The sequence below is a fragment of the Elgaria multicarinata genome, chromosome 7, assembly GCF_023053635.1.
Source record: "Elgaria multicarinata webbii isolate HBS135686 ecotype San Diego chromosome 7, rElgMul1.1.pri, whole genome shotgun sequence".
In the NCBI taxonomy this organism is placed as follows: domain Eukaryota; kingdom Metazoa; phylum Chordata; class Lepidosauria; order Squamata; family Anguidae; genus Elgaria; species Elgaria multicarinata.
In genome coordinates, this window is record NC_086177.1 from 108911280 (window position 1) to 109055458 (window position 144179).

General features: G+C 44.4%; 1 protein-coding gene across 1 annotated transcript; it reads right to left on the reverse strand.

Moving 5' to 3' along the window:
• Positions 1-1823: 1823 nt before the first annotated feature.
• SLC45A4 (solute carrier family 45 member 4) lies at positions 1824-115363 on the reverse strand. Its single transcript, XM_063131184.1, has 9 exons — positions 115311-115363; positions 71376-71505; positions 61160-61815; positions 26248-26436; positions 20691-20870; positions 17080-18155; positions 13011-13110; positions 11097-11308; positions 1824-8916 (listed from the first exon to the last, which is right to left on the reverse strand). The coding sequence occupies exons 3-9, from the start codon at positions 61398-61400 to the stop codon at positions 8554-8556; spliced, it is 2361 nt and encodes a 786-aa protein (XP_062987254.1). The 5' UTR covers positions 61401-61815; positions 71376-71505; positions 115311-115363; the 3' UTR covers positions 1824-8553.
• Between the last annotated feature and the right edge of the window lie 28816 nt (positions 115364-144179).

Here is a 144179-nt window from a genome sequence, read left to right on the forward strand (position 1 = left end):
ATTCATGGCCCTATTAGCTGTTCTGTACTGCACAGACGAATCTATCCAGATGTCAAAGGGGGTTTGAAATGAGTTGACCCCCTTCGCTGTTGTTGCTTTAGGTGCCCTAATTTCGAAAGCGTGTGGGTGCAGGGAGTGGGGTGGGGGGTGGGCTAGGCAGCCATGGGGCTTGGAAAGGACTAGAATTTTGAATTCGCCAAAGAGCAACTTCTGATAAACCGGATCAACCCACTCTGATTTGGGGTTCCTCACTGTTTTGATATGAACAAAAAGTGTTGTAAGCAGACTTATTTATTTATTTATTTATTTATTTAGAATATTTATATACCGCTCCCCATTGAAAAATTCCGGAACAGTGTACAAGGTAAAATGAAAATAAAAACAGAATAAAACAGTTAAAACAAAATTTTAAAGAAGCAAAAACAGAAATCCAAGGCTGCATGTTAAAGAAAGGCTTCTTGGAATAAAGATGTTTTCAGGAGGCACCGAAAGGAGTACAAGGTTGGAGCCTGCCTGACCTCCATAGAGAGGGAATTCCACAGGAGGGGCGCCACCATGCTGAAGGCTCTTCCCCTGGTGGACTCCAATCAGAGGATGGATCTATGTGGAACCACCAGGAGCAGGCCCTCGGATGACCTCAGGTTGGTAAGGGAGAAGGTGCTCTCTCAGGACTTTGAAATAATTCGATTGAAAGGTGGGGTATACAATCTTTAAAATAAATATACTTTATTGGCTGTACATGCCAGGGGCTTGCTGGTGAACAAAGTATCCTTTTTTCATGGTTCTGATGTAACATCTGGAGACCACCTTTGTCCATTGTCTCCCTCCCACTCCTCTTCCACTTCACGACTGTCGGGCTGTCAAATGGTAGGTGAAGACAGTGATTGGGTTTGGATGATCGCAGCAAAGAAAGCATGGCTATTCCCCCGCCTCTGCAAGTGTGACCGCCCTTTGTTTTCTCTACCATGCTGCAGCGCAGGTTGGTGTCTCGGACCCAGGGCACAGTGCGGCAGCAGGGATGTGTGTTGTACCCACCATACAACGTCCAGTGGAGGTTGTTGGGTGGGTACAACGCCCCCTGCACACCAGGTTCAGACGACACGCCAACCCACGCTATTGCGTGTGGCATGATGCAAATGACGGTCATGGGCACAAATGTCTCTACCCACGCAGTAAATTGATTACTGCCGTCTCAGGTAAGTCAATTTTGTATTCCACATGAGACCTAGGGATGAGAGGGGTTACTTGATATAAGGCTGGGAAGATGGTAAGAAACAAGGGCAGATAGACACTGGTGAGGGATTGCCAATTGGGAGTCATAGAATCATAGAATAGTAGAGTTGGGTCATTGGTTCCATTGTTGTACTGCTCTAACAGTCAGGAAGTTTTTCCTGATGTCCAGCCGGAATCTGGCTTCCTGTAACTTGAGCCCGTTATTCTGTGTCCTGCACTCTGGGAGGATCGAGAAGAGATCCTGGCCCTCCTCTGTGTGACAACCTTTTAAGTATTTGAAGAGTGCTATCATGTCTCCCCTCAATCTTCTCCTCTCCAGGCTAAACATGCCCAGTTCTTTCAGTCTCTCTTCATAGGGCTTTGTTTCCAGACCGCTGATCATCGTGGTTGCCCTCCTCTGAACACGCTCCAGCTTGCCTGCGTCCTTCTTGAATTGTGGAGCCCAGAATGCAGCCGGTATTGGGCTAGATGGACCAGTCCACTGACACTATATAACACTTTTATATGTACTACCAAATTATGATTATCCCATGGAAGAGCAGAGTGACTTCTTTCCCATTCCCACAAACACAAAAGCCCAATTCACTGGCTCGAATTGAAATGTTTATTAAGATTGAACTGTAGAACAATGGATCGAACACATGTAAATGTGAAATAGTGGTTTTTGTTTTTTTAACTCTACATTCAGCCATTTCTATCCATAAATGGAAACAAAATTATACAAACAGACCAAAAGTGCAGAACAGTTAAACTGTTTCTCATGCAACAAGTCTTTACCATAACAACCAGAAAAGAAAGCTCTGTGTTGAAATCAAATCCCAGAACGTTATGCCATCTAATCCACACAGACACATTCATCTGTCACATTTCTATTTTGTTATCCCTTTTTCCTCATTAAACTTGAAACATTATGTGTTTAACACACGCTTATAAACATTGCTAAACTCAGCAAGAGCTAGTATAGTGCCCCAACTTAATAAGTTGATAAAAAAGAAGTTGTCTTATGGCCAGTTCACAACGGAACTAAATATATATATTTACTTATATTTTTCATTATGAGATGCCTATATGCAGCTTTTCAGTAGGTGAGGCATTTTTTTTTTAATATTCAGTTGGCCATTTGGCTACCAAGAAGGTTTCAGGTCCATCTTGCAATAGAAATTACACAATAACAAAACACTTAATTTGGATCAGGCTAATAGAATCATATTCCCCAGTAGAATATTGTGCATGTAATGAATTGCAAACCATATTTCAAGGTTAACTCTAACTCAAGCCTAGAGAGGCCTAAGTCTTTTCAGTGTGGTTTCCTATTTTCTGAAAAAGCAAGACATCTTGAAATCATCTTTACGTTTGATCAATACAATGAGTTCTTTCCTATCTTGAAGAATCAAGGAATTTACACTGGGAACCTGACGTATTTTTCTGGGAACTTTATTACCTGGGCATTCATAGTCCATTTACTGAAAGCTACCCAGAAAATGTGTAGTCCCCTATTATGCCCTTGTGTAGATCAGAAATTGACACATTGGGCAAGTAAGAGACCTGTTGGGTAACATTTTGAAGCCTTAGGAAAATTTGTAGAATAATTCGAAAATTACATCAGCGCTGCCAGTACAGACCTTGAGAGATTTCTTGTATCTGTAATGAGATGTTTAGAAGGAATTCTAGCAGCATGAGCTTGTTTCCTAACTGTCCACAGTGAGAAGAGAAGCCACTCCAGGCAGAAGACTCCCTTTGGGCAACTCTTAAAGGTACTGGAACCCTCTTGGGCTGTGTCCACATGTGGACTTGCACATGTGTCTTACTCCTGCAACGTGATCAAGGCAAGCCCATGAACCATAAACTGTGCAGAAATCCAGTTACTGTTCACAGCCTGTACACAGAGCATCTTGCACAGGTGGGACAAATTTGCACGGCAGAGTTTTGCGCTTTATTGCAGACCGAGGTATTTATTCCCATGACTGTAAAAAGGAAGTTTGGGGCACGTTGTTCAGCGTCAAAATTGGGGGTGAGTTCCTGCTCGTAAGACTCATCTGACTCTTGTACCAGAAGGAAACCATTACCTATCTGAATTAAATTGCCTGGTGGGAGTTATGCAAGTAGAATTCCCTTACAAGACGCTGAGACCCTCCCTCAAAGAAAGAGTGGTATAGCCAGTGTTTTAACAGAGGGTGCATCTGCAATAAAACTTTTACTTTGTGTGCAACATGGAAACAGAACTCTAGGTAGATCACCTTTTTTTGTATTTGCAAATGACTTTTCTTCTTCTTCAATGCAGTCTTTAAAATCCTGTAGCTTAGCATTTTCTTGCAGAAATCACTGCTTTAGGACTGTACTTGAAAGCCTAAGAATCTACAGTCAGGAGAAGATTAAAAAAAATTGCTATCCTTCCCACCCCCCTCCCTTTTCACAACACAGTCATTGTTTTCCAATTCTGTGCAACATTTGGTGTCCGTTACATTTATTTGGCCTATTAACAGAAAACAAAGAGAGCTGCAAATGAATAAAAAAACCAAATAACCTTTTCCACAAAAGACACTTCAGGTACTTAAGTTGCTACATGTGCTTGGCAGGGGAGTCATGCGGGATTTTGGGTTGTGTACGAAGCAACAAATGGATCTAAGTCATAGCTGATTTGCAACTTGTTAGCAGGTGGTGGACAGCTGTAGTGAAAATTGTGTTGCAATGTATAGGGGACAAGAACAGCCATAGGAAGGGGGTTTGGGCCAAAGCCGTTTCTTTTTAGGTAAAGAAAAAGCTTTCAGTGACTGAATGGCAAAAAGGTATATCCAGGTGGTGCCAAACAGCCGGGTATGCTTCCAAACGGAGCTGTAAATACGAAACACTCGGCTTTCAGCGATCACAAAGTGCTTCACAGTGGAGGGCCTGGTTTGCCTCCTGACAAAAGAAATTAAGATGTACTGTGGCATAACAACTTCACCTTCTCCCTCCATGTCATGAAAGAGGGCTTTAAACAGGCATTATAAACCTTCTTTCAAAAAACATGGAACTGGGCTCTAACGGCTCTAACCTGCTACAAAGATCTTTTATGATTCTGTGCAGCTAAAATCAGATGAGGAATCTGTCACTCAGGGTACAGTTCAGTTCTGTATTGTGAACCTGATGCTGCAATTTTGCCACAGTCCTATCAAATAGCAAAATTAACTCAAAACTAGAGGGAAGGGATTGATGGCTGGCATGGCCACCATCCTAGCCATAGCCCAGTCTCCTTAAAATGTAGCACAAGGACCATCCGCTAGACGTATCTCCGTAGGAGCCAACAAAGAGAACAGAGAAAAAGGCAGCACTTCCCAGCACAGGGAGTCCTCCGTTGAGGCTGCCTCCTTTGCACATCTTTTCTTTATATTTCCCAATTTCAAGGAATGGGCTAAATTAAAAAGCACTGGATAGGACAAATTCCAATCTAAATATGGGTTGTTTGCTACAGCCTCAATAGCCTTTTTCTCCTAAGGCTGAGGGAGGATTAAGTTTCTACGTGCCTCGGTTGGTAACCCTGAAACAAGTCTGGATGACAGAACAGATAGGCAGAAGATTATAAAGAGTATTTGGGTAAAAGTCCCCATGTGCAAATAAGAAGCCATTTCTTTAAAAAGAAAAGATTATTGCTTTTCTCTCTCTCCAAAGTCATCCTAAATTAACAATCTTGTCTAAGTCCGGTTGGATGTCGTCACTGGAATTCTATTTCTATAACTTCTAAAAAAAGGTTACATTCAGCCCTCTCAAATCCTATAAAATTCAAGAGATGTTGCCTTAACAATCAGGTAGCTGATGCCAGTGACAGAAGAACTCCAGGGTGAAATGTGGTTGAATTCTGAAGATGAAGATGGTACGTATCAAAACCAAAGAGAACATCCCTTCATTTAAAGGGTAAGAGGCAAGCTAAATAAACGAAGTCCATGTGTATAGCCAACGAAAGCCATTTACCCACCGCAACTTCCCTTAAGGAATCCTGAAAAAGGGACGGCTGCCCGGATGTTGGGAATTCTGTTGGAGATCTAAAGCCCAATACAGAACTACAGTTCCAGGTCCCTTTGATAGGAAGCCAAGCTACTTGGGAGTCTGAGCTGCAAATATACCTGTCAATCGGCAGTGTACTGGCAATGGCATGCCTAATCTTCTTCCCCCTAATCTTCTGCCTAACCAAAGTTAAGACATTTTCGAACTATGCTTGTTCAGTTCAGTACAGCTCAGCTTGAACGTGGGCATCAGAAGATATCAAATGGGACGGACATAAACCTCATGTTGGTTTTTTACCAACGTGGGATAAAGTCACTTGTAGACTTGCACAAAGCAAAGTGTACACAGCTCTCAGGTAGAAATGAGACTTGACCTTCCAAAGCATAGGAGGGTCTATGCTTAAGCCGAGATGATGACATTACTAAGGACCAGTTAGGCCAAGCTTATGACAAGTCATTTGTGTGTCTCTCCAGACACCAGTTTGGCTTCAGACTTATTCAGTGACTTGAAAATCTAACTCAAGAAGCAGTTATCTCTTTGGTCTGGTGTTCTTTTAACAAGAGTTGCAGAAAGATCAGACAGCAACCAAAAACATGGCACATTTCTTCCAGTGGGATGTTTAGAATTCATTCAGGATCTGGCATTCCGGCTTCTGACAGAACCAACAGTGAAATTAAAATGGCGGTCGAGCGATTGCGGAACTAGTCAGGAAGCATAAGGTGATGGGACCTAAGAAGAGACCAGGAACTTCTGGCTTTCATTTACCCTTAGAAGCATGTAAGATTCAAGTCCTCTGAAGACAACACATGTTTGGAAAAAACAGAATCAACATTTGCCCTCCTAACCCTGAACAGTTTTGGCAGAGGTTCACTAAACCAGCTGAAAAACAGCCTTCAAGGAAGAGAAAAGTCAAGGCAGAAATACCTGCAATTAAAATTGCATCAAAGGTAGAGTCAATTGAAGGGGTGACTAGTTTAAAAACACCCCCCCCCCTTTACAATGTAAGACAGGGTCAACCAAGAAGCAGTGACTTCCTATTTTTAAAAGCCACCAAGTGCTGCTTGGTGGAATCCTTTCAGAAAAAGGTAAACTTTTAGGATTCAAATAGTTATTTTCAAATAGTATGTTGCTGAACAAGTTTTCAAAATAAAAGCCACTTCCATGGTGAAGCAAAGGCTGCCTTGTGGTGAGGTGCGGCGAACACCATAAATCGTCATGAGGATGAAAACACTCTTAGCTAAAGGCTCCTGCAAGATTTATTTCATTTCTTGGATTACTTCAGTAGTATTATGCTGTCCTCTGAAAACAAGTTTCAAACGAAATGCTCCAAATAACAATCTTTTGAGGAAAACCGAAAGTAAAGCGGAGTATTTCTTCGGACATTTAAAAAATCGCTTTGTGAAGCCCCGTATAAAATGTGGTGAGAAAAGCACAGGGAAGGACCAAACAGATGCTGCTGAACACTCTAAAGATGCAGCAAGACGATTATCGCTTTAGCTATGTAAGACATACATTTTCTTTTTTAAATACATTGACAATTCAAGTAATTTATTAAAAACTGTTTTTATTATGAAATATATATTTATATATATATATATATAGAGAGAGAGAGAGAGATTGATTTGCTTTTGAATTACTATATTTGCAGCATGGCTCAACGCATGCATTTTAAAGTACTGCATTTTAAATAGGTAAGTTTGAGGCAGCGGAAATATCACGACAGCAGCTTGGACTGCCGCCCTCAGCCTCAGAAGTAGCTGCAGCCTCTTCGACTTGCGTTCTCTGCAGGTGTAAAGGGAACGTTCAAGGGCACTCCCTCTTCCTTCAGATGAGAGGAACTCTCTAAACTGCCTCTTCCCAATGGGATCCTCTAAGGGATTGTTAATTCCCAGCATTGACTTGGTGTGGTGTAGAGTCTGACCTACTAATGATGTGGCCTGTGCTGAAAAAGACAAACGGTTGTCTCCTTTGTGTGTGTGTTACCGCTATTGTCCTGAAACCAGTACTCCGTCTAAGTGGGGAAGGTGGGAGATCAGGGGAAGGAGTTGGGGTTGAAAGGAATGGAGGGTTCCAGCAATACAATTCCTGGACCATGGAAAAATTAACAGCATTTTTTAAACGTTGGATTCTTTTAAGGCCCAAAGCTGTTCCAAGATACATTTTTTTAAACACAAACAAACACGTAGCCGCACACGCACACACTCCTGGCTGCAATATCAGAGGTAGGCCTTTGGTTTTTGCCCGCCGTAGCGAGACTACCTTTTAAAAACTCAGCTATCGCCGTTTCCAGCCCAGAAGTTCCGAAAAAGTGCAATCGACAACCCCTTCTAAACAAGGGAACCCTCACGAACCCATTTGAAGAAACCGACAAAGCCGTTTCATCGTCACAAAGGAGATCATTGGCTTTCAAATGCCACTATAACAAAACAAAACAAGAAAAAATATTCAAATTTGACCAGCTCCCTGGCAAAAATGGTCACAGCGTATTTCACTGCCGTCTGAAGCCCTGCTGAAAGTCCTCCTTCTCAACTGCCCAAACCAGCTCAATAGCAAACAGATCCCGCTCCAGGAACTGTGGCAAACAACAGCCATCGGAGACAAATGTTTTTAACAGCTTGAATTAGAAAAATTAATTGACAGCAGTTCTTGCAGGAGCTGCTGCAATATGTTCAAAATAAGTCTGGTACAAAATAGCAATTGCCCCCCGAATAATGAAATCCAGACTAAGGTTCAAAAGCGGAGGGGGGACGACGACACAAAGAACTGAAGCTGTCAGACTCATGTCGCATTGATTCTAAAATACACAACTTGATCAATGCAACTGGTTCTCCTATTAAAGTTGCAAGGTCCAAACGGATCAGACCCAAACAAAAGGAAAACAGGAGCCTCTACGCAAAAGCTGCAGCCAGAATTGCTTTTGCAGAATTGCAGTCTAAAAAAAAATTAAAAATGCAAAAAATTAATGGTCCAAATGGATAATTTGAGAATTTTGAAAATATGCCATGCCGTCTTAAACCGTCCCCTCCCCACCCTGCCGTTTTCCTGCCCACTGATAAAAGTCATCTGGGAAACCCAAGTGCATTTTTCTTCATTAAAAATACTTCTAAGTAAGAAGATTTTTCTGGATTGTAAAGAAAGCAATCAGCATCAAAGCTACCTATTCAAGGCTATCCTAGCACTATGCAATTTCATCTACATTTTGCATGAAAAGAACTATTTAATCCATTGCCTCGAGTCAAACAGCAAGGATGTCTTTTGAAAGTTCAGATTTTGCTCTTAACAATGTCCCGATTCATGCACCTGAATTGCTTGGAATGTGTGTGAATGATGGCGATTCATTCAAACGATTGATTCGCTTTCTACTTCGGATGCGGCAGCTTCCTTTCGACCCAGCTTTATCACGGTTGGCTTCTCCTCTTTCACGCCGTTGCTTTCCGTCGGTTTGGGAGGGGCGAGCCCTTTCTGTTCCTCCTTTGCGCTCTCGCCAACTTCAGGGTAAATCACCAAGGAGGTGGCCGTCAGGAAGCCCAGGAAAGAGCCCACGGAAGCGACCATCGGGATGACCCGGACTGTGCCCACAACATCCACCACTCCTCCGAGCGCGGAGGCCACCAGGATTTGGGAGATGTAGACCTGGCAGGACAAAATGGCGCAGTCTATGCCAAACCCTCGCTTTGAGTTTCCGGGGCTGTGGTGGATATACTGAAAGAAGGAAAAAACAACAAAACCACACAAAATAGGTTGAAGTATGGTCCATGAAGTCGCGAAGAGTCGGAAGCGACTGAACGAATAGACAACAACAATGTCTCAAATTACAACACTTGGGCCATTGGGGGGGGGGGGCGTTTGGCCCATCACCCTGGGGATGGTAGTAGTTGGAAACTGACAACACTAAAATGCTGCAGCACGGCCTGTACCTAGCGAGAACAGGACAGGATATGAGAAAAGTATGACGGGAGAGACTTTGGTTGAACGTAAGAAAAATATTTGTTCTTGTGGTCTTTAATGCATCAGCCCCCACACTGACGCTAAATAAAAATAGCCACTACAGTGCAGCTTCAGTAACGCACATGGGGAGGGGGAGGCACAGCTCAGTGGTGGCGCATGTGTTTTGCATGCCAAAGGATCTAGCTTCAGTCATCATAAACTCAGACAGCAGGCCTGGGAGGGCCATTGCCAGTAGTCTGACTAGTCCGCACTGGGCTAGATGGTCAGAGCAGCTTTATGGGGGCTGTATATTGCAGAGATGTCTAGGGAATCCTTCCCAAGAAGGACCTCTCTCTGGATGCTCAGGGGGAAGGTATAAGCTCTTCTGCTGCCCAGTAGCGCAGGACATTGGCTTTACAGTTCGGAGCAGCTTACTTCAACCTGGTGCCCTCCAGATGTTTTGGACCAAGTCCCATCAGCCCCAACCAGCATGGCCAATACTCAGGAATGCCAGGAGTTGTAGTCTAAAACATCTGGAGAGCACCAGGTCAGGGAAGGCTACACTAGAGAGCCCTTTTAACTGTCTGCTTCCAAGGACCCTTGCTAATGGTGCAGACCGCGATGTGTGCACCAGCTTTATGCTGGGGCTAGAAAGAAAGAAACGCTCATGATTTGTACCCACGTCATTTCCCTTGTTTGTGCACGTCCTCCAAACCAAGAAAAGAAGCATGACATGCCTCAAAGGAACATGCCACGTATGAGGATGGGGCAGACCATAGCTCAAGGATGGAGCACATGCCTGGCAGGCAGAAAGGTCCCGCGTTCAATCCCCAGCACTTGCAATTCAAAGTGGGGCTGTCCTCCGCTTCGCATCGGAGCATAGAAGCGATAGCGAGGTGGCCTGATTCGCCTCCAACAAAGGCAGAGATGAAGCGGGTTGGGGGGGGGGCTGCGGATCGAGGCAAAGAGGATCGAGACCAAGTGGATCCTTCGCTCAAAAAAAAAGGTAAGTGGGGGCTTACCTGGTGATACCGCCGGTTTTTTGTGAACCGCCCAGAGAGCATTTTGTGAACCGCCCAGAGAGCTTCGGCTATTGGGCGGTATAAAAATGTAATAAATAAATAAATAAATAAATAAATAGATACCGCAGTCCGTGCGGTGACGGCGGCAGAGCCAGGTAAGGGGGCAGAGGGAGGGGGGCTTACCTGCCTCTGTCGCAGTCTGGCGTTGGCTTCACCTGAGGCTCAAACCGGAAGACCAGGCTGCAAGCGCGGCCTGCCCTTCTGCTTTGAGCTTCGGCCTCAGGTGAAGCCGCCGGCGGAACGCAACCGATACAGGTAAGGGGGGAGGAGGAAGGGGGCCTTACCTGGCACCGGCGCCGCCACCGCAGTCCATGCAGCCCTGGCAGCAGAGCCAGGTAAGGGGACAGGGTCTTAACTGAGTCCGTCGTGTTCTGGCAGTGGCTTCACCTGAGGCTGAGGCTCAAACCGGAAGACCAGGCCGCAACCGCGGCCTGGTCTTCTGGTTTGAGTCCTCGGGCTCAGTTGAAGCAGCCGCCGGATTGTGATGGACGCAGGTAAGGAGGGCCTCACCTGGCGCCGCCGCCGCTGTGGAGCTCCGATTCAGAGCTGGAGCTTTGCAGAGGAGCGGAGCGGGCCGTAGGTGGATCGACGCGGGGCGGAGCGGGCCCGATCCAGAATTTGCGGATCAGATAGGGGTGCGTGTGTCCGTGCACAGCCCTAATTCAGAGGCTCTCGCGTAGCAGGGCTGGGGGAGACCCGAGAGAGCCAAAGACCCGAGAGAGCCGCTGCCAGATGGAAGAGGCGGTTGTGGGCGAGAAGGACCAATGGACGGACTCAGAATGTGCAGGTCCAGATGTTCGGACAGCTCTTGTCCAACTCAATATCCTTCAGCACAACAGGGGGGAAATGCGCACCAGGTGAACTGCTGCATACCTCCTTGATGTCGTGGTATTGCCCCAGAAGTGCGTAGGGACAGTAGGAGATACTCATGGAGACGATTCCCATTGTGCTGATCATGATCATGGCCACGTACACGTTGGGAAACATGGCCATCACTGCGGTGCCAATGGAGAATCCCAGCGTGCCCAGGATGTAGATCACTCTTATGCTAAGGTCGTAGTTGTCCAAGTATTTCTGTAGCAAGGCTGCAAAAGGGTTAAACAAAGATTGCAATTCATGAGAACGAGCCCGATGCCCGTAGCCCCTTGGGCTCCTTCCCTGAGCAGGTGGGGCCACCTGTAGGCTTACTGACCCTTCCTCAACTGGTCTTTAAGCCTTTCCCTTCCCTCTCCATTGCCCCCATCTGCTCCATTTCTGGCCGCCCTGTTTCCGCACAAGACCGTGGACGCATGTGCAAATGGGCAGTCTACGTGGCAGCCAAATCCAAATTGAGAGAAGCGGTGGCAGCTAGTAGGGGCACAGGGAAGGGGACGTTCTGTCCTGCGGGAAGGGCTGCGCGGCTCCCTGGTGGAGCAACTCCTTTGCCTGAAGGGAGGTCCCAGGTTCAATCTCCAATATTTGGAGAGTGAACCTGGGACCACCCCTGTCTGAAACCCTGGAGAGGTGCTACCAGCCAGTGCAGACACTATTATGGGCTAGATGGGCCAATGATCTGACTCGGTAGAAGGCAGCTTCCGAAGTTAATTAATAGGTTTTTGTTCTGCGATTGTATTTCATTGTGCACGTACTTTCTAAAGTGCAAGCAGTCCACCCGAGTTAACTAGGCTCTCATAACCACAAATGTTTTTACGGCACGTCTTCATGGATGAAGACAGAACTCACCTAAATTTCACACTGGCCATGGGGATGCGCGTGACTGTGGTGAAGTTCTCATTCCTGCCCATATTATCTAGCGGAACTCACCACATCAACGGTGCATCTATGCCAATGGCATTTTTGTTCGTAACAGGGAGATGGGGTTGGACTCAATGGCCTTATAGGCCCCCTTCCAACTCTACTATTCTATGATTCCATCATGGACCCAGTTCCTGTGGTAGGGTCTACGAGATTCCTCCCCCAACCTGGTGCCTTTCAGATGCCTTGGACTGCAAACCCCATCATTCCCAGCCACTGAATGATGGGAGTTGTAGTCCAACACATCTAGAGGGTGCCAGGTTTGTGGCGGCTGTATTAGATGATGTACAGATGATGTACAGATGATTAGATGATGGTGAGGGGAGGAATTCACTACAGGGTTGCTGAACCCCCGGGGCAAATAGGATCTAGAAGAGCTTTATGTTCAGAGGCGGAGCTTTTAAAATACCTTGGCGGCTATTGACCACCCAAGTTTTAATATCCTTTTCCTACCAGCATACAACTGGCTCATGAAGTCTTGATCTCTCCCTTTAAAACATAAAGCTTTTCTTTTGCTAACCTCCGGTTGACTGACATACAGTCCTCCTCAAACTCCCCGAGCTGGTTTGCACGATAACCGCAGCCCACGTTGGCTTATTTAAGCTTATTTAAGCCAGGGTGGGTTGCAGTGCATGCTGGCGCCACTTCGGAATATTCAGCCACAGCTTGTCACGTCATCCGAATTAAGCAAGGGTGCGTTGTTGGGTTCAGCGAGAGTGGGTTGTGGGCGTGGTTGGAAAACTACCCAGAACTCAACCTCTGTTTTAGGGTTGTGAGTAGTTGCTTAACCACGCCAACAACCCATCCTCACCGGTTTTGGACTACGCGGTAAGCTGCACCTGCAGCTTGAATACTCAAAATGGCTGCCCAGCCACGTTGCCCTTCTAAATAAGCCACGGTGGGCTGCTTGATCATGTGAACCAGCCTGTCTCAGGCCTTGCCTTAGCACTCTGTGGGACGCGGTTTTTCAACGGTTGGCCCAGAACCTCTTACCTGAACACACAGCAGCAGTAGCAGCATAGATAACCAGTCCCCAGCAGCCCATCTGAACACCTGCATTGTAGGCCTGCAATTCGGTAGAATTAGAAGGAGCCTGCAGGAAAACAATGAAGATTTATTCAAGGGCCACATTCACTGCAGCAGCCTTGCAAACAAGCCCACAGAATTTATTGTTCATTCCACCAGCTTGCTGGGCCAGGTGTACCTACGTTCTCCTTTTATTTATTTATCTAGATTATTTTTTAACCTGCTTTAAAAAGAAACGTTCTCAAAACAGCGTACTTAAAAAGGAACATAAAGACGAAAATAAATCAGCTACAACACGATACAGTTTTAGGCTACAAATAAGAAAGAACCAAACTTTCACAACACTTTCCTGCCTGGATGCCAAGAGGTGACTTTCCACACATCGTAGGAAACCAGGCAAGGGACTATTAAAATAAGTTTGAACTCAATAACTATTCTGGCAATTTTCTTTTCAGCAATGCTATTTAGGCTGGTTTAATTTGCAAGGGATGCTAAATATGAGTTGAGAAGAGAGCTGGACAACCATCTGTCAGGGATGCTTTAGGGTGGATTCCTGCATTGAGCAGGGGGTTGGACTAGATGGCCTTGTAGGCCCCTTCCAACTCTACTATTCTATGATACCTCAGAATAAATAGGATTGCTTGTACAAGTTTGCTTGAATGAATGCATTTCTATTGGGCTTTAGTGAATAACTTTACAGATTGGCTTATTACTCAAGGACCTGTTAATCTCATTGAGGCGAACTTCATTCCCCCTGAGCAACCAGGATGATCAGGGGTCTGGAAACAAAGCCCTATGAAGAGAGACTGAAAGAATTGGGCACGTTTAGCCTGGAGAAGAGAAGATTGAGGGGAGACATGATAGCACTCTTCAAATACTTAAAAGGTTGTCACACAGAGGAGGGCCAGGATCTCTTCTCGATCCTCCCAGAGTGCAGGACACGGAATAACGGGCTCAAGTTGCAGGAAGCCAGATTCCAGCTGGACATCAGGAAAAACTTCCTGACTGTTAGAGCAGTACGACAACGGAATCAGTTACCTAGGGAGGTTGTGGGCTCTCCCACACTAGAGGCCTTCAAGAGGCAGCTGGACAACCCTCTGTCAGGGATGCTTTAGGGTGGATTCCTGCATTGAGCAGGGGGTTGGACTCGATGGCCTTGTAGGCCCCTTCCAGCTCTGCTATTCTATGACTCTATGAATTTCTCTTTCAAAAAATCTGTCTTGACCACAAGGACATAAAAAGCAAACTCAACTAGACGCTTGGCAGATGGGATGTTAACTTGGAAAGGTCTACCAGATGACTTGAGGGAGACATTTGAACACTTGTAGGTAACCGAAAAGAATTCACAGAACGGCAGGCACCAGATCAGCCCCCAAACCCCATACGGGCTGTTGAATGAAAAGCAGATTGTGCCTGCAGAGCAAATAGTTAACAGGACCCAGGCCAAACGCTCCAGCAGATCAGCAACATTTCTCCCTTTCATATCAGCAGCCAATCTGACCTGATACATTTGGAGTCTTCACTGATCTCAAATACGGCATTCTAATCTTACGGGCCTTAATTGGGAAGGACCATAGCCCAGTGGCAGAGCCCCTGCTGGGCATGCAGAAGGTCCCAGGTTTGATCCCAGGTATCTCCAGGTAGGACTGGAAAACACTCCTGCCTGAAACCCTGGAGAGGCATTGCTGCCAGTCAGTGTCGACAATACTGGCCTAGATGGGCCAATGGTCATGAGGATGCAAGTTCGACCCTGTGTATCATGTATCACAGAGGAATAGGGCTACCCGTATCAGGCCCAATACACTGGAGACAGAGTTGGGAAGCATCTGTGCAGCCCACACCTCATCCCAGGCTGTGTCGCTGACTATAGCTCCAACTTCTGTGTTAGGCCACTCTGACCATGTTGCTCCACTTCTGAAATCTCTTCATTGGCTTCCTATTCACCTCAGAATCCAATATAAACTTCTCCTGTTGACCTACAAAGCTTTTCACAGCCTAGCTCCTTCCTATCTTTCCTCTCTCATCTCTCACTATTGCCCCGCTCGTGCTCTTTGCTCCTCTGATGCCATGTTTCTCGCCTGCCCAAGGGTCTCTACTTCCCTTGCCCGGCTTCATCCATTTTCTTCCGCTGCCCCTTACGCCTGGAACGCTCTTCCAGAACATTGGCGAACTACAAGTTCAATCGCAGTTTTTAAAGCTCAGCTAAAAACTTTTCTTTTTTCTAAAGCTTTTAAAACATGATTTTGATCTGACTTTTACACTGTTAGTTTTACTCTCCCCTGTGCCTGTTTGGTGCATTCTCTTCCCCTTCTTATTGTTTTATTATGATGCTATTAGAATGTAAGCTTATGCGGCAGGGTTTTGCTATTTTATTGTTTTACTCTGTACAGCACCATGTACACTGATGGTGCTATATAAATAATAATAATAATAATAATAATAATAATAATAATAATAATAATAATAATAGGTTCCAGGAACCTCATTAAGAGGTAGTAGCTTTTCTCCAATGTCCTTCAAAACATCTAAACAGGGGGATTAACACTGTTAATACTGTCCCCTTTAAAGTTAGCTGTGCTTGTGGCAGGAGCATCAGCCTGCCGTTTCGAGCGACATGCTCACATGCTCACGGAAGCAAACGTACTTTGCCCTTTGACGCGGCAGGCTGGTGGATCTGCTCCAAGGCAAATCACTTCAATCTGGCCCCCATCTCGGGCCTCAGCATGCTTCTCTGCTGCTCTTTGCCTCCGTGTGCCCAAACACATGAAGTGCGATGCAGAAAACAAGGGGGCACAGATCGAAGTGAAACCCAAGAGATGCTTCAGGTCAGCCACCCCGACTTCCATCCCTGTTCTATTTGGTCCCTGTGGCTGGATTTTTAAGCCACTGGCGACACATGCATATACATGAAGCCGCTGGGGGAGGTTATCCGGAGATGTGGACTGAGGTGTCATCGATATGCGGATGATACCCAGCTCTACCTTTCCTTTTCATCAAACCCAGGTGAGGCAGTGGCTGTTCTGAACCAGTGCCTGGGCACGGTAATGGACTGGATTAGGGCTAACAAACTGAGACTCAATCCAGACAAGACGGAGGTACTGTTAGCGGGTGGTTCATCTGTCCGACGAAGTGATGTTTGTCCTGTCCTGGACAGGGTTGCACTCTCCCTAGAGGATTGGGTCCGTAGTTTGGGGGTGCCCTTGGATCCAGAACTGTCACTTGAGGCAGAGGTGAACTCAGTGGCAAAGAGCACCTTTTATCAGCTTAGGTTAATATACCAACTACGCCCTTATCTGGACAGAGATAGCCTAGCTACAGTTCTCCATGCTCTGATAACCTCTCGTTTGGATTACTGCAATGCGTTATACATGGGGCTGCCTTTGAAAATGGTCCGGAAGCTTCAGCTGGTACAAAACAGGGCAGCCCGTTTACTAACAGGGACTGGCTGGCGAGATCACATTACGCCAGTCCTTTTACAACTTCATTGGCTGCCAGTCCAGGTCCGGGTCCGATTCAAAGTGCTGGTATTGACATTTAAAGCCCTAAACGGTTTGGGGTCAGGTTATTTGAAGGAACGCCTCCTCCCGTATGTACCTGCCCGGACCTTAAGATCACCTACAGGGGCCCTTCTCTGTGAGCCCCTGCCGAAGGAAGTGAGGCAGGTGGCTACTAGGAGGAGGGCCTTCTCTGCTGTGGCACCCCGGTTGTGGAATGAGCTCCCCAGAGAGGCCCGCCTGGCGCCTACACTGTACTCTTTTCGTCGCCAGTTGAAGACCTTTTCATTCTCTCAGTATTTTAACACTTAATTTTAACTTAAATGTAAATTTTACAGTTCTCTTGTATCAATTTTGCTGCGTGGTTTTATCCTGGTGGTGCTTTTTATACTGTGTTTTGTATTTGTGTTTTTAAGCTGTTGGTTGTTTTATCATGGTTTTAATTTTTGTGAACCGCCCAGAGAGCTTCGGCTACTGTGGGCGGTATAAAAATGTAATAAAATAAATAAATAAATAAATAAATAAATATGCATTGCATTTACCTTGGGGTCGCCATGGAAGATGACCTGCCCCATGAAGTCGGTATAGAAAACAGCTTCAGCGATGATGGAAAACCAGGTTAAGAGGTGGCAGACGCAAAGCCGTAGCAGTTCCTTGGGCATCTTGAGCATGGACAGCCAGAGGAGTCTGACCGTGGTTTCCGTTTCCCCTTCCTCGCTCTCCGTATCGCCGCTGGAGTTGGTCGTGCCGCTCTGGTTCCTGTGCCGATACCTCTGCCGTTGCCTCTTCTGCATGTCGTAGATATCGTTCATGCTCCGGGAGGACTTAATCAACACAATGGCATTGGCCCGCCGGAAGCGGTAGCGGTGGGAGCCGATCTTGCCGTAGTAGGAGAACGTGTACGAGGGCTGCCGGTAGAACATGTGCCTTCGCCTGCGCATGGAGTTCGACGTGCTCGACTGCTTCATGCCAATCCTAGCGTGTCCGTTCAGGAGATCTTTTGGTAGGGAGCCATTGCTGTTCGGGACTTTGGCTTCGTTCAAGTGATTATCAAGTAACATCTCCTCCTCTTTCTCGTTTTCCCTGAGGAAAGCAGACAGGCGGTTGAATTTGGACTTCATGAGTTCCTGGCTGGTGCTGTGAGGGGTGTTTGGGTAAGAAGAGTCCTGGAAAATGGAAGGCTCAATGTCATGGAGGAATAGCAGCTCGGATTCCATTTCTAGGGTGGCGTCAGGCATGTGCAGGACAGAATCGCTCTTGCTCCGCACAATGTCCACCTCGAGGAAGTCCATGTTGAGGTCTTGCTCGGACTGGACCTCGTCTGGGAACATGGAGTTGCCGTAAGGCTCTTCCTCGCTGATGACGTTCAGCCGATTCAGGGGTGGCAGGCTGCCGCTCAGCTTGACGCTCGACATGGTGTCCGCTTCGTCATCGATCCTGTCCTGCTGAGGGTTGTACTGCTCTTCTTCGATGCTGCAAAGGTGGAGGACCACAGAGACGGAGAAGATAATGGCAGCAAAGAAGAAGAGCACTTGCTCTTGGGATTGGAAGAGTTTCCCTAAGAAAGTCTGCATCCAGTCCAGGCCCCCCAACATGTAGCCGATGGCTCCTCCAAGACCTAAGGAAGAGAAGGACAACGTTATGAGGCTCCTACTTTGTGACAAGTTAAGGGGATGAGGCAGAACTCCTAAGTGGCAGCAACACAAAATAATGGGGGAACTATGGGATGAACATATGGAAACTTCTCCTTTTTACACCAAAGCATCTTCACGTCTCCTAGTTCTCAGGTCTGCAGAGCAAAACAGCACAACCAGAGCTGAGTGTACATGGCCAAATATCCCATTGTATCCGCTGTCTTTTTTGTGCTGCCACAGAATCACCTCATGCCCAGCCCTGGCTGTAGCTAACCAAGCTTAGAAGTGCAAATACTTCACAGAATCATAGAATCATAGAATAGCAGAGTTGGAAGGGGCCTACAAGGCCATCGAGTCCAACCCCGAGTCCAACTTCATTATGTTTTGAGTTCTGCCATTTCTCCAAAGAGCTCAAAGCAGCATACATGGGTCTCTCCGCCTCCCCTCCCCTTTTATCGTGCCTGAGGCTGAGAGACAACGGCTGGCGCAAGGTCACACGGTGATCTGCGTGCTGAGTGGGATTTGCGTCTGGCTCCCTGTCCTAGTCTCACACCCTAACCCAGCCTTCCTCAAGTTGGTGCCCTCTAGATGTGACAGACTGCAACTCCCAAAACATCTGGAGGGCACCAGGTTGGCACAGGCTGCCATCACTAGTACCAGCCCCTCCGCTTTGCCAGGAAAAATTGCTTTGAATAGATTCCACAGAAGAATCCTTAAATCCCACCCCTCCAATTGCCTGCATACTTGGCCAACGTCCATGGCCACCTTCCCCAGCCTGGTGCCCTCCAGATTCTTAAGACTACAACTCCCAGCATTCATGACCATTGGCCATGCTGATTGGGGCTGATGGGTATAAAGTCCAAAACTTTTGGAGAGGGAACAGGTTGTGGGGGAGACAGTCCTCTAAAGAGTCACATTGGCCTTCCAGGCTGAGAAATATTCAGGCAAATTCTCTCCTGGGCTGCACCTGAGTAGTCCTATGAACCGCTGGTCAAAGCCAGTTGCTCATATTCTAAGAGGCTGGGCTTGGGGACGTGATAAGTCTCCAGCTTGGCCACTTCTTGCCTCGTTTCCAAGAATTCCATCTCCTTTATCCAGCGAACAGTGCTGGAGCAGTTACCCACACCAAACCTGCACACAAATCCAGTTACCCAAGCCACCAGAAGTTCCAACATTTTAATATTGCAGCTTTGAAAGCATCTTATCAAGCAGAGAAGTGTTGCTTTTCTTTTCTTTTTTTTAACCTACAGTTGTTGTTGTTTTTAACCTTCAACACCCAACAGAGATGGGTGGAGAAAACACCCACTGGCTCATTTCATTCCAAGCCATGGTATTATTATTATTATTATTATTATTATTATTATTATTATTCCAGAACATTTGAGAACTACAAGTTCAATCACAGCTTTTAAAGCTCAGCTAAAAACTTTTCTTTTTCCTAAAGCTTTTAAAACTTGATTTTGTTCTGACTTTTATACTGTTAGTTTTACTCTACCTTGTGCCTGTTTGGTGCATTCTCTTCCCCTCCTTATTGTTTTATTATGATTTTATTAGAATGTAAGCCTATGCGGCAGGGTCTTGCTATTTTATTGTTTTACTCTGTACAGCACCATGTACATTGATGGCGCTATATAAATAAATAAATAATAATAATAATAATAATAATAATAATAATAATAATAATATATTTATTTGTAACCTGCCTTTTGCCCAATGCTGGGCCTCAAGGCGGCCTTACAAAGTTTAAAACATACATTGGAGGAAAAACCCACCCATAAACGTTTAAAATACACAACAAAATTAAAAGACATTAACATAGATGGAGGGTCAGATTATTCTCCAAAGGCCTGGTGGAACAAAAACGTTTTAGCCTGCTTCCGAAAGCCCATCAAGGAGGGAGCCAGCCTAGCTTTCCCGGGAAGAGAGTTCCAGAGAACTGGAGCAGCCACCGAGAAGGCCCTCTCCCATGTTCCCACCAAGCGCACCTGTGAGGATGGTGGGACTGAAAGAAGGGCTTCTCCAGAAGATCTCAAAGCACGGGCAGGCTCATAAGGGAGAATACGGTCTTGGTTTTAGGCGATCTATGATTGAAAACTCAAATCACAGTTTGAGCATCCAACTGAACAGTCAAGCCATTTAGAGCGTCTTTCTTTTTCTTATCTGCTCAGCACGTCAGTCTTCAGGTGCAGCGGCCTCCGGAGGGCCCAGCAACAGCTATAACTATAGTGCGTCAATTCAGAAGTCCTGCTAAGCCACGGTTTGCAAAGTCACTTGAAACCAGACTTTCCAATTTTGGTGTGCTGGCTAATCCAAAACCGTGTCATGTCCAACGGCAGTTAAGCTTCCTGAACCACGGTTTGGTGTGATCTCAATTGAGCTACTTGATGAGGCAGAATACAATAAAAGCTTTAAACTTTGGAGAGATGTGGGAGTACTGTCTGGAACCTAGGTGGGTTAAGTTGACGGCTAAACGGAAACAAAGCGGGTTAAAGAAAAAGGGAATCAAGGGGACGGCATACCAGCTGAGAAGGCATGGATGTTGAGCGCCATGTCCTGCTCTTCGCTGTCCACCACGTCCAGCAAATAGGCTCGGATTGGCCCCTCCGTTGCATCAGCGCAGAAATCCAAGACCACCACTCCCAGCACTGTGAGAACGATGCCAATTGGCTGCTTGTCTGGGACATCTCCAATGGCTAGACCTGGCAGAGAAGGAGGGGAACCAAACAGAAAGTGAGTTGTGTGGGGTTTTTTTCCTTGTAAAGGATTGATCCAAGAACAACATAATACTGCCAGAGATGTTGGTTATTAAGTGCCCTTTGTGCCTTGCAGAGAATCAGTTAAGACTCCTTTGGTCTTCCTTTTTCAGACATGCTGAAAAAAGAGAGGTTACAAAGGTCAGTCAAGGTAAGGTGGAGTTCGAAAAGGATTACACAACCTGTGAAGACACCCATTTGAAAAAACAAACAGAAAAGGAAGGAGGAAGTATGGAAATCTGTGTGACTGCAGTCATACCGTGGAGCCGAACGTGTTCTCAAAAGCAGGTTCTGGGAGCTGCTACAGAGCATTTTAGGGGCCTTTTAAAGGAGTAGTCCTTGCTGGCAGGAAAATCCCCACCTTCGATTAAAGCATTCATTGTTTAATCACCCCAGAGATCAAAAGCTTGCAGGCTTATTATATTCACTGTGTACAAAATTATGCATGGCGTGGAGCGTATGGACAGGGTGACATTGTTCTACCTCTCCCATAATACTAGAACCCAATGGGGTTCACCCCATGAAGCTGATGGGTGGGAGGTTCATGGCAGATAAAAGGAAGGACTTCTTCATGCAGCAAAGAGTTAAATCATGGAATTCGCTAACGCAAGATGTGGTGAGGGCCACTAATTTGAATGGCTTTAAAAGAGTTTTGGATAAATTCCTTGAGAAGGCCATCAATGGCTACTAGTCCTGCTGCCTATGTGTTATCTCCAGTATTAGAGGCATGCTGGGGAACATGGATGGGAGGGTGCTGTTGCACCATGTCCTGCTTGTGGTTCCCTGGGCGACAGTTGGTTGGCCGCTGTGTGAACAGAGTGCTGGACTAGGAACCTCTCGTGCAAGCACTGAGTAATGACTCAGTGCTTGCACGAGAGGTTCCTTTCCTTCCTTCCTTGGTCCGATCCAACATCAGGGCTCTTCTTATGTTCTTATGGGGTGGAGCTTCAACAGGGGATGGATGGTAATTTGGTGGCTTTGCACACAGGTGACCCCAGGTTGAGTGCCTGACAGGTACAGCTGGGGAAAACTCCTGCCTGAAACCTGGGAGAACCAAGCACTGTGACTTGGTACAAGGCAACTTCATATCTTTGGTGACATCTTTGGTGCTTCAAGAGCTCCATTGGCTACCGGTGGCTGCTAGGGTGCGCTACAAGGTCTTGTTGAGCATGTATAAAGCCCTGCATTGCTTGGGTCCTGGATACCTGAGCACTCGCCTTTCTCCTGTGTCTCACCATTGGCAGACTCGCTCTCAGGAGCAGGGCGCCCTGATGGTCCCCCGCTACAAATTGGAATGTGCCAGGGCCAGGGCTGTTTCAGTGGATGGCCCCCAGTTATGGAACAATGTGCCCCTGGAGATTCGACAGGCTCCCACTTTTAATTGCTTCAAATGCCTTTGCAAGGCGTTTTTATTTTCACAAGACTCTGGGGAGGGGTTGATTTAAATTGGGGTTGAGGGCTTTTAATGGTTTGAGGGTGAGGGTTTTAATGGAATTGTTGTAATGTGGGTTGAGGGTTTTAATGGAATTGTTTTATGTGTTATTGTAAAGCGCCTCGATGCCAGAAATGGCGAGGCGGCGCTATAAAAATGCTTTAAATAAATAAATAAATAAATAAAATACTCAACATGTACCCCTGTAACATGTTCCAGGCACAAATTACAAAATTAAAAATGCTCCCTCCACAGTAGCATAATGGCACAGAAGGGGTGCAGATGTTCTTTCTCCAAATGACATGCTGCTACGGAACTAGACTCAGGCTGAATTCCCAAAGATGGTAAATTCCCAGCTAAAGCAATTTCCCGCCAACGTTGACAGGGATAAGAAAAAAATCTATTCTTCCCCATTTAGCTATTTGATAAACAATATTTAGATCATGTTCTGATCTTTCTCTCCCCCCCTCCCGCAATGCACGCTCTAAGAACTGAAGAAGAAAAAGCAAAAAGGTCTCTCCTGCCCCCCCCCCTTTCAAATAATGCTGGAAACAGGATGTGTTTGCCAGATATGCATTAAAGGGAAATCAGAGCACAACAGGAAACATTTCCCTGTGAACAGGTTCCTACAGTTTTCCCATGCCAAGAGCCGTCTGCATTTATTTCAGCTCCTGCTGATATTATGCTGGCAACAATTATATTAATAGGAAGGTGTGTTTGGAAATGCAGCCCACCAGAGTGGCGATAAACATGGCAGTCGCTTTGAATGGGAGAGAAACAAAGGCTGGAGCAGAGCTTGGGATGTTGGCAGTTTCAGGGCTCCCTTATTGCAGGAAGGTGTGTGTGTGTGTGTGTGTGTGTGTGTGTCATTTATATTGCTGTGGCTAAAATGCTAGTGTGGAGATCCAGGTTTGATCTCCCACTCAGCCATGGCATTCATAAGGTGGCTTTAGGCTAGTTCATTGGCTGAATGTTCCAGAACATTTGAGATTTACAAGTTCAATCGCAGCTTTTAAAGCTCAGCTAAAAACTTTTCTCTTTCCTAAAGCTTTTACAACTTGATGTTGTTTGGACTTTATACTGTTAGTTTTACCCTATCCTGTGCCTGTTTACCCTACCCTGTGCCTGTTTGCATTCTCTTCCCCTCCTTATTGTTTTACCATGATTTAATTAGAATGTAAGCCTAAGCGGCAGGGTCTTGCTATTTACCTTGCTATTTACTGTTTTACTGTTTTACTCTGTACAGCACCATGTACATTGATGGTGCTATATAAATAATAATAATAATAATAATAATAATAATAATAATAACAACAACAACAACAACAATAACATTCCTCACCCAACAAATAATGGTTTGTTTTAATGGCTGCCAATTAGTTTCCGGGCAAAGTACAAAGTGTTGGTCATTACCTTTAAAGCCCTAAATGGTTTGGGTCCAGGTTACCTGCGGGACCGCCTTCTCCCATATAATCCGCCCCGCACACTCTGGTCCTCTGGGGTGAACTTATTTCAGTCAGCTAAAACTAGGCTGACATCAGTTTCCCAGAGGACCTTTTCTTCTGTCGCCCCCAGATTGTGGAATGGCCTGCCGGAGGAGATTCGTAAAATTAACTCTCTGTGTGATTTTAAGGCAGCTTTAACGACTAGCCTTTTCCGGCAGGCCTACCCAGATCAATGTAAAATCAATAATTTTTAAGATGTATTGATTCCTGTGCTAACGTTGTTCCCTGCCTCGATCCAAAGAGAGATGGGTAATAAATAAATAAAATTATTATTATTATTATTATTATTATTATTATTATTATTATTATCATCATCATCAAGTGGCAAGCTGCTCAGTCTCCCCTCACCCTCTTGTGTGTCTGCCCAGCTGCAGAGAAGACTTCCTGGTTTGATAAACAAACCACAGTTTCCCTGTGACATCCAAAGTGGGAAACTGTGGTTTAAGTAGCTAAAATTGTTCTTAATAGTGCATTTCAAGCTGTCAATTTAATATTGTTGTATGTAAACCACTTAGCGATGTCATTACATGAAGTGATACTTAAGTATTAGTAAGAAAGGAAGACAAGAAATGCCCTCTATGCAAATTATGATTTGATCCTACTCATAGGGAAATGGTGCCTTAACAAACCGAGATGTCTCCCTGTTGCCAGGTGTAGGAGAAGAAGGGGGGGGACTCCCTAAACCTGCCACTCATTCCCAGGAAGGTTACCCCACTAATGTCTAATGGAGCTCAGAGAAATTGTGAAGGTGAAATAAGCTAAGAGTCGTCAGTACTTTAGCAATACAAATGTATGAATGTCATCTGCTGCATCAGTCCGTTCGGTCTGAAATCTTTTTCCAGGTATTCTAGTAAGTGTGCATGCCCAATTCGCAAAATTCAGCTCCTTCTAAATGGAAGGCCACTTTCCCATTTAGGTGTGGATAGTCACATATACGTCACGAACAGCATTACAAATCCCATGCTGGGAATCCCATGCAGTACAATTTTCATTTGCATAGAAAAGATGCATTTACAGCAATCGTCTAAGAACAGTTATAACTGTTCCGAATCCCATTTTTATACACATTAAAAACGGGGACGTGGCTCTCAAGAACACTCTCAGCTTGAGAACTCTTTCGGGGAAAACTCTTAATGCTCATTCAACATGGGGCTCGCTCCTGAAGGGTAGGATTCTGGATAGGTTTTCCTATAAGCGGTTTGCCTGCATTTGAACAGCCAAGAGAAGCAGGGAGGGAGAAGAGAGGCCTAAAAAACATTTCCATGAAGAATAGGAATGTTGGCTTCTAACAAAATACATATGTATTAGATTTTCAGGATTCTGCAACTTTTTGAACTTGTATTGGAAAATAAGTAGGACACCCTAGATCTCAATGCTGCCAAATACTTGAGAAATGTTACAGGGCAGCTGAGTTCTTAAGGCCTCTGCATGACACACGTCATGCAGAGGCAAACCCAGGTTAGCCACTATGCTTTCTCACAACTGGGAGCAACAATTGTGGCTACCTAATGGAAGAACCTGTATGGTGCACACATTTGTAAAACATGTCTGTGACATTACAAAGTTATGTTATTATCCTATAAAGCCCTAAACAACTTAGGACCAAGATACCTAGCAGACCGCCTTCCCTTATATGCACCCAGTCGACATCTACAATTGTCAGAGGAGGTCCTGCTGGCCATTCCGAAATGAACGGAATGTCACCATGAAGAACCTTGGTGGCGGGGCCTTCTCTGTAGCAGCCTCCACCCCCCGGGAAAACCCTCCCTCGTGCGGTTCAGGAGGCGGAAAATGTAACGTCCTTTAAACACCTCCTGAAAACATACCTTCTCACACAGGATTCCCTGGACTGTAACTTTACCTGGTTTCATATTGTATTCTTAAACTTTTAACCCTTTAAATTTATTGGATACTTATTGTATTTTATGGTTTTAATTGTGCACTGCCCAGAGATCCTCGGCTAATAAAAGTAAGTAAGTAAGTAAGTAAATAAATAAATAAGTGTGCTGGGCAACAATTCCATAATTCCAATAATTCCTAGGTGTACTCCTTAAAAAGCGTATGTTGTGAATTGGCCCTAAGTTGTCAGATTCTCGTCCCAAACAGCTCCCTAACCTGAAAAATGGCCTTTCTGGGGTAGTGAAGCCTCACCCTTATCTCATATCAAGGCTAACATCCTCAACACACCAAATAAATCATGAAAGACAATTAAAGCCTGCAAATCAAACAACTTTGTTTTCCACGGCTTATTCCAATCCCAAAATGCATGTAGTTGAAAGAATTCCAGGTTCTCCCCTCCCTCCTGCTTAGTGTGTGATTCTATGCTGCTTATTTGAGCAGAGAACAGGCAGTACAGGGACCCAAGAATCCCCCGGCATTTATTTACCTATAATGGAACCGTTTAAGAAAAGGGCAACTCCAAAAAGGACACCGATGCAGAGGGCAAGAATAAAAGGCCGGCGTCGGCCCCAGCTAAGAGTACAGCGGTCACTGGCTGAACCTATTAAAGGAGTGAAGATCAGGCCCAGGATCGGACTAAGGAACCAAGTGAGGCTGTAGTACTGTTCAGGAAGACCTAAAAGAGAGGTAATAAAAGAGGGTTAGATTTTGGAACATGAACAACTTCAACCTAATACGAAGGGCACAATCCTATGCATGTTTAGGCAGGAGAAAAATTCCTACAACTCGCAGCATTTCCCAGCCAGCTAAGGGAATGCTGAGAGTTGTAGGACTTTTCTCTGTCTAAACGTGCATAGGATTGTGCCCTAAACTTCTAATACTAATTGATAAAGTTGCTGTAAAATTAGGAAGACTATTAGCATGCAGTAATTCTATTCCCCAGAAACACACTGGCCTGGTTCAGATGCGACAGGAAACCATGGTTTCCTACTACGTGAATGAGCCTGAACAGGTCTTGAACTCTCTCTCTCTCTCTCTCCTCTCCTTTTGCATCCATAAGGAGGCCATCAAAAGCATCTGCTTCCACGTTTAAAGAAGCCACAGTTTCCCATTCAACCTGAACTGTGGTTTGTTTAAAATCTAGTTATCAAACAAACCAGGATTGGAAACCACTGTTTGTTCCAGGATAGTTTTCCCTAGCTAAGGCACGCCACTTGGAAACAGGAGTGCAAACTTACATCACAGACTAAATGAAAGGCATGATAGAGGTGTACAAAACTATCCATGGTATGGAGAATGTGGAAAGGGAGATATTTTTCTCCCTCTCTCAAAACGCTAGAATCCAGTGAGGTCATCCCATGAAGCTGGTTGGTGGGAGATTCAGGACAAATCTTCACTACGCACATAGTTAAATTATGGAACTCACTACTACTAGATGTAGTGATGGCCACCAATTTGGATGGCTTTAAAAGGGGGTTGGATAAATTTCTGGAGGCGAAGGCTATCAACGGCTACTAGCCCTGATGGTTGTGTGCTATCTCCAGTATTCGAGACAATAAGCCTGTGTGCACCAGTTGCTGGGGAACATGGGTGGGAGGGTGCTGTTGCACCATGTCCTGCTTGTTCATCCCTGGCCGATGGCTGGTTGGCCCCTGTGTGAACAGAGTGCTGGACTAGGTGGACCCTTGGTCTGATCCAGCCTCAGGACACTTCTTATGTTCTTATGAAATGAGCACTGCAGCATATGAATAACTAAAAATGAATGGAGCAAACACAGTTAGGAGTGGGGAATATTTGGGGCTGGGGAAGGATTTAACCTTCTGAGAGATCAGGCGTTCTAAGACGTTAATAGCATCCTGCTGCTACAAGCATACAAGTATAAATCCCACCACGGCAGAGTTCATCCAGTTCTGGTAAGCCTTCTTCTCAAAGGGGTGCAGCCCCTGGTTGTATTCACAAGAGATCTGATCCTATGGAAGGACACAATGGCCATGTGTTGAAAGGCTTGGAAGCAAACCTTTTGAAACAAGGCTAGGAGAAATGGCAGTGCACCTCTTACTGCTGTTACCAGGGGTTGTTCATCATGGCCTTGCTCCCGAGGAATCACGTTCCTCCACTGAGCCCTGCTTGGCACAGCCTGAGGAATGAAAAGGGTTCAAAGCTGTGATGAGGAAGGCACAGCCGCCGAGCCCTTGAGCAGGGGAACATTTGGCAGATGCTACCTATGTGTGCTTTGAAACAGCTCTGTCATGACAGCAATTTGCTATTTCCCCAAACGCAAAGAGGATGTCAAACGAAGGGAAAGCAGGCTGTGAGGGCAATCTGGGCCAATTTCAATTTAAGGCACAGACTGAAATTGGGCTGGGGGGTGGGGGCGGACACGCACGCACCAGAGGGGAGGAAAAACAAGGTTGCAGAAGCCCAATGGATACGTCTAACAGCTTAATCAGAGCATGGTAACTGGGCAGCATTATGTCAGCAGTGAGCCTCAGGGGTGGATCCATAGAGGTCTGGGTGGATCTGAGCAAGGTCTTTTTAAATACTTTTCAGAACTACCGGTTGAGGTTTCAGTTGTCCAGAGTTCCGTTTCTGGAGATGTTGGAACAGCTAAACCTCCCCCACCCACCCCATCTCCCTCTTCAGGCATGTAAAACTATATTCCTGAGAAAACGTAGGACTTCAAAGGCCCGGGAGAAGTAAGGGTTTATTTTAGCAGTTTATATTCTCAAATGTGTGCTTCACTTCTTCTAAACTGCTTGTCTAAGCCATATTTTTTATGAATGGTTTTCTTGTTTAAGTATTGTTCTGGCTGAGCGGACATTCCTACGTCAGGCAGATTGGTTGTTAACGCCCCAGAGGGTGCTTCCTTACTAGGAACGAGCCTTTGGGCAATTTCTCTGGATACTTGAATGGAAAGGCCATCAGAATTTTAGGGAAGACGCCTCCACCTGCATGTGTGCGAGCGAGAAGGTGTGTGTGTTTTGAGAGAGCAACAGAAGCAGAGAAAAATCTGAAACCACCTGGTGGGTTGCAGGGCCTCTCCCTGGGGCCCGGATGGTGGGGTGCTTGCTACCTGGTTTGGCTTATATATTCCAAGTAACGTCAAGCTCACAAAATGACATAAGCCTCCAGGGTTCTTTCTTCACTAAAGAAAACGAGACCCAAGTACTAGCGACGCCTCAACTATATGGATGTTATCAAAGCCTGAACCTTCATAGGTTAAGTGCAATTAATAAAACCAATAAATAGGTATTTGTATGGTGGCTTTACGATTTTGCTGGTTGTGGAATATCACCTTTCCTCTTTTTAATCCCTGGGAGAAAATATTCAAGGGGACAAAGGTAGTACTGGCTATTGAGAGCTCCGGCTATTGGGCAGTATAGAAATGTAATAAATAAATAAATAAATACCGTATTTCTTCGATTGTAAGGCGCACACTAATTTCAGTACCACCAACAGAAAAAACAACCCTAAGACACACCCGCGATTCTAAGACGCACTCCATTTTTAGAGGTGTTTATATGGGGGAAAAAGTGCATCTCAGAAACGAAGAAATAGGGTATTAAATAGATATTTAGTGAGTGTAATGCTAACTTGTAGCCTGTAGATGGTGCTAGTGGCAGAATAACTGCTATAGAATATGCTTTTTATAAAGATTGCCCTTTCTAAGGCAACAATACTTAATTTACCACTTCAACTAATCACCTGAAAGGTCCCAATTAGCAATCAGGCAACCACGGACAATCTTTAAAATCTTATGGAGGTAAAAACATCCACTTTCCAAAGATATAAGTGTCCAGATTATGACTAGGATTTGACCTTGCAGCCATGATCAACAAGAAGCATTTCAGGTTTTCTATTGTGCATTTGACATCGAGTTTAAGCAGCAGTTCAGAGAGGACTGAAGTGTTGGTAGTTAAAGCACAGACAAATCTTAATCCTCCTCCAGACTCACGGCATGAGATAATTAGCCGGACTTTCCAAAACCTTCCGTAGCATTTGTGTAGATGTTTATAGATAGGACTCTGTACACTTAAGGACACCCTCAAAGCAATCTAACCGCGTGCACAGAATGGGACATAAAAACGTGAATGTATTTACTGGGGGCAACTTGCCCATTCCAGAACTGTCTGGAATTTGGGTAACGAATTAGCATCCCAAGGGAAACATGGAAAGGCACAAGGGCCTGTTAGGTGGACTCAGGATGTTATGATGAGACCCACACAGCAGGTGTGGGGCAGACAGAGGCCGCGGGGATCACTTTCGTTTATTTCCCTGGCCCTAGAAGCCAGCCCTCCCTGCACCAGCTTCTGAGATATCCTGAGTCTTTGTTCACGTACTCCCAAGTGCCTTCCTGAGGACTAGACACATATTTTAAAAAGTGATCACTGGCATTTTAACGTCAATTTCTATCATTTGACAGGATAAAGGAAGTGTGGAAGGGCTGCACAAATTTGTTTGTATTTGTATATCACCTTTCCACCAAATAACGCTCAAGGCAGCATTGCTACACGACAAAGCACGATCGTGTGAATTCTGAGGAAGAAAATCTCACCCTTAATTTTAATTTACATTTGCAACCTCAGAGGGCAGAAAGGCAAAAAGGGGCAACTCTTTTCAGGGTAAATTTCATGGTAATGTTATCGACAGCCAGTTGGGCAGTTCAGCTACTGGAAAACCCTGGCTTCAAACGAACCTGTTGACTTCCACCTTTCTAAATTGGTACAGACTGTTTCATAAGCAAGAGAGGGGGAAAATCCACTAGTATGCAAAGGTAAGCATTTTTGAGGGTGGACGTTCCCTGTGTGTTGTATAAACTAGTTAACAGCATCCGCCCATATAGATAACCCAACCCATTACTTGCTTTAACTTCCTTCTATTCAGCTCACTCCAGAAATCCTTATGGTTGGCTGGGATTGTGCTATACAGCATGGGATTTGGCTACAAATGCGTGAACTGTGAATACTGTTGGTATCTTAAGTTTCTAGACGTCATGAAGGAAAAATGCTTGCATGTGTGAGGGCATGTTAACTAACAGTTCTGAAAAAGCAGAGAGTCTGATCTGTGGTCTTTGGGATGCATATGAGAGAGATGGAACTTCTACAGTTTGCAACATCCCTGTCCTTTCCTGTCACAAGACCAGCTAAATGAATCTAGCTTGGGGAGTGGGCCATAGGGTGACCAACTGTCAGGATTTCCCCGGATTTCCCCTGGTTTTTATTCTATCCTGGATGTCCGGGGGGGTGGGGGTTCTGTAATTTTCTATAATGTCCTGGAATGACACACTTTCCCCTTTAAGACCACCATTAGTGTGGCAGTGATGAACTTTCTGGAGGCCCATATTGGAGCAGAAATGACACACTTTCCCCTCCTTCTCTCCAATCGGGGCCCTGATTGGAGTGGAGGAGGGGAAACCATGCTTTCTTGGGCTTCTGAAAAGCATTTCATTCACAACCGCCATGCTAATGGCAACTGCCAATAGCATGGCAGGAAGAATGACATGCTTTTTGGAGGCCCTGGAAAGAGTTGTTACCCCCCCCCACCCCACACACTGGGTGTCCTCTTTTTTGGTTTCCCAAATATGATCACCCTAGGGGGGGACCACTTTTATGAACTATAGGGCACAAATTGCCAAGTCTAAATCAGAGAATGGACTGCACCAAAGAGAAGAAAAGCACATCAAGTTCTTCTTGAAAAGGTGCGCCCCACTCCTCCCAGTACACCTGCAGGTGAGTATGGTGGTGCAACATGCAATGGAATTGCCCTTTGGCCTCAGTCAAGGAACAGCGAGAAAAGTTTTAGGAGCTAAGGATTGCTAAAATGCTGCTTATCTGAGACATTATCGCCTCATCTGATGTGGAACAAAACATCAGCAGGGTTTTCAATCCAGGTAGAGCAGAATGAAGGAGAGCTCTGTCTCTGCATTCCAAGCTACATGTCGGAGAACCGGACTTTATACACCAGTCGCTTGTAGAACAGCCTCTTAATCTGATCTGAGCTGACCAAGCACAAAATTAAAACCCACTCAAAATGTCCTTTCAGCTGTCGATACGAATATACGCACTTCTCTGGAGACTGGGAACTCCGCTATTTGAAGTATTATAAGCCATGTAAGAGCAGAGAATGCCGTGTTTTTCTAGCAGGAAACCCTGCATTCTATTATCGTAATAATTTAAAATGGGGGCAAGAACTTATTTTTGGCTGCCATGTCTCATGAGAGCTTTAAACTTACGTTATGATTTCTGGCAGGGGTGAAGGACCTCAGGTTCGGGGTCCCAAAATAGCTTTCCAGAGGTGCCCAGAATGTGCCCTTTCCCAACTACTGATTGTTGGGGGTTTTTCTCAGTTTTTCTTCCATTTGGAAAGGTTGAAATGCCTCTCCTAAGGTTTACTTATGGACGGTGAGAGCTTGAAGTTAAAATAGGCTGGTATTGGGGGGGGGTTTGTTGGCCTGCCCCCTTTGCCTTCAGCCATGCCCATCACTGGAATTCTGCCCCCCCCCCCAAAAAAAAACTTCTCTGAAATGAAATCTGGCTCTTGGGCTGCAATAGGGCCCGAAACACTGATTTAAGGGGTTCCACGTGGATATTTATAATATGTTTTCTGAGGATTTGTTGTGCAACCCGCAGGATCTTGTGAAGCCCAAACGTTTACCCCTCACGCTCTCAATCTCAAAGGAAATTAGCAAGTGATGATCAAAATACTCAAAGGGGTGGTGGTGGGGGAAGGGCTCCTCCTCTTCCTCCCTGCTCAAAATATTATTGTGCTGCACACTGCATTTGGCCCAATCTCAATATCTGACCAATCTTCCCTATTTGGGGAGTGGTGAGAAGGACCCTCTGCTCATATAGCCAAGGAAAATGGGGGATCATCAGGATTTGTGTGCAAAGTTCCACACAAATCTAAATTGCATGGATTGTCTCTGGGGCAGGCCTGGAAGGGAACTGGATAGTTCCACCTTTGGGCAACAAGTTCATATTCATGGCCTAGATGACCGTTTGTCCTTTCCTCCTTTGATCTACAAAGCAGTCAGAGGTTCTGAGACACCAAGTAATTTTTGATAACTTCCTCTGCCCTTGATTTAATTTGTTTATTTTTACTCAGGGGCGGGGGATCTTTTTTGGCCTCTAGCATGACTCTCCAGATACACACACACACATATCTCCCCAGGCCCACTCATGCAGTCAAACACACAACATACACGATACACAGCAAAAACAAACACTTTTTAAAAGTCAGCAGTGCTAGTGATTCTTCAAGGCTGGGGTGTCACAGTGTAGGTTCCCCAACCCTGTTTTTATTTATTTATTTATTTATTTAGAGTATTTCTATCCCGCACCTCAGCCAAAAGGCTCTCGGAGCGGCTTACAATGTATCAATAAAGAAGACAGTCCCTACCCTCAGGCTTACATTCTAAAAAAGACATGACACACAAGGAAAAGTGGATGGGGAGGGAAGAGGGAGAAAATAAAAAGAAATTAAGGAGACTGTTTAGGCTGGTGGGAAGGCCCTGCTCCGTCCTCTCATCTCCCAATGGAGGGGCAAACCAACAGCTCCTTCTTCTTCCCCACAAGGTGAAGATGTTAGTTCTGTGGGAGGGGGTGTGTGTCCAACTGAAGCAGGCTCTGATGGTCTGTTTTAACTAACTAATCATCTGAGGATGAGCGCTGGCAAAAAAAGAAAAGAAAAAAAGAGCAGGGCCTTCTCTAAGGTGGCACCCTCCTTGAGAATGCTGTCCCTCGTGAGGCTCATACAGTAGTATGGCTGTAAAGCAGAAGTGTTTGCCCCCATATTTGTTATGTACATATTTGTTATGAACTAATAACTCATTATCCTTATGGAGCCAAATGGCACCACCTATGCACAAGAGGGAGACAGCCAGTGCGGTGTAGTGGCTAAAGTGTCAGACTGGGAGTCGGGAGATCCGGGTTCTAGCCCCACCTCAGTCATGGAAACCCACTGGGTGACTTTGGGCCAGTCACAAACTCTCAGCCCAACCCACCTCACAGGGTGGTTGTTGTGAGGATAAAAATGGAGAGGAGGAAGATTATGTATGTTGCCTTGAGTTCCTTGGAGGAAGACAGACGGGATATAAATGCAAATATATATAAAAATAAAAAAATATTAGCAGGCTGGGGTGGGGTTATCCGAAGTAGAGAAAAACTTTAGGAGAAAATTCTTAAATGGGATGTGGGGAGACATCAAACAGCCCAATGAGGACAGTTAATGCTCACCAGACACAAAACTGTTGCGGGATGGAGAATCTGGAAGGGTGAGTGAAAAAGAGCCACTGGAAGCCTGAAGAGGGGTAATTCTACACCGCAAGTGAGGCAGGTGGATGGTTTTAATTTTTGTGAACCGCCCAGAGAGCTCCAGCTATTGGGCAGTATAGAAATGTAATAAATAAATAAATAAATAAATAAACATTTTATTGCACCGCCTGCAACAACCTAAATACCCAAAGAACTGCATCCTAGAAACTCTCTCATTTGCCGTTCGGAAAACCCAGAGCAGGACAATTTGTTGGTGCTCGATTTCATGAACCAGGGCTTGTTCCTGCTACCCTGGCCCCCGCCTCTTCCTTTCTGTTGACTTCTTGAGTGGGGGGGGGGGAGAAGAGAAATGGAACACCTCCCATTGGAAGTTATTTTGGAAGTGCTGGAAAACAATCTGGGAAAACAGGTCACCCCAAAGCACCCTTGATAAGCGAAGCTGATTGTAATTTTTTTTTTAACCTGCTTTTGCACAAAGCTTTGACGTCCCACACAAATCAATAGAAAACAATTTCGTTTGTTTGCAGCAATCGCTCCTGCTGAGACTCGGACGAAAGGGCATTTCCCAGCAAGCTACAAACAAACAGGACATGGGCCTACAGTAAATAAGTTTTGTTTGTTCTCTGCCCCCCCCCAGACAAAAAAAAAGGGGGGGAAGCTCACACCAACGACTTGCCAACAATAGTGGGACCCAAGGAGCTTGCAGTTCACAGGAAATTGTTAGCACGAGTCTTCCTAAGAAGCGAGGTCATGTGGTCCAAGGGGGAACTTGCTTATCACAAGGCACATTCAATATTCATTTTCTGATAAGCTCCGTAAGGACAGGGAACAGAAGAAAAGCCCGGTCCATTCTGACAACAGTCTTGCATGGAAACGAGATCACAGACTTTTAAGACTGGAGTTTTCAGGTTCCTGCCAAAAGAGAACTCTTTCCCCTGTCTATGGAGGGGTGGGGGTGGGGATCCCACCTCTCCCTTGGGTCAGGAGCGGCATTTGGGGTGTGGCATTTGCTAAGTCTGCTACAAGAAAGAGGTGAGGCGATGGCGACGATAATGATGATAGGGGAAGATGAGCCAAAAGTCTCAAGGAGGGCTCAGGTTTCATCTGGGCACTGGTACACCAAGCCTATTCTAGCAACTGAGATAAGAAATTAAAGTAGTGCCATGAAAAACCCATTCTTCAACTGGACAGCTTCTTGCTCTTAAAAGAAACTGCCAAAAAAACTAATGGGATGGGAAAAGGCATCAACCTTCTTCAGGAGGCAATAAAGGCTCGGGGCAGAAGATGTTATGACAAACACAGAGCTACTGTCAAAAACTGTATCTTTGGGTCAAGATCAGCCCCTCTGCAACATTTAGTAGAATTTACCCAGTGTATTAGGATCAGGCCTGGTACTTCCCTATTGCCATCTGCATATGATGCCATGTGCTTCCTCACCTGATCCTCTCTAGACACACAGGGAATTATATTATTTGTTATGGAGGGGTGGGAAGGAGCTTGACACACTGACACAGGATTCCCATTTTCAATAGCAGCCCCGTGTTTATTATAACTCCATGTTGAGAGACCAATACGCAAAACACTGGGAATTAAAAGCTAAAAGCTACCTTACAACGACCAATAGAAAGAACTCATAAAAACATATACCACTTCTTTCCCATTCCTGAGTTTCAGATTTGCTGACATTTCCAATCAGGGAGGTCTAGGCAGGAGAACCTAAGAAGAGCCCGGCTGGATCAGACTTAGTCCATCAGCACGACAATATCCTTTTTACGATGGGGTGACCGGAGTTGTACATTGTATTCCAAGTGTAGCTCGACCACAGATGATCCCTAATGGTCCCCAACATGGAATTCGCCCTTTTCACAGTTGCCACACTCATCCTTCACCTTGCCCCTCCCTCCTCTGCCAGTCTGGCTCTCCTCTGTAGCTCATTTGCAGGTAATAATACTTCGTATTCATGTAGCATTATAGCATGTTTAAAGTTGCCACCTTCAGCAAGTGCAATGGGTGGTGACTGTAGACAGGACCTTTTCAGTGGTGGCACCTGGATTTGGAATGTTCTCACTGGGGATGTTTAGGTAGCACTGACCTTGTGCTCATTCCAGCGCCTGGCAAAAATGGTGTTATTTTTCTGGGCTTTTAATGGAGAGATTTATTTGTAATCTTTCTAGTACTCCTGTTTTTAGCTGCTGTTTTACTATTGGTGTAATTTTAATTGAATTTTGGTATTAATAACTGTACTTTTAAAATCTGCTTTGTAAGCTTCAACAGCATCTCTTAATTAATTACGTGTGAAATGGCCCACAGTTTTGAAATAGAGAAAGCCGACAGGAGCAGTTCTGTTACCCTGGAAAGGATCTGCTTACACACAGACAGGCTTTGTCAAGTTTCAAGATTTTGGGTCTTTTAGTCCTCAACTCTCCCTGCTTCAATACCTGGGTGGGGGCAATGTGTGACCCTCCAGATGCTGTTGGATTGCAACTTCCATATTCAGCAGGATGATGGAGAGTCATACAATGACATCAGGAGGTTTACACTTTGCCCAACCCTGCTCTATATGAACTTCTAGAAGGAAAACAAAACTCTACAGGTGCAGGACTCGCAGGATGCTTGCGCGTGTCTGTGTGGGGGATGAAAGGTGATTTTGTTCCAAATTCACAGAGATATCAATCAGAGGAAAGAATCTACTTATCTTTGACTGCACCCTTTTTGTGGAAAGCAAGGAGCATTGGCACGGGAGAGTTTCACTTGCAGAGCTTAATTGCAGAATTTGCTCAGGGTGTATTCTTTTATATCTAGCAGGTGACCTTGCAACAGACCCACACCCTGTGACCATCCAGCTGAGTTACTACCGCTCCAAACAGGCTTACCAGTGGAAATTGCCATTGCTGCTTGCTTGGAATACGGGGGCAGGTTTGCTAGGTGATGCAAATAAAAGTGGTGGAATAATGCGACTTTGGTCTTACAGGCTTTGATTTTTGATGGGTGGAGAAGTAGCTAAAGTAGTGATAAGGGACAAATTCTTAAATGATTTTATGACCAATACCCTCGTGCCCTCCAAATGTGGTACATACAACTCCCAGCAACACCCAGTCCTGGGGCAAAATACAACTCCCCACCCCCCAGGACCCCCCTAGTTTGTCAAAGATACTCCTAGCGCATTGCTATGGTCTCACTCTAATTCAGTTAAGGGACTCTTAGGGAGAATCAGTTGAGTGTTTGGTGTACTTCAGCACGCTGAAGAATGCTTCATATTATCCCAAGGATGTTTAAGGGACATGACTTTGCAGTATATTCCGAAGTCGCATTTATAAGCAGAATATACATCTCTGATTTCTCATAAATCGTTTTATGACATTGAAAATCTGTAAGCAACGAGATCTTTATTTATTATTGCATTTGTATCCCACCTTTTTTCTTCCAAGGAACCCAAGGCGGCGTACACAATCCTCCTCCTCTCCATTTTATCCTCACAACAACAACATCCCTGTGAGATAGGTTGGGCTGAGAGTCTGTGACTGGCCCAAAGTCACCCAGTGGGTTTCCATGGCTGAGTGGGGACTAGAACCCGGATCTCCTGACTCCCAGTCCAACACTTTAGCCACTACACCACACTGGCTCTGATAAGTAAAGGTGAAAGAAGATATTTATTTGTGCAAAAGGAGCTCCACGATGTTTGGGAAAAGATCCCCAGGGTGAGTTGTAGCAACCAGTGCTTTTAAAAATGGGAAATACTTCTGAGGAACATGAAGAGGGCCTGGCTGGTGGTTGCTATTCCTCAGGGAAGTTCATTTGGATGGAGCTGTGGCAGAAGAGCAGAGCAAGTGTGAAACGTCTCCCTGTCAAGCTCCAATCTGTCTGGAACCAACACCCAGACACATTGGCGTCAATGAATTGCAATTTTGGTGATGGTGGAATGGCTGAAGTGGGGCTGTCAATCCTGAAGCCTTACTATCTGGTGAGTAATTTAGGTAGTTGAGCAGTAGGATCTTTGCCTTTGATCACAGCAAATGCTTCTGTCATTACTGACGGAATAACAACAACAATAATACGGCAACAGAAAAAAAGTTACAATTATTCCGTTAGCCACATCAGTCATTGGCATCACATCAGTGTTGTTGTTGTTTTACAAAAAACCTTCAGAAACTGGGCCTACCAAAATACATCTACACCAACATCCAGAAAGCAGTGTTACTTAAAACATGTTCAATAGTTAGGGAATTTGTGAATCAGTAAAAGATAGCATGACTTGGCAAAGCTCGTCATGTTCATCTAGAAAAAACAATCGAGAAAAGAAAGAGGGCAGTGAAAAGGGATCAATATGCAAGTGGTAGAGAATTAAGAGTCCTTCCTTCCTGCTATCAATTATCTCATCTGCTTGTTCTTCACTCACTACTTCAAATTTCCCCTCTTACTCCATTCTCCATCATTCTCCCTTGCAATGTTTGGCCAAAACTGAACTATTCTTATACACCTATAATTTTATACTCTTATACTACTGTATTAATTTAAAGAAGTACCATGCTTTACTGGTTGGTTGTGGCCCAAAACCCATCGGTGAAGGATGTGTATAGCTATAACACACACACACACACACACACACAGAGGCAGCTGCTGAGGCAGTAATTATCATGAAACCTTGACAAGCATACTGGACAAGTGTGGAAATGTAGTAAAAGGTGACAGATTTGGCAGCCTAAGAATGCCAGTTCTTCTTTTAAAAAGAAAGTACCTAGGCCACATGGCTGTAAAAATAAATGTATGCATGTATGATTGTTTGAGAAGACATGGGCAACAAAGCAGTGAAAGCTTAGAAGGAAAATGAGCAGGAGACTTCAGTGTGCCTCATTCACGGGGTTAGCAGAAGCACAATGACACACAACTGGATAGAATGGAGAGGAGGAGGATTACCTTGGGTTCCTTGGAGGAAAAAAGGCAGGATATAAATGCAAAAATTAAAAATTAAAAAAGGGAGCTAAACAAGTATCAGGAAGCTTAAGGTCCAGCCATGGAGGCCTCTTCATTTTCCTTGTGATTTTAGCAGTAGTGGGAGAATGAGCCAAGAACTCATGTGTTTGGGGCACACCTGGACAGACATAAGAAGATATACAGGCCTAGGCAAGGCACAGTAAGTTCTTCACTCCTGCCTTTCACATGCTCCAGGGTTGATAAAAAAAATCAATGATTTTTTAAATAAAAAATTGATTTCTAACAAAAATTAAATCAATTTTTTAATCTGAATTAGATTTTGAAATTTTCTTAAAACAATGAGTAAAAAAGGAGCCTAGCTCAAAGATATAATCATGAATACTAAGTATACAGCTTCTAATTATGTTTTACGAATATGATAAAGACAGGCTGCTTGCCTGTAACTGGAGTACTTCTTCGTGGTCATCGTTGCGTTCACACAGAGGTGCAGAGCCCATGGTGTGATGCACAGATGACCACGAAGAAGAACAGCAGTTTATGGAGATGGGAAATCATCTGATTATTCTGCACTGCAGGTGGTGTACAGAAGTGGATGTGCTCTGTCAATGAACAGAGAATTTGGGGAGATGGAGTAGATCTGAACGAGGAGGAGGAATCTGGATATAAATGCAAGGGTTACCAAGAGTGAACAGAACACAGTCATGCAGTCCTGACGCCTGAGGAAACTTCTGATGCATGTATCCTCCACTGTAGAACAGAAATACCTAGGATGGCAGCAGAGACCCCATTTGGGAACATTTTGTTTCTGTACCTGCTGTAGTTGAAATTGGCTAAATCTTTTTTTTTTAAAAAGAACTTTTATATTGATCTAAAAACTAGTCAACTATTCAAAGAGCCATGTGCATGTTCTGTTAATGTTCTTTGATGTAGAAGAAAACTAACCAGAACAATAAACAATCTTACTAGTACTGAAAACAATTCAGATTAAGTGTTTGTGTTAAGGTTATATTAGACAATATTTTACTTCTACTGAAAGACGATTGAATAGAATATTCCTCAGTAGTAATTTTAACTGTGATTTAAATCATTAAAATTCAGTCTTTGAGAGAAATGATTTAAATCAAATCAATCCTGATATACTCACTGAACCAGAAGCAAAACCAGCCCAAGCTGGTCATACTTGGGCTGCATTGTATTAACGTATCATTGCAATTAAAGAGATGTATGTGATTGTGTGTGCAGAGAGAGAGAGAGAGAATATGGGTTGTAGCTAACGTTAACCCTAGTTACTGGCTTCAGACAACACAATAACCAATGATGGTTCAAATAGTCAACGGTTGGTTATTTAATCCACCATGCATTATTGTGTTGTGTAGAGGGCGTTTTTTAACCAACGGTTGGTTATTTGGCTGAAATAACCAACACAAATAACCAATGCTGTGCAGAGTCGGCTATTTGAACCACCACTGGTTATCGTGTACCATTGGTTATTTCCACAGCCACCACTGGTTATTCGTCAGCCACAGGGTCGCAAGGCAAGAGCGGTCAAAGCGGTAGCTGCCACTCTAGTCTAGCTGGCAGGATAGATTTTCGGCAGCAATGGTTGACAGGATACTAGTGGGAGGACTGAGGTGGGAGAAAGGGCGGGGGATGAGTGAGTCAACTCAGGGTGGACTAATGGTCAACTCAACCCTGATCCTAATCCACATCATGGTTGATTATTACCATGTTGTGTGGGGAGCAACCCAGATAAACAACTGTGGAGTTGATTATTACTCCACCATTGACTATTATGTTGTCTGAACCCAGCCTTAGAGTGGATCTATTGAAATGAATGAGACTCAAGTTAGACTAAGATTGGATTCAACCCTTAATGCCCCATCATGTAAATGAGTTCAGGAAAGGAGGGAGTTCACAGAGGGCAGCTGCTCTGTTTCTGTTTCCCTAGGTGTGGTTTGAGAAAGATCCTTGTCTATTCTCAGAGTCAGGATTAGTGGCCCAATCCACAAATCCTTAACATACAGGAACATGATTGTGCAAAAGGATCTCTGCATGTTCACCTGTGTGGAAAGAGACAGTGGGCACTGAACTAGTGAGTGGGGAGATAAGCACGGAAGTACTTACGTTGTCTACCAACCCTCCCCAAGGATCTAGTACTCCCCATACTATGTTGTAAAAGGATGATAGACAGGTAATTGCTGGGCTCAAGGCATGAAGAGCCTGGCGAGGGAAGACAATGGCAGCCCCACAGTACATGCAGTGCAAACTATGGCACAACTACCAATATTCTTCAGTTGAGAAATGCCAGTAATTTGTGCATCAGTGCAGAGTGCCATCTGCACAGACTAATTGTGAATGAGCGCACATCTGATAAAAAACGCCTGTGGATTTTTGTACATATGCAGACACAACCTAACTCACTCTAACTCAGAAGCGACCAAATAACGCCGGAAGCCTTGAAAGCAGGCAGATGTGGCTAAAGAAACACCCACTGCAGATCAGGACATCTTCCCGCTCAGAACCAAGCCCTGATTCTTAAAGGAGGTCCAAAAGTCACAAAGGGTCTGTGTCATGGGCCTGACTCCCCATTTATCTTCTCCATTGCCTCAGCAACGTCTCTCTGCTGCTCCCAGAGACTAGCAGTACCCCAATTCAATGGAACCAATTACATAGGGAGGTCGTGGCCTCTCCCACACTAGAGGCCTTCAAGAGGCAGCTGGACAACCATCTGCCAGGGATGCTTTAGGGTGGATTCCTGCACTGAGCAGGGGGTTGGACAGGATGGCTTTGTAAGGCCCCTTCCAACTCTACTATTCTATGAATTCTGGCTGCTAGGCTTCTGTAAAATGCTGACAATGCATGTGCATATGCTCACTACCCTAAGGGAATTTACTGGGTGGGATGGGAGTGCTGTTAGCCATCAGAAGCAAGAAGTATATGGGACAGCTGATGATTCTGATGCCCATGCACACATCTGGGCATGGCAGAAAAAGGGGCACAATTGGGCCACCCGAAAAGGCAGAATTGAGCACTGAGAAATTGTCAATGGAAGTAATTTCCTAGAAGAGTTTGAATAAATAAATAATCATAATAATTACACATTTTTATACTGTCTCATACCCAAAGCTCTCTGGGCAGTTTACGAAGATTATAAACATTAAACACAATATGCAACAGACAGTCTACACAGAGACATCTGTCTCCCAAAGTGGCAGAGAAAGACTTCCTGAAGTCAGGGAGCTCTAAACAACAGGCCTCCCCCATATTGTAGAGGAGGTACTGGCTTCCAACAGCCCTGCTGCCTGCAAGCACACTCCTCGATCCAGGCCAGGCTGCTCAATTATTTGCTGCTCTGTAATCTTCCCATCTCCCCACCCCACCCCCACCTCTCAGAAGGGCTGTAATTAAAACACGCAGGCCCCCACTTATACTCCTCAATGCGTTACATAAGACTGCAGTGTGCTCTCGCTGCAAGATTAGGCATCGGTTACCATCGACATGCGTCGCCCACAGACATCCAGCAGCCCAGTTTACCCAAAGCTCAATAGGGCTTTTTGACATTTCAAGGATATTGGCCAACTTAGAAATGCGTTTTTGTGAGGATAACACAGAGGGGTGGGTCATTTCTGATGGGGAAGCTTTCTGGGCCAGCTCTATACATATTAACAGCAGATTATTTTTTAAAATGCTTTTGTGAACATGAAACCACCCCAGACAGCCAATACTAGGACAGCAATGAGCCTAGTTCAAATCCCTATTTGCTACTAGCAAGGCAGTAAATCTCTCTGACTTGGCTTCCACTGTGGCTCCTTAGGTGGGTTGTGATACCCACAGGTGCCAGGTTGGTCATCTAAACCCTGCAGCCGCGGCTTCTTGTTACGCGCGAACCTTGATGAGAGTGGGTTATTGGGGTGGTTGGCTTGGCAAAAAGTCCAACGAACCACCCTTGCTGGTTTTGCAAGTAATAAGAAGCTACGGCGTGCCCCAAATATTCAAAATGGCGGCTATGGCTGCAGCAAAAAGCCCTGCAGGGAACTGCACCCATGGTGTGAACCAGGCCTCTGCCTTAGCTGTCTCTCTTTAAAATGGGAATTACCCATATACCAAGATGACATAAAATTGCGGTGGGGAAAGCATACCACAGAGTCGTACGCCTTTATTCAAGATCTGGACAATACTATTTTTATTCCTCGAGGTACTGCCAAAACATATTTTGGGCAAGGTGGGAGGAGCTCAATGAGTTGTCAAATGAATTGGCAAAGATTTTTAAAACTGTTTTCCAAAACAGATGCAAGAAGCAGTGTGTGGTTTTATCGGCAGAGGAAAGAAGTTGGAACGCTTTTTAGAAACCGTTGAGCAGCACAACAAAGCCGATGACATCAGATGCAGAGACTAGGCTCTTTGTAACATGTGGTTTGAGGGTGTTTTGCTAGAATCAATTTAAAAAAAAAAAAAGCAGTCAGATGCTAAAGAGCTTAATGAAACAATGAACAGAAAAAGAATGACCTAGGTGGACTATCACAATTTTCGGGAGAGGAATATTGTTTTACGTTGCATATTTTACAGCACTTTGCAATTGTTCCAAATTAAAGTTTAACACATTTTCTAACCCGAAACAGAAACTGAGAAACGAAAGTGGGTATTAAAAAGGGTTGTGACCAGCGTTATGGGGTTGGTTCATGCATTAACATTAACCCACAGCTTAGTGCTATGTAGATGTGCCACAAAACAGGAAATGCGTCAACCCCACCCCACAGCAAAAAGAGGGCAATTTGTATGCATTCTGCATATGCTAATCTTCTATATAGATGCAAATTTAGAAGTTTTAATAATTTTAATAGAAATGCAGTATGTCTCACCACAGAGTTTATCCGATGTTAGTTCTTCTAAAAGTTAGACACCTTCAAATGAATGGGAGTTAAATTACCCATTACTACCTTCCAAATTATTGCTTTTATCCAATCTTTGTCATACTTAAGAGACTGAACACCTGACCTGTGTTCCTTGTTCAGTCTGCTGTCCAGGTGCTATTGATGGGCAAATTCAAGGTCCAGCTCTATCCTTCTGATGGTACTTTATCTTTAAACTGGACCTGGAATGGAGAGCCCATCAAATAGAGGACACCTTCAAAAGAGAAGCAGTCCTCTGGCAGCCCTTCAAGTATAGGACTGAAAAAGAGGACACATGGCCACCTTAGGGGTCAATCATGTCTCCCACCCAGCTGGGAGAGAGACTTCAGCAGAAAGGACTCTTCCTTACTGTTACATTCAGTAGGGTGACCATATGAAAAGGCGGACAGGCTCCTGTATCTTTAACAGTTGTATTGAAAAGGAAATTTCAGCAGGTGTCACTTGTATATATGGAGAACCTGGTGAAATTCCCTCTTCATCACACCCGTTAAAGCTGCAGGTGCCCTGCCCTCTTTTGTATCTGGTCACTCTGCAGCTTTAACTGTTGTGATAAAGAGGGAATTTCACCAGCTTCTCCATATATACAAATGACACCTGCTGAAATTCCCTTTTCTATGCAACTGTTAAAGATACAGGAGCCCTGTCCAACTTTTCATATGGTCACCATACATTCAGTAACAGGAATCCTGATGGAAAACAAATTCTAGTTAGTTTGAACAGTCAGCTTCTGAATCAGTAGTTTGAAGTTGGCTTGTTCAGCAACTGACTGGGATCTGTGTTAAAGCAGGACACCTGTTCAAATGTACCAGTAAGCGAGGATTTTTGTAAATTGAAACTAAACTCTTCCAAAGTTGTAGTGCCAAACCATGGTTTAGTATTACATGTAAACCAGTCCAATAAATAGTCCTAGACAGTTTAAGATATTTTACAAAACTAACTATAATGTACGTTGCAGATGAAGTAATTTGTAATACATATACAGAGGATTTAAATGGAAGTTGGCTTGGTAACCAAGTTTTAGGAAGTAGTGAAATTAGAAATACTGCTCAAAAACTCTGCATAAAAACAGACATGACATAACTATCTGGATCCCTAAGTTATGGAGATGTGGGAATGTTAAATATTCAGACCAAAAGGATGTGTGCATTGCCCTATCTTCCCCATCCAGCAGTTTTTGTGCAGTAATAGTGACACTATTAACAAACAATACTAGACCTCCATATTGGAAAGTGGCTTTAAAGCAATAGGCCCACTTTGGTAAATTGAGCCAAATGAAATAGTTTACCCAAGAGGTTGGATTCATTTCTCTCTCCCCACATCTAACATGGTTGCTCTCTTTAAGTGCACCAGCTCTGTCTCTTGTCTTCCTGCCTTCATTCATGCTACTCCATGTACCTGGAAAAGCTTCATAAAGACAACTCCCTCTTACCTCTAAATCCCACTTTAAAGTCAAGTGTTCCTTGAGTAACATGATGTCTACCCACCCTTGTTGTTGCTCTACCTGTGCTAAACTTCTAAGTCCCTCCTTCCATTTCTTAAACTTTTGGTACCAAGCTCATCATTTGCACTGTCTAAAATGGGCTCCATTGGTTTTCAAACATTTATTCATTCTTTGTTACAGTTCTAATTCATAGAATCATAGAATAGCAGAGTTGGAAGGGGCCTACAAGGCCATCGAGTCCAACCCCCTGCTCAATGCAGGAATCCACCCTAAAGCATCCCTGACAGATGGTTGTCCAGCTGCCTCTTGAAGGCCTCTAGTGTGGAGGAGGCCACAACCTCCCTAGGTAACTGATTCCATTGTCGCACGGCTCTAACAGTCAGGAAGTTTTTCCTGATGTCCAGCTGAATGTCCATTACCCAATAACAAAACTTCTCTGGTTAGTGTTTATTTATTAATGTTATTTGATTAGGGTTTTATCTCTACAAACTACACCAGGAGCTTTCAAACTGATTCCAAGACCCGTGAAGTTCTTAAGTAGCTTATCAGGGGTTCAGCTGAATGGAATGAGCAGTAATGGCAGACGTGTTTCCCTGAAGAGCGGCTTGCCCACCAGTAAGTAGTCTTGCCCCCTGCAATGTGCAGATGCCAGCTATCTTTTTGACGCTTCCCAAAAGCTCTACATTAGCTAATTGACAATGGTGATAAATGCACTGCAACTAACCCTAGATGGTTTCTAATCAAGTTGGGATTCTGGGAAGTTTTTATCAATCGCTACACTTACAAAACCACTCGTCCAAATTCATTGTTGTTAGAAAGGTATTTGCTGATTTATACATTCCAAAGATTCCAATAGATCCATCAATCCCTTTAAGTCCCATCACTCATTGAAAATCTAAAACTGGGAGGACGTCCTATCATCATGTCTACTCAGCTTAAAAAGCACATGCCACTTTGGATGTTCATGGCCTTTATTGAAGCTAATGCCTCCTGTACCTCCAACAAGATACACAAATCCTATTTAGCTTTTTACGGCGAGCTTCATTCTGTGCACAGTTGGCGATTTAGACAATCAGCTCTGGGAAACTTCAATATAGTTGGTTGTTAACTGAAGCTCATTCATGAAAGGAAGGCCCTAAGCACTTCGGACATTAAAAGGACTATTGTGCCTGCAGCACTCAACTCAACTGACGGATGATTTTTTAAAGTAATAAAGTATCGTTAGGAATAGTTCACTGACTCCTCCTCCTTGTATAATCTTCCCCTGCCCCAGATTTTACTTGAAGTGGGGAGGAATACAGTAAGAATGTATTCCTCATTCCTTAATATCCACTTAAGGGAAACCTGATGGGTCCAAGGTAGCAGAAATTTGAGATCTTTGCACATACACAAGAGGATATCATGCTACTATGTAAACATGAAGTATGTTGGATAAACCAAGATAGCATATACACAAAAAGGATGCCCCCTCTCACCATACATCAAGGATTTTTTATTTAACTCCATGCCTCTCACCTAGGATTCTGGAAAGCAATAAGATGAAAAAGGCTGCAATGCCAATAGAGATAGATAAAAATCAGTGTCTATCACGAGCATTAAGTAGCAGTTGGTTTGGGTTGAGGCTCCCCACACTCCCAAATCTTGGCTGTATTTCTTACTTGAAAGCCACAAAATCCCAATTGGGACGTATGCTTTTTGACATGCCTAATATGAATTCAAAATCTGCGGTTGGCAAACGTTTAGTAGGGCAAATAACAAGGTCTAAAAAGTCTCCTATTGACCAAGGACCATACAGCTTGAATACAAGAAGTGGCATTGAACATAGGTATGAACAGCACATTTCATTAGGGTGTGCACCCAGACATTATTTTTAATCATTAAACACCGTAGACACTGATGCCTGACCACAGGAGGGGGGGAATGAGGAGACGCTCCTTGAAACCCCAACATTGGTGGGGCTTTATGGTGACACTGGCTGGAAGAGAGGCTTATAAGCCTTCAGGGCTCTTCTTCCTATTCTCTTTGAAGTATGGCACCCAGCAGAGATACTCCCAGCAGAGCGATTCCTTTTCACTCCTGCTGCCAGGAGCAACGGTACGCTGGGTGGTGGTGGTGGTGGTGGTGGTGGCAGCGGAGCCCCCTCTGGATCCCTACTCGATGACCCCTCAATCCAGCGTTTATTGCTTGAGACATTAGGGTGTGCCTGGACACACCCCTTGTGCACGCCTATGGCACTGAACCCAATTAAGCTTCAACCTATTTTAAAAGTAGCAAAGAAAAATCCACTGAATCTAGAAGAACCATGGAGGAAAGGGTATATTGGCTTGGAAGGTTGCTGATAAAGAGTATTTCCTTCTCCAGGGCTTGGGAGGTTGCTGATAAGGAATATTTCCTTCTCCAGGGCTTCAGGTTCCAAGGGGCCATAATAAGTGTGTCATTACATGTATTTTATGATGGAAAGGTGGTCTGGAAATTTAAAACAAACACATATACGTGAGGGACATGAAGCTATTAGCTACTGACCCACTGTTTCAAGTCATCTTTGTCTAAGATCTAGGAATTTCAAGTAGAGCATTCTTGACTCAGTCTAATCCCTGGACAATATAGAAATCTTGTTTGAAGCCACAGTGTCCTTTCTATGACACAGCAGGTATGTCTTGACTTGTCCTTGCCAAAAGAACCTGTTTGGCTAGAGTGTCCATCTTCCAAGCTGAATACCTGCTTTAAATCATCATGAACAATCCAGATGTGTATGTAGCAAACCCATTTTTGTATCACTTAAAAACACTAATAAGAGTTTTTTTCATGTTTGAAAGAATGCAAACCCGACTTTATGTGTTTAGGTAGAAAATCATTATTTTTAGCAGGTTCTTAAACTTTCAAAAAGTATTGGGAACAAAAGCATAAAACGAGAGCTGTTGCTTCCTTTTATGCCTTCAACTACACCTTTTATGAAACTGAATTTTCAGAGGCCATGTCTTAATGCACAGGATGAATGGAAGATTCATATTTCTATATCAGAATCCAAAAGCGAGACATCAATAGGACATAAAAGTCTCAGCCAGTTTAGATCTTGCAAAATGTAATAGAAGAATTTCTATTGCAGCAAATCATCTCTGTTTAAGAGGAACATAATCAAAGAATTCTGAAGTGCCAGGCTGACTTAAAACACTAAACACTTCAAATACTTAAAAGGTTGTCACACAGAGGAGGGCCAGGATCTCTTCTCAATCCTCCCAGAGTGCAGGACACGGAATAACGGGCTCAAGATAAAGGAAGCCAGATTCCAGCTGGACATCAGGAAAAACTTCCTAACTGTTAGAGCAGTACGACAATGGAACCAGTTACCTAGGGAGGTTGTGGGCTCTCCCACACTAGAGGCCTTCAAGAGGCAGCTGGACAACCATCTGTCAGGGATGCTTTAGGGTGGATTCCTGCATTGAGCAGGGGGTTGGACTCGATGGCCTTGTAGGCCCCTTCCAACTCTGCTATTCTATGATTCTATGACTAAACTTCTATGAAGGTAAACACTTTGCATTGCTTTGGTGGAATAGTCCCAGGGAGTTGGATAAGTTCCTGCAGGAGAAGGCTATCAATGGCTACTAGTCCTGACAGCTATATGCTACTACCAGTATCAGAGGCAGCAAGTCTATAAACATCAGTTGCTGGGGAATATGGGTGGGAGGGTGCTGTTGCACTCATGTCCTGCTTGTCGGCTCCTGGTCAACAGCTGGTTGGCCACTGTGTAAACATAGTGCTGGATTAGATGGAATATTGGTCTTATCCAGCAGGGTTCTTCTTATGTTCTTTATTTTATTTATTATTACATTTATATTCCACCTTTTTCCTCTAAGGAACCCAAGGTGGCAACATACATAATCCTTCTCCTCTCCATTTTATCCTCACAACAACAACCCTGTGAGATAGGTTGGGCTGAGAGTCTGTGACTGGCCCAAAATCACCCAGTGAGCTTCCATGGCCAAGTGGGGACTAGAACCTGGATCTCCTGACTCCCAGTTCAACACTCTTGCCACTACACCACACTGGCTCTCTTATGAACAATCCCATTACCCTTTAATCCCTTGATTGTCTCCTCAACTGTTGAAGTTTAGATCCTTCTGCTACGTAGCCATTGTAACTCTGTGCTGTATTCAGAGTTTAGGGATCTTCCCACAGCCAGCTACAGGAAGAACAGCAAGTTTGCATAATGACAGACTCAGTTTGCATGATGAAACAACCCATGACGCTATGCTAAACAACCTGGAGTTATAACCCAAGAACAAATCATGGTTTATAACTCTGGGTTGTTTCTCCCTCAACAACCAAGAGATCCGGGTTTGCACATTACGGAGTAGTGCTGGGGCAGCCCTGGGTTGTTTAGTGCACAGGACAACCAATGGCTAACATCAATGTGAGAACTGGGAGACAGAGTCAACAAGTACTTTCTTCATTCATTATGTAAACACAAGCCTTGTAAACACAAGACTGACACCACTTCTAACAATAACGTCTTCCATCATTTTAGGTGGGCGATAACGTACCATCTCCTACGTAAAATCTCTGCCTTTGTATCTGTGTAGATTGTACACTTATTATTATTATTTATTTATATAGCACCATAAATGTACATGGTGCTGTACAGAGTAAAACAGTAAATAGCAAGACTCTGCCGCATAGGCTTACAATCTAATAAAATCCTAGTAAAACAATAAGGAGGGGAAGAGAATGCAAACAGGTACAGGGTAGGGTAAGCAGGCACAGGGTAGGGTAAAACTAACAGTATAAAGTCTGCACAACATCAAGTTTTAAAAGCTTTAGGAAAAAGAATTTTTTTTAGTTGAGCTTTAAAAGCTGCGATTGAACTTGTAGTTCTCAAATGTTCTGGAAGAGCGTTCCAGGCGTAAGGGGCAGCAGAAGAAAATGGACGGAGCCGAGCAAGGGAAGTAGAGGCCCTTGGGCAGGCGAGAAACATGGCATCAGAGGAGCGAAGAGCACGAGCGGGGCAATAGTGTGAGATGAGAGAGGAGAGATAGGAAGGAGCTAGACTGTGAAAAGCTTTGAAGGTTAACAGGAGAAGTTTATAGTGGATTCTGAAGTGAATTGGAAGCCAATGAAGAGATTTCAGAAGCGGAGTAACATGGTCAGAGCGGCGAGCCAAGAAGATGATCTTTGCGGCAGAGTGGTGAACAGAAACCAACGGACTGATGTGAGAAGAAGGAAGGCCAGAGAGAAGAAGGTTGCAGTAGTCCAACCGTGAAATAACCAGTGCATGAACAAGCGTCTTGGCGGAAGAGACAGACAAAAATGATCGAATCCTGGCAATATTATACAGGAAAAAACGACAAGATTTAGCTACTGCCTCAATATGAGGAATAAAGGAGAGCGAGGAGTCAAATATAAAGCCAAGGCTACGAGCTTCCTTGACCGGAGTAAGCATAACATCATTGACAGTAAGAGAGAATGAGAGATGAGGAGAAGGTTTAGGAGGAAAAACGAGCAATTCAGTCTTTGCCATAGCTGTATTGTCTTTGATGCACGGTAAAAGACAAGCTTGTCATACTGCATGGCCCTTGGGTATGTACAACAGAATGTACATACAACTCAAAGGTGACACAATAAAGAGCATTGTCAGGCACTCCTCCGCCTCCAATAAGGGAACGGTAGAAACATCTGATTTTACAATCATCAAGGTTTAATAGCTAAAGCTATTACATAAGTTGGTACCAACTCCTATAACCTAAAATAGTTTCCTCTGCTTAACTAGCAAACTCAAGTATTTACAGGGCCAAGAACAACAAAGCACTCTTGGTCTGAATGCAGCTATTCGGAACCCTAATTTACTTCTGGGGACACTGGCAATTGCATCGCCACCACATAAATGTGTTTTTGGAGTGAGTCTCCTTCTCTTGCACCACAACGTAAACACAGCTAATAATTGCTGGTGCTTAGTCCACAAGAGAATGGAGCACGTAATATTTTAACTGCTAAGAGCACGAACAAACGCAAACAGACACTCCCCCACCCAGTCTACAGAATGGCGTGTAAAGTTTAAAAACTGTCTCAGCCCTAGCTTTGCAAAGGAAGTGCAAAGGTTCTCTGACTCTAATTAACTGGTGGAAAATTCCATTGCCCTCAGTTATTATCTAACAGACAGGCCCGAGCTCAGGTGTGCCTACTGCATTTCATACTACTTGAGAGGAAGAAAAAAAGGAATATGTAACCTGCAAGTGCTTAATGATTACATCTAGGCTTGTTTATTCCATTTTGACTAATTTGGGATTCCAATGACCAGCCTACTTGTCTTGTCATTCATGTATCCTGTTGGGTGCACACATCTGTGCCTCTAACGCCTTGTTACTTGCAAATCCGGAAAGGTCACAGGATCATGGATTCTGAGACTGTGAATATTTTGGGCTAAAGTCCTTTAATTAGTAAGCATAGAAGCACCGTTTAGCCTGTGAGCTGTTCACCATCTAACTTCTGGTGTTCCAGCTGAGATTGCCCCTCCTTCCCCAATTAACACCACAGGGCTAATTGAGGACCATCTTGCCCCAGGGTGAGAAGAGACCTGGTTGTTGTTGCTGTTGTTTTAAAATCCCAATAGGTTTTCATTTTCACTGTTGTATTAGGATTGTTTTTGAAGTTTTTGGGGAAAAAAGGATGCAAGTAAGCAGCAATGTAAGAATATCTTAAACAAATAATAAAACTGGCGAAGTTGTTTTGTTCTATTTGAAATATCTGTTTTCACCACACACACCAAAAGGGAGGCGATGAGGGGAGGAGACAGAGTTCTGCCAGGTCATTTCTTAAAGCTGGCAGATGTGCAATGACATAAATACTTTTCCTTGCAATTAGCTCAGCTCACAGCCAAGGTATACCGTGTAATCCGAATTGCACACTTGCAGGAAAGCTTTCAGGAACACATATTGCAGTGTTCCTCTACTTATTGCCCTCCAGACGTGTCGGACAACAACTCCTATCATCCCCAGCCAGCATGGCCAGTAAGTTATAAATTTGATACCACTGGGGTCACTGTTTCCAATTGATTCAACGACTCACATCTTGCACTTGGTCTTTGGTACCACAGGTCGCCTCCCCTCTCTGAGCTTTCCTTACTCAGAAGTAGAGCGAGACAAAATGTAAAGAACAAGCACAGCTGAACAAGGTTAAGGAACAAGAAGAAAAAACACAATGTTTTTATACTGTTTTTATGTTTCTGATGGTTTTTAAATTTTGTATACTTTTTAATGTTTACTGTTTTTAACTTTTGTCAACCGCCCAGAGAACTTCGGCTATGGGGCGGTATATAAATGCAATAAATAAATAAACTCTCCGGTGTATTTTAGGGAGTTTCCATTCAACACAGGGATATCTTCCTTCTCTTTTATAGGGACTACCCCACCCCAAATGGCTGAGAACCAGAATTAATGGTTTCGTAAGTATCCATGAAGGATAGATCTTATCACGCAACAATGGGGAAAGGTGGCAGCAGTATTCCACACCCCACCCCACCCCAAGTGCACGGCAGATCACAGGACCCGTGAATCAACAAGAAATGCACATGCAATATCCCCCTAACCCCCTCCTCCTCATGGAAAGGACGTGAAAGACCCTCTGATTCTCCCAGAATCTACCTGTATCTCCCCGGGAAGTCCACCGTGCACCTGAGCAACATTGCTTCTCAGTTTATTATGTATTCATTGACTCCTACTTATTTATCATATATCAGCAGTGAGTGCAAGGTAGATCTGGATTTACTGGTAGATCTGTGGGTGGATTTGCGGTAGATCGGCAAGGATTTCCAACTCCCAGTTATTTAAAAATAACAGCAATGAAATGACTCCCTTCCCCGCCCTGAATTATTCTTCTGAAATGATGAAAGCTCGGGTAAACCAGGAGTAGAATTTTGTGCAGAAGGACTATGAGTCCTACGCAGTTCTTGGACTCAAAACAAATTCCTGGGCTCACAGTTCTTTGATTTTAGGTGTATGTCTTTTGCACCAGGCTTTTGTTGGTGGATCGTACAAGCCTGAATTCTGCCCATCCCTGTCATACATCTTAAATTGCAAGGGGGGAGGGGGGAAGAACAGTAAATCAAGTAATGCAAGAGAAACCTGCCTGATAAAGAGGGCTTACTTTCTCCTATTTCTATGCTACTAAGGTCTGGATACGGTTACACGTCTCCAGCTAGTAATCTAGAGGAAGCACTACAGTATTCAATTCAGAAGCACACATACAGAGGAATGGCCACAATGGAGGGTTTGTTTGGAAAGACCCATAGAGAGTTCAGTAGGGGTCAGAGGTTCTGTTCTATGCAGCAAATACAAGGGCAGTTGCAAGTCAGTTTTGAAAGTCACAAAAGCCAATGTGCAGCTGAGAAATTCTGCAATGACGCATCAATGGAAGCGCCCTTATTTAATCTACAGCACCGATGGTATGTATAAAATGCCTACACGGCATTTTTATACATATAAGCTTGTAAAAAAGGCTAAGGGGAGGAATGATAGAGGTGTACAAAATTATGCATGGTACGGAGAACGTGGATTGGGAGACATTTTTCTCCCTCTCTAAAATACTAGCACCCGGGGTCATCCCATGAAGCTGATTGGTGGGAGATCCAGGACAAATAAGAGGAAGTAGTTCTTTACACGGTGCATAGTTAAATCATGGAACTCACTACCACAAGATGTAGTGATGGCCACCAATTTGGATGGCTTTAAAAGGGGGTTGGATCCATGGCTACTAGCCCTGATAGTTGTGTGCTATCTCCAGTAATCGAGGCAGTAAGCCTGTGTGGACCAGTTGCGGGGGAACATGGGTGGGAGGGTGCTGTTGCACCATGTCCTGCTTGTTCATCCCTGGCCGATGGCTGGTGGGCCACTGTGTGAACAGAGTGCTGGACTAGATGGACCCTTGGTCTGATCCAGCATCAGGGCACTTCTTATGTTCTTATGTATCCATATTTTGGTGATAAAAAACGTATGTAGTACAAATTTATTATTTATTATTATTATTATTTATTTATATAGCACCATCGATGTACATGGTGCTGTACAGATAACACAGTAAATAGCAAGACCCTGCCGCATAGGCTTACAATCTAATAAAGTTGTAGTAAACAATAAGAAGGGAAAGAGAATGCAAACAGGCACAGGGAAGTGTAAACAGGCACCGGGAAGGGTGAAGCTAACAGTATAGAGTCAGAACAAACTCAAAGTTTAAAAGCTATAGGGAAAAGAAAAGTTTTTAGCTGTGTTTTAAAAGCTGTGATTGAGTTGGTAGTTCTTAGGTGTTCTGGAAGAGCATTCCAGGCATGAGGGGCAGCAGAGGAAAATGGACGAAGCCGAGCAAGGGAAGTAGAGACCCTTGGGCAGGCAAGAAGCATGGCATCAGAGGAGCGAAGAGCACGAGCGGGGCAATAGTGTGAGATGAGAGAGGAGAGATAGGCAGGAGCTAGACCGTGAAGAGCTTTGAAGGTCAACAGGAGAAGTTTATATTGGATTCTGGAATGAATTGGGAGCCAATGAAGAGATTTCAGAAGCGGAGTGACATGGTCAGAGCGGCGGGCCAGGAAGATGATCTTAGCGGCAGAGTGGTGGACAGAGACCAGCGGACTGATGTGAGACGAGGGGAGGCCAGAGAGGAGGAGGTTGCAGTAGTCCAACCGAGAGATAACCAGTGCGTGAACGAGAGTCTTGGCAGAAGAGACAGACAAAAATGGTCGAATCCTGGCAATATTATACAGGAAGAAACGACAAGATTTAGCTACTGCCTCGATATGAGGAATAAAGGAGAGCGAGGAATCAAATATAAAGCCAAGGCTACGAGCTTCCTTGACCGGAGTAAGCGTGACATCGTTGACAGTAAGAGAGAATGAGAGGTGAGGAGAAGGTTTAGGAGGGAAAACAAGCAGTTCAGTTTTTGCCATGTTAAGCTTCAAGCGACGATGAAGCAGCCAAGCTGAGATATCTGAAAGACATGCCGAGATACGATCGTGAACATCAGGAGAAAGTTCCGGAGATGAGAGGTATAGTTGTGTGTCGTCGGCATACAGGTGATATTGGAGGCCATGAGATTGAATAAGTTTACCCAAGGGCAGCATGTATAGAGAAAACAGCAGCGGGCCAAGCACCGAGCCTTGCGGAACCCCTACTGAAAGGGGAAAGGAGGAGGACGAGCTGCCGTTAGCCGACACGCTGAAAGAGCGACCCTCTAGATAGGAGGCGAACCAGTTATAGACAGAGCCACAGAGTCCAAGGTCATGGAGGGAATCTAAGAGAAGATCGTGATCAACCGTGTCAAAGGCTGCAGTTAGATCAAGGAGAATAAGGACGGAATAATGGCCCTTAGACTTGGCAGTGAGAAGATCATTGGTGATCTTGGTAAGGGCTGTTTCAGTGGAATGCAGAGGACGGAATCCAGATTGAAAGGGATCCAGAGCAGAGTTACTAGAGAGAAAGTCAAGACAGCGAGAGTAGACCACACGTTCCAGAATCTTTGAGACAAGGGGCAACAGAGAGACAGGTCGGTAGTTAGACAGAGAAAGTCGATCAAGAGTGGGTTTTTTGAGAATGGGAGAGACAGTAGCATGTTTAAAAGCAGAGGGAAATGAGCCAGAGGACAGGGAAGAATTAATGCCCGACAGCATAAATCTGAGATTGCTTATCCTTCATTTGTAAAGTCTGCTGGTGTGTGTGTGTGTGCGTGTGTGTTTAAATGACAGGTTGGAGTGAAGGGCAGTTGAAAGCATCACTACTGGGATCCCAGAGACAAAGAAGTTTGGGACCCCCTATTATCCCGTAGTAACCTATGGCTGCGAGAGTTGGACCATAAGGAAGGCTGAGCGAAGGAAGATAGATGTTTTTGAACTGAGGTGTTGGAGGAAAATTCTGAGAGTGCCTTGGACTGCAAGAAGATCAAACCAGTCCATACTCCAGGAAATAAAGCCAGACTGCTCACAGTATTAAAGGCAAAACTGAAGTACTTTGGCCACATAATGAGAAGACAGGACACCCTGGAGAAGAGGCTGATGCTAGGGAAAGTGGAAGGCAAAAGGAAGAGGGGCCGACCAAGGGCAAGATGGAGGGATGATATTCTGGAGGTGACAGACTTGACCTTGGGGGAGCTAGGGGTGGCGACGGCCGACAGAAAGCTCTGGCGTGGGCTGGTCCATGAAGTCACGAAGAGTCGGAAGTGACTGAATGAATAAACAACAACAAATTACCTCCTCCAGCATCTGCATTTTCTCACACCCTTTCCAGAAGGGTACTGTGAAATTAAAATGCGATTAGATATTTAGTCCTGCGTTGTCTAAAAATATCAGAATGCATCATGGCTTGGAGGACCTCAGAGAGCTGCTCTCTCTACAGGGCCTGCCTATTTGTTGGGCTCATCAAGGTCTCTGGTCCTTGATATGGGTCGAGATGCCATGTGCAGCAAGCAGCAGGGCCTTTTCAGCAAGTGCCCCAGGACTATAGAATGACCCCTCTCAAGGAAGTGCAGTGGTCTGCCTCTCCTGGTCTTTACTCCTGCGCCTAAAAGAAACGTATTCACACACACTTTAGAGCATTAAGAACTGCTGGTTATTTCTTTGTCGGCTTTGAGGAAATTGAAGGTGAAATCATTGGAAATAACTGCTACTGCGGTATTATTTTTATTGTTGTTTTGACCCCTGCTTTTGTACTAGAAAGCAAACTACTTTGAGATTTCAGCCAATTGGGGTCAAGAATGTTAGGGCGCTTTCTGCCCGACATGATTAAAATCCATTCAATTAACCTTACACGGCTTGGGACCACAATACCTGACGGAACGCCTCTCCTGATGTGAATATACCCGGTCACTACGTTCAACATCTAAGGCCCTCCTCCGGGTGCCTACTCCGAGAGAGGCTTGGAATGTGGCAGGGAGGGACGGGGCCTTTTCGGTGGTGGCCCCCAGACTATGGATCGATCTCTCTGACGAGGCTCGCCTGGCGCCAACGCTGCTATCTTTCCGGCGCCAGGTTAAGACTTTCCTCTGCCCAGGCATATAGCGGCACATCTTAATTATCCACATGTTTAGTTTTTAACGGCTTTTAATGCTTTATGTGTGTATATTCTGTGTTTTAGAATTTTAAATTTTGTATACTCGTTTTTATCTTAATTTTTTAGAATTTCTGTAAACTGCCCAGAGAGCCCTGGCTATGGGGGCGGTATAGAAGTGTAATAAATAATAATAATAATAATAACAACAACAACAACAACAACAACAACCTGTGGATAAGGTGCAAATTGTGACCCGCATTCTTATTAGAATTGTGTATCCAGTCTATTCTAGTTTTCCTAGAGAATTATTTTGGAAGAGGTCATCCTAGCTTAGTAGTAGAGCACGTGAACATATGAAGAGCTGTGTTGGACCAGGCAAGAGTTTATTTAGCCCAGCATTCTTTCTACAACGGACAATTAGATTACTCTGGGTAGCACACAAGCAACTGGTTCTCCTGCAACTGGTATTAAGAGGTGTAAGATACTCGGTATAATTTACAATCATTATGAATACTAACCACTGATACGTAGCCTCCATGAATTCCACAGTTTGTCTTTGCCAGGGTTGGGCAACTTGTGGTCCCCTAATTGTTCTTGGACTTCAATTCCCATCAGCCAGCATAACCAATGGTGAGGGATGATGGAAGCCGCAGTCCAACAACTGGAGGGCTACAAGTTGCCTGCCCTGATCCATGTGCCCTGTAACATAGTACATAATTTTATCTGCCTTGAATATCCTACCATTCAGCTTCATTGGTTGACCTTAGGTTCTAGTATTTTCTACTTTCTCCACAGCATGTATAATTATGTATGTCTGTATTGCTTTTTTTCTAAGCTAAAGAATGCCAGACGTTGTAACCATCTCTCATGGGCGAGCTGCTTCATCCCTTTGATCATGTTGGTTGTCCTTTTCTGTATCTTTCCCGGGCCTACAATATTTTTTTGAGGTGTGGTGACCAGTACCACAGACTTATATAAAGGCATTATGATACTAGCAGTTGTATTTTATTCCTTTCCGAATTATCTCCAGCAAGGAAGTTGTCCATTTCATAGCCATAGCGCAGTGGGTTGACATTTTCACTGAGTTTTCAACCACAGTTCCAAGATCCTTGTCCTGATCAACCATCACTAGCTTACACTCCATTACAACATAAGTGAAGTTACATTTTTTTGCCCTAACGTGCATAACTGCACCATATTTCCTATTTTGATGCCCATTCTGTCCGTTCTGCTGGATATTTTTGCATGCAAAAAAAAACTCAGGGTCAAACTCCTGTTAAAAGATATCAAGCAGCAGAGTTGGGGGAAAACACCTCTAGACTGAGGCCTTTGAGGGACTCTCTCTGAGTAGAAGGTACTCTACTCAGTACTTCTGAAATCTCTTAATTGGCTTCCAATTCACTCCAGAATCCAACATAAACTTCTCCTGTTGACCTACAAAGCTTTTCACTGTCTAGCTCCTTCCTATCTTTCCTCTCTCATCTCACACTATTGTCCTGCTCGTGCTCTTCGCTCCTCTAATGACATGTTTCTCACCTGCCCAAGGGTCTCTACTTCCCTTGCTCGGCTTCGTCCATTTTCTTCTTCTGCCCCTTACGCCTGGAACGCTCTTCCAGAACATTTGAGAACTACAAGTTCAATCACAGCTTTTAAAGCTCAGCTAAAAACTTTTCTTTTTTCTAAAGCTTTTAAAACTTGATTTTGTTCTGACTTTTATACTGTTAGTTTTACTCTACCCTGTGCCTGTTTGGTGCATTCTCTTCCCCTTCTTATTGTTTTATTATGATTTTATTAGAATGTAAGCCTATGCGGCAGGGTCTTGCTATTTTATTGTTTTACTCTGTACAGCACCATGTACATTGATGGTGCTATATAAATAAATAAATAAATAATAATAATAATGGACTATAAGTGCCCTGACTCTGTGGAAGGTAGCTTCATATATGTTCCATATTTGGGTTTGTTAGAAAGATTGCTGGCACTGTATCCTACTGGGTTCCATCCTGAAGAACACGTCACACATGATAGAAGGCACTTGTCTGAAACTAGCAAGAAGATATGGTCAGATGTGATCTATATGCAACTTTTATACCAATATGTAGATAGCACTGCCTTCCATATAGGAATTTCATGGTGAATATAATCTGGAGGACTAATTTGAGTCACAGGTCTCATGGGACATGGCATTTTACATTGCCAGTGCCACAACACAGACACACAGTTGCATGGCTGGCTGTTCTGGTTGTTCAGAGCAATGCAATTCAGAGGTATTTATATGAGTTTGGGCTGGATTAAGCTCACCAGGATCAAAGACAAGTATTACAGATCTTAGAGAAGAATTACTACAAAGAAATATATCTAGGCCTATATTTCACGAGCTAAGCTCCTTATTTGCAGGTAATACTTCACAAGCTAAGCTCCATCTACTATTATTCACCTCCATATTTGTTTGATGGCTTTAAATTATAATGGAAAAGCAAATGGAACTTTCACTTAGCCTGGATAATCAAGTTTGAGACCTGCAATTCTGGCAGACAAATCTTGCAACTTAAGTCTTAAACAACACTCACCCCCGTTTCCATTTTAGTAAATTTCTTTCGATTGTCACTGTACTATATGCTAGATTGCATTCTGTAAGATTCACATTACAAGTCTTCTGTGTCAATATCCCTGACACAATTTGGTTAGATTCCCCACCTTATCCTGAGGGTACAAAACTGAATAGATCCTTTTCGTAAGCCTCAGTGTATGAGGCAGTTTAGGCAAGAGACATCCATTTGCCGAAGGCAAAAACCAAATTGACCTTTATCTTCAACATGCAAGCCAAGTACCATCTACCATTACAGAGGCTCTAAAGAAAGAGACTTAGGTTAGTTTTGCACACACCCCTTGCACTCCGTTGCTGTACTAGTTGGGATATCAAAGGTAGGGAACATCTAAATTAAAATCTACTTCTAAGCATTACTAGTATTGCACAAGTTGCAGCTTCGCAATTGCCGGCACTTAAAAAGACATTGATACACATTATCCTTTGAATAATACGAACTTAGTGAATGGAATTAAATTTGGATTGATGTACTTCGGCCTTGTAGGATCACCCTAGCACCACCTAAAAGCATGGTGAGTTAGTTGACATTTGCAAGAATAGCTGAAATGTCTGGCTTAAGAACTAAGATTTACAATGACCTAGAAAGAAACTGAAATCAGCAAAAATGGCTGAATATTTTGTGATACAGATAAAGGTAGTTCACACAGAAGCCTATGAATCAATCCCATGTGTGGAGAAGCCTGTGGTTACCTGGGAGTCATGCAGCTAACTCTCTTTTGATACCTGCTAGAAGCGCTTGAAGAGCTTAATTTCAATCCTCTGAAAGGCCCAACTGCTGCCACTGCTTGTCTGGCCCACTGCTCTGCTACAGCAATTGCCTTCTTCAGGCAGCAGGAAGAAACAGGCTTTGGCAAATGGAGGATGCAGTGACTTCCTTTCTGCTATCAGAAGAAGCCAGGCATTGCTGAACTGAGTAGCAAGTGATGGTTGGAATGGGGCTCTCTCCAGATGCCTGTAGCAGCTGTCAGTTAACAGCTGCTGCAAGCAGTCAGGGGCTTCTGAATAAACAGGGTAGGTTCAAAGGCACCTATATAAACTGGCACTGTGAATTTAATTTTGTTTACTCTTGTATTTCAAACTAAAACCATGTCTATGGTTGCCTGGAAATGTTACCTACTGGCCCAGTACAACTTATGCATAGGCAGTTAGATCTGAGGTTACACAGAACAATGACAGTTGCTTACATTAAGGCACAGTAATGATTGTACTTACCAATTTGTAACAATACTGGTGTCACCAAAGCTGTCTCCATGGCATAACAAAATTCCCTGCCAAACATTACGGCACCATGCATCACCCAGAGACGTACAGGTATCCGGTCTATAGATCCTTCACTTATAGTCTCTTCTTTACTCTCATTCTCATTTTCTGGTTTCTGGAGCTGTACCACAGGTAGCTCTTGAACTTGCATAGATTCCGCGTCAGCATTCTGGGGAGCCATTTTCATTACCATAAAAATATATTTATTTATTTATTTATTTATTTATTTATTATATCTATATAAATAACACTATCATCTCTAACGATAAGTTACGATGTCTTCTCTTTCTGATGGCGTCGTGTTCCTCGTGCAAGCAATATTTGTAATTCCCCTTGTTGCAAACAGATTTCGTCATCAATTTCTCATGGAGGCTTTGAAACATTCAGAGGAACAAAAAGCTATTTGGTAGGAAATTCAACATATGGCTTGCTGGCTTGCTTTCCTTTACTGTGAACTAGAGTTAAAAATCCATAATTGCCATTCAGTTAATACCAGTTTCATAATTATTATTGAAGAGGTGCTGAAGTTGTTTTGATTGCTACACAAAGGTGGGGAGGTGACACAAAGTGTTGATCCACTGGTAATCCCCATCGAGTGGCTGATTAATCTGAAAACAAAGACAATCTGTAAGTCACAGACCACCACAGGTCACTTCCACATTCCTTAGCTCCCAACCCTCTTCCACTCATTTAAATAAAAAAAACACCCTTCAGACTTGGATTGTTCCTGTGGAAGAGGCCCAGCAGTTTTAGGTTGGGCTGTCAACTCACCAAAGATGATTGATTTTAGGCTATCAACTGCGTTTCTTTTGATTAAATCGCTTACAGTCCACATAATGCAAAACCCTGCACAAAGTGCTTTTGGGGAGGAGGTTATGAATTAAGCTGACAAGTTATTTATGAGCACGCTCAATTGGGAAAATAAAACTACAATGAAATTAACAGAGTTACAAGAAGAGATGAAAGACATCAGGGAGATATGTTTGCACAGAAGTTTATTTATTTATTTATTTATTTATTTATTTTATTACATTTATATACCGCCCCACAGCCGAAGCTCCCTGGGCGGTTTACAACAATTAAAAATAGTAAACATTAAAAGTATACAAAATTTAAAAAACATAAAAACAGTATAAAAACAACAGTAGCCATTTAAAAACAACAATTCTGGGGTCCATTAAAAACAAACTTAACGTTGTTAAATGCTGTTAAAATGCCTGGGAGAAGAGAAAAGTCTTGACCTGGCGCCGAAAAGATAACAATGTTGGCGCCAGGCGAGCCTCATCGGGAAGATCATTCCACAGTCGGGGGGCAACCACTGAGAAGGCCCTCTCCCTTGTTGCCATCCTCCAAGCTTCCCTCGGAGTAAGCACTCGGAGGAGGACCTTAGATGTTGAGTGCAGTGTACGGGTAGGTTCATGTCGGGAGAGGCGTTCCATCAGGTATTGCGGTCCCAAGCCATGTAGGGCTTTATAGGTTAAAACCAGCACCTTGAATTGGGCTCGGAAATATAGGCAGCCAATGCAAGCGGGCCAGAATCGGTGTTATATGCTCAAACCTCCCTGTTCCAGCTATCAATCTGGCCGCCGCATTTTGCACAAGCTGCAGCTTCCGGACCATCTTCAAAGGCTGCCCCATGTAGAGGGCGTTGCAGTAATCTAATTTGGAAGTTACCAAAGTATGGACAACTGAAGCTAGGTTATCCCTGTCCAGATAGGGGCGTAGCTGGGCCACCAACCGGAGTTGGTAGAAAGCACTCCGTGCCACCGAGGCCACCTGAGCCTGTGTTTGATGCACTGGAATGACACATTCTGATTGCGTGAGAATGTTTAATTCAAAAAAACTTTTGTTACTATCTTACATTTTTGAAATTGGTTCCTCTCCCGCCCCCATCATTATCCTCCTGTACTGTAAGTGTTATATAAACAAAAATATTTCTTACAATAAACGCAAGAGCTACTGGCACATGGTTTACTAGAATTAAAGCACTTACTATGAATTATTTTGTGGGACAGGCAGTACTCCACCAGTCACTTCTCACTGTGCATCATCAGAGATGCATCAGTATTTGGCTCCTGTTTGCCACCACAAACATATTCCAAGGAGCTGCACTTGGCTGCAGATCCTTGGCCCATGGCCACTGCATGATTGGAGACAAGCATTTCTTCATGATTTATGCATTTACTGCTGCAAGTTGATAGCCAAGCACCAGTAAATCCATCGTTCCATGTTGTATTTATTTATTACATTTCTATACCGCCCAATAGCCGAAGCTCTCTTGAACAAGTTCTTTCTGGAACTATAATTATAAATAAATGATAACCCCACCTTTCTTTCACCAGAGAACTCAAGGTTGCTTATATGGGGAACCCAGGTGGTCTCCCATCCAGGCACTGAGCACACCCACATCTACTTAGCTTCAGTAAGGTGGCTGTATCATGTGCCCTCAGACCATGCCCTTGGGTTTGAGACTGGCAAGGGTTTGAGACAGCGGAAATCAACAGTGCTATCATAGTTCAATCCTTCAAATCAGGCCGTTTTCAAATTACATCTGAGATACAGTACATGCTAGGTTTAGCAGAGTTGAATAGTTTGTCCTTTATATCAGCAGTGCTGAGCAGACTTCTGTAAGACACTGATCACAGTTCCCCAACAAGGGTACTTTTGGAAACTCAAACCCACCTGTTCAGGTAACTGGCATCTTTAATCAACTTAGCCTGCAGCACCAGTTTTAAAAGATGCCAGCACTGTTTGTTGTGAGCGAGTGCCGATATGAGTCATTTAATGCTCCTCTGCTCTGTCTGATTTGGACCAATGTCTGTTCTGATTAATATGCAATATACAGGCATCTAAAAAAGGCATTCTGGACTGCAACAAGGTGAACTGGTGACAAATGTCCATGCTTCTGTTTACTGTCTTGCCTTCCCCTCGGAAGCGAATTTTAGAAATTCAATGTTTGGTCTGTTATCTTCACCTATTACCTGTGGTTCACCAGTGAGACCAACCATTTCTTTTTCCTGGTCAGACTATGCACAAATGCACAGGTTCAAGCCTTGCAGGATAAAGCTGTCATTGGCAACTCATCACGATGGTACATATTACCTTCAGTACTGGTGATACTGAATTATCACTAAAGCTAGTAGCAGCACCCAGGATACCAGTACCTAGATGCTTCAGTATTTGGAACTGGTAGATGTTGGAGTTGTATCACCATGAAAGAAATACTAATGCATAATGATACAGAAATATCTGTAATAGGGAAGGTCAGAACTAATTTACACCTTTTTAACGTAAGGTGTTGACAGAAGAGATGTCTGTCCAGTAGAAATAAATTCAGTAAACTCCTAAGCTCCAGGAACAGATGAATACAGCAATTTCATTCAACACCAAACCAAATCTCAGGGGAGTGACGCAATGCAGCCTAATAAGATTCCAGTCTTTTGCTTTCCTAGCAAAAAGATCTCCTGCAAGCCTAGCCATACAGGGAGCAACAGAAAGGCCTAAACAGAAATAAATATAAGGAGTAGCTGAAGAGTTCCATTCTATTTAGGCGGAGGACTTTTCAGTTCAGGCTGAAGACCAATCATGCAAATGATGAGAACAGCCTATCAACGCCTTTTAGTCATGATGTCTATAAGAAACCTATAGGTTCAAAGACAGTATGACGGTGACTATCAATTTCCGGGGTGGTGGGAGAACAGCAGGAGATACCCATTGCATCCCTGCCTTGCTTGTGGACTTCCTGGAGGCATCTAGTTGGGCTATTGTGGAAAGCAGGATGCTGGACTAGATAGATCTTTGGTCTAACCTGAAGTGCTCTTAGTGCACTGGGATCCTGGCCAAGTGAACTGTTCAGTATTTATTCCAACCAGAGACCAATATGAGGTTGGTAAACCCCGATTCATCAAGACTGTACAAGTGAAATTGACCCAGGATACCACCAACAGAATACCGGTTTGTTTCTGGGCAGGATTCAAAGTGCTGGTTATGACCTTTTATGCTCTATATGTCTTGGGATCAGGCTATCACAAAGACTGCCTTCTCCCATATGAGCCTACCTGGATCTTAAGGAGAGGACTTTCGTGTGATACTGCCGCCTTTGGTAGCAACGTGAGAGAGGGCCTACTTAGTGGCTGCTTCCAGACAGTGTAACTCGCTGCTGAGGGAGGCCAAGTTTGCTCCCTCTCTGCTGTCGTTCCACCGGCAGGCAAAGACCTCTCTATTCAAACAGGCTTTTGATGTGCAAGTGGATCTGTTGGGTTGGATGCTGGTTTTGCTCTGTTACTGCTGTGTTTTTGCTGTGGTTTAATGCATTTTGTTATTATTGTTTTGATGTAGTTTTATTTATGACTGTAAGCTGCCCTTGAGTGCCATTTTTCTTGGTAGAAAAGTGGGGTACAACTAAAACAAATATACTAATGACTGGAGTGGGTCTCCACTATAATTTTGTATGGAAGGGGACACAGTTATAGGAGTAAGGGTTGGGGAATACATAAAGCAGTATGACTGAATTGCCTCCTCGCCATCGCAGTGGGCATTGGAGTTAATTTCATCTTCTTTTCAGTGTTCCTAGTTAGCTATCAACACCCTTTCCTACATGCCAATCTGATATTTGCTGCTCTAGCATTTTGCAATAACCTGAAAAGGTGATAAGATTTCAAATACAACTGTAGTATCATGTCTGTTCATATCTATCTACAGATAAGGGAAGCAAGTAATTTTCATAATCTGTCTTGATACCAGGCAAAGGTTAGCACGTTTAGTCATATCATATGCTAATTATTGATTACAAGGACAAATATTTAAGCAAGGCTCTCTGTGTTAGTGACCCCTTTATAAGAGACCCTAACTTTAAAAACATAGCCTGCGTGATCAGTAGAAGGCCCCACAAGACAGAGAGTCATCAAAAAATAAGGAAAATGTTTTTAAATTGTTGGTTGTTTTATTATGCTCTTCATGGTTTTAATTTTTGTGAACTGCCCAGAGAGCTATTGGGTGGTACAGAAATGAAATGAATCCATGCACTCCTGCAATTGTGGCTTATGACCTGCTCATGCTTCTCTTGATGGCTCTGCGCTCTAGTGCCATGGTATTCCTTGGCATAAATTGGTCACATTCCTCTGTGCCATTGCTCTGACATCATTAAGAGGCTTGACAGCTTTAGCCTGAAGTAACTTAGCACTCAGGAGGCTTTAAGAAGCCGAATTCCAACATCTACAACAACCTACATGGAACACCCTTGCAAACCTGGTACCAAGGTATTTCAACTTGCAGGTTTGTTTGTGCATTTTAACGGCACACCCAGGCTGGTCTAATTCTGACGGTTGGCCGTGCCATTTTAATACAGTTAAAATGAGAGCCAGTGTGGTGTAGTGGCTAGAGTGTCGGACTGGGAGTCGGGAGATCTGGGTTCTAGTCCCCACTCGGCCATGGAAACCCACTGGGTGACTTTGGGCCAGTCACAGACTCTCAGCCCAACCCACCTAACAGGGTTGTTGTTGTGAGGATAAAGTGGAGAGGAGGATTATGTAGGCCGCCTTGGGTTCCTTGCAGGAAAAAAGGCAGGATATAAATGCAGTAATAAATAAAATAAATAAAATAAATACTTCCAAATCCCGTAAACTAGCCTTACTGGGGACCTCATCCTGTGCTCGTGCAAGAAAGACAGATAAGGCATAGATTTAGTTTGGTCCCTGGAACAGCATGAAAGAAAAGGTGCCAGCTTTTCCTTTGGGCACTTACTACGCACCAAGCAATGTATTACAGCACATAGGCCAGGAAGTGGCAACTGCCCCATCATATGGTGTAATGCAGATAGTCACCCCGTTGTCTATCCCTTGAAGAAACTGCAAGATAGCAACAGCCACACATCTTTCCTGCTCCACAAAAGACAAAGCCAGAGCTGTCTCCTGGTTCATTAGCCCCTTCCTTTTCAATTAGCACTTTCTTTTTCTAAGTGGTAAGTGTGACTTCCTATTCATGAGCAACTTTTGTGGTCAATGGAACAGGTGAGGCAGACACCCTGACTACACCCATCTGACAAATCAGAATGAAAAGGCTTAGTTTAGCTTGTCTCCTTACCACCTCTTTGATCAACCAAGGCTGCTGAATAATGAAGGCATCACCTACATGGAATGAGCACCTTCCTCTAACCGAAAACAAGGAAGTCTTGCAGCATATTAAAGACTAACTGACAAATTATGTGCAAAACAAAGGGCAGGATCCAATGGCACCCTACTGCCAGTGGACAGCACCACAGGTTCCTGGTGTGCACACATGGCCCCGACTGCTAGCAGCAGTGATGTAGCGTTTCCGGGGCTGGCCCACAAATGACCCGGAACACAAGTTTCTGGAAGGGGCAGGTCACACCTTCCGGAAATGTCATTTGGGGGCTTGCCCCTGGAAGGGTTACATCACTGCCGAGGAGGGCCACACATCTAGCAGTAGGACACCATTGGTTCCTACTCGAAGAGTCTTGAAGGACCTTAAAGTCTAACACATTTATTCTGGCATAAACCTTCATGGATTATAGTCCATTTCATCAGGTGCATGGAGTATTATGGAGAGTTACAGTTTTGGGGTGGCTTTTTTTACACATATGGTGTGTGTGTGTGTGTGTGTGTGTGTGTGTGTGTGTGTGGCCAGGGCCGGTGCTACCATAGAGGCCACTCAGGCGGCCGCCTAGAGCGCCAAGCTAAGAGGGGCGTCGGGCACAGCGCAGCACTCATGCGTGTTGGCTGTGAGCCGGCCTGGCCCGAGGATTCAGCTGGGCCTGGGTGGGTGAGATGGCGCCCTGTGCCTGCCCAGCTGAAGCGAAGCCAGGGACGCTGGGGTGGGGGTGGGGGTGGGGCGGCTCCACATTTGGACTTCTGGAACCCACCAGGAAAAGAGAGAGAGAGAATGTATGGGTGAATAGGGTGCATAGGGTCTTTGAGTGAATGCATGTGTTCATGCGTGTTTGTTTGGTGTGAGTGATGCTGACTGTGTGTGTGCGCGTGTGTGTGAGTTGGGGGGATTATTTGGAGGTGACATTCCTATTAAATAATGCATTTTAGACCCATAGACATCCTTTCCAATTTGTTTGCTATAATTGGCATGACGTATTTCTTGCATTTTAAAATAAATTTAGCAGTTTCAAGTTTTGTGCTTATTTTTTCCAGGAAACATATGTTGCCATTTTGGGGGGGTGGGTGGGAGGGTGGGTGAAAGTAGCTCACCTTGCCTAGGGCGCAAAATAGTCTGGCACCAGCCCTGTGTGTGGCAGAGGGTGGAGGAGAGAAGAACTGCAAACAAAAGGAAATCCAACACAGAAAGTATTGATGGTGACAATCACATTATTAACAGTGGCCATTTACATTGCAGCTGTTGCTGATAACTAACATCCTGGCACTAGGTAAATTAACACATATAATATGATTAAAATGCAATTCAACATATTGATAAATTCCAACTCAGCAGTCTCTCGCTCTGATCTCCCTTTGAAGTCCCTTTGTTCTATAATGGCCACTTTAAGATCTGTGATAAGAGTGTCCTGGGAGGCTGAAGTGATCTCTCATTGGTTTCTCAATACTGCCATTTCTGATGTCAGATTTTTTTTCCCCTGAAGGTACTGGCCTGTTTGCCCTATGTAGAATGCAGAAGGACTTACTGACAGAAGATGGCATATATCACATTGGAAGATGAGATAAGATGCATCATGTGTTATCCCGATGGAATGGACTGCAGTTATGCCATAATAAATCTGTTAAGCCTTTAAGGTGCTACAAGGCTCTTTGTTGATTTTCCTGCTAAAGACTTACACAGCTACCCACTCTGGAAATTCTTCTAATGCTTAAGTGTACGTTAGAACATTTTGTACAGCTTGTTCTATTTTCAAAGTACCTGCCTGTTTTTCCTTCATCCCATTATTATATTCTATAATAAATATTTATCTTCCAAATGGGATCTGAGGTTTAGTTATTGAGTTTCTGACAGTCCCCATGGTAAAGCCCTCCTCCCATCTGCCTAGACCACTTGAGTCACATTTCTGGGTTTTAAGCCACAGGGAAATAAAAAGTGAGAGGGTGGGGCTGGGGTTTGACCAATTGGAGACTGGGAACTTGAGTGGCAGCTCCTCTCACATCCAAGGAAAGGTGCCTCACATTGGGAGAAACACACATGCTCCCAACTTGGGCCAACCTAGTGTGTGTGCGTGCGCTGATTGCCTAAAAAAGGTGGAGGGAATGTTGCCAGTGGTTTGCCTTAAAAGATTGATGCTGGAACGGGGTGCTGACCTTCTGTCACATATGCCTATAAAGTTTGCAGAGAATAGAGAATTATCCGAGAGATGCTATCTTTCTGCATATAATATTTCAGGCATCATCCATGGGAGCAATACTCTCATATCACTGGAGCCCTCTTTTGTGTCCTTGCTGGCACTGCCAGCTTGTAATGTGAGAGTACTTGCATCATGGCCCATTTTCTTAGTTTGAAAGGAGTGCATGCCGCTTTTACTCACTGGATGTTAACATGCACAGCGTCTCTCTCAACTAACCCTTTTTGAATGCAAAGAGTAATAATTGATCCTTATTTCTAGATGTGCACACAGCAGCACAGATTGATAAAGGTGCCAGGGCATGCGTATTTTATGTCTTGTTTGTCATGGATCTTCCACAAAAGATGGTGGCACAGTTCTCAATGTGCTCAGAACGATTACTGAAGAAAGTGACCAATTCTCACCACCATCACACAAAAAAGCATAAGCTATCTTGTCCTGGAGCTGCAAGCCCCAAGCAATTAGGCATTCACATAGAAAGTAACTAGGAATAATAAATAAATAAGGTAACTGGTAGCAATAGAGAAGACACAAGCAAGTTAACAATGAATTCTGGGTAACTGGCAGAAAAAATGATGGTCAAGTTGACCTGGATGATGATGATGGTGGTGGTGGTGGTGGTATTATTATTATTATTATTATTATTATTATTATTATTATTATTAGTATCCCGCCTTTTGCCTAACACTGGCCTAAAGGTGGCTGAAAGAAAAAATGCTGGGTTAAAGCCCTATCATTTGGGCCAAAAAGTTATTTGAGTGAATGAACAGCTGTGAGACTGTATTATTTGAGGTCAAAACTGTACTTAAAGTTTTCACTTATCAATTAATGACCAAGAATTATTGTGTAAGGTCTACACATCAAAAAGCTTGATATACAGATAAATATCTAAGTTTTTTTCTAGGCAAGTTTAATTGGAAATTTTATTTAAGGAGCTATCTTCCCAAAGGCGTAATCCAAAATAGATCTTATCTAGCCTAAAAGTTATATGTATAAGCCTTTTTTTGGTATGTGGTTTTTTTTTTTTAGGAATGCTTAATAACAATGAAATAATTAAGACGGTGAGCCCTCATTCATGGGACCATAGATAATATCAGCTAAGAAGTCATGTCTACACAAAAAAAGGTATCAATATGTGCAGATTTTAGAATGTCAGAGCTTCTTATTAGAAGCTTGCCAGGGTTGTGTACCTGTCAGCTGAATAGCTTATTCAGTATTGAATGGGGAACTTGGTACTTAGAATGAGAAATCTCCTTTTTAAGGTGTTAGGACCAGGAATCTTTAGCAAATTCTATTTCCTGTTAACTTATAAAGATCTAGGGATCTTTAGCAAAGTTCTGCTTAACAACAAGAAACGTTCTTATGTTATTTTATGCAGGTTATATTTTGATGTGATATTACCCTAACCCTATTTCTAATAAAAGTGAAAAATGGATCAAAAAGATTTCCCTTTACTAATTCTTGTTAGTTCAAAACCAAAATTGAATCTACCTAAACATTTTTTTAGTGTACACTTTGTTTGAAGTCTATTGATCAGCTATGGGTACTTAATTGGCAGCCAAAAGCTTCCTAAACATTGGAAATATAGATTGAGGACACTCAGCAAAGACTCAAATCTGTAACAGCCTGATGGCTTGTTTCTTATTGCACAAGATAGCTGCTCACAGAGGCTGGCAATTAAGGGCTCTCATGTCACGCAGAGTCAATTACAGAAAAGGAAAGTAATTATCAGTTATTTTATGCTGGCAAGACAGTAAAAGTCCCCAAAAAATCCAAACCTAGTAATTTTTATTAAAAGACTAAGCATTCTCAAACAACATTATTGAAAGCAAGCCATTGGGTGGCCATTTTTACCTGTCATTCAAGCAGTCTAGGCATTAACACAGCTGGCTTCCCTTCCTCAAGCAGTGTAAACGGAGAGGCACAGTAAAGAGTTTTACACAGGCAACTTCTATAGTGATGAGACCGACAAACCTCAGGGCATCTTAAATGCAAAAGGAGGAAACAATCAGCTTATACAGGGCTCATGATAATTTAGAGATAACCCAACAAACACCCCTCTCCATCTATTCAAGCAGTTTAAGATTTTGCTGCCCGGTATTTCCAACACAGGCTGCCTGTTACATCTCTGTATGATCCTGTGTCCTGGCCTTGCCTCCTTTCCCAGCCTTCTCCAGCAATCACGCTGGTTTGCATCGGGTGTAATTGGATAATCAAATTGCTTCCAACGCAGAGATCCAACAGAGTTATCTACTCAAAGGAGCTTCCCTGCTGCATCTCTGTATAAGTCACTGCTCTGGGCATGCCAACTGCCAGTAAAAAAATAAATGCCTAGATGAGCAACTCATGCAGAAACATAGGCTGATGGGCTCCTCTGAAGGCAGCTAATTCTTATACACTCTAAGAGCAGAGTGTCTTTTCTTCTAATTAAAAAAATAGCACGCTGCAGCTATCAGAGGTGTGTGGAACATTGCACAAGCATTCACTGCACTCAAATCGTAAGCAGGCAGTAAAATACCCCAAAAAACCCTAGAGGCAAATTTTGTAAGTGGCAACGTCTGTTTTGAAGATGGATATTATAACGACCCTTCAAGGCATTTTTTTCTGGCAACCCCAACTGATGTAATTCCACTAAATCGAGAGAAGGTGACCCAAACCCCCCGAATGTAGCAGCAAGGCAAACACGTGCGTTTTAACCTTTCCATATAAGCTACGCTGTAAGAGGATAAGCATGGTAGGAATACTGCAGGCAGATAACTATTTCAAATCATCTTTAAAAGACTGATGATATGCAACAAATAACCATCAGTGATACTGCAAAGAATTCAAGGCTTCAAGCCAATGTTTTCAAATCCACTGTCAAATGTGCATAAAACCTCTGCATTACCCATAAGCTATCCAATTGGGGGAAAACAGAAGTTTAACTTACAAAAAACAACCTCTCATTTTGTGCAGAGGGTTTCACACAAATAAGATAAAACAAGGTGGCTGGTTTTTCCAGATACCTGATAACATTAGCAAATGTGGTCACAGTTTGGGTATTTACTGCCCTGGAAATTGCCCACCCCAAAGTTGAAAGACTCTTTTTTAAAGTAAGATTCATTCCCTTGAGATGCCGTTACCTGCTTTCCCCTCACAGCAAACAGGCATTGGTGCAGATCTTCAATCTCTTGCACTGAGCCTTGGCATAAATGTTGCCATTTGTCTATGCCTTTAAATCTTCCAAAAATTGTAAGCAAAAAAATGCTGCCTTTGCAGGTCAAGTCTGGCCAAAGCAACCGTCAAAAGGGAGTGGCCTTTACAAAATATTCCAGGCAAAAATGCTCTCAGATGTGGCTGAACCTTCCTTCACAGAAGTGCCAGTAATTCTTTCCTGTATTAATTTTCCAATTTGCTAGAATGCCAACTCAAAATGATTTTCATCTCATCCAAGCAGTCAAATATCCTGCTTTACTTTAGCTAAACAGAAGACTTTCTGCTTCTGTAGGTGTGTATGGAGGGGGAAATCACTATTACCTTGAGCCCAGTTTCAAAGGAAAGTAGGAAGAGACATAGGTTTACTTCTTCCAGAAGATACTCATTTCAGTAACACAATATAGCCAAGGTTGGCTTGCCATTGTGGCTCTGTGGTAGCCTTAGGCCAGTTACTCCTTGGATTAGTCAAGAGGTTCTGCAAATGTAGGGGTCGATGGGTTTTCCTAGGTTTGCCCCCCCCCAGACTACATTTCGGTTCCTGCTGCTGTGCCCAACTCGATCTGCCAGTTTGCGGATTTTGCAGGAATCTGTGATTTTTGCAAATTCACAGCCAAATTTGGACAACATTTTGGCTGAATTTGCACAAATGACAGCTGTGATGTGCAGAAATGGCTCAGAAATTTGCGCAAATTGCAGAACCTCCCTTCCAAATGCGCAAAAAAAGTTCCCAGAGTTCGGAGAACAGCCTGCAGCTGGGATTGCAGACAGAAAGCCAGCTACATCGAGCCAAAAAATAACTGGACTTCAAAGCCTAATGCTGGGAATCTTGAAATCTACACAGAAGGGGAAAAGGAAGGTTGGGAGAAAGGGTTGTGAATGTGTGTTCCAAAGAGACGCATGCATATGTAAAACCTTGGCGAGCCAGAGTTGGGACAGACTAAAGGGATGGGGGGAGAATGTGGTTCAGAAGATGCACTCTGTGTGTGGCATGTGTCCTAAGGCTCCATTCCTCCTCCCCAGTGAAACTTTTATGGGTCCTCACTTATGGGTCATTCTTTGTTTTGAACATAATTTCAGAAGTTGCTTTGTGGCAGCTCTACTCCCGATGCAGTTTGGGTTTTTACCTCTGGCAAGCTAACTGTAGCCACTTTCTATTTCGGAATCTCAATAGCGTTTGCCATTTAGCTGCAAAGGAAGGAAAGGAACCTCTCGTGCAAGCACTGAGTCATTACTGACTCTTGGAGGGATGCCAGCTTTTGCTGACGTTTTCTTGGCAGGCCTTATAGCGGGGTGGTTTGCCGTTGCCTTCCCCGGCTGTGATTACCTTTCCCCCAGCTAACTGGGTACTCATTTTACCGATCTCGGGAGGATGGAAGGCTGAGTCAACCCAAGCCGGCTGCCTGAAACCAGCTTCCGCTGGGATCGAACTCAGGCCGTGGGGAGAGTTTCAGCTGCAGAAACGGCTGCTTTACCGCTCTGTGCCACATGAGGCAAACCAATGCATTTATTTATTTACTTATTATTACATTTATATCCCGCCTTTTTCCCTCTAAGGAACCCAAGGCGGCATACATAATCCTCCTCCTCTCCATGTTATCCTCACAACAACAACCTTGTGAGGTAGGTTGGGCTCTGAGAGTCTGTGACTGGCCCAAAGTCACCCAGTGGGTTTCCATGGCCGAGTGGGGACTAGAACCCGGATCTCCCGACTCCCAGTCCAGCACCTTAGCCACTACACCACACTGGTATCACCAACTTTCAATTATTCTAGTGAGCAATTAGCACACATGCCTGTTCTGAAAATATGTGAACTAGAAACTTATATTACTTAAACAAAGTTGTTGTTGTTTTCCTGTGGAGATTTTCACCAATCCATCCTGCTCAGCACAAGAACTTTTTCTATTGGGAGGGTGCCATGAGCAGCATCTTCAGTCCTCCTTGCCATGAGCACAACTGTGGGTCAAGGAGGGGACCAGAATGATGCTTGCCAGCTACATTGGAACTAGCAGATGCTACAGATTCAAAGAGACTGGAGGGTGAACTGGACTAAGCTGTCAGCAGACCAAAGTAGTGACAAGCAATGAATCCCAATTCTTGATGGGAAAACTGCAAAATCACATTAAACTTTGATTATAGTTAAGCAGCAGAAGAGGAGTTGATACTCTTGCCTTATAGCTTTACCTTTAATAGGGTTTGCACAGCCTCCAGGATTTAATAATCAGGGACTCATTAAAAGTATTCTACATCTGATGGCTTTCTGATGAAACATGCATTATAATCTCGTGCATTGGCCAATCTTGTGCACTACATTTAGCATTTGCAACTGAGTGCATGAAGGAAACTATCCAGGCAAGCGCTGTCAGAAAATACTGGCTGAGGAGGCTTACAGTCCATTTTTCTCTTGGCAAACAGTTTGCATGGGATTATAACGGAGACTCGTAAAACAGCAAATGAGTTTTGTTGAGGACGTGGCAGGCTGAAGGCAGCGGCCAACTCAATGGCCTGTTTTGGACCTAACAGTAGGCCTCTGAAACCTGTCTTATCATGACGTGTGAACTGGGCCAAAAGAGCCTTTTATAGGCGACTCAAAAATGAATTTAGATACATCCTTGAAGCATACTCTAGTCACCTCTTGATTTTTTTGGTTCATTAATGTCCTCTTGCATCTCAGAACTACACAAACACTCTGGATCTTGAGTAACTGAAGTCTCCAACACTGTTTATTTTTGCTCATGTCAACAAAGAATATAGCAGAAGCCCTTCTTACCTACCTACCACCAAGAGCAGCAAGACTGATGGGTAAGAGGGAAAGGGCCTTTTCAAAGGTGGCCCCGCACCTCTAAGGTCCGCTTCCATCAGGGGGTCGTCACACCCTCTCTTTACAGATCTTCAGGAAGGCTCTGAAAACCCGCCTGTTTCTGCTAGCCTTTCCATAGTCTTTGGGCTGCAGGTTTTACTTGTGTTATCTGTTTCTAATTGTATTTTATTGAATATTTGTTTAACTGGTGTTTTTTTTTACTGTATTATTTTATTTTAATTTTCCACATCATTTTAAGTGGGTTCGGCTCTTAAAAGCAGTCTAGAAACCATTTGGAATAGGTAAGTTATATTGTCTCCTAAATTCCACACAAACTGTATCTGACTGAAATATTATTTATTTTCATAGAATCATAGAATAGCAGAGCTGAAAGGGGCCTACAAGGCCATCGAGTCCAACCCCCTGCTCAATGCAGGAATCCACCCTAAAGCATCCCCGACAGATGCTTGTCCAGCTGCCTCTTGAAGGCCTCTAGTGTGGGAGAGCCCACAACCTCCCTAGGTAACTGATTCCATTGTCGCACTGCTCTAACAGTCAGGAAGTTTTTCCTGATGTCCAGCTGGAATCTGGCTTCCTTTAACTTGAGTCCATTATTCTGTGTCCTGCACTCTGGGAGGATCGAGAAGAGATCCTGGCCCTCCTCTGTGTGACAACCTTTTAAGTATTTGAAGAGTGCTATCATGTCTCCCCTCCATCTTCTCTTCTCCAGGCTAAACATGCCCAGTTCTTTCAGTCTCTCTTCATAGGGCTTTGTTTCCAGACCCCTTAAACATCTGTATCCCACCCTATAACACTAGGATCTCAGGGCAGAGTACAGATGAAACCATACAATATAAAACAATAAATATACGCAGCTAAAAACAAATTAAACCACGAATCAAATTAAAATATGTCTGACTTAAAGCACAACCGTAAACAGGACCCAAGTTAATTTTTGCCTTTGGGACCCAACAGAAATCTATTGCTGACCTTGAAGTAGAACTCTGGTCATAAAATGTGCTACTGTATGTACTAAAAGTTTACTCGCCCGCCAGACATCACAAGGGCCATTTCTGTTGCCTTTCAATGGTTATACAACAATGAAGTACAGCTGGGAGGGGTGGGGGGAATCCTAGCAGGCATTGTTACAGTGTAATTGTTATTTGTTAATGCAAAGTGGAGGCGTGAGCCACAGTTGTCTGAACTAACAACTTCCTCTATTGCCTTGTTTGAAACATAAAGGCGACGGGTGCCAAACCATGTGATTCCCAACACTGCAATGCAGAGCAGTGAGCAGTTTGCAGAATTCTCCCACTATATGTCACCGCACCATGAAGCCAGTTTTGGGGGAACTGAACAGCGACCAGCTCAACTACTTAGGAACCATTTGAGATTCTACACAAATAATGCCACAGGAAATGTAAATAAGATCTGGATCAGACTGATTTTTTTTTTTTGCCGTGTCCCAAGGGCCCTGCTAAAATTCTTAACGTTTTATGCTAAGCCAGGAGCATAACATTTGAATATCACGAGACATTTCGTTGGGTTTAGCGTGGAGGTAATATGTCCCAACTGGACTTCAGATAACGGCACAGAATATAAATACACAAGCTGGAAAAAGTCTTGACATTCACTGCAGCCACCTCCTCCTTCCCTGTAGAGACACATACGTTTGGGGGATGTTGTATGTCACACAACTAAGTAGCCAGCAACATACATGTATAGCGTAGCTGACAGGTATAGACATAGGAGCACTAAAGCGCTCTGGAAAAGAGCTTTAGTGTGGTAAGTTCATAAAATCTGATCAAAGTTAATTTTATTTATTTATTTATTTATTACATTTTTATACCGCCCAATAGCCGAAGCTCTCTGGGCGGTTCACAAAAATTAAAACCATAATAAAACAACCAACAGGTTAAAAGCACAAATACAAAATACAGTATAAAAAGCACAACCAGGATAAGAACCACGCAGCAAAATTGATATAAAATTAAAATACAGAGTTAAAACAGTAAAATTGAATTAGTTAACTAGTTCAACTGGTTATATCTCGATCCTATGCTCATCTCCAAGCTTTCCAGTGATTTATTTATTTATTTTTTACACTTATATACCGCTCCCATAGCCAGGGCTCTCTGGGCGGTTTACAGAAATTCTAAAATTGAGATAAAAACGAGTATACAAAATTTAAAACTCTAAAACACAGAACATACACACATAAAACATTAAAAACCATTAAAAAAAACCTAAACATGTGGGTGATTAAGATGTGCCACCATATGCCTGGGCAAAGAGGAAAGTCTTAACCTGGCGCCGGAAAGATAGCAGCGTTGGTGCCAGGCGAGCCTCGCTAATCACTCGTCAGTGATTAAAAGGTTACACATTTGAAGAAAGCTAAATGTGGAATTCACCCTCTCATTTGACAATATTGAACATGGGAAACCTGTTTCCAGAAGAAACAAGACTACATTTACTACCACCTGTTGTAAGTTATAATGGGGAGGCGGCACAGGTAGAGCACGTGATTATTTTTATTATTGTTTCTTACATTTTTATACCGCCCAATAGCCAAAGCTCTCTGCATATCCATATGCAGAGAACCAGTTTCAAAATGGCACCTTCAGCTGAAGTATTTCTGATAGCAGGCCCAAAGACTGCAAGGTATTTAAAGAAGCTCTACCACATGGACTGACTATAATGGGTAATAAGATCCCCGACCTGTTTTTGCATAAGGCAGATTCTTAAATCAGCTCTTATCATCATCATCATCATCATCATCATCATCATCATCATCATCATCATTATTATATTCCACCTTTTCCCCTCTTACAAGGAACCTAAGGTGGTGTACATGAGCCTCCTCCCCTCCATTTTATTCTCACATCAACCCTGCAAAGTACGTTAGGCTGAGAATTGGCAACGGCCCGAAAGAGCTTCGTGGCCAAGTAGGGATTAGAACCCGGAACTCCTGAGTCCCAGACCAACACTCTCACCACTACACCACACTGACCCTTCCTCCCCGCCATCACAAAACCTTCAAACACATGTCTAACTCAGGGGTGGGCAACTGGACTGGTGGGAGTTGCACACCAAAACATCTATAGGGCCACAAATTGCCCACCCTTGATGTAAGAATTTACTACCACCTGTTGTAGGTTATAATGGGGAGGGCGGCACAGGTAGAGCACATGTGCTTCCTTGAAATCTCTTTTCAAAGTTGGTTCTGGATCTTGAAGCAGGACCTAGAATTAAATTGGCCGAAGTGGAGACCACCTCCTGGTAATGCATACAGGTTCCTCGATAATTATTTCTGCAGCCAGCCACAGCTTGCCCCCATACCTTTTGGGGTTATAGGGTAAGACTGCTAGGTCACAGAATGGGACTCCAAGCACCTCTTACCTTGGTACCTTCATGAGCAACTGGACCTACATGAATAAATGCACAGCTCTGTGTTTACATATCACTTGAACATTATTGGGATTATATATTGTAGCCTCTGCTTCCCGCCATCTCCCAATCTCAGGGCTCACATTTCCCTTTCCTTGCATTAATTCAGTTAATTATTAGAGCATTAACCTAAAGGCATCATAAAACCCAAGGCACATTATACAGGGGAATTTAGTTTTCCCAACAGGCAAGAATTACGACTAGTTCTGGATGTCCTGGAATCAAATAAGATTGTGTTTGTGTCAGTGAAAGCCTTTTCAAAGATTCCAGCCAACCTTCTGGAATCGCATTGCTAATTCCACACCATGCTAAGATATCATATTTTATTACTAGTGGATCCTCCCATTTTAATTTTTTTACTTTACTGAGAGAGAAAAGCAAGCAAGCAAAGATTCTATCAAGACAACATCAGACTTATTTTGCTTTCTCGTTCAAATGGTGCATACTTTGAATAACTTTTTTTGTTTTAAGTTATACTTTTGAGTGAGAGGGTTCACAAAGTTGTGAAGCAGCCAGCAATCTCCCAATTTTTGGTGAACCCCCTTTGGGATCACATGGACTTCCTGACTGTTAGAGCAGTACAACAATGGAACCAATGACCTGGGGAGGTGGTGGGCTCTCCCATACTAGAGGCATTCAAGAGGCATCTGGAAGCCATCTCTCAGGGATGCTTTAAAGTGGATTCCAGCATTGAGCAGGGGGTTGGACTTGATGGCCTTATAGGCTCCTTCTAACTCTACTATGCTATGATTCTATGGCTTTTGGGTCTACCAGCTCTCCTACCCACAATCACAGAGGGAATTCCAGAACACTCACAACATCCCAAAAACAGCTGAACTGAATCAGACCAAGGGTCCATCTAATCCAGCGTTCTGTCTACCACCATGGCCAGGCAAATGCCTCTGGGAAACTCACAGGAAGAGCGCAAGGGAAACAAATAGCTCCGGCTATTGGGCGGTATAGAAATGTAATAAACAAATAAATAAATAAATAAACCTTTGATAGGTAAGAGGCTGGGAGGGAGGCTGGGAGGGAGGCTGGGAGGGAGGGAGGAAACCAAGGCAAAGGGGTAGAGGGGAGAGAAAAAGCAAGGCTAGAAAGGGAGAGAAAAAAGACTGCCCTAATATTTTTCAAGGTTTTTTAAAACAAAAATTTGAAGGGCAGGAGGGAAGAGCTTTGTAGACACTGTTGGAGGTGCCCCAGGCACTATGGTGCCCATAGGCTCATCCTTGGGTACCTCTGCTGTCTTGCATTGTTTTATCTGAAAGTTGGCCCAGTTATGTTTTTTTAACTGAAAAGTGGCATAGCAACTCTTAAAATAACAACACTGGCCAAGCTCAAAGCCTCAGCACCGATCCCTTACATCCCCCCTCAAAATATTTGATTCTAGTGCTCTAGGTTAGGTTTACATAGGCCCAGAGAATGGAGGGAGGCTGGGCACTGTAAGAAACCTGGATGGGAAACCATCTGGGAACTATCTATTAGAAGCTCTGACCTAGAAAGGAAGAACAGGGTAAGCAAGTGGATTAAAGTCCTCTAGTACTAGTGATGTAGGAACATAGGAACCTGCCATACCAAGTCAGACCATTGGTACAATTAGCTCAGGATTGTCTGCGCTGGGGTCCACCATGGCTCCAGAGCAGGGGTCTTTTCCAACCCCACCTAGAGATGACAGGAACTGAAGCTGGAATCTTTTGAAAGCCAAGCACATGCTCTATCACTGAGCCTTCTCTCATTCCTGTATCGCATAACACACACACATTGCCAGAGCAACGGTTTATCTATGGGGTTCCCCACTTCAAAGTCAATGGCCATAGCTAGATGGGGCTTTATCCCGGGGCGAACCCTGGGATCGTCCCTGTGCATCCACACGACGCACAGGGGATCCCGGGATCAGGGAGGGATTATCCCTCTCTTGCCCCAGGATCTCGCCCTCCACTTTGGCCCCGTTTTTTCTGCCCGAGACCACGGAACGTGTGGCCCATTGCCACGGAGCCGGGAGCCACGCACGGGGTGCAGCGCTCCTCAGGGTAGGGTGGGGGGAGTGGGGAAAATAAATTAAATTAAAAAAACACTTACCTTTTGCGCATGAGCATTCGTGCGCTGCTCCCCCTTTTAAAAAAAACGGTGGGCGCGATGCCTTTCCTTCTGAGGTCATCGTGTGTAAAGGGAGGAGGGATCTCGCGTTAAACACAATGCGAGATCTTCCGTCCTCCATAACAGGATAGCAGGTAGGTCTAGCTAAGGCCAATGTATTACGTCACTTATACATTATAAGATAAAGTCATTCTTCACCCCTCCAACTCCCATGCATCCACTCACCAGTTGCTACTGACAGCATACACAAAATCACGAAACGTGGAGGCAATTGCTGCTTCACCCAAACAAAATTAAACCCATTCGTTTATAGCGGCATAGAAGACTGAAGACCCCCCCTCCCAAACCAGTAAATAGATGGGGGCTTCTTTATGCAAAAGGCTAATCTTTTTTTCCCTTTTCTTTCTTTCTTGAGAGGCATAATACGAAGCATGGGCATTCCTGCATTGATTTTCAATTTCACGAAAACATGTAGTAAGAAATGCTGCAGTGCACACGTGGCTGACCCAGTTTCAAAACAGCAGTCTGTGAGAAATAACCACATCTTGGATTCTGCAAGAACGAAATCTGTAGCACTCCATGAATAGCTGCTACGGGTTTCTAAAAGGCATTTGTCATGTCTCAGAGGCTTAGTGGCCAGAAACACTAAAGAAAAATCTGATTTTTAACCTATATAGGTAACACACACACCCAGGAGTCCAAGCAGGTTTGCTTTAACTTACTGCCTCCACGTTCTCATTTAAAATATGCTGTTAAAATGCTAATCCTGTGCAAAGAATCCTGCCGCAACCGCATGGTTAATTTTCAGGTTACAGCACAGTTTTAAATTAGATCTAGTCCCAACTGAAAGCACCAACTATTTCTGCTCCCCAAACACCCACAGCCCTTTTGGAATGTCACGCACTGCGAAGGAGCATGAGAGAGTCAAAACATCGCTTAGCACAAAATGCCACGGTAGCGAACCCGGGGAAAGCAGAAGCAGTTTGATCTCAAACTGTGCATGTAGATGATATAGAAGCGAAGCAGTGAACAATGAAGTTGTTACACAGGAGAACTGGGAATTTTAAAACGAGCAAATGCCACTTTCAAGGAGGAGACCCCGTAGAGTTTTCGCCACGCCCCATTGCTCACTGCTCTAGGTGAAAAGTGCTTGTACGGCCTTTATGACAGTGTACCTGGGGACAAGCATGACGGTATATTTGCCCCTCGATGTTTCAAGTGCATGTCTTGAATGAAAGAAGACTGTTAGGCTTTTGAACTTAGCTCCACCCAAGGCCACAAACCTTAGAGCATTCACACTATTTATGATAACTCGGCATGAGGAGGAGAAAATAATCAAGAGCCCCTTACTATTTAGGGGCCTGACAATTTTGTATGTCTTCTCAAAGGGCATGTCAAGATAGGAAGTGAGATAAAGGCTCAGTTCAGACAATACTGTTCTGAACGGTGGTTTTAGAACTTCACAGTGGAGTTTTTACACCACCATTGAGAAATGTGTTGTCTCGAGGGAAAACTCCACCCCACGGTGGAGTTTTTTTTTTTAGAAAACACTCCATGCTGAATATCCACGCTGTGCAGAGGAGTGTTCCTGCACAACCATTGTGTTGTATGTTGTGTGGAGGGCTCCATTGAGTTTCCTGTTGTGTTGAGTGGACTTTTCCCACTGGCTACAGAGTTCTCTGGCAAGAGCGGCGAAAGGAGCAGGTGCCGCTCTAAGAGAGCTGCCGGGATGTGTTTTTTTCCCCCCCAGCAATGGCTGATGGGGGAGGACTGCGGTGGGTGGGGAGAGGGTGGAGGAACTGTCAATCAAACATCGTGATGGATTTTACTCTACTCCACAGTAGCCCACAGTCACGCAACGGTGAAGTTAGAACATGTTGGGTGGTGAGTACACCCTACAAACTCGGCCGTTGAGTGGAGTTTTCACACTGTGTAGAGAAACGTGTTATCTGAACTAGCCATGTTGATTAAATAGTCCATGGTAGACTAAATAGTCCACCATTGACTACTGTGTCGTTTGTCAAGAAAAAAACAATTCCATGGTTGTCTATTTTCTAGAAGTAACCAATGCAAATATTCAACCACCCACTTCCTTGTTTCTATGGGCTCGCCGGGGAAGGAGGCAGTGGCACGGAGCAATCTCATCTCCTGAAAGGGGATGATATCACTCCGTGCTGCTGCCACCTCCTTCTCTGGCGGACAGATCACCTCCCCTGTCTGTAGAGGAGACCCATCCTCCAATTGTTGCTACGGCGGCGGCCACAGCACATTTTCCTTCGCGGCTGCCACTGTAGCAAGGAGGAGGCAGGAGCATCTCTTTTCCCCCTCCCCACGGAATGGCGGCACCCCAATAAGGTAAGCAGGAACTAGCGCCACCATTTGGTGGGGAGGGTGGAGGGAGCACTAGCCAACCCTGCCTTTATGGCCTACTTCACGGATGATTTATTAGCATGTCACCCAAGTGCGACATGTGAATAGTCATCTGTGGAGTGGACTATAAAAGACAGGGTTGGCTATTGCGTTGTCTGAATGTGGCCAAATTAATACCAATTACTGGGGAATAAAACTGCTCTCTGGCAAACCATTCTGCCTGGGCATTTTCAAGACATTCACCACTAAGCCCTTAACTCTGGGAAAGTGACACATTGGCTTTTACTTCTCTTTAACACCATGATCAAACTTCACCAGGTGCTTCTGGTGCTCCTTTGATGCTTTGGGAAGAGCATTTATAGAAGAGCTGGCCTGGCGAACCTTTAACCTTCTCTACACCAAGCAGCCACCATTGTTTTCAAGGTATGAATTTGTCCTCCCAATGAAAACAAGAATGTGGGAGGATAGAAGCAGAAAAGAAGACAGGAGAAAAACAATGATTGAAGGAGGAATGGCTAAAATTTCCCGATAAATAAAGAATATATTTGAAATTTACAATGCATCAAATATAGGCTTCATTTGTGATTAAATGCTAAGATTTGCAATTCGTCCCTCAAGTTATTTTTCTCATATGGAATGACTTGGCACCTGGTGTACCTCAAGCAACCAACTGTTCTTCTGAAAAGCATCATGTATGCTGATGGTGCAGAATAATCTTTTAGGGGAGCTATGGAAAAATGAGAATCTCTAAACTAATATAACAGCACTCTAAGCAGTTGTCAAACATAGGTGGCTGTTTTAAAAACTTAGGGAGGCTCTTAACAGCCAACCTTATGTGTTGGTCTGCTAATATTAGATTAAGGTACACTATTAGATCAAGACTGCTATACTTAATTTAAAATACAGAATAGGTGGATTAAGCTCATTTTTGTTTTGTGCTAGAAGTCAGCTCTGATAGCTCTCCTTCCTTACTCCATTCTGAAAAAGCAAAAGTCCCCAACAAGACATTTTGTAAAAACAGAACCACAAAACCATCTCTCTTGGAGAAGAAACTATACAAGCACCACTTCAGCCTTTGTTTTGGATGCAAGCCACCAACTTGTGATCTAGTTCTATTGGCTATTATCTAGAAATCCAGATGCACAACAAAGTATATCCCGCAAGATGTGAAGGAACAGAAGCTTATGGGCATTTTCACATACAGCACTAAAATCACTTGCTGCCATTTCCTAGGCTAAGATCTATTTAAGAATAGGAGCATTGTTTCCTCCACATTCTATCCTCCACAAACGCTCATGCCAGCTTCCAAATAGCATGGGATGCATGCAAAGGCAAGTCGGAGAATGCTAAAAGTGAAATGGAAAGGTCCTCAGCTCAACTCATACTGCCTCCGTCCATTCACTGGACTGCCTTTGGCCAAGCACCATCTCAGGCTGACAGATTCTCAGCCACTGACCTACCTTAAAAGGCTTGGCTGTAAAAGTTACCCAGATTGTATGTAAATACTCTGCAACACTAAACATCACGTATTGTCCTGGATGTTCGAGATGCTTATTTTCATTCTGTGTGACACCTGTGACAACATGTGCGTAGGACGCCCACAACGCTGAGAAACACAGCTACGGGCATAAGACCAGTGTAGGCCTAGCATTTCAAACTCCTCTGCAATAATTAAGGATACGTCTGTCGGCCCATTCTCCCTGTCCCCCACTCCACCCTTTTCCTTGTTGCCATAACCATTGTTAATCATTAGGCACAATTTACCCTTAACCAGAATCTGAGACCAGCTTCAAACCTTGCAGTACTTTTCTTCTTTGGCCAAACTGGTGAGAACAGTCCGAACGTGCTTTTGTTTGCACAGTTTGAAATCCAACAGCAGACACCAAGCATTTCTGACAAGAGGCCTATTGATGCAAAACCCTTTTGTCTAGGGGCCGTGTAGCTTTTGACACCATTTCCCAATAATCGTTTCCCCTCTCCACGTGTATTAAATACTGCCTTTGGCACCAGACAAGTTACTAAGCCCTAATCCCAAGCACTTTTTGCTAGAAAAACTTTGAGTCATTTCCTTTCTGCTTCCTCTTGCATCCTGCCTGTAGCCTCTCCATCAGATAAGTAACTGGCAAAGCACAGACATAGAATGGAAGAAGGTATAGAGGGCATGAGAAAAGGGCAGGTAGGAAAAAAACTGGCATGACTGCAAGACAAGCGGCCCCAGCAGCGGTGAGAGACAGGATACATTAACGTCTTAGAAAACACTGATTGCACGTGGGGTTTTTTTCATGGTCTCAGCCAAACTGACACAGATTTATCTACTGTTTGTGAAGTGCAGATGTCTTACTCTGGAACTGTACATAGCACTTCATAACATTCAGTCATCAGAACATCAGAAGTGTCCTGCTGGATCAGACCAATGGTCCATCTACCACAGTGGCCAACCAGCCTTCAGCCAGGGACCAACAAGGCAGGACATGGTGCAACAGCACCCTCCCACCTATATTCCCCAGCAACTGGTGCATACAGGCTTACTGCCTCGAATACTGGAGATAGCACACAACCATCTGGGCTAGTAGTCATTGATAGCCTTCGCCTCCAGGGATTTATCCAACCTCATAGAATCATAGAATCATAGAATAGCAGAGTTGGAAGGGGCCTACAAGGCCATCGAGTCCAACCCCCTGCTCAATGCAGGAATCCACCCTAAAGCATCCCTGACAGATGGTTGCCCAGCTGCCTCTTGAAGGCCTCCAGTGTGGGAGAGCCCACAACCTCCCTAGGTAGCTGATTCCACTGTCGCACTGCTCTAACAGTCAGGAAGTTTTTCCTGATGTCCAGCCGGAATCTGGCTTCCTTTAACTTGAGCCCGTTATTCCGTGTCCTGCACTCTGGGAGAATCGAGAAGAGATCCTGGCCCTCCTCTGTGTGACAACCTTTTAAGTATTTGAAGAGTGCTCTCATGTCTCCCCTCAATCTTCTCTTCTCCAGGCTAAACATGCCCAGTTCTTTCAGTCTCTCTTCATAGGGCTTTGTTTCTAGACCTCTGATCATCCTCGTTGCCCTCTTCTGAACACGCTCCAGCTTGTCTGCGTCCTTCTTGAATTGTGGAGCCCAGAACTGGACGCAATACTCTAGATGAGGCCTAACCAGGGCCGAATAGAGAGGAACCAGTACCTCACGTGATTTGGAAGCTATACTTCTATTAATGCAGCCCAAAATAGCATTTGCCTTTCTTGCAGCCATATCACACTGTTGGCTCATATTCAGCTTGTGATCTACAACAATTCCAAGATCTTTCTCATTTGTAGTATTGCTGAGCCAAGTGTCCCCCATCTTGTAACTGTGCATTTGGTTTCTATTCCCTAAATGTAGAACTTGGCCTCCTTTTAAAGCCATCCAAATAGGTGGCCATCTCTACAACTTTTGGTAGAGAGTTCCATAATTTAACTATGTGCTGTGCAAAGAAGTACTTCCTTTTATTTGTCCTGGATCTCCCACCAATCAGCTTCATGGGATGACCCTGGGTCCTAGTATTTTGAGAGAGGGAGAAAAATGTCTCCCTATTCACATTCTCCATACCATACATAATTTTGTACACCACTATCAGGTCTCCTCTTGGCCTCTTTTTTCCCAAGCTAAACAATCCCAGTTGATGCAACCTTCCCTCAAAGGACAGATGCTCCAGCCCCTTGACCATTTTAGTGGCCCTTTTCTGCATTCCCCACCCCAGCTCTATAATATCCTTTTTAGGTGTGGTGACCAGAACTGTACAAGTATTTTAAGTGTGGTCGCACCATAGATTTGTATAAGGGCAGTATGATACTGGCAGTTTTATTCTCAATTCCTTTTCTTATAATGCCTAACATGGAGTTTGACTTAATTACAGCGGCTGCACACTGGGTGGACACTTTCATCCATCTGTCCACCACAATCCCAAGATCTCTTTCTTGTTTGGTCACCGTCAGCTCAGATCCCATTAGGTTATACTTGAAGTTGGGGTTTTTTTTGCTCCAACGTGCATCACCTTACGCTTGCTTACATTGAAACGCATCTGCCATTTGGATGCCCACTCTCCCAGTTTGGAGAGATCCCTTTGGAGCTCTTCACAATCCCTTTGTGTTTTAAGCCTTAAATAATTTGGTGCCGTCGGCAAACTTGGCCACTTCACTGCTCACTCCTAATTCCAGATCATTTATGAGTACGTTGAAAAGAATTGGTTCCAATACCGATCCCTGTGGGACCCCACTATTTACTTCCCTTCATCGGGAGAATTGACCATTTATTTCTACTCTGTTTTCTGTTCTCCAACCAATTGCTGATCCATAAGAGGACTTCTCCTCTTTTTCCATGACTGCTAAGTTTGTTCAGGAGTCTTTGGTGAGGGACTTTATCAAAAGCTTTTTATTTTGGTCTTTACTTCTAATTGATATTGTAGTTTCAAACTTTTAAACGTTTGTATCGTATCTTATGTTGCATTTGATGTTTTTAATTGTTGTGAACCACCCAGAGAGCTTCCGCTATTGGGCAGTGCAGAAATGCAATAAAATACATAAATAAATAAATTCTAGGACAGACTAGGACCATAACTACCAGCAACAGTATAGGAGTATTTCTGCAAAGATATTCTCATGCTTAAAACGAACCAAATGTGGAAATGTTCATCTCTCTTGCTATCATCAAGTCAATTCCTGGATCATGACCATCAGCCTTGCATAGTAAACATTAATCTGGGAAGCATATCCTGGTTAGTGAGATGTTCATATGCATTTTCTCAAAAGGCTTCTTCAGTTCAAGGCTGTACTGCACTAAGGTACCAGCTTGCTTGCCATTTTGTGTCCCTGCTCCACTGCTGTAAAAGAAGTACACACAGGACAGCCGTGGATACTGGGAAGGGCAGGGAGAAAACAGTAAGCCTGGGATGGGGAACACCGTCCAGATATTGTTCGATGACAACCCCCATCATCCTTCACTACTGGCTACCACCAGATGCGAAGTGAAGACCAACAACATCTGGAGGGCCACACACTCCCCATCCCTGCAATAAGGACTCAACAAGTTTCACCAGCTCCTTTCTGTCCTGCGGGGAGAATGCACACGGCATGCATTTTCATGTACGTTCGAATGGCTTAGAGCTCAATGTTGATCATTACTAGCTTATATTTTTAGCTGTGGCTAGCCTTTTAATCTCCTGACGTAGAATCTCACATGGCACCGAATGCTGACAGGAGATAGATCAGGTTTGCTCTGAGCAGCTCGGCAGCTATTTATGCAGCTGTAAGCTAGCTAATCACCAAGCCCGATGCTAACATCTGAGGATATGCAAAGGTTGAACATCATCGTTATTGAAAGAGGATGTGCAAGGAACTTCTCCAACACCATGCTACTATAGGTCGCCTCTATATTTTTTCCCTTGTGATGAGATAATTGACCAACAGGTGCTACCTCTTGTAAAGAAGGGACTGTCCCTGTTTGCATCGCAACTTCTCAGCCTTGTGTTAACAGAAAAGCTTAGAGCCCCTTCACCATCAGAAGCTGATCAAAAGGTGTTCCCCTTGCCCCTTCTGCATCTCATGCTAAGAGCCAACGAGGTATTGAAGGCGCCTACAGGAACAGGCCAAATCTGGTCCACTGGCTTTCTGCTTTACAGCAGTGGAGTGGGACACAAAATGGCCAACCAGATGCCTCTCGAAAGTGCCCCACAAACAGGCGTCACCTGTTTATATCCCAGCATTAGGTTCACATTCAAGAGGCAGCTGGACAACCACCTGTCAGGGATGCTTTAGGGTGGATTCCTGCATTGAGCAGGGGGTTGGACTCGATGGCCTTGTAGGCCCCTTCCAACTCTGCTATTCTATGATTCACTGCCTGCAAAGCTGATAGTCCTATTTAGCTCTCAGACCTAATAGGAAAACAATTGCATCCATATACCAAGCTAGCTCCCTTTCATGAAACATTCTGAAAATATCGTCTAAGTACATTGCTGCTGTTTACTTATTTTAAGAATTTATATATCTCTTTCATTCTATTCGATTCCAGGGTAGCTTACAAAAAGAAATTAAAAAACCAATCCGATATACGTTTCTCAAAGCCAGAATAAAAGTAGCCGAAAAAAATATTAAAACTAGTAAATGCTTGGACGAACGAAAAGGTTTTAATCTGGGACCTAAAGGATTGCTATGTAGATGCCAGGTGGGCCTCCTTAGGAAGGGCATCCCATAATTGGGGCTTTTGTCCCCTCATTGACATCCACCTCACCTCAAATGAGGTAGGCACAGGGACAACGGCTTCAGCAGATGATCTTAAAAGTGTGGACAGGCAGATATAGGAGTAAATCATTAATCCAAACACAGAAATCAAAGCTATTTTTTTAAAAAATATATATATTTGTATTCTAAGCAATTAACAGCCTCATTTCTACCACAGCACGCATGTCATACAGGGAAAAAACCTGATGCTGTCTGGCTGGCAAATTTTAATATGTGCTATAGAAGGAGCCCCAATTTGTACAGCTGAAAAGGTGAAGCTGTCGCTAGCATCACTGTGATCTCTTGTCTTTGCAGAGCAGCGGGGTTCAACCATCCTACCCTCAGGGAATCCTTTCCACGTTCACATATCCTGCTCTGCATGGCCAAAGATTCTATGGAGCATTCTTGGATGCTCTCAAGGTCTACAGCACCAGAGTGTGTTGAGCCAGGTGCGAGGAGCAGATTGAGTTTGCACTAACTGCTCACTGGAACCAACCAAACAACAAACAAATTGTTATTTATTACGGTCGCAGACCAGCAAAATCAACACCAAAACATGCAAAGGATAGATAAAAAGTGACATAAAAACAAAATACAGCTCAGTGAGTTACTTCTCTCAGAAGGATTGCAGCGTTATTTTTTCTAATTTGCATTGAGGTCACGAGAAACTTTCAGTAATATGGGAGGACACATCCCTTAAACCAGCGGTCCCCCAAGCTTTTTGGCACCAGGGACCGGTTTCGTGGAAGACAATTTTTCCACGGACCAGGGGGGTGGGGTTGAGGGGATGGTTTTGGGAAGCCACCCCCCCACACTCCAGCATCCTGGCTTCGCTTCGCCTGGGTGGGCGCCCAGGCGAAGTGAAGCTAGGACGCTAGGGCGGGCAGGCGGCTTTGGAATGGCGTGCCCGGAAGTCGCTCTTCCAGAGTGGCTTCTGGCTGGGCATGCCATTCTGAAGCCGCCCCACCCCACCGCAGCATCCTGGCTTCGCTTCAGCTAGGCAGGTGAGATGGCGCCCTGCGCCCAGGTACGCTGGGGTGAGGGTGTGAAAGCAGCTCACTTGTGCGGACTGGTCCCGGTCCGTAGCCCGGGGGTTGGGGACCCCTGCCTTAAACAGATTAATACCAATGTTGTGGGGTTACATCCAGAAAAGGCTGTTAATGAAGGAAAGATTAACCTTTTTTCTGCATTCCTCATACGTGCACTCAAAACCAAGCACTCAAAATGTAACACGAAGATAGGGAGGAGCTCAAAACGTGGCTGGGGCATCTGGCTTGCCCAGCTGCACAGGGAAGTGGGTGTATGCATGCAATGGAAGGGGATTTTAATAAGGTTTAAGTAATCCTTTCATCTATTAGTGGCAGGTGGGGAAGGGCTGCTTGGCTCAGGTGCTCCATGAACCAGTGCGTGGGTGGCTCATTTCGATATGTGCTTCTCTAACACTGCCAGCAGTTGACTCAACTGAGCTCCCACATATGGAGGAGAAGGAAGAGGGAATTCACAAGAAAGTGTTGCAGAGATTTGCACCTGCAGCCAAAGGGTGCCAAACAGGAAGCCACAGAAAGCAGATGAATAGATGAAGCTGCCTTACACAGAGGCAAACCACTGGTCCAGCCAGCCCAATACTATCTTCTCTGACAGGATACAGGAGCCCTGATTTAGCACTGCAAATCAAAGGCACAAAGTTATCAAGATTTCCAAAGATCAGCTGGGCTGCAACAGTTTGCTGCTTGGAGTGGTTTCTCCTCAATGTAAAAAAGCCTAAAACAGTGATTCTCAAACAGTATGCCGAAGCACATGAGAGGGACAAAGCTGTGAATCGAAAAAAGCATCGGGCAAATCAATAACTCTGCGTCCCCCAAAGCAGGGGCTACCACACAGCGTTGATAGCCCTGTTGTGTTAAAATATGGGCAACAACCTCACGAAGGAGGGATCAAAGCTTCACTGGGTTGACCCGAAGCAGACTGTGCCACCGAATGATCACCACCATGCAGAAAGCAAGGCCCAATCCCCAAGACCTCACTGACTACGCAAAAGGGGGAGCACCAGATGCTGAGAGGCAGTGTTAGTTTAGCAGTCCCCAATGCATTGTTCCAGGTACGCAATTTCATGCCCAAATAATAATAATAATAATAATAATAATAATAATAATAATAATAATAATAATAATATTTCTTACCCGCCTCTCCCTCTGGATCAAGGTGGGGAACAACACTGAATACAAAAATACTATAAAATACATAAAAACATATAAAACTAATACTTTATTAAAATAACAGCCAGACATCTTAAAATTCGATTGGTTAGGCCTGCCGGAAGAGATTAGATATTTTGGAGTACAACTCTCATAACCACTGGCCATGCTGGCTTAGGCTGATGAGGAAAATGAAAGGAACCTCTCGTGCAAAGCACTTGAGTCATTGCTGACTCCTAGAGGGACACCTGCTTTCACTGACATTTTCTTGGCAGATTTTGTAGCGGGGTGGTTTGCCATTGCCTTCCCCAGTCACGGTTACCTTTCCCCCAGCTAGCTGGGTACTCAGTTTACCGACCTTGGAAGGATGGAAGGCTGTCGACCTGAGCTGGCTGCCTGAGAACCAGCTTCTGCTGGGATTGAACTCAGGCCGTGGGGAGAGTTTCGGCTGCAGAAACTGCCGCTTACCACTCTGCGTCACAGAAGGCTCTAGGGCTAGGCTGATGAGAGCATTTCCTTTTCTTTTGGTGCAGTTCTCTCCCCCCCCCCCCAAATTCTAAAAGGTTGAAATGTCTCTCCTAAGGCTTAGTTACTATACTGGCAATAAGTGCTTTAAGCGAAAGATGCTGGTATTTGGGGACCTGCCCTTGCCTTTGGCCACACCCACCACTGGAATGTGGACCCCGAGAGCTCCTCCAAAATGGAGATCAGCCCTCAGACCCTGCTCTAGGTGATAACAAGCTAACACTATCATGGAAATGCAGGCATACTTGACTATCGCAAAAATCCTGCCTTTGAGCTTTCTTGATGATTATGAGATTTTGCAGCTCCTGCAGAAAGCTGCAGTAGTTTTAGATGGATGCTCGCTGCAACCCTAGCACAGAATTGTGCCTGCATCAAGTACTAGACAAGCTGCAGGGGGGAAAAGGCCTTTTTAGTACTCTGATCCTGCTACTCATGCTGTGCAGAGGAATATAGGACACTCCTCTCAAGAGACAGATCTGTTAGCCTGGTTCTGCCTGCCACACAGAGCTTCAGCGGAATGGGATAGAGCAAGTGGGACTCTGTATCCTGATATTTCATATTGGCGCAACAGGCCAAGAATCAATGAAGTCTTGCGATCTACTGATCCTTTTCCTCCCACCAGGCTATCCTGGCCCAATTATCCTGCACTACGAGACACTGACCACTACATTGCAAATTTAAACCAGACTGTACAATAATCATCTCAGGGCAAGGGAAAAGGGCTTTGCAGGTTTGAGATCTGCTCTAGGACAGTGGGAGTGAAGTACGGTGGCTGATGGGTACTCAACACAGTCCATACTCCTGTGCTATGGGGCTGCTGGATCCAGATTTGTATATCCAGATCACATTTCTGAAGTACCTTCCAGTTGACAACTTATCTTATTTTGCCCTAACAAACAAGGTTTGTTTGTTTTCGTTGCAGTCACTGCTGTAACACATGAGACTGAAACACACACCTTGGCTATAGGCAAGGCAGGTTGGCAGGAGAGACGAGAGGGAGCGCTGAAGTGCCCCTTTTTGGCATGCAAGACTCCTGAACAGATGCAGAATTCATGTGGGCCAGGCTGGTATTGCTTACACACCGTTGCAAAACACCTCGAAGCTGGACACAGTTTGTTGGAACACGAGCAAAAAACCCCCCAAAGCCTGTTTGGGGGGGGGGGGCGGCAAAGAGCATCTGCAGAGGCAGCTCTACAAGTTGTCACACACAAAATCAGCATGTAAACAAACTGCATGGAAAATTATCGTGCAGCCAGAGACTTGCCAAAGCTGGAGCTTGTTCAACTTTAATCAACTGTCCTTTCATGATATCTGGGGACTACGGGGTTATGCTCTCACCTGTGAATCCACTTGCTCGACAAGCATGCCTCTCCATCGAAATGCAAACTGCTCTGCTGGTTCCCTTGTCCAGTTCTTGCATGCAATCTGGCGTCACATGCGCCAAGCAGCCTCCCCAAAGCCCCACCCATTTTTGCCACCTTGTGACACTACTGCACCAGCTACGTGGACACACTTTTTGTGAATGAACTGTATATAGGCTGTTTGTGTTATACTGAAGGCCACTGGCCTCTTATGATGTACACCCAAGGTAGCAACGGCACACCCACAAACGTTCTATGCCAGGCATTCACTGTATTCTTCCTTGCCGAAGACTGGAATGCTTGCAAGACGGCCTGAAAAGCCAAATCTCACTGAGTCAGCAAGCGTAATTTCATAGAATCACAGAATAGCAGAGTTGGAAGGGGCCTATAAGGCCATCGAGTCCAACCCCCTGCTAAGTGCAGGAATCCACCCTAAAGCATCCCTGACAGATGGTTGTCCAGCTGCCTCTTGAAGGCCTATAACACTTCAGAATGCAGCTGGGGACTCACAAATGAATGTTTCTTCATACAGAATACAGCCTTTTGATAGTCTCTGACCTGTTTAAGAAATTCCCACCTGATATGGCTAGACTGATAGTATTTGAAAACGTCTGTGCAGTTGTCTTAAAGGGGAAGGGGTGCTGAAAACTTTTGCCACTGATGAGGCCTTGAGCACATCCCCCCCCCTTGATTCTAGCAGAATGATGCAAAGTAAGAAAATTCCCTTAGTCTGCAAAACGTATTGTGGTCACGGGATTTGGCTGTTCTCAGCACAGAATATGGAATTATTTCAACGCAGTCATCATAATCTATCTTCTAGAGTTCAAAGTTCCAGTTCCAGCCCCACCTAGTCACACGCGTTCCCTTGCAGTAGGTAGCCTTGGCATAGGTCCAGTAAAATACCACACCTGGGGGGGGGGGATCTACACTACTGCTTTTAAAGCGCTTTAAAGCACTTTGAAAACGTTTTGAAAACTGTATATGCAGTGTGTCCTGGGCCCAAACAGTTGTCAAAACTGTTATAAAGCGCTTTAAAGCAGTAGTGTAGATCCCCCCCTGAAAAATGCCACAGCATTAGGCTGGCCACCAACCCCTCCCCTCGCCCAATTTATTCTTGAACCACTGCATGCCCCTGCCAACAAACCTCAATTTAAGTTTAAAAATCTCAGATGGCTAAAAGGAGCATTTACGAGACCGGCTCACAAACAATTTATCTGTTGACAAAAAAGGAACTTCTAAACGAACAGGTTGAGAGCTCAGAGCACAATGTATCCGTTCATGTAAATAATGCCTCAGTTTACCAGTGGAACAATGACTCATTCAGGAGGATCAGCAAGACATTCCGCATTAAACTGAATAGCAGCATTTTCAAGATATTTTCCAGGATAAATGTTAGTGTTGCAGTGTGGCCATTCATTCAGGATGTAAAGTTTGCTTAAGATGCATATTTCACTTTTGCAAACAGAAGTGAGAATGAGAGAACTCTGTTGAAATATCCAGTTCAAACGCACAGCTCAGCATTCAGAAGTCTGACATCAGTGCCTCCTGAAGGGGTTTGTAGGTTAACAGGCATCACATGTTATGTTAATGCAAGTTTTTGTTTTATCTGTCCATCTGGATGGAAATTGTGCACGGAACACCAGAGAAGCACTAAAAAGATGTGTCTGGCATCTGAAAAGGAAACAGGAACTAATAGATCCTTTTTAAAAATAGCATGGCACAAACATGCCCATCAACTGCAGTCTGGCAGCCATCAGAAAAACACGCAAGCTGTATCAATTACATGCAAGTATAATAAACAGCCTTCAGCATATTCCTGCTTGAGTCTTGCTGCTGAATAACTAGGTCCCAGCCCTATACAATAACTTTATTCCTTAAATTAAACAAGACTGCTGTAAAGCTTGACAGCATTCTAACACATTAGAAGTGACCCAGACTACTGACAGGGGGGGAAACCCTCAGCAACGTTCTTGCCATCGGAATGGTTTAATTGCTAGTTTCTGCCTAGAAACAGCTTCAATGCTAGGGCCCAAAATTCATAGGATCCTATTCACTTGCATCCGGAAAGCTAAGGCTGGTAGACAAGAAAAACAGAAAATAGTTCTACAAATTGTTTTCCCATTTGTTCAGCTCCCCATTTAACCAAACCACCTCACATTGCCTTTCGACAATGCTTAAACTGTGGCAAACTTTCCAGGAAGGGAATAGCGAAGATGCCAAGCAGTAACTGTGAATACTGGGCAAATGCACCTTTGCTGTCCAAACATGATGCACGGCTCATAAAGTGCTCTAGTTAATTCTTATTGGTCACAAGATGAGATAAGGAATGGAGTTGTCTAAGGGAACGGAGCTGTCTAAGGCTGCAAACCTATACACACCTACTTGGGAGTAAGCCCCTCTGAACACAATGGGACTTACTTGCGAGTAAAAATGCACAGAATGGCATCTTTGAGTTTGCAACGCTTCTTAGTGTTTTTCCCATTTAGCTTCCAAATCATGTGAGGTACTGGTTCCTCTCTATTCGGCCCTGGTTAGGCCTCATCTAGAGTATTGCGTCCAGTTCTGGGCTCCACAATTCAAGAAGGACGCAGACAAGCTGGAGCGTGTTCAGAGGAGGGCAACCAGGATGATCAGGGGTCTAGAAACAAAGCCCTATGAAGAGAGACTGAAAGAACTGAGCATGTTTAGTCTGGAGAAGAGAAGATTGAGGGGAGACAGGATAGCACTCTTCAAATACTTCAAAGGTTGTCACACAGAGGAGGGCCAGGATCTCTTCTCAATCCTCCCAGAGTGCAGGACACGGAATAACAGGCTCAAGTTAAAGGAAGCCAGATTCCAGCTGGACATCAGGAAAAACTTCCTGACTGTTAGAGCAGTACGACAATGGAATCAGTTACCTAGGAAGGTTGTGGGCTCTCCCACACTAGAGGCCTCCAAGAGGCAGCTGGACAACCATCTGTCAGGGATGCTTTAGGGTGGATTCCTGCATTGAGCATGGGGTTGGACTCGATGGCCTTGTAGGCCCCTTCCAACTCTGCTTTTCTATGATTCTATGATTCCAGGCATGTGCTGACTGCCTTCATAGGTCAAATCCACCAGCCTGAATTGCTCGCACACATTTGCAAAATAATCCATCTTTCTGTCCTGCCCTCCACCAACGGCTTTGTACATTACAAGCCTGCAGGAGGAGACCTCTCTTGGTACTGTACAGCACTTAATCTTGAGGCATTGTAGAAACAGGACTCCTGCCTCCTTCACCTGCATGGTGTAGCGGCCTGGCCACTCTGGTCTGCCTCGCCCCGATTCCATGGCCCTTCCCAAACTCCATGGAAGCCAGAGTTCCTGTTATGCACCAAACATCAACATGATATAGCCTTTCCCAGTTTCAATGAGATAAGCAAGCTCCCCAATGATCGCCGTTTAATTTTTCAACTGTCTAGGGCCTGCCCATATGAGAGAATGAATGAAAATCAATATAGAGACTTCAGTGCCATCCTATTTTCCCACTGCTTTCTTCCATTCAGAGAGATAGGTGGGGAAGGAGAGCAGAATTCCAATGTTTCTTCTCTCTTCTAGGACCCATCTTCCTCTTAATTGGGAGACACGAAGGAAGGAGCAGGTGGGACTAACATGGATTCTTTTCTTTTTTTTGTCCCTCGATTCACATCTACTTCCAGAGTCAAGAGCTGAACTCTTCACATCTAGCTGTTATGTTGGTGCTTAAGTAGCGATCACTTGAACAAATACTGTATCACTAGGATGTTAAGCCACAACAAGTAGCTATTTGTCCTTAGACCAGGCAAGAAACAGCAATTCAGACAGCTGAGTCATTCATCTGGGACCATCCTGACCAACATCTAATACACACCCAGCTGCCTCTTTACTAGTAAACATGAAGCAATGGTAAAAGTGTCCTAAGCCTTCTTGAAGGGTGGCCAAGGTCTTTAAAAATGGACATTTCTCTACATTGCCAGAACAAAGACATGGGATGAAGGAGCTGCTAGATCAGGGCTTTTTCTCGATGGCCTCTTGCTGCCATGATGCATGGATAATTACCGTCCCTACTCTTGCAAGATAGACAAGTGTTGACAAGTTTTGACACTTGCTCCTACAGAACACATGGAGTTGCTTTTGCTGTCTCCCCAATATTAGAAATAACTGCAAGCAGGAAATGCAGAGATGTTCCCATGGGCTCCCACACTCCATCACCCTGGATGCAGTAGAGATTTTTCCTAAGGCTACAAGAACAGAACAAGAGCCATGCTGGATCAGACCAAGGCTCCATCTTGTGAACCGCCCAGACAGCTCCAGCTATTGGGCGGTATAGAAATGTAATAAATAAATAAATAAATAAATAGTCCAGTACTCTGTTCACACAGTGACCAACCAGCTGTCAACCAGGGACTCACAAGCAGGACACGGGACAGCAGCACCCTCTCACCCATGTTCCCCAGCAACTGCTGTACACACATTCTGCCTCTGATACTGGAGGTAGCACATATCAGGATTAATAGCCATTGATAGCCTTCTCCTCCAGGAATTTATTCAACCCCTTTTAGAGCCAACCAAAATTGGTGGCCATCACTACATCTTGTGGCAGTGAATTCCATAGTTTAACTATGCGCTGTGTCCAACAGACGTACTGATTAAAGTGTCCAGAATTACCTTGAACTCATGTCAATGCCAGACGTGCAAGGCATTTAGCAGCCTTCTCCAACCTGATGCTTTGGGGAAGGTGGCTGTTGGTGTTGGACTACAACTTCCATCATCCCCATGGAAATTCTAGCTCAACACATCCCAAGGGTATGAGGCTGGGAAAGGCTACACTTTTTGGCGGAAAGAGATTATCTTTCATAGAACAATGTAGCCAATGGCAAATTAGAATTTAGACCTTTTAATTCAGGCTGGGTTACTACCCTTTCCTGAACTATATGCATGGAGCAGAAAGCAAATGCAGGCAATGAGCATGAGAAGGATTGGACTTTATATACAAACCACCACCACTCCCAACTTCTATCTTCTTGTACCATTTAATGTTGGTTTCCTACAGAGTAGTAGTTTCAGATACGCTCTGCAGCAACATGTAGTCTGCATGGAAGAAACATACCACCGCAAAACATGCAGCAAGATTAGAGATTTCAGGAAATTAACTGCCAGTGGTCAGCTTGGAACATGCCAGCATGTGACTGAACCACAGCTTTCTGGAAATGGGCCAGGCAGACTGATCAGATAATATCAAGGGCAAGAATGGAGAAAAATACGTACAAGCAAGCTAAGTAAGCTTGTGTTGATTTTTTTTTTTAAAAAAACCCTCTCCTCCCGATATCTGGCACTTCAGGTTGATAACAGGCGTGTTTTTGAGAGTGAGAACTTCTTTTAAATGAATCAGTAGTGCCTGCAACAGAAGGCTGGTCCGCTGAAGAGGGAAAATATGCAGGGTCAGCAAAACACTAGTGTCATTTTGCTAGAAAAACAGTAGCATTCTCCTTTAAATTAAGGCAACTTAATAGAGGGCTCTACTTCCCTTCCTCTACTTCCCTTGCTCGGCTCCGTCCATTTTCTTCTGCTGCCCCTTACGCGTGGAACGCTCTTCCAGAACATTTGAGAACTACAAGTTCAATCGCAGCTTTTAAAGCTCAACTAAAAACTTTTCTTTTTCCTAAAGCTTTTTAAAACTTTTTAAAGCTTTTAAAACTTGATGTTGTGCAGACTTCTACTGTTACTTTCTACTGTTAGTTTTTCCCTACCCTGTGCCTGCTTACCCTTCCCTGTGCCTGTTTGCATTCTCTTCCCCTCCTTATTGTTTTACTATGATTTTATTAGATTGTAAGCCTATGCGGCAGAGTCTTGCTATTTACTGTTTTACTCTGTACAGCACCATGTACATTGATGGTGCTATATAAATAATAATAATAATAATAATAATAATAATAATAATAATAATAATAAAGACTTGGCTTCTTACCTCTACTGTATGTAAGATCAGTGCAACATGATATAACACACTTAAGTGCCTTTGAATGCTTTCTTCTGTTTCTTATTTACATTCACTGCCACGAAGACTGAATACATGGACTATATGAATGTCCACAAACACAGACCTTGGATACCTGAGGTCAGCCAAGATTTGGAGTTTCCATGACCTCGTCCCTCCCCTGTCCTGGGGGCATGGTTTTGTTTAATTTCACACTGAACTTTGGAGGCACTTAAGCTGCAAGAAACCTTAGAGCTACTGCAAAGCACAAGAGGTCAGTGGGACCCTTCTTAAATTCAAGGAAGGAAGCAGGTACTCATCTTCCTTGCCAGACAGGGAAAGGAGCCCACCAGAGCAAACAGGTCTGTGAACCCCAACGTAGGAACTGTGCAAGTCAAATTTGTTTGTTTAAAGGCTCTGGGGCTGGTTAGCACTTGTTTAGGAACAGCAACACCTCATTTTTAACAAAGCTTTTTAACAAAGCCTTTGATGGTTAAATTTATTTATTTATTTATTTTATTACATTTTTATACTGCCCAATAGCCGAAGCTCTCTGGGCGGTTCACAAAAATTAAAACCATAATAAAACAACAAACAAGTTAAAAGCACAAATACAAAATACAGTATCAAAAGCACAACCAGGATAAAAAAAACCAGGATAAACTCACCGGCACATTGTTTTAACTGCATCTACTGCTTTTAAATGATTTATTGTTTAACTTGGATTATGGTTTAATTTGTTTTTAACTGTGTATAATTATTGTTTTATACTGTATGTTTTTATCTGTACGCCACCCTGAGATCTTAGTGATATAGGGCGGGATATAAATATTTTAAATAAATAAATAAATAACTTTTGGATATTTTTTTAATATAATGTCTAAACATGAATCTTTTTTTTTAATTAAAAAAAGCACAATAATGTTTTATTTTGGCAGTCTTGTTTTTTCCCCATTTAGACAGCCCAGTTCCTTTTTTGGGGAATGAAATCTAAAGATGTTGTCTTGTAACACGATAATATTTTTAGTTACTGGTAATGGAAGTCTAGCATCCATTTGCTGACAGTGTCATGCAGTGTTGCTCAGTGAATCCCACACTAGAGGCCTTCAAGAGGCAGCTGGACAACCATCTGTCAGGGATGCTTTAAAGTGGATTCCTGCACTGAGCAGGGGGGGTTGGACTCGATGGCCTTATAGGCCCCTTCCAACTCTGCTATTCTATTATTCTTTGAATGCGCCATGCCTGTAGGACTACTCTCCTGGAAACTCTCAAAAGGCAAATTCAGAACATTATTTGGAACCTATCCAAGGGCACTGGGGCCTAATGTACACCAAGCAGGATACTGTACTATGAAAGCGGTATATAAAAGGCAGGAGCCACACCAAGCAGGATATAGCGGTATGAAAGCGGTATACGGCATGTGTCAATGGGCCCCAACAGTTGTCAGTGCACTTCAATACCACTATAAAGCAGTAGTGTGGCTCCTGCCTTTTATATACCACTTTCATAGTGCAATATCCTGCTTGGTGTAGACGAGGCCTGGGTTGTTTGAATATGGCCAGATTTAAGTCAACCTAGTAGGGGAGGCATCCTCAGGCTCCGGGAATTTCAAGACCCTCTCCTCATTTTCACACAGCCCTCAAACTGACTTTTTATCAAGCTTCAGGTGAGGGCAATCCCCCAGATCTATTGCGTTGATGGTAGGGAAACACAAAAAGGTTGGAGATTGCTACCCTAAAGCAAGAGAGAGCCAAAGCCCAGTACGACAGTGAAGTTCTCAGATTGTATGAAGCTCTGTCTAGGCAGGTATTGGCTGACCTGCCTAGACTCCAAAGAGGGGCAAGTCAAGGAGAAGTGTCTAGATTAGAAAAAGATCAGGGAGCAACCTAGGAATCAGGGAACCCACGAAAGATAGCTTGGGAGTGCTACAAGGGGCTGAAGGGAGACAAAAAAGAAAAGAGAAGAGGCTGAGAACGGAAGGCAATATGGAGAGAATGGAGAGGGTTACATATGGCTAGTAGCTGCGGTGCGAGGAAGGCTGAAGTTCATTTTGCTTTGAAATAACCTGCCAGGCCTTTGGTTGAAAGCTTCTAATAAGCAAACAGAAGAGTGTGCAAGTTGGTAAGCCTCCAGGTAAACCATTATTGCATGCTAATTACAAAGCAAGCAACTACAATGACATAACTACTCTAGGATTTAAATTGCAACTAAATCCAGAAATGTACCTCGAGGCTGGCTTCCACATGACCTTTGTTTCAGCAGGGCTTGTACAGGTCCCCCTCAAAAACCAGTGCTGGCTTCCCCAGTAGCAGGAGCTGCTGGGTTATGTTCGAGGATTTAGCAGTGGGTGATTGTTGACTAGAAGCGTTAACCCCCAGAGAGCTCTGAATGGCACCAGAGAATATGATCTAAGATTAGAGCTTGTGTAAATTATGGAACAAGTTAACTTGCCTGAACGTACAGCATAATCCTTCTTGGCAGAGAGTGTATCACTTATGTTCTGAAGAGCGCACTGTGGACGCTAAAACCTTAACTGGAACTAGCAGGTACAAAAGCAAAGCAAATATTACCAACTGTCACTGCAGAGGCCACCAGTGAGGGAGGAAGCAGCAGCCAGGCACCTCTCCACCGTGCCTGGGTCCAGCTCCAGCTGAGAGCCCCCTCTCTCCTGCTGTCAACTGTAACTGCTGAACTTTACAACTAAGATTGTAGTGCCTGAATTTGCTTTCCTTTCCCCCCTCCTCCCCCTCCTCCCTCCCAATCCCCTTTCCTTTTGTGTCATGTCTTTTAGATTGTAAGCCTGTGGGCAGGGACTGTCAAGAAATACTTTTGTAAGCCGTGAGAGCCTTTTTTGGCTGAGTGGCGGCATAAAAATCCTTAAATAAATAATAAAAAAAAAATAATCACTGTTTTGCAAGCTTTTCCACAAACCATCTACGAGAACTGTGTTAAGGCAAATTGCAGTACTTCACTTTCCAGATTACTTAGATCCAACCTACATGTTCAGCGAAAGCATCTGGAAGAGCTCTCTTCTGATTGCACCATTTAAGACAGGGGTGTGCAACTTGGGAGTTGTAGGCCAAAATTTATGGAGGGACACAAGTTTCACCCCTCTGATTTAAGGGTATTGGTAGGGAACTGCAAGTTTGAATTTTCTCTCATGTAAACCCCCCCCCCCAAACACCAGAAGACTAGCACACCAAGGAGAAAGGGCTAGGTTTAAATCTCTCCATAACAATTTACTTTTCCACAGAAAGATCGCTTTTATGCCAAGGATCATCTTCAATATCCACTGGCACATGAGAGATCTTTGATTTGCAAGAGCCAATGTGACAGCAGGCTAGATTCTAAACAAATTAGAGCAAATGACATTTCCTTTAACAAAGTCAGTTCATATTAGATAGGTCTGGAAGAGTTAAGGCTTTGCTTGCTTTCAAATTTTTTGTTTTCATTGTATTACACTTATTTTCTACTAGATTACACATGTGGAAGTGGATTACACACGTATGATCCTCAAGGGAAAAGCTCTGCACAAGTCCCTTGAGAATAGTGGGTGTGACACCAACAAATGGGGTTCACAACAAGAGATTTTCATGAAACCTTTGTACTGCCAAAATTCTGCCTACTATGAACATTCAACAGGGCCAAATTGGATGCCAATGGGGCACTCTCCCCTAATGTAAACATAGACTTCGAAGCAGAGATTTTTGGCAGAACCACAGCAGGGGAGGGAAGGATTAAATGACCTCTCCTACCTGGTGAAACCCTGATAATTATCAGCAACCCGGCCTATGGTTTTTGCATTTTTTTAAAAAAAAAACCCTGCACATGCAATGCAATATTTAAGGTTAATCTAGTTTGGCCCTCAGAACTTTACTTTGTAAACTTTCCCAATAATTAGGGAGGGAGGCTATCACTATTATAATTAAATACTATGCCAATTAATTAGCTGGAGAAGTAGTACAACTAAACTTCACATTTGCAAAAATAAATCAAATTGGGCATACTTAACTCTCTCAAGCTCTGAGTAGTTTATGGCAGAGTTTTGCAAATCTTTGAACATCAACAGACCATGCTAAAACCTAAATTGCTCCAGAGCAACCACATCCCAAGTAATCAGATTTTGCTTAAATATGCCACAAAAATGTAAACAAGTGTCCCTGGAACATACTCTGGAGTGGTGGGACTGCCAACTAAGGGAGAAACCATCTTGTTTACCTGGCCCTGGCCCTACAGAACACCTTGTTAATTCCCTGGATTTTCACTTGATTTGCTTAAGAAAGCGGGGTGGAATTTCAAATATGCAAAGGCCTTGTAGCATATGATGTGGGAAGGAGTATATGCAAGGAGACAAGCAATCCAAGGGGAATGCAATTAGGCCAGCTCCAATCTAATCAGCCGTGCTTGCAAAATACATCTGACAGTTTCCAAAGATGAGGCACACACTGGAGCTGTGATTTAGTCAAAGCAGGGCTGGATTAGGCAAATCTCCACCAGCTTGAAAACAGTTTCAATGGCCAAAATCTTGCAGATGTGTTGTGGTAAGAAAGCTCTGCTCCATTACAACAGGCATTCCTCAATAGCCAATCTTCCTACAGTGCAACCAAGTGCGCTCAGGCGGATTAACTAGCCGAATGGAATTTGCCAGAACCACAACCATTATCGCACCATCCCAAGAGAGCCTACCACCAAAATCTTCATGGTCTAACGGAAAGGTGGTTAGTTGCCTGTATTGCATCAAATCACAGCATGATTCTCAAAGTCTATGACATCACAATGACTGGGGTTCAGACGACACAATAACCAACGGTGGGTTAAATAGTCATTGGTGGGTTATTGTGTTATCTGTCAGGACTTTTTCACACTATGGTTAGTTATTCGGCCGAAATAACCAATACAAATAACTGACGCTGTGCAGAGTTGATTATTTGAACAACCATCGTGTCATCTGTTGCACACTGTTGACTATTTCGTCCCACACAGTTGGTTATTTTCAGCAACTATAGAGTTCCCTGGCAAGACCGACCAAAGTGGCAGCTACTCTAGCCAGCAGAAAGAGCAATGGCTGATAGGATACCAGCGGGAGGAGTGAAGGGGGAGAGAGGGGATGTGTCAATCAAACACACCGTTGACTCAACGCTGGCCTTAAGCCGCACCACAGTTGATTATAATCATGTTGTGTAGGGAGTACCCCCTTGATAATCAACTGTGGAGTTGGCTATTAACCCACAATTGAGTCTTGTGTTGTCCAAACGCAGCCAATGTTAACAGAAGCAGCACTGAGCAACTCAGAGCCGAGGTAAACAATCAGCAGATCCGTGATAGGTATGGAGCCACTTCACACTACATGTGAACAATCAACTGTTCAAATTATTCCCGGCCTGTCTGTACAAAGCAGCATGTCCGAGAATAGTTCTCCTCTAGAAATGTGCTGCATTTTCGCTTCCCTATGGGTTCTCGTCCATTGTGAACTCCAAAAGACATCATTGATCAATGTAACCTTGCACTAACCTTTTGTCCATTGATCTGCCTGACTTCAGGCCCAGAACAAGGGCATGCATTGCCAAGCCAATCAGACCTCTGGTAACTGCCTTGGGCACTTGTGCTATTTGGCACCAGAACGGCCACAACTTGTACACCAGGGAGGAAGGAAGAGAGGCGGAATCTACTAATAATAAGTTATAAAAGAGCTAGGAAAAGTTGCAGGTGCCTGGCAAGGGCTTAAGAGACTTGCATCCAAGAAAAGGGAAATGTTTCCCAATTCAGATATTTTGCAAACATGCTTTAGATGTCCCCCACCCTGTTTCTATACACTGAGCATTGTTTCTCTAAGGGAGCGGTGGACAATTCGCAGCCCGCCATGGCCGTTTGCAGCTCCCAGCTGGTCCCTGCTGCCACTGCCACCCCCATCCCAAAATCCCACTGATCCTGCTGGGAGACCAAATGAAGGGGGGGGGGGGAAGAGTGCACGCCTCATTTCCCAGCAGAACTGAGATCTCTGCACCCTGCCAAACAGCTGTTTAGTGGGGTGTTGGGAGTACGGTCCTGGTGGGAAATAACATGAACTCACCTTATGCCCTGTCTTCTAGCAGAATTGCAGTTTCCACAGGAAAACAGCCTCCCCTCATGTCTTCTGTCTCAGCAGGATGAGACTCCTGATGGAATGGGGACCTTGCTTTGCTTCCCTTCAGAATCACTTGATTTTTGGCATCAGCAGAGAGAGAGAGAGAGAGAGAGCGCACAGCCCCAGCAGGGTTCCAGTGGGGGCAATGTACCCCCCCAAGCCCTAGAAGTTACCCAAGCTTTAAGGGCTTCTTCACACATTACAATTTTAGTTGCAAACCAAACATTAAGTGTACCATACACCTAAAAATGTAAGGAGTGAATGAGATAAACAAGTATTTCAAAACCTGCGTGGTACAGATATACTTGACCAACATCAAGGATCAGCGGCAGCAAAACTGGGCTTGTTGCTGTGGTGTGTGTGTGTGTGTGTGTGTGTGTGTGTGTGTACGTGTGCATGCATGCAAAACAGCCCTTTAAGAGCTGCCAAAGTTAAAAGCAATTTTAAAAATCACAATTCATTGTACTTAAAACCACTGAAGAAGAGTAGCCATGTTAGTCTACGGTGGACAGGATCAGTATTCTGGCGCCTTAGAGAAAGTACCTGGATTTCTGTGCCATGAACTTAAATGGACAAAACCCTACTTTGACCAGTACAGAAAGCAAACAGAGAAAGTGGGAGGGGAGGGAAAGAGAGAGATAAACAGCCAACAATTCAGAAGAGGATAAATGGCTAATAGTGTATTAAAAATAATGGGGATGCAGCACATCATAAGAATAAAGGAAGCTGCCTTATGACCCAGGTATTAGGGTTTCAGATGGGAGACTTTCTTAGCTCCGTCTGGATTGAATCCAGGACCTTCTGCACGTGACGCATGGGCTCTACCCATGACCTATGGCCTTGGCAACTGGTGGCTGGGAAACATGAATACACAATCTAAACTGCTGAATCAGAACAACATCAGCTCACCAAAATGAAACTAACCAAATTCATCAGTGAAATCATCTCCCAGCAAAGGAAGGAGACTGTTTGCACTACGACACGACAGAAAGGTTGCTTAAAACACGGAGAACAGAACACCGACCAAAGTTTGTAGCTCATGAAGATTAGCTTCATGAAATCTCTTTCCTTGTTTTCATTTGAAAACGAGTTCAAAAGCCAAGCAAGGGGCCAGTAAAAGCACAAAAAAGGCCATGTTATGCGGACAATCGAAGTCCACAATCAAGCTTGGCAGCTTGGTGCTTGGGAACTGCCAAGCCAATGACATCTTCTCCTAGGATAAACAAACATCTTTTTCAAGACTTTGGCAGTGGCTCCGGACCTTGGGGTGAACGTCAGTCTGTCGGCCAGCCAAGCAGCTGGAATGCAGGGCGTCTGAAATCAAGAGCAATCGCTCTGGAAAACAGGTCTTTGATGACAAGAGGGCCAGGACAGGGCACCCAGCTAATCATCCAACTTCCTTAACATATGAAGGAGAATTGCAGTGAATGCTTTACATAAATGAGAAGCCAACATATAAAGAATGCCAGCCTCTTAACCAAGTTGGGCTTTAATAACTAATCTTGTATCTAGGCATTTATAGAATTTCTAGCAGAGCTTAAGTAGTCTCCATAAACAGATCTTTAAGTACTATCTGCTGGTAATCATATCCCCAAAAGGTTCTGAAATATTCAGTCTAGAATGTACTGTAAACAGTTTGCTCCTTTTGCATGGGATGAGTCAAACTCTGCAACCTCCCTATACTTCCACGACATTTTCTGTTCAAAATCAAAACTAATTGGGTAAGTTTTCTTAACCAGAGTCACTTGCTTTTAGAATGCAGTAGAATCTTCATGTTTTCAAGGAACAGTTGCTCAATGTGCTGAATGTGTAACATGGCAGAGATTTGTACACGTAAATTATCAGGGCACTTCCAAATAATATAAATTCTGTTTCTATAATGAATCAACTAAAAATAAAGAAGGTGCAAAGCCTGACAGTTTTGCTGCAGCTTGGCCGTACAAATAAACCCAAACACAATGCACCCAAATTGGAGGACATTGAGTGAGCTCCACTTGGTGAACAAAGCCAAGTAAAAATACTTAGAGAAACACAGGATTATCTATTCCTGCAGCCTCTTCTGCATGAATACGTAGCCTGAATTGTGAAGCACGCAGAACAGCAGTCTATATAAGCAAGATCTATGCCTAATTTCAGGCTCCTTCACTGTGTAAGCAACAGCTGCAAAAACATCATGCAATCTTCTCATCAGTTTGCAAGAGCAGAGTTATACAGCTGGGGGCAAACAGTTCTAAGTTTGTAGAACTTCGTCATCTACCCCAAATCAAGTCTCCTCCTATCCAGCAGAGGCTTTTGCAAGCAGATGACAGCAGATTTTTTCCCCTCAGGCTCCAGACCTGATTTATGTATCATCAGTGTGCTTCACTCTTCCTTATTCAAAAATAAACGGATAGCCAGCAAGGTGCAATGGCTATTTGGTTGTACAAACACACTTTCAACTCTGAGCCTAACAAGGCTGTTGATAAGTTATAATACCACTCAGCTCCCTGGAAGAAGCCTTAAGATGCAAATATAATAAAAATTTGGGGAGTGCCCATAGTTTAGTGGTAGAACACATGCTTTGCATGCATGTATAAGGTTAAAGTCTCAGGTTCAATCTCTGTAAACTCCCCAGTGACAGGATCTCAGGCGGTAAGATGGACTGTACTACTTCATGCATGTTTATAAATGACATGTTGAAGTGTAACTATGTAGGAGACCCTGTAAGTATAAAATTAACGTACAGGAGCAGGCTGGGCTAGAAAAACTCTCCCCAATAGTTTTTTGCTTACAAAACAATATTTTTAATGTGAAGAAGCCTTCAAAAGTGGTTCCCCTCCCAACCTGAAATCTGAAATTGTACAATCTATTCTACCACTTCAAAAAATTATCGCCTTCCTCTGCATGTGTATACCAGGCCCAGGGCAGTTGCACTGGTCCAGCATTTGCATTCACTGAATACTTCTGCCTGATATATCTGCTTTTTTGAGACTACCTGATGCTCTCTGAAGAAATCTCCCTTTAAAGGTTGCTTGAGAAGGGGAAAAAAGCCTAATGCCCACTAGATTAAAATTGCACTTCTGAAAAACAGACTATAATGTTTATTTCCAAGACAACAGCTGCTGCCTCTACCTTTGTAAGTGCTCACATTTCAGCATTAGCATTTGTCATCTTTCTGGCAGTCTCCCCAGTAAGAGCAGCCCTGGATAACCGCTTTCAAAAACATAAATGAAGCTCAAGATACTTCACTCTTTGTTGTGAAGTACAAGATTGCTCAGAGACCATAAGCAGCACAAATTTCCTCTTTAAAGCTCCAAGCCTGTGGTTAAGGAAGATTGGTTCTAAAGTGTTCATTACAAATATGCCAACCTTTTAAAGGCACAGCACCCAGGCTTACTCCTAAAATGACCAACTGTAAGTCTTGGACCAAAGTCTCACAATATTACAGCTGCTCCAGGCAAGACTACCATAACCTTGTGAAGCATTTAGAGGTGGAATACTATGTACTGGGCAGAGCACAGGCATGAAAACACAAAGCAAATGCTACTGAGCTAGTATAACAGCTTATAGATCCTCCACCTCCCAGTTATAAGACTGTTTTGAGCTTCTGTTGCAAAGCCAAGCCAATATCCACCCACTTGCACCAACAGCAGATCCAGCTGATTTTCAATAAATGTTAGCAGCACTGCCTAAGCCAGGCAGTGGAATGCAATACAGATCATAATCGGAGAGATACTTTTGCCAGAACAGCACGCGGTGCAAGCTGTTTTTACAGGATGCATTTGCAGGCGGTAAATGACAGGGGGGAAAATACTACCAGTCCTTCACAACTCTAGACTACGGTCAGTTCACATACCTTTAAGGACTCAATGCCCACCCCCACAACTTAGGTGTCTGCCCACAGAGGAAAACCAAACATTTCTGTTTAGTTTCTTTTAGCTCCTCGTTCTCTAGTAGCTAGCTGATCTGGCTTCATTATCCACCTGCATCGCCAAGGTCTCTCCTTTTAGTTTCACTGAAGCTAGAATAACTGTCAACACCAGCCCACCCAAAAATAACGGGGGAGGGAACTGACGGAAGGAAAATATGCAGTTGCGAGTTATTTGACTGTGGAGATAGTTATCCGAGAAAACAAATTGCATTTTTCCAGGGGCAGCGTCAAGGTCAGCAGTGTATTCTTTCCCTAACACCAAAAAGGAATTACTCTTTTAACAACAGCACTTCAGCCATGTTTAAACAATTTCAAAATATACGATTTGGTAAAAGGATGAAAACAATATTCAAGGTATCTCGGTACAAAGGAATTTCAGACTCCAAATGTTGAGGGCTCAGGTCTGATCCAAACCAACGTTCATTTCTAGAATTCCAAAACATACGGGCTGCATTCAAGAGCTGCCCAAATGTAGCACAACAGCCTCTTGAATATATGGATCAGCTTGGATCTGTAGCACAAAGGTATACTTTCAACTCTTGCATATTTATAATGCTGTGGCCAGACCACAAATATGCAAACTGAAGCATTTTGCCTGATCACCGCAAATTGGTGGCTATTTGCATGAAGCGCATGGTGTGACAATACAGCATCTTTTGTCAGTTTCATTGCAGATACCCAATGCAAAAAACGTGCTCCTCTTAGCCTCTGAAGATGTTTATGGTGTCACCTTCTAACTCAACTTCAACTTAAGCCATCCCACCAGGATCTCCAATAACAAAGATGCATGCATGTTTTCCTACCCCATATTCTCTCTCCACCCAGCTTTGTTTAACTGCCAAAGGAGGGGTGTGAGGGAAGCAGCTGGGGAGGGCAAGATAATGACCTGGTTCACACGACATGAAAGCTCATGGATTAAATAACCCATGGGCTGTTGGGAAGAAGCAGGAGGGATCAGAGGCCCTACCTGCATCGCACCCACCACTTCTACCTCTACTCAGCAACCCATGATCAACTCCTTCATAGGTCACTTAGCATGACAGCCCAACAAAGCACGAGTAAACCTCCCCTCCTCATGCACTGTGATCCCAATGCAGATTGGGGCCGCTCATACTTACTTCGGAGTAAATAAAAAGTAGACGGGGAGCTACACAAAACATAATTAATATAACATACAGTTGGACTGTTAGAATTAACGACCTGGGTGTCTCCGAGTACATTCGGAGCGTAGGAATATCTTTTCAGTAGAAGTGAACAGAGCTCACAACCCTTTCACACAAAAGCCTGGTTACCAGAAGCGTTCTGCATTTCAGCAGCCTAATTTAAGTAGTGTGTGTGTGTGTGTGTGTGTGTGTCTGTGTGGGGTAATCATTTTGTTGCTGTTGTTAAATTGGGAGTTATAGACCCTGGGTGATGTACTGCAGATCACCCAGATACACATTTGTAGATCCTGAGCTCTGTCCTATCTAGGGGAAGTTGTGGGCTCTCCCACACTAGAGGCCTTCAAGAGGCAGCTGGACAACTATCTGTCAGGGATGTTTTAGGGTGGATTCCTGCACTGAGCGGGGGGTTGGACTCGATGGCCTTATAGGCCCCTTCCAACTCTACTATTCTATGATTCCAAAGGGCACAATATACTACCAGCTCCCCACCTGTGTCACCTCTTCCTCCGCCGTTCACTTCTTTGCCTTTCTGCACCCTCCCAGTCCCGTTGCTTCTGACACTTCCCTTTTGTCACTAATAACTGCATGATCTATCCTGTGATTTTCTCTTCACCTCCCCAATCGCTGCCTGCCTGCCTGCCTGCTCGCCCCCAGTTAACTGTGTTCTGATAATTGCCTACTCAAGCACAGAGAAGAGCAATGCTCCTCTTTCATTTCTCTTCCAGGATCACTTGTTTGCCCCTGACTTTTTTTCACTTTTCTAGCACAGGACAACTAGCTTCAGAAAACACACACAGGGGTCCTTGCAGCACCTTCAAGACAAACAAATTAATGTTGACATCAGCTTTTGCGGATGCTGCCCACTTCATCAGATGCGTATGAGGAAGTGGTCAGCGCCCTCAAAAGCTTATGCCAAAATAAACGTGTGAATCTTTTAAGGTGCCACAAAGCCTCGCTGCTGCTTTTGCTGCCACAAACTAAGATGGCCATCACTCGTGAAAGAGCTCCAGAAAGCAGCTCACGTTGCTTGCCCTTAGTCGGCCACATAGCAAGAAGTCAACCCCACCACCTTCCTCATCATTCCATGCCATCGAGTTTCTCCCCTACTTCAGCACCAGAGATGCCCCCACACTTAGTGCTCCATCATCCCTCTTCAACCTGATCTTCCAGAGAGAAGAATCTCTCCCTCTCTCTGCAAGTCCTGTTACAGCTTCTTCCCTATCTGACCCTTGTCCCATTAACTGAAGACCCTCATTCAGATCACCCCCAGGGGCATTTTTCTGCAGCCCCCCCCCCCAAGAGGTCTATTCTCCTACCAGGCAACCTTTTACTCCTTCCACACCTGATCCTTTCCTTCAAACAACCAAAACACCTAAACCCTTTTTTCCCCTGCTTCTGCAGCTGCCTCTCATTTAACCGCGGGGGACTTTCTTCACCTTATTGACCTCCAAGGACTCCCCTCTTCCACCCTGCCAAAACTTTCAGACACCTGCACGTCAAAAATTATTCAAGCCAGCCTGCTCTCCCTGTTCTCTTTCCACAGGCTCCCCTGCTGCATCCCTTCCCACACCCAATTCACCCTTGTCCCAAAGCCCTATTCTCAAACACCCCCATCTGTCCTTCCACTGCTCCCCTTATTCAACTGGTACTCCAAAACCTCTCCTCCTTTCAAACTACATTTGCTGGGATTCCTCTCTTGCATCTGTTATTCCACTGCATAGCTGTGGCTTCACATCCCCCTCATTTCTGCAGCCCTTGTCTGCACCTGCTGTCCACAATAGCTACCTCTTGCCTTATCCTCCATGCTAGTTTTCTCCTTGTCTGAGAACCCCAATCCAAAATGCACCCCCAAACTTGACAAGTATGCATTCCCCTCCTTCAAAGCCTTTCCATACCTGATTGCCCCCCCTCCTGACACCTGATCTCCCCCTTCCAATGCCTCTCCTTCCCTGCACCCCCCCATTGCCTCAGCACCACTGTTCTTCTGTCTTTAATGCGTCTACTGCTCCCCAAGATACACATTCCCTAACATCAGAGTCCCATCTCCATTGTCATGAAAGACCCCATCATGCCAAACCCCAGAGCAAACACATCTTTGGATGCCCTCCTCCAAGCCCAAGATCCATCCTTGGCTGCATTGAAGACTCTTTCCACCCAAGACTGCTTCTGCCCGAAGGCCATGTCTTTATACACATACATATACATATATATTATACACACACACCCTCTTCATCCACACCTACATGTCCACTCCTCAACCACCCACAGCTCTCTCATATTCATACACCCAGACACACAACTCTGCACTGGAGTATGTACACCTACCCCCAAACATGAAACCATCCATCAACACACACCCCATGAAATCCATCCATCAGGCAACCTTGGTCTTGCCTCCTGCCTTCCTCCTCTTTCCCCCACTATCGCAAGATGCTTCACCTCTAAGACCCTTCCTCACCCAGCCTCCCTATGAGCATTGCCAGGTCAAAGGACCAGTGCACCCCCCTCCCCAAGTGCCCCAACAACACAGCCAGCTCTCCACACAAACACACCTATACACACTATTCTGTATCAGTGTAGCCTGTCATCACAAAATCCTCCTTCAAGGCAATCACCCAAACTAACACTCCTTTCCTCGTCACCTCCCCAGAACCTTGTTCCAGCACTAACTGCCCCCTTCCTCCCCCCCCCACCAAGTAGTTCTGCCCTAAAAACCCACCCTCACTAGGCTGAGGTGAGCTTGGTCCCCTAAATAACAGTGCCCTAATAACAGTTAGGTGAATTTTGTTTTAATGTCACAGCAGGCAGCCACTAGATTAAACGGCTTTAAAGATGGGGGATTCGTAACAAATTCGTACAGGATAACAGGGCAGACAACATCCATATATAGAGAAGGTACACCTCTCAAAATGAGGGAGGAGCATGAAAAGGTTGCTTCCGTCACAAAGCGATGGTTCTGTTCTAAAACCCAAATCCACCCTGCTAATGCTCTTTAACCACACTGGCCAGAAAGCAAGGGTTGTGATTAGTGTGACGGATGAAAAACGCATAGCAAGGATAGCTCAGTTTCTGTGACCCGTGTTAACTCTGTGCCACTTCCCTGTTAAGGGCCAGCATACCTCTGAATCCTGGATGTCTGTGGATCACCACCACCAGAGGAAGAAAGCTGTTGTTTTCATGCCCTGCTCATTTCTCAGGCGCCTCAGCCAGAGCCACTGTCAGAAACTCAGTGCTGGGCTGGCTAAGCCTGTGGTCTGATCCAGCAACGCAACTGCTACGTTCTTAAGAGAGCGCATTGGCAGCTTTTTAGAAGCACTGGGGCCGGATCTACACTACTGCTTTAAAGTGCTTTATAACAGTTATAAAGCGCTTAAAACGCTTTAACTGCTTTAAAGCGCTATAAAACTGTTATAAAGCGCTTTAAAGCAATAGTGCAGATCCGGCCCGGGTCGAGCAATGCAACTGCTACGTTCTTAAGAGAGCGCATTGGCAGCTTTTTAGAAGCACTGGGGCCGGATCTACACTACTGCTTTAAAGTGCTTTATAACAGTTATAAAGCGCTTAAAACGCTTTAACTGCTTTAAAGCGCTATAAAACTGTTATAAAGCACTTTAAAGCAATAGTGCAGATCTGGCCCGGGTCGAGCATCCTCCAGAGGTGTTGGACTACAGTTCCCATCAGCACCCAGCCAGCATGACCGTGGGAGTTGCAACGGGGCAGGAATTGTAGTCCAACACCGTTGGAGGGCACCAGGTTGGGGGAGGCTGAGGTAGGGTCGTGAAACACAGGTCTATCAACGGATGGAGATGCAGGTTGCGGGATTTTATCGATTTACAGCCTGAGATTTTCCTTGCATTCTCAATCGGGCAGAGCCTAAAAAAATTAAAAATGCTTAAAAAAATAATTAAAAAAGGCTTGAAAGGGCCCTTGACAGTTTAGCAGGACTCCCCACATTCAGGTGCACTTGATGCCTCCGAATCTCAGGGGAGGGAAAGAGGAGCAGAAACCCAACGAGGCTCCCTAGAGAAGAAACCTCTGCGGATAAGCTATTTGCCATGACTCCCAAGTGGAGCTTCCAGGGCCAGCGGCAGTCTATCCTTCTGAAAACCCGGCCGGGTTTTCAGAAGGATAGACTGCCGTTGGCCCTGGAAGCTCCACTAAACGTCCTACTCAAGGGGAGGCTGGCGGGAACGCACAGGCCTTCGGCTGGCCCAGCTGTTGTTGCCGAGCGAGACCAACACGGGACCCAGCTCGCGGGATGCGACGTACCGCGCCGCAGAGCCGTTCCGACGTGCGCGGGAGTAGTGGGGGGGGGGAGGGGGAGGAAGACGCGCGTCGGGAGACACGAGGCGCAGGGGCCGTGGGGACGGGCCTCGAGAGCCGCCGTACCTGCTTCCTCACGGACCGCGCTGCGCTGCCGGGGCCCGGCTGCAACCCCCTGGCAGGGGCGGGCTGCGCTGACGCCGCTCGGGACGGGTCAGGTCAAGGTCCCCGGGCTGGCGGGCTGCCTGGCCGGCGCTGAAGCGACGACGGCGACGGGCGAGAGACGGAGGCAGCGACCGACGGGCTCCGGACCGGGCGACGAGCGTTCAGGCGGCCGCTTTATACCCCTCTCGGCTCCTCGGAAACCGTCTCCGCGCAACGCTTCCGCTTCCGCCCCTCCCGCCTCATGAATATGCAAAGCGAGAGAGGGGCAGGGGCCTCTCAGGAAGACCGGTGTGGGGAAGGGGGGAGCGCGTCGGCCAATGAGAGGCAAGGCAGGGCGCCCCCCGCGGCGCCGATTGGCTGCGCCGAGGTGAAGGTGGGAGAACCTGCTGAGCCCGGTGACGTCGTCGCAGGCGGGAGGCGCGCGCGGAGGTCCGGAGGGCGCCGGTGGAAAACCGGTGGGGGGGGGGCGAGCTTCTAGACGGAGAGGGGAGGCGCGACGTGCAGACATTCCGCCTCTTCTTCCCACTACATGGACTCCACTCCCATCATCCCCAGGCAGAGGCCCGTCGTGCACCCATTCCGCCTCCTCCTCCTTCATGGACTCCCAACTCCCATCATCCCCAGGCAGAGGCGCATCGTGCAGCCATTCCGCCTCCTCCTCTTCCTACATGGACTCCCAACTCCCATCATCCCCAGGCAGAGGCGCATCGTGCAGCCATTCCGCCTCCTCCTCCTACATGGACTCCAACTCCCATCATCCCCAGGCAGAGGCGCATCGTGCAGCCATTCCGCCTCCTCCTCCTACATGGACTCCAACTCCCATCATCCCCAGGCAGAGGCACGTCGTGCAGCCATTCTGCCTCTTCTTCCTCCTACATGGACTCCCAACTCCCATCACCCCCAGGCAGAGGCGCATCGTGCAGCCATTCCGCCTCTTCTTCCTCCTACATGGACTCCCAACTCCCATCATCCCCAGGCAGAGGCGCATCGTGCAGCCATTCCGCCTCCTCCTACATGGACTCCAACTCCCATCATCCCCAGGCAGCCTGGCCCAAGTTCAGGAACGCTGGGAGTTGTAGTCTAAGACATCACCTGGAGGGCACTAGGTGGGGAGACGAGAAAAGAGAGGAAAATAAAGGAGGGCGACACCTGCAAAGACACAAACCAGCCCAGGATTAACCTTTAAGCAATATAAGCACGTGTTTGGGGCACCATAGAGTACGGGTACCGTACCTGTAGCCATCTAATTTTAAGGAATTCCAGATTAAAAGTCTTTTTCAATAAATTTTTGCATTGGCATCCCCCCTTATAATAGTTTTATTTTAAAAAATGCATAAAACAGTGATGAAAATTTGTATTTTTTCTTGTTGCCCTAGTTATAAGTAAGTAATTGGTTTATATTGCTTTCTGCTATTTAGTGTTAAATAAATATAATAAAAAGCAGTTTATATTTAATATAGTTGTGTGTTCTGGCGTGGGGGATGGCCTTGAAGAAAACTGAGTTTTTAATGTCTTATTTCACCTTCAGCGCTTATTGAGTTTTAATGTCTTGCCGGCTAAGCAATGGAAGGGCCAAGGGGGTACCACATCAGTTGGCCTTAATCCGGCCTTGATGCAAACACACATGCACCCCCACGTAATCATCCGTGTAAAAGTCTCATCTGGAAGCACTCTGTAAGTGTGATAAGAATCACAAAGCACCTTGCAGATATAGAAAATTGCTTTAAAAACCAGACTTTACCAGTGATGGAGAGGCAGTACATGGATGGCTCTGTTTCTGGAAAATGGAAGGGCTGAGGAAGGATTCCTAAGGACATAAGAAGAGCCATGCTGGATCAGATCTATCTGGTCCAGCATTCTGTTCCTACAATGGCCAACCATTATTATTATTATTATTATTATTTATTTATTTATTTATATAGCACCATCAATGTACATGGTGCAGGAAGCCCACAAGCAGGACCTGAGTGCAACAGCATCTTTTAAAGCCGTGCAAGTTAGTGACCATTGCTACATCTCATGGCAACAAACTCCATAAGTTATGCACTGTGGGAAGAAGTGTTTTCTCTGTCCTGAATCTTCCACCAATTAGCTGCATAGAATGACCCTGTGCTCTATTATTATGAGACACTGAGAACAACTTCTTATCCACTTTCTCCACACATTGCATAATTTTATACACCTCTATCATGTCACTCCTTACTTTTTCCAAAGCGAAAAAGCCCCCAACCTTTTCTCATAGGAGAGACACTCCAGCCCATTCATCATTGTAGTTGCAGTTTTCTGATCCTTTTCCAGATTTTTAGTATCTTTTTTGAGGTGCTGTCAAAAGAACTGTACACAGTACTCCAAATGTTGTTGCACCAGAGATTATGATGTTGGCAGTTTTAGTTTCAATTCCTTTCCTAATGATTGGTAAACATGGAATTTCCCCTTTTCACATCAGCTGACCCTCAAGGTCCCTTTCCTGGTCAGATACTCCCATCAGCGTATATGTGAAATTAGTATGTTTTGCTCCAATGTGCATCGCTTTACATTTGCTATGCAAATGAACTGCATTTGCCATTTTAGTACCCGTTCACCTAGTTTGGAGAGATCCCTTTGGAGTTCTTTCATTCCCTTTTTTTATTTTAACCACACTAAATAATATGGCAGAGGTTTCCCTGGGCACCTCCAATGGCACGGAGAAGGTGTTGCCAATATGGTGCCCGTGGGCACCCACAAAACTCCACCCCCCATTTCTTAATATACATACGTGTATTTGTATATATCCATAGCACTGACTACATATGAAATGCATACAACTTTCTAGCACTCATGCTTCAACAAAAGTGGACCAAGTAATCAAATAAGTATCCATTTGAAGGTGGCGTGCATATGCTAAAGTGTTGTAAGTCCTTAATCCAATGTTAGTCCTTTATCCTTCCAATGTTGCAATATCAGACTTTCAGCTGTCAAAAGGTTGCAGAGGATCCATTTATGCTGATCATTTGTTAATTTCCATGAAGCAGATAAATAATTTAAAAGAGTGTGTACATCAGTGAATATTAAAGACTGTTCCATTACAAAATTGATCTGTGTAATGACCTCTTACCATTGTTAGACAATGGCAAAACATATAACATATGTTTAAAGGAGCATTAAATGTATTGCATCACCAGCAATTAGCTGAATTACACAATCCCTTGTTGTGATGCCCAAGAGACACGAAATAAATCTTTTTACTAAAAGACTGATATTACAACATTGGATATTACAAGATTGATGTTACAAGATAAAATAACATTTTTTAAAAAAGTTTTGTTGCTGCCCACACAGGTCACACAGGCGCCACTGGAGGTGCCCACGGATGCCATGGTGCTGACAGGCACCATGTTGGGGGCTCTAGTGTAATTACTAAGGAACACCAAAAGGATCAAAATTAGCTTTTTAAAAGAGAAAAATGAATTTGGGAACAGCGGGGGTGAGTGCTCAGAAAGGCATGTAGTCCGTGGGCTGTGTGTTGCCTTTCACATGGGTGAAGCACATAGGTTTACTTACTCATTTTCTACATGTGTCACCCCACAGAGTGACATATACAGGGTCATTTTAACAACCCTGCAAGGCAGCCTAGGCTAAGAGATCTTGCCTTGCACAAGAAAGCTAAAATTTAGTAAAATGTAGTCTACGGCATCTTGCTTACTAGGAAATCCTGAAATTCTCATCAGAAATGTATGACATAGAATCATAGAATCATAGAATAGAAGAGTTGGAAGGGGCCTACAAGGCCATCGAATCCAACCCCCTGCTCAATGCAGGAATCCACCCTAAAGCATCCCTGACAGAGGGTTGTCCAGCTGCCTCTTGAATGCCTCTAGTGTGGGAGAGCCCACAACCTCCCTAGGTAACTGATTCCGTTGTCGTACTGCTCTAACAGTCAGGAAGTTTTTCCTGATGTTCAGCTGGAATCTGGCTTTGTCATAAACCTACTCCAGAGGAAGCAAGCCAAATCATAGCTGAAGACAAGGCCTGCAGGGCCTGCTCTACTCACCGCAACAGTCCTCAAATAGAAAGTCAGGATTTCCAGGGGCAGGATTTTCTAGGAACACTATCTGATCTGGAAGCCTTTCTTCTTTTGCTGCAATACATGGTAACAGTGTAATTACCAAACAGAAAGGGTAGTGCATTCTGTATGTGGTCTGGATCACATTTCTCTATTCTTCACAAATTCCAGGATTGAGATCTGGCAATGAAAACAGGCACTAAGGCTGACCCCCTGGAGCACACATGAGTACAGATGTAAGCCCTGACCTCTTTTGATCTTGTTTACTGAACTTTTACAGTGCACCACTTATAAATAAAAGAGTGCATTGTTGTCACCTTTTGCAGGAGGGAACTATGTACAGTCACCTCTAGCCACCAACAGTCCTGCAGTCTGATGAAGCAACAGCAGAAAATCTTAACTGCAAAACAGTTTGGAAAGGCAAACCAGACAGACCCAAAACATGTGAGATAGCCAAAAAAGAAAGAAAGAAAAGAAAAAAAGCAGATCCTGGTTTGCAGGAACTGTTGTGTGCTATGATAAAAGTTTGGGTAACTCTTACAAGCAAGGAGACATAGGTTGGATTCATGGAAGAGGAATACAATTTATAGTTGCTGGAATGTAACAGGAATAAGTTGCAGGTTTGTGGTTTTAAATGCAGGTCTCCAAAACAGAACCTTAATTAACAGAACTTTCAGAGAGTTAACGGCATTACAAAAATACCAGATTATCAGAACATTTTGCAGTGTTCTGCACAGTATTAAAGCAACATGATCAAGAGTGTTACGTACATTAAACTCCATCATCATGAACCAGTGAATCTCCAACGTCCCGTAGTACAAGATTCCCTGCCTACAACACATTTGAGCAATCCTATACTCTAAATTACCCTTGGGAGTGTAAGGAGAGACACGACCACTGTGCTGAAAGAGCACACAGTTGAAAGGGAGGGATGGTGTGTATTCTGAGAGAGGTGTCTTGGATAGAAGGTAGATTGGATTTTACTGGTAGATCTGGATCATTTGCAGAAGTTTAACTACAGTGACAACAAAAAGCTTTCCCTCCCCTCTCCTAAATTAGGCTGCTAAAATGAAGAAAGCTTGAGGTAAGGATCGAGAAAACAGGAGTAGTTTTGTATGTGAAAGGATCCATCTTGCTGACCTACTATTTTACATGTGACTGTGGTTGGTGGACCTCAGAGCTCTAGTAGAAGGCAAACCAGATCCCATAAACCGAAAGTCTGCCGGGCCCTGTTCTAAGGCACAGTTAGTGCCTACAGCTCCACTGAATTTATGGTAATCAATTGTTTGTTTTTATCTGTAGGCTTGCCACTTATTCCAGGATTGAGTTAACCCGCAGGGGCAGCCTCAAGGCAAAATCCTAATTTCAATAAGGGGGCAATCAACTGCTATTAGTAGTTTTAGCCATGCTACTAAACTCTAACCGTGGCTAAAATCTACCCATGGCTTTGGAAACTCTCACTTCCTGATCTTTGCCTGAGTCAACTGAGGACGTCTGCAGATTTCCAATTTCACGGCTATACCCACAACGTGCTTGGATGGAAGACAAGCTAGCCCATGAATCCCATCGTTGTGAGATTGAAAAACTTCATAATTTATGACAGGGATGGCCAACTGTCAGTCTGTGGGCTGGATTCAATCACCAAGGCAATTTTATCGGCCCTTGATGGGCGAACCAAATTGTAATCAAGTTTAGCCTGTTTCACTCGCAAGGAAAAGAAAAACATTTCCAAGTTGTGTGTGTGGTTTTTTTCTTTTTAATAGAGCTTCCATGCTTAGCATGTCTTACTTAATCCACATTTAACATATGTTATATCTCTCTTTCATTTGTTATCTAGCATGTGTGTCTGTGTATGTTAATGTACGCATTTGTATGTAATGCTAAGTCTAAACACATGTACCAAAGGCTAGCTGGGAATCCCTGCCTGCTTCATAGTAAAGAATCCTAACCTCACCCTTAAATGTTTTTTAGTAATTGTAGTTGTTATACGTAGTTTTGTGGGTATGTACAATGTCTATGTATGTATTATGTGTGATGCTTGTTTAGATGTTGCTGTTGGAAAATAAATAAATAAAATGATAAAAAAAAGAATGTGCCAAATTTATTATGGAGTAAGTAGTCCCCAGACCACGCTGGAGAACAGAGTGAGCCCAGACAATGCATAATATGGGGCTCATCTACACCAAGCAGGATATTCCACTATGGAAGTGGTATGAAAGCAATATATAAAAGGCAGGAGCCACACTGCTGCTTTATAGCCATATTGAAGTGCACTGCAGGAGCCACACTACTGCTTTATAGTGGTACTGAAGTGCACTGACAACTGTTGGGGCCCATGACACATATACATCAAGCAGGATACAACACTATGAAAGTGGTATGAAAGCAGTATATAAAAGGCAGGAGCCACACTGCTGCTTTATAGCCATATTGAAGTGCACTGCAGGATCTACACTACTGCTTTATAGTGGTACTGAAGTGCACTGACAACTGTTGGGGCCCATGACACATCTACAACAAGCAGGATATCACACTATGAAAGTGGTATGAAAGTGGTCCATGGTATGTGTCTTATGGGCCCCAGGAGTTGCCAGTGCGCTTCAATACCGCTCTAAAGCAGTAGTGTGGCTCCTGCCTTTTATATACCGCTTTCATACCACTTTCATAGTGGAATATCCTGCTTGGTGTAGATGAGCCCATGGATATGCCTTAGTTCAATTCTAATGTTACAGTAGCTGGCCAGTCATACTTTTGTTAGGGAGATAGCTTGTTCCTAGTCCTTAGTGGTCAGTTGATGTCTCTTGTTAGAAGCCATCTTGGGTCAGAAGGTGCTTCCAGAAGACGTTTTTAGTGGGCAGTTGCTCTGCCTCATTCATGGAATTTTACAGAGTTCTGTGTGTCCTGATGATGTTGTTTTCCATTAGTAACTCATTATCCCTCTGCTTCTTCCATCTTTTTTTTCTTACCGCAAAAAACCTTCTAGTAAGCAGTGAAAGAGGGAATCGTTGCACAATGCCTTTGGGCTCCATCACACCTATTTTTTTCCTCTGGTTTGTCTCCGCGGGTTTTTTTTTTACCTCCATCTCATAAGCGCGTCAAGGGCTCCATCACACACGGTCCCTTTCACGTGAGTTTTCTCTTGTTTGCTCTTCCATTACATTTCTGATGGGTGTGGGCTCTCCCCCCTCCCCATTGCTCTGGCTTTGTTATCTAGCGATTACTTTTAAGGATTCATCGAGACTCTGATTCTGCGGGCAATGAGGGGGGGGGGATGGAGCACTAAAAAGTCGATTCAACTCTCTAACAAGTCCCTACGACAACGTGCTGGAGGGGAAGAACTGCCCCGCCCTCCCCTTTCGTCAGCAAGACTCCATTAGCACACGCCCCTGACAAAGGAAAAAGTGAGAGGGGAAAATAATCCAGACGTTCTCCGCACCAAAATAAAACACAACAAGCAGGGGAAGGAGCAAGATTAGTGCAGGACAGGGATGATGTCATATGAGTAGTACCGCACTGCAGATCCACATACCAGGAATGGCGAGTGTGTGATAAATTGCTGGTGTGATGTTGCTCTTTGGACCGGAAGCGCTAAGAGCTGGCCGTGTGGAAGCACCCACAGATCTCTCAGGAGTGTTCAGAGTGGGAAAGCCACCAGAGTTTGGGTAAAGTGACCCATCCCACCCTCACTAGCTAGACTCTGCTAGTTGTTAGGGGGAGGGTGCAGGAAACAGCATTTGGGCAAGCTTTGGGGGAACAGAGATTGACACAGAAACAGCAGAATATTTACTAACTGGCAAATGCATGAAATTTATTCTTAAGATGGCACTTCCTGCCTAGACAACCAGGAAAACCAGCAGCGCATGTGTAAAGGCAAATGGTATTTTAATGCCACTGTGACCAATACTGACTCAACAGCATACACAATGCTTAATGTGGTAAATATACTTATAGGATGATAATCTCTCCCTGTTCTTTTAAATGGCATATTTTATTCGTAGTAATAGCTATACCCCTTCTTTTCATTGTACTCCTTGCCTAGAAGAAATTGTGCACAGTAATATAAACTGCTTTATGCACACGCTCTATTTGCAGTTCCTGTGCACTGGAGTGCATTATTGGGTTGTTAGATAACTGCTCGTCTGTGGAACCCTTCTGTCCTGGGGGAGAGGTTATTTAACTCCCTACCTGTTGACATTAGCCATTACACCACACTAGTGGTGCCAGTGTGGCGTAGTGGCTAAAGTGTTGGACTGGGAGTCGGGAGATCCGGGTTCTAGTCCCCACTCAGCCATGGAAACCCATTGGGTGACTTTGGGCCAGTCACAGACTCTCAGCCCAACCCACCTCACAGGGTTGTTGTTGTGAGGATAAAAATGGAGAGGAGGAGGATTATGTACGGCACCTTGGATTCTTTGGAGGAAAAAAGGCGGGATATAAATGCAGTGATACATAATACATTCAGACATCAGGTGAAAATAATGCTATTCTGGTATCGCTTTGGCCTGTGATTTCTCTTTCCTCATGTTTTACGGAAGCTCTTATTAAGTTGGTTGTATCTGCTGCCCTGCTTATTATCTTACCAATTTTATTTTCTTCACTGATTCATTGCTGCTGGTTAGCCTTCGTTGGGGTCCCATATATGGACAGAAAGGCAGGGTAAAAATACTTTTTGAAGAAGAAGAAGAAGAAGAAGAAGAAGAAGAAGAAGAAGAAGAAGTAGTAGTAGTAGTAGTAGTAGTAGTAGTAGTAGTAGTAAAATAGGAGATTCTGGAGAATCTCAACATTCTTACCTAGTAAAATGGCCACAGTTTGGTTCTACACGCACCCACCTGACTCAGGCAGGATTCCTGCAAGAAAAAAGAAAGTAAACTCCACTACTACCTGAGTTAAATATTCTCCAAAAGGCCTGCATATTTGAATTAAGTTGTTTTGACTGTATTCAGCTCAATTCTCTTTTGATCAAAGTGATTAATAAGTGATTAATCAAGATAGTCCGAGCTTGATGCTTTGGTCTTAACAAAACCCAGAGGACTACTGTCAAAAATGCCCTTTTGAGAAGCAATAAGGAAGAACATAAGAGCTAATGTCTTTTGCAGAAAAGGGCAACCCAAAAGATCAAGGGGCTGAAGCAACTCTCCTAGGAGGAAAGGTTACAATGTTCAAGGCTTTTTAAGCTTAGGAGGGTGGGGGGACATGATAGATGTATAAAATTAGTCATGGTGTGGAGAAAGTGGATAGGGAGACATTTTTCTCCTTCTTCCATAATACTGAGGCCGTTTCTACACCTGCCTTTTTTCCAGGGACCATCCCTGTGCATCCAAATGACACACAGGGGATCCCAGGAGCAGGCAGGGACGATCCCTCCATTTTCCTGGGATAATCCTTAGGTGTAGAAAGGGCCTAAATCCCATGAAGCTGATCCTATGAAGCTGATTGGTGGGAGATTCAGGACAGATAAAAGGAAGGACTTCTTCACACAGCGCATAGTTAAATTATGGAACTCTCTACCACAAGGTGTAGTGATGGCCACCAACTTGGATGGCTTTAAATTTTAAAAAGGCACTAGAGAAATTTATGGAGGAGAAGGTGACTAGTCTCGATGACTATATGCTACCTCCAGTAACAGAGGCAGTACTCCTGTTAATGGCTGTTTCTGGGGAACACAAGGAGGTGGGTGTTATTGTGTCCATGTCCTGCTTGTGGGCTTCTCAGGGGAGCATCTGGTTGGCCATTGTGGGAACAGGTTGTTAGATTGGATGGACACTTGGTCTGATCCAGCATGGCTCTACTTATGTTCTTGTGCTACTCAGAAACAGCTGAATGGGTGTGTGGATAGTATTTAAAGCCCTAAACGATGACATTTAAAGCCCTAAACGGTTTGGGGCCAGGTTATTTGAAGGAACGCCTCCTCCCATATGTACCTACCCGGACCTTAAGATAATCTACAGGGGCCCTTCTCCGTGAGCCCCTGCCAAAGGAAGTGAGGCAGGTGGCTACTAGGAGGAGGGCTTTCTCCGCTGTGGCACCCCGGTTGTGGAATGAGCTCCCCAGAGAGGTCCGCCTGGCGCCTACACTGTACTCCTTTCGTCGCCAGCTGAAGACCTTTTTATTCACTCAGTATTTTAACACTTAATTTTAACTTAAATTTAAATTATACTGTTTTAACTCTGTATTTTAACCTTATATCAATTTTGCTGCGTGGTTTTATCCTGGTTGTGCTTTTTATATTGTATTTTGTATTTGTATTTTTAACTTGTTGGTTGTTTTATGATGATTTTAATTTTTGTGAACCGCCCAGAGAGCTTCGGCTATTGGGCGGTATAAAAATGTAATAAATAAATAAATAAATAAATAAATTTCAGGCTTGAAAATAGGGGTACAGCAAATTTACAAGGCCTGTGCCTCTACATTTCCAGGATTAACATTACAGAATAGCAAATGTTAATAGCACTTATTATTGCTGCTTTTTTATTTCTCATAAATAACCAGAAATATAAGTGCTCCTGGTGAAAAAATCCTATTGGCTAAAACAGGGTGTGTATCTATGCATACAATTGCCCCTTGTGCTCTCCGTAGATGGTATCTGTGTGTATTTATTGTGTGTGTGTGTGTGTTTAACTGGTGTCATATTTTAATGGTTTTATTTTAAGGTTCCATAATCTACTTTTGGGTAGAAAGATGGAGTAAATAAAACCGATGCTTGCAGTGTTGTTCAAGCGTTCGTTCAAACAAAGCAAGGACATATTTTGTTTTGTTTTCCTGCATTCAAATTGGTACCACATTTCACCTACAGGGTTATTGAGGCAAAGATGCTTCTTGCATTTGTCATGAGCCTAACTGGCATCCTTGCTCGACACCTTGGACCTGGGCAGAGTCACAGAGGGGCCTTTCTCTATAGATTTCATACCTTTCCCTTTGACTTCCTGAAGTGACAGGGTTAAAGACACCAAGAGCAGAGTTTTCAGAGCAGGGAGGTGAAGGAGAGAGCTGTAACATTCCCTCACAGGGGAGTTGCTCCAGTCCCATGATCATTTGTGAACTCCATCAGGTGAGCGTTTTATCGCACGCTCATTTCTAGGCACTCACGGATTTCCACGGGTCCCTCTCATGACGCCATGGGTCCCTCTCATGCGTGCAGGAGAAGCAGTGGGATCAAAACAGCCCACTGAATGAGCCACCTGCACATTGTTTACTTCCTCTTTCAAAAGAGGAAGTAATGAGGGACAAATGCGCGAGTGGAGAAGCGGCGGTAAGCAAACACCATTTCCCCCTCTTTTTCTGTACTTTTTCAAACTCTACAATCTTCTTTGTTCTGTGCAGTGACCAGAACTGCATACATAATAGATGTGTATAAAGGGAGTATGATCTTTGTAGTTTTATTTTCGATGCCTTTGCTGTATGCAGCTTTGCATAAATGCAATTTTTTCAAAGAATATTTTTTGGCCCAAAGGAAGGCACACAGTCTCAAGAGGAGAACGTTTGTATGGCCAGGAAGCACGCAAAGAGCTTTAGAATGACAATGGGTAGCAGACACTCCAGTAGCGAGAAGATGAAGAGGGAAGATGGAAGACCAGCTGCAGTGGGACTGTCAGTGAGTGAAATTTTTACCAACATCCTTGCGTACAGAACTTTCCTCTCAAGTAGATTTGGCTGTCCAAGGGTTCCTATTTCCTAGAGAGGAAGCAACCAGCAACTCTATCCCCATCGGATTATCCCTTGGACTGTATGAGCTTCATCCCACATTCCCTCGAATTATCCCCATAGCATAAAGCTGTTGTTGTTGTTGTTCACACCCTGGGCGGTGGCACTCCTAAGATCCTTTGCATACCAAGAAAAGGGTTTTGGGGGGGGGATGTAAAAATCATTAAAAAATCAACGGATGACCCAATCCGATTCAAAATTGGTATGCTGAAAGCCCTCCTTAATACCTATCACTGTGCCAATTTTGATGTCGTTATCTTTAAAAGTTACGCAGATGTAAGCATTTGTTTAATTTGAAGTTTAAAGATATCAAATCATCCTCCTGCGCCCCCAGTGGCTGCTTGGAGAACAACAAAAGATTTGCTCTTAAAGGGGTATTAAAATACGACGCTTCTTTTGGCTAAGAAGAAGCACAATTAAAGCAGGATGCCTGGGAGTGCTTCACAGTCAAAGCAGATTATAAGATGGAAAAGTTCGGAGTCCTTTGCACGCGATTCGCAGTGATTGCACGGTATGACGCTGGTGTGATGAAGCTAAAAGAGAGACTCTGTCCTTGGGTGGCAGGCTTGCCACTTTGGGAGGCTTGGCACACCACTTTGTGTTGTTGTTGTTATTGTTGTTGTTGTGTGTGTGTATAGTTTCCATGGGGAGTTGCTAGCAGTGCTGGCTCTAGGTTTTTGAGGGTCGTTGGGTAAGACATCCTCAAATGCCCCCTCCCTCAGTGAGTCTAGCTTCTCACTATCATTGTCACCAGCTGCTATTCCTTCCCATCTTCTTCATCATTATTTATGTATTTTATTTTATTTGAAACATTTGTATCCCACCCTATATCACTAGGATCTCAGGGCGACGTACAGATAAAATTATACAATATAAAACAATATACATATTAGCATAATAGTTACTGAAAACAGGTTTATTTATTTATTTATTTAAGGAGTTTTATGCCGCCATTCAGCCAAAAAAGGCTCTCACGGCGGCTTACAAAAGTATTTCTTGACAGTCCCTGCCCACAGGCTTACAATCTAAAAGACATGACACAAAAGGAAAGGGGATTGGGAGGGAGGAGGAGGAGGGGGGAAAGGAAAGGAAATTCAGGCACTACAATCTTAGTTGGAAAGTTCAGCAGTTACAGGTGACAGCAGGTTCATGAATTGGCAATAAATTGCTGAGCGAGAGAAAACTTTACAGGACTCCGGATTTTACACCTGTTTCGCTGCAGCTTCCTCAGAACCTCACTATAGTTACACCACTAATAAGCTTGTGCCTTGGGAGAAAGGCGAGGCAATTCTTAAATTGTCCCTCTGTCCCAAAACAACTTTAAATGTCCTCCAAGCCAGATTGACTCAAATCCCAGGCCAGTTTCCGGAAAGCTTCAGGGGACAGTGAAAAGAGAGGACAGTGAAATTGGGGTAGCAGCCAGGTCTGGTTCACAACCTCCATGCACAGATGGTGCCCTATGCACAGAACTTTCACGTGCACAAGCTGTATATGCATATAGACTCTGTACGCGTGATCTAGGACCTTGCATTTTTCAGGACGTGAGCCTACACGTGTATAAGTTGCAATTTCTATCATGCTCCAGGCACAAGGCAGAAGTCGCTGCTATGGTCCCATTCCCTCCTCGATGCATTCAGTGCATCCTGATGGTGGCTGTCCTCACAGTGCTCTTAAGAATGCCTGTGTAGGAAAGTCGTATTTGATTCCTAACGCATTTCAAGTAAAACTCTTCCCAGGGGAAATCTGAAACCAACAAATTATAAACAGCACAAATATAACCCCAGATCTGCTATCTGGAGGGTGCTAGGAAGCCATGAGGTCCCCGTTTTCCAGCAGGGAAGAGTTCCAGCAGTGAGGGGAGGGTCCGTCTGTCCCCAAGGCCCCAGTTATGCCTGCAGAAAGCTCCACAGATGTAAGGCTATGGCCAACACTGTTCCCACCACTGATAACCAGTTGAAGGCTTTACATGGAGCATTCCAGGAGTGAGGGCTGAGTGGAGCCAGATCTGGATCCACTGGATGCAGAAGCTCCTCTGTTCCCCAGTGAGTCTCCTAGGTTGGGCCACCAACCTACAATAGATTCCTTGTGCTCTGGAAGGCCTTGTGAGACAACAGAGAGGGCTCCCCAACCCTTTTGGACCTGTGGCTACCTTTTGGGAATTAGGGAGAGAAGGATCAAGATTAGAAGCAAGAAAGAGAGAGAAAGAAGGAGGTGAGGGTTGGGGAAAGGGAGAGAAATAATGAGGAAAGGGTTGGGTGGAGCAAAATAGCAAGGCTAGAGGCTGGGAGTGGAGAGATAAGAGAGGGAGTGTAGGGGAAAGGCCTGAGTGGGTGGAAGAAGATGGGGTGGGGGCAAGAAATAATTATTTCCCTACCTTCCTGCCCACTGAACAGCTGATCAGTGGCAGGTTCAGGAACAGGAAGGAGAATCTGGTATCCTAATGTTTTTCAAGGTTTTTTTAAATTAAGTTTTTTTGTTGAAGGAGGCAGGGGTTTGTCAGTTTTTCAGGTGGCGGGATTTGTCCATTTCCCCCCTGAGGCCCCTGGGACTCTTGCAGTTGAGGCTCAATGGCGGATCTTGCTTTTGGCCCAAGTTTGGCTTACTCTGCCCATTAATATATCAACATCTTTACCTCTTCCAAAGAATAGGTATATGCAGGGCCGGTGCTACCATAGAGGCCACTCAGGTGGCCGCCTAGAGCGCCAAGCTAAGAGGGGCGCCGGGCACAGCGCAGCACTTACGCATGTCAGATTCCAGAAGCCAGATTTTGGCTGGACATCAGGAAAAACTTCCTGACTGTTAAAGCAGTACGGCAATGGAATCAGTTACCTAGGGAGGTTGTGGGCTCTCCCACACTAGAGGCCTTCAAGAGGCAGCTGGACAAGCATCTGTCGGGGATGCTTTAGGGTGGATTTCTGCATTGAGCAGGGGGTTGGACTCGATGGCCTTGTAGCCCCCTTCCAGCTCTGCTATTCTATGATTCTATGATTCTATGTCAGCTGTGAGCTGGCCCGGTCCGAGGATTCAGCTGGGCCTGAGCAGACGAGATGGCGCCCCGCGCCCGCCCAGCCAAAGCGAAGCCAGGGACGCTGGGGTGGGGGTGGGGTGGCTCCACGTTCAGACTTCTGGAATGCGCCCGGAAGAGAGAGAGAGAGAGAGAGAGAAAGAATGTATGGGTGAATGGGGTGCATGGGGTCTTTGAGTGAATGCATGTGTTCATGCGTGTGTTTGTTTGGAGTGAGTGATGCTGAATGTGTGTGTGCACGCGTGTGTGAGTTGGGGGGGGAATGATTTGGAGGTGATAATCCTATTAAATAATGCATTTTAGACCCATAGACGTTCCTTCCCAATTTGTTTGCTATAATTGGCATGACGTATTTCTTGCACTTTAAAATCAATTTAGCAGTTTCAAGTTTTGTGCTTATTTTTTCCAGGAAACATATGTTCTTAAAAATCAAAGTTGGCATTTTTTTGGGTGTGTGTGTGTGAAAGTAGCTCACCTTGCCTGGGGCGCAAAATAGTCTGGCACCAGCCCTCAGTATATGTGTGTTGGCAGCTACACCTCTCTCTATATATACATTTTACAACGGTGTGAAATGATCCACTATTTAGGATAGCTTTTAAAGAGATAAAGGTGATTTTTAAAAAAGTGTTTATTTTTGTACAAGAAGCCTCTCCTCCCGATGAAACATTAATCAACATGTTTCTTCATTCACCGCCAAGGCAATAAAAATTCCTTCCTCTAATTGCAGTCAACCGAGGGTCAGATAAATTGCAATTCATCACGCCTTAAGTTGGGAACTCCCTTGTCTTTTGAATAGAAAGTGAAGCAAAAGGAAACTCGCCATTTCCTGTATCATCCTTCTGGGGATCCTGAACAGGTCGACAAACACCACTTAAGACAACGTTGTCGCGGGAGAGCGGAAGGAAAGGAAGCTGTGAACAAGCCAAAGGCACTCCAACCCAAGAATTGAGGTAGATGTGTACCACTCTTTAGTGTTAGGGGACTGTTCTATTTCGTATTTATTTATATCTAAAATAAAATTTATTTTAAAATGCCTCTTTATGGAACATGCAAGTTCAGTGAACTCTGGTCTGGTTCGCACATCGTGGCAACCCAGGGTTCTTTTGAAATCCTGGCTGGGTTCACACGGCATGCTAACCCACAGTGGGTGGCAAGCTACACTGGGTAGGTAGTTATGCAAACAGACTCCTGTGCTCCCGTGAGATGATCCAGCAATGTACACAGAGAAGCTTATTTCAACCCCCTTGTCCCTCCTCCTTTGTAGTCCTCCGGCCCAGCTAGGCAGATATTCCAGCTTTCTTTTTGGCAAGAATAGAGATTGCCTGAAATGAAAAGAGCAGCATCCGTTTCTTTTGCTGCTCCTGCTGAGCAGCTATGTAAGCAATCTCAGTAACCCACACTGCACGACATGCTAGCCCACCATAGGTAATATAACTGTTACTGCAGACTGTGGGTTCTCAGGGTGACTTCGCTGGGGGAAATCACCCACTGTGGGAGGAGAAAACATGATAGCACTCTTCAAATACTTAAAAGGTGGTCACTCAGAGAAGGGCCAGGATCTCTTCTTGATCCTCCCAGAGAACAGGACACGAAATAATGGGCTGAAGTTACAGGAAGCCAGATTCTTGTGCCTGCTTACCCTACCCTGTGTCTGTTGGCATTCTCTTCCCCTCATTATTGTTTTACTATGATTTTATTATATTGTAAGCCTATGCGGCAGGGCCTTGCTATTTACTGTTTTACTCTGTACAGCACCATGTACATTGATGGTGCTATATAAATAAATAAATAAATAAATAAATAATAATAATAATAATAATCCTTCCTGTTAGAGCAGTACAACAATGGAACCAGTTACCTAGGGAGGTTGTGGGCTCTCCCACACCAGGAAAAACTTCCTGACTGTTAGAGCAGCACGACAATGGAACCAGTGACCTAGGGAGGTTGTGGGCTCTCCCACACTAGAAGCAGCTGGACAACCATCTGTCAGGAATGCTTTAGGGTGGATTCCAGCATTGAGCAGGGGGTTGGACTCGATGGCCTTATAGGCCCCTTCCAACTCTACTATTCTATGATTCTGTGCTTACCTATCACGGGTTGTTCCAGAAAATAAACTACCACGGGTTAGCGTGTGGTGTGAACCCAGTCCCTGGGTTCTTGTGAATGTGGCAGTGTGGTTGTGCGTGCTGCCCAGTCATTCTTGCTGGCAGTGGTGATGCAACCCAGGTTGGTTTGTGGTGACATGTGAACTAGGAACTCTGGCTTGTCTCTCCCAGCTGGCTCATGAAGGAAGGAGGAGCCGCCAAGCTGCGAGAGCCGGGAGTGGGGAGCTGTGAGTCTTTGTCATGGCCTGGGAGGGCAGAGCCAGGAGCCTTCTGCTCACAGTAGGAATGAACTAATCAGCCCAAATATGTGGCCGCAGAGCCCAAGAAAGATTCCAGCTGGACATCAGGAGAAACTTCCTGACTGTTAGAGCAGTACAACAATGGAATCAGTTACCTAGGGAGGTTGTGGGCTCTCCCACACTAGAGGCATTCAAGAGGCAGCTGGACAACCATCTGTCAGGGATGTATTAGGGTGGATTCCTGCATTGAGCAGGGGGTTGGACTCCATGGCCTTGTAGGCCCCTTCCAACTCTGCTACTCTATAATTCTATGCAGAGATGCTAAGCATTGAAAGGCAAAAGCCAAGCTTCAAACAACCTGGCTGTTTGCACAGTGCACAAAAAAAGCAACCCATTTTGGAAGCCTTATTACATGGCGTGCTCGCAAAATCACCAGGAGAGGCTCCTAGGTGATGAGTGACACATACATTACTCCAGCAATGAGGCACAGCGATATGGAAAAGCTATAAACTATTCAGCGGGTTACAGCCGCCCTGCTCTTCATGGGCCCCGAGCCTACTCTGGAAGCGTTCTTCTTTTTCCATCCCATCAGGGCAGCCCTCGAGGGAAGAGACCAGCGGCCGAAACAGAATGAGAGGTGCTATTTTAAGACCCAGAAAAGGGGGGTGGGTGGGAAGGCTTTATAAAAATGATTATTCAGCTGTCAAAGGTCTCATTTCATGCCCACAGTGAAATATTCTGCAGATATGGCCACCAAGGTTAGTGGTTTGGCAGTAGGCCTTGCAACTTTGGCTTCACACAGAAAAGAGCCACGATGATGTCTTCCATTATTATTATTATTATTATTATTATTATTATTATTATTATTATTATTTATTTATTTATTTATTTATATAGCACCATCAATGTACATGGTGCTGTACAGAGTAAAACAGTATACATATGTAGGCTTTAGAGCAGGGATGTGGAATTTCCAGCATGAGGGTCCTAATCCGCCCCACGGAGATTCCATATCTGGCCCATAGAACCTCCTTGTGTTCCTCTGGGGGTTGGGTGGGGGTTGGATTCCCCTGGGGGAATCCATGCTATTATCTCCCCAGGAGCAGCATGCAGGAGCATCCCCACAGTTATCTCTGATCTCAGATAGGAGATAACAGTATGGATGCAGGTGGCCGAGGACTTCCTAGGAGGAGTGACTGCTCTACCCATTTGTGAAGGTTTACGGCCTACAGAGGCAAGTTAATATAGTCAGGCCTTAGAGGCCTGGGGGGTTCAGTTGGGTGGGGTATCCCTGAGAGGAGTAGTTTCATTTCCTAGTTAAATTTCATTTCTACAAGGTTCAAACAGTACTGTCTGTTTTGGGGGCTGAGGGTATAAAAAAGAGAGGAGACAGCCAGACATACAGGGGAGAGCCAGGGAAGACCAGACCATGAAGAAGGAGCAGAAAGAAGCAGCCTGAAAAAGTCTAGGTGCAGCTTAGAGTAAAAGAATTTGTGTTTTTGCAAAGTTTATTTTCTTTTAATGCCTATGTGTCATTCAGCTCTATTGACTAAACGCCTTTACTTGGAATTTAGTGGTTTAAATTTATTAGTAAACTGTTGTTTTAAGCCACAAGTGTCTGGAGTGTCACTCACCCCATGTCTAGAGTTTAAACCTCACATTATCAGGAACGGGAAGGTATAAAGAAGGAGGGTGGGACTCTTAAGATGGCAAGAGATCCTTAAAATAGGATTAATAGTATGCTAGATAGTGAGTGAAAGGTGGAAGGGTTTATGTGTGTGAGGATTCTAAGGGGCTGTCTATGTACGCTCAAAGCCCCGCAGTGGCTGTGAATCTGTGCTGCGTCAGTTATAAGATGCAGCTGCAGGTTTGCAGCCAGCGTGGGGCTTTTCTGCAAAGCTGCGTGGTGAAAAAGTCAGGGAATTACCCCAACTTTTTCGGTGGGATCGAGGTCACCGCAGCTCTTCCGCTGTCTGAAGTTGTTCTGTGGCTGATCCAGGCGTGGTCCTGGAGGATGGCAACTGGCGATTGGTCACTGGAAGCCAGGAAGAGGGCGGGTGGGTGGCTCCAGTGCCCAGATGACCTCTGGAAACCCCACACTTACTTCTTGGCATGGAGAGTACCTGACGCTACCCGGCTAAGCGAAACCGTGGGTTTATGGGGAATGTGGCATCAACTTGGCATCCGGGATTATATAAAAGGTGATCTGACAGTTAGGCCATAGCTAGACCTAAGGTTTATCCCTGGATTGTCCAGGGGTCATCTAGGTGACACACAGGGGATCCAGTGCTCAGGCAGGGGCGAATGCGGGATGATCCCAGGATAAACCTTAGGTCTAGCTGTGGCCTTAGTGGGGGGATAGGCCTTAGGGATTGATAAAGCAACATCTAGCTAGTAGGGTTTGTGTGTAGAATGTTAGAAGGGGTAGAGTAGGCAGGAAATTTAGGATCAAGCATTGGTTAATATTAATAACATATATGTATTTTAAATATTTTTTTGTTTTTAAAAGAATACAAACTCCCAGGTGTCGACTCACTTATTATGCTACCATTATTAAATCTGTTTCCTTGTTACTTCTCTTGTAGTGGCTTGACGGAACCAATAAGGCATATTGGATATCAGTGGAATCTGGGGAGAAAGAAACGGCTGAAGCTTGGCTGTCAGTGGGGGCAGTTTACACCAGTCCTTTTCCAGCTTCATTGGCTGCCAGTCCAGGCCCGGGCCCGATTCAAAGTGCTGGTATTAACATTTAAAGCCCTAAACGGCTTGGGGCCAGGCTATCTGAAGGAACGCCTCCTCCCATATGTACCTGCCTGGACCCTAAGGTCATCCTCAGGGGTCCTTCTCCGTGAGCCCCTGCCAAAGGAAGTGAGGCAGGTGCTCAGGCCTGGAGCAGGGCCTTCTCTGCTGTGGCACCCCGGCTGTGGAATGAGCTCCCTAAGGAGGTTCGCTTGGCACCTACATTATATGCTTTTAGACGCCAGGTGAAGACCTTTTTATCCTCCCAACATTTTAACAATCTATAAATACATTTTAACATGGTGTTTTAAATTTGTAATTTTGCATTGCTGCTGTTTTGATCTGGTTGAGCTTTTATGTTGTATTTTATATTATGGTTTTATACTGTTGTTTTATACTTTGAATGGTTTTAGTTTTTGTGAACCGCCCAGAGAGCTCCGGCTATTGGGCGGTATAGAAATGTAATAAATAAATAAATAAATAAATAGGAAGTGTGCTAACCTTGATTTTTCTCTCTCTACAGAGGTAGCCTGGCCCCAATGTTCCATGGGCTAGAAGCATCTCATTGAGATACGCTGACGCCTCTGAAGGCTGTCCCGAAATGACACTTCACACAAAATACAACAGCACAGGTATTAGTTGGGACCCACTATAAGGAGCGTACGGTGCCAGTTTTGGAACAGCAACATTGGCTGTTGGTCTGTTTCCAGGCACAATTCAAAGTTCTGGTTTTAATGGCTTATATAGCTCTAAAGGGCTTGGGCCCAAGGTATCTGAAGGGATGTGTGTTCCTACCTGTAGCTACCTGCAGGGCTGACCCAAAACATTTTACTGCCTGAGGCAAAATACAAGATGGCTCCTCCTCCCATTCTGTGTACAAAAGCTGACTGGACTGGTGGTTGAATCTTTCTTCAGCACTGGAAATGGGACAGCATTCTCCACCATACCAGAAGGCCGCAGGCTAGGTTAGGGGGCACAGGACAGGTTGCATCGCCCACACTCCAATACCTTGCTGCCAATTCCTAGAATCTGCCACCTGAGACAATTGCCTAATGGTAGGGCCAGCCCTGTCTGCTTGCCCATTCGGATGTGTTCTGGGCTCCCTCTTCCATGTTCCCTAGCCAGAGTGGGGACTGATGACATTGCCTTGTCATTTGTGGTCCCTGTGTCTGGAACTCCCTTCCCAGACAGCTTCACCAGGTTGTACCTCCTCCTCCTCCTCCTCCTTCTGTTTTCTGGTCCCAGTTGAAAAACTTTTTATTTAGTTTGTATTTTTAATGGTTTTTTTAAAAAATTCTTCTGTGTTTTGTTTGAAGATTTTAATGAGTTTTTATGGGCTTATTCTGTGAACTGCTCTGAGAGAGACAGCTGAAGACAGCAGCTAACAAATAACATTGTAAGACATTTTTAAAAACAACAACACAGTTAGTCTCTTGAGGACAGGTATATATTATTTAAAAGGTATTCCAGCACCTGCTAACTATAGCCTTCTAGGCAAAATTGAGGCATTGGTTTATACATGTGCTACTACTTATAGCACATAGAGGAGTTTAAAACAATATGCATATAACACTGATTCTGGCCTGCCTGCATTGGCTGCCTATACATTTCTGAGTCCAATTCACGGTGCTGGTTTTAACCTATAAAGCCCTACAGGGCTTGGGACCGCAATACCTGATGGAACGCCTCTCCCGACATGAACCTACCCGTACACTGCACTCAACATCTAAGGTCCTCCTCCAAGTGCCTACTCCGAGGGAAGCTCGGAGGATGGCAACAAGGGAGTAATTAAAGGGAAGAGGGCCCAGGCGCTGGGTCAAGACTTTTCTCTTCTCCCAGGCATTTAACAGCATTTAACAATGCTAAGTTTGTTTTTTAATGGACCCCAGAACTGTTGTTTTTTAAATGGATATTCTTGTTTTTATACTGTTGTTTTTATGTTCTGATGGTTTTAAATTTTGTATACTTCTTAATGTTTACCGTTTTAACTTTTGTGAACCGCCCAGAGAGCTTCGGCTGTGGGGTGGCATATAAATGTTATAAATAAATAAATAAATAAATAAATAAATAAATAAATAAAATATACATGATATGGCATATCTGCTTACAACAATCCCATAAGGTAGGACACTATTATTCCCATTTTACATATAATGTACTGAGCACAAGAGTCAGTTACCTGTCTAAGGCTACATGGCTGTAGGATTGTCCCATTTCCTTCCTGACAGGAATCCTAAGCCCCTAATAGCTGGATGACAGATATTAAGGTCTCAGAGTAATTCAAGAGATATAGCTTCTCTCAGTATGGTGATGTAGTGATGGGGAAAGCTACCTCTGTTGAATTTCTGCCTGTCTCACAGCAGTTAAAGGAACGGGAGCCCTACACAGCACAGGTGGATTCTGAACCCACACCTCTAGGACTTTAGCTATTCTTTGGTTATTTCCCTGCCCAGCAGTTAATTTCCACAATCCATGAGACACTGAATGCATCTTCCCATTCTTATGTAACTGTTCAGCTACACTAGTTACCATAGCAACCACAAAATCCCTCAATACATGTGTAAATTGACACACACATCCATGAGAGGCTTCCAAAATTGGAAAGCGAATACGCATTTGCCCATTTTATTCATGCATACTTATCAAGTATATTTGGAAAGGAGAGATCGCTTAAACACTTACTGTAGCTCCAAATATCCTAGGAAAGTAGGCTTCTCATAACCAGCACCGAGCCAAATCAAGCTGCCCTTTTCTGGGAATAGTTTTGGCAGCATTGAACAAAACCGCCCTCCTTTCTAAACCGTTTTTCGACACCCCTTCCAAATTCATTTATATCGCCCTTGCTTGCTTTTTCTCTCTACCGATTTCAATTGCCCCTTAGTGATGCAATCAGGTACCCAAACCTGATTGGCTGTATTGTAAAGTGCTGCCATCTCATTCATTTTTGGGATCCTTGAGTGCCTTGACTTAGATTGACATTGTTTGCCCTTGGTGATGCCAACATGTAGGCAAATCTACTTGGTTGCATAGCACCGTGATGTCACCCCAAATTACTAGGTAATCTTCCTCTTACTGTGATCAACCGTGTGAATACTCCAGAAAAAAAGAAAGAAGCAGTTACTGGAGGGGGAGGAGAAATGCACCAAGGAGCAGTATCGGCAGCATTGAGCTGAATGAAAAAGAGAATATTTTGGAAAATGTTTCTACCCCCGCCATCCCCATTACTACTTTGATCACAACATTGCATCTATAGAGCAGCCTTCTCCCAAGATGGTTTCATCCCGATGTGTTGGACTACAGTTCCCAGCATGCTCCAGCCAGCATGGAGCATGCTAGGGTTTGTAGTCCAATGCATCTGGAGGACACCAGCTACTGGAAGGCACTAGCTTGGGTAAGGCTGTAATAGAAGATTCAGCTCAGTCCTAACTCAGGTGCTTGTTTGCTGTCAACATTCTCTCTATGTACCAACTTGTGCTTTGGCTCCATCTTTTAGTTCTCTTGGGCATGGAGCTTCCACCCACAGAAGTGAAACAATGATGAGGTCATTCTCTCAAAAAGCCAGGGATCTGCATATTTATAGCTGGACTTGGAAGTCCGCCAAGACTTTACTCTGCCACCAAAAGAAGTGACAGGAAGGGTCTTTGAGTCAACCTTTCTGGGAATGTAGCTTTCCTGGTGCAGAGTGGGCACTAAGAGTGTCACCGGGTACATCTTAAGAATGTAAGAAGTGCCCTGCTGGATCAGACCAATGGTTCATCTAGTCCAGAACTCTGTTCACACAGTGGCCAACCAGGCATCGCCCAGGGATGAACAAGCAGGACATGATGCAACAGCACCATCCCACCCATGTTCCCCAGAAACTGGTACACACAGGCTTACTGCATCGAATACTGGAGATAGCACACAACCATCAGAGCTAGTAGCCATTGATCAGCTCACCTAGATAGTTACAAGGAACTCAGGAGAAACTTAAATCAGCTTACCGAGATACTTACAAGGTACTCAGGAGAAAACCAATTTCAAGGATGACCTCAAATCGCCACTGATGTAGTGGTAGGCCAACCACCATTATTTGCAAAAACACATGTCCCAGGCTCTGTTTTTGGGTAAGCAGTTGCGGCTGGGAGAGTAGGTTCCATAGCAACTGTTGCCAAGTGCTCCGCTTCCAAGAACAATTGTGGGCGATCCAGGCTTCCAGGCCTTCAGAGATTTAAGACTGAACTCCCACTGGTATCAAAGTGACCAGGCCAAGAGTAATAATATTTCTTGGCTCACACATTGAAATGGGAAAAGAGCCACCTATTTTCATTGGCCAAGTGAAAATAGACCAAAATAAACTGATGGTGGTGGGTGAGCGAACATTCTCAGAAGATGCCTGGGCAGTTCCTCAAAGAAGGTACGAGTCTGTCCACATTGACCTTCAGGTGACTTTTTGTCACCTGTCTCTCAGAGGCATTGTAGTGGAAATCCGTTGTGCTTTAGCTTAGAGCAGGTGTCTCCAAGGCGGTGCCCATGGGCTCCGTGGTGCCCATGGACATCTTTCTTGGTGCTCACCAGGCTCTCTGTCCCTCCTGATTTATATTTTATTAAGTTTTTTTTTAAAAAAAAGGTTGACTGAGAGACTAGTAAAGCAAAGTGCTGCCCTCCTGCACCATGTTTATTTGGTTTCATAAGAGTAGTTTGGAGCTCAGACCCCTCCTCTGCCTTGAACTTAGGTTCTTGAGCAAGTCTTTTTCTTTTCTTTTTTCTAGTCACTCCCACCTGTCACCTGCTGTCTCCTCCCACCTCCCCAGTCCCAGGCAGCTGCTTTAATTTTTATCAATTTCTGGGCAGCAGGATCTGCCCCCTCCCCTTTTTCTTCCAAGGATAGAATGCAACAACATCTTTCATTGAGTGGCAGAAGTGTGTATGCGCAGTTTAAGGCCCTCCAGGCTTCCATCCAGGGCTCTCCTTCGTCGACGTCACAGCATTGACGAAGGAGAACCCTGGATGGAAGGCTGGCAGGCCTTGGGGCCAGGCTATCTGAAGGAACGCCTCCTCCCGTATGTACCTGCCTGGACCCTAAGGTCATCCTCAGGGGTCCTTCTCTGCGAGCCCCTGCCAAAGGAAGTGAGGCAGGTGGCTACCAGGAGGAGGGCCTTCTCTGCTGTGGCACCCCAGCTGTAGAATGAGCTTCCTAAGGAGGTTCACTTGGCACCTACATTATATGCTTTTAGATGCCAGGTGAAGATTTTTTATTCTCCCAGCATTTTAACAGTCAATAAATAAATTTTAACTTGGTGTTTTAAATTTGTAATTTTGCATTGCTGCTGTTTTGATCTGGTTGAGCTTTTATATTGTATTTTATATTATGGTTTTATACTGTTGTTTTATACTTTGAATGTTTTTAATTTTTGTGAACCACCCAGAGAGCTCCGGCTATTGGGCGGTATAGAAATGTAATAAATAAATAAATAAAATAAAATAAAATAAAATAAACTGCACTTTTTTCTTTTTTTTTCTTTCTTTCTTTTTAAAAATCCGTGTTTTCCCCAGACAAAACGGGAAAAACAGGGATTTCCCCCCAGACACAGTTCCCCCCCCCCGTGTCCGGACATGTCTGGGCAAAACCGGACATATGGTCACCCTACTTCACAGGGTTGTTGTTAAGAGGATAAAATGGAGAGGAGGAGGATTCTGTACGCTGCCTTGGGTTCCTTGGAGGGCAAATGGTGGGCTAAAAGTGAAATTAATAAATACAAAGTCAGGTGGCAGAGTGGAAGTTTGGTTTCTCCTTTTGCGATCTGCCTGGAGTTTACGGAGGCAATATGCATATAGAAGGGCACATTTCAGAGTCAAATGTTGACTTTGGAGGTGCCAAATTAGTGTTGCAAGGAACCACTTTGCTTCTTGGGCTTTTTAACTTTGACAGTAGAACAGTTCTGAAAGGGTGATTTCCACGTGCTGCCTTTGCGCTGCTGTGCATTTGGTGGAATGCTGAGATGGCTCCTTCCTCCTGAACTCTGCTCCATGTATATGAAACCACAAACAGCCAGGCTACACTTTTCACTCGCCACATGAAAACCCATCACGCTCTGACCACTGAGAATGCTAAACATGTCCTCTGGCCCTCAAGAAAGAGCTTAGAAGTGTTTGCCCTGATGTCGTGCCGAGAGAGAAGGAAATACTTCAGGGAGGGTCGTCGTTCATTAGCCAAGCACATGCTTTGTGTGCAGATGGGCCCAATTCTGATCCCTGAAAACTCCAGTCAAATGGGTAGAAAGACCAGGAAAGGCCTCTGAATGAGACCTTGGAAAGTCATTACCAAGTGGATAATCCTGGGCAAGATAGACAGTGTAGTAATGCTAGCCAACACGTCACTCCTTTTACTCAGCAGCGGAGTGCCAATTGGATCGGAACCAAAACGGGGCCACCGAGGGACAAGAGGGAGTTTCAGTATGTTTGGGAAAACTCAAGATTGTTAAAAGCACAAGAAGTGTTTTCAGAAAAAGAAACTTTAAGGGGTAATGCTGGAAGGAGGAATGGAATTTCTAAGAAGAGGGTATGGCCGGCTGGAACTCTGGAACTCCACACTGCAATGTGTTGTAGTTCCTGCTTCTTTGATGCCCAGAGCAATTAACAAGCAGAGAAAATTATGTGATCAGTATACTGAGAGCATTACTGCACAAGGCTTTTATTACATGCTCGTGCTTGGTCACTCACAGATGTTTGCTGGTCCTTTACATGGCCTTGTCAACCTCTAGGGTGTTTCCTGTGCTTTCCGACCATCATCCCACTTTTTAAAAAAGCAGGGAATGATGCAATACTAAATGTAAATCTGCTTTAATGGCTGTGTGAAATTCCACAGTCCTGTTATAACTACAGTGCCATTGAGTAGCTGTAAAATGAAACACAGAGAACTTGCCGAAAAAGACAGCCCTGAAAAAACACCCAGTCGGCATCAAGAACAAAGGACGAGAGCGCTGCAGGGAAATGACAGTTGAGCTGCCGGCCTTTTGGATCCTCTCCGAGCGCACGCAGAGTGTGCTAAAAATGGCATGTGAGAGAGCAGGGCGCTGTGACACCAGTTAGAGTCTGGCTCAATCCTGCTGTGCGAGGTTGTGGAGGATGGAAAGTTGCAGGGCCAAGAAACGTAAAAGGACAAAACATCTGTAAAAGAAGCTCAGCTTAATCTTACAATGTGACTGGCCGTCCCCAACCTGGGATCCTCTAGATGTGTCGGACAGTAACTCCTATCATCCGCAGCCAGCATTCTGGGAGTTGTAGTCTGACACATCTGGAAGGTCCCAGGTTGGGGAGGACCGGGTCGAGAGTAAGACTTTATAGTCATGGCATTAGTAACCCATGATGACCCCATTCGGCTGGGGGTAGGCAAACAGCCTTTGTGTTATCATGCCAATTACTTACATTGGAACCCATCCTCACAACTAAGGGCTTTTCTACACGCTGTGCTGTAGCTCTTATTTTATTAGCAGGGATGGTGGTGTTACCTGTCCCCGAAATCCCTGTCCCCTCTGAACTTAGCAGGATTTCTCACAGGATTTCTCGCAGTAGTTGCAGAAGGGATGGATTTTCCCAACAACAATATATTGTCCCCACGTGTATTGCAAAGTATTTGGGGCAGTGGAGGCTGGAGGCTCCGATGTCAGTGGGGCAGTGAATCTGCTCCAGGTTTCAGTCAGAACTCTAAAGGAGGTATCCAAGGAGTGGAAGCACAGCAAAGCACCTTTTATAGCTCCTTTAGGATTCTGAATGGTTCTGACTGAAACCCCGAGCGTATTTACTGCCCCACTGATATTGGAGCACCATCCTCCACTGATTTTGGGATGGCTTGATCTTGAACAGGCAGTTGCGTCCAGTTCTGGGTTCCACAATTCAAGAAGGCTGCAGACAAGCTGGAGCGTGTTCAGAGGAGGGCAACCAGGATGATCAGGGGTCTGGAAACAAAGCCCTATGAAGAGAGACTGAAAGAACTGGGCCTGTTTAGCCTGGAGAAGAGAAGATTGAGGGGAGACATGATAGCACTCTTCAAATACTTCAAAGGTTGTCACACAGAGGAGGGCCAGGATCTCTTCTCGATCCTCCCAGAGTGCAGGACACGGAATAATGGGCTCAAGTTAAAGGAAGCCAGATTCCAGCTGGATATCAGGAAAAACTTCCTCACTGTTAGAGCAGTACAACAATGGAATCAGTTGCCTGGTGAGGTTGTGGCCTCTCCCACACTAGAGGCCTTCAAGAGGCAGCTGGACAACCATCTGTCAGGGATGCTTTAGGGTGGATTCCTGCATTGAGCGGGGGGTTGGACTTGATGGCCTTGTAGGCCCCTTCCAGCTCTGCTATTCTATGATTCTATGATTCTAAGACCCATTAACTTTACCGAAGACCTGCTTCCGGTGGAAACAAAACTGTTAGAACTGTTTGTTGATATGGATCAACACAGGTGCCTGTATTTTTGGACTTTCTTGTTGGGTTATTTTGCCAGAACTTTTCTCTCTCTGGAACTCTGTTTGTGCTCAGAAACAAACACACATCACGCAGGTCTTACACAGCAGAGCTGGTTTATTTCCTTCAGGCTTCTGTGCAGTCCAATTCAGATCAGTTCAGATCAGCACACTGAGGCATACACAGAGAGCAGTGATCATAGAGCAGTGATCAGTAAGCAGTGATCAGTTCCATTTTACACAAGTGAGAAACTATATACAGATCTACACAATTCTTATCTACATTACATACAGCTGTGATGAGGCTAACTTAGAATCTTGGCAAGGTTCCCAGAACAGCCTCTATCTCAAGGTAATTGCCCACAGATAGACTTTCTCTGTTTAACCCTGAGATAGCCATACACACACAATTTTAATGACTAAGCAAGTATTTCTTTTCATATACTTAACAGTCCTCCTCTTGCGCATGTTGTTTAAATTGTGTTACAATCTGAGACCCAGCTTTAAAAGCATCTCTTTTGTGTTTTACCATTGAACG

Coding starts and splice junctions, on each gene's coding strand:
- SLC45A4 (XM_063131184.1), bottom strand. CDS start 61,400: ATGGTAATGAAAATGGCTCCCCAGAATGCTGACGCGGAATCTATGCAA. Junction 20,871..26,247: donor CTTAAACGGTTCCATTATAG/GTAAATAAATGC, acceptor CTTCTCTGCCAG/GTCTAGCCATTGGAGATGTC. Junction 18,156..20,690: donor CATCCATGCCTTCTCAGCTG/GTATGCCGTCCC, acceptor TCTCTTCCTTAG/GTCTTGGAGGAGCCATCGGC.